This window comes from Pristis pectinata, chromosome 20 (assembly GCF_009764475.1).
Source record: "Pristis pectinata isolate sPriPec2 chromosome 20, sPriPec2.1.pri, whole genome shotgun sequence".
Lineage (NCBI taxonomy): Eukaryota > Metazoa > Chordata > Chondrichthyes > Rhinopristiformes > Pristidae > Pristis > Pristis pectinata.
In genome coordinates this window covers 21,869,208-21,987,396 of record NC_067424.1, presented here as the reverse complement: position 1 = coordinate 21,987,396, position 118,189 = coordinate 21,869,208, and the positions used below count along the sequence as shown (strand labels likewise).

Sequence of the window (118,189 nt, the reverse complement as noted above, 5' to 3'; positions counted from 1 at the left end):
TGTGTGCTTCCAGCAATTTTTTTTTTGTTTCTATTTCAGATTTGCAGCATCTGCAGTCTGTTGATTTTTATTTTGCTTTCCTCTGTGTTTGTAAGCAACATTCCTGGGAGACCAACTTCAATTCCAAAAGCTGTCAGATAATCCACAAGGTTTAATAACTTTCAACCTTTACTAACACAAGCACTGATACGCTCTTGCAGCCTTCAATGACAATATAGATGGAATCAGATTAGCAATTTGTGGTTGACAAGCTCACTTCCTTAATTTCTCAGTTAAATGGTATAAATATCACAAAAATAGTCACACAAGAGTTTCCAGTGCTCCTTTTAAACATCTTCATCCCAGAGAAAAATTATTACCTCTCCAAAGTAAAAACACAACTTTTCCGACAACCTAAAAACATCAACACGTGATATGTTTGGAACTCAAAGATTTGCCAACTTTAAGTTTGAGGTTGGTAGATGATGAAACATTCAGTCCACTTAAAGCAATTAAAAACTAAAATCATGATGCAAAGACCTCAAAAGATAAGACATGAATGTGTAGAAATGAAAACTTCTAACAGACAAGACTACAAAGGACTAACAGCTTTCAGCATAAGTGAATGACACTGAAGACGAACTGCAGGCACATTTCAAAGATGTGTTCTCACTGAAGGAATTGGCCAGGTAAACGTTTAAATGCACTTCAACACATAAACTAAATTTCACTAACCATCAAATGTGAAATACATGAATCGCTCAATCTCTGTGTTTGACAAACACACGTACACAGGCACATCTGTGATCAAGAGACATAAAAGACTGCAGATGCTGGAATCTGGAGCAAAAAACAAACTGCTAGAAAAGCTCAGCAGGTCAAGCAGCATCTGTGGAGGCAGAAGGATCATCAATGTTTCAGGTCAGAACTGAGAGTGTAGAGGAAAGATAGCCAGTATTTAGAAGTGAGTGGGAGGGGTGAGAGAGAGGCTGGTAGGCAATAAGTGGAACCAGATAAGGCTGGGATGATAGGCAGATGGAACCAGGTGTGGGGGAGATGATAGAAAAGGAGAACCAAAGGGGAAGAGAACCAAGTAGATAGGTATGTGAGACCAAATGGAACCAGGAGGGGAAGATGATGAGTCTTGGTAATGGGGGGGTGGAATGGAAATGGTGAATAAAGGCACTCAGATCACGTGTGGACTGGTGGGAGTGGGAAAGGAACACGGGGTGTGTAAGTTCTCCGAAAAATCCCTGATCACCATCTATCCTTGGGATGCAACACCCACTCTTAATTTCATCAGGCATTCTCCCTCATCAGGCCAGTGGTATTTAACCCAGATCAAGGCCTGGATGTAATGGTGGATGTCTGTCATTTCTTCTAGCTTCTGGCAGAAATCAGCACTCCCATGCTTTTGTTTCAAGGTAGACAGGTCCTTTAAAAGACCTCCTTCTCCCTGGGGGTGAAGGGAGTCCATTTTATGACTTGTTCATCCTCACATTCAGTCTTAGATCAAAACGGGGATGTCAATGGCACTCTTCCACCCATCTCCACTGGGTGAATAGTCATGGAGTTATAAAGCACAACTTGTTCATGTCAACCAAGCCGGTTATCCAAGCTAGTCCCATGCAATACAAGGATGGAAGGTCCTAGGCTTCCTCTACCCTTGTGATAATCTCAAGTCCTATCCCTGTTGTGATTAGGTTCTTGATTCACTGCAGAACAGCTCACAAGTGTCTCAGTTTCTCCAATATAGATCTGTCTGTGTACGTTATGTAATCCTGCCTGCTCTCTCTTATTTCGATCTGTTTGTTCCACCATTCACTCTGTTCTACACACTCTCTCCAAATGTACAAAGCATGAAATCCTTATATATTTAGAGATAAGGTACAGCATCCTCACAGATGTACAGATATTCAGTTATCACTTCTTAACCAACCCAAGAAGGCATGAAGGATCAATTTCTTCTGACATCACCTTCCTTGCATTAAATCACGTGATTTACAGACTGCAGCTTTTGGTTGTGGTCTGGTGGTCTCACAAAGGAACAAAAGGATGCTTTACGCAACACCTGGCTACCATGCTGATCGTACCAGCAGCAGGTCCATTAACTCCAATTACCATGCTCCTCCATAGGCCTTCTTGTACCTCTTGTGCTCTGTTGGTAGCTATCTCCCATTGTCTTCATTTACTTGAGATAAGGGTATAAACATTGCTTCCCTGAATGTCATTACTGTATGCATCTGTCTCTGGGCCTTCCGTCCTAGTTCAGACCTGCTTCCCATAAAGACAGTCTTGGACACTACAATAATCTTGGAGCTAGCTCCATTATCTCTGAATAATTTACACAAAGACTGCTATGGTCTTGTAGCCTCCTAAGAAAAGCAACCCACTGAAATGTTGTTCTGAACTTGTTTGATCAATTACACAAACTAGGTCTGACTTTTTTAAAATGGGGTAGTAACACTCCTTGTCATTACCATACACTTTATAATGCACAACACTACAGTCTAGCACCCTGTGCCCATACAATATCCTGTTTCATTTTTTTTTCTTACCCTTCCACCAAAGACTCTTAATTGCCTCTGCATTTCATGGACAATAAATACCAGCAGTGCTAATGATGTCTACATCCCCATGAACAAATACAGAATAACAGCTTGTCAGATGACCACAGATGGTGGCTTTGTGCTACTGTCATGAGGTTTTCATGACAAAGCACAGCACAATCTGAGACAGTAGGTTCAGGTAAAGTATTTTAGTCAAGTCCATGTTTCTCCTCCTCTTAAAGAGTAAAGCCATCCAACTAGGTTAGGGAACCCCATCTCCTGGGTCTCCAACCCCCACAATGAACCTAGCCAATTGGACAAACATGTTTGTTTCTCTTTTATCAGCATAATTCCTAATCCACCCAGTTAAAAACTTAATTACAAAAGCATCCTTGATTTAGTAGCATTTGTATATATGAATATCTTGCTTCTATAGAAATCACAAATACAACTGATTAAATACAAGAAACACCAGGTGATAATGGAGGATGAATAGATTTCAGGACTGTCTGATTAACTCATTACGTACCTGCAACAACAACAGTTTTCTTTAAATATTAAGTAGTAACAGTCTCACAATCTTCTTGTTTAAGTCTGATTTTTTCCCCTCAAAAATAACTGGTTACTTTGATGTGACAGATATCTTTCTGGATCTTACGACTTTCTTACATAAAAGTTTAAATTAACCACCTAAAACTCAATATTAAATTCAAAAATGTGTGTGTGGCTGGTTAATGGCATTGATTTCTCTTTTGAAAAGATACTGCCACAGTATATTCCCAAGACACATCAATGCCCTTAACAAGTCATGTACAGCAATTAGAGCCCAACATGATAAAGTGGGAAATTTTAGACTCTGAATTAATGGCAAAAATCCATTAAGTTAACAACACTATCAGCAAATTCACTTGGTGCAGCAGAAAATAATGCACAAGACATGTTAAACCTGGTTAGGTATGTTGCAAGACTGACGGATCCTGGAAACGTGAAAAACATAATAAATCTTAACCTGAAAGTTCACTGAGATTGCCTTCAAGTCTTGGAAACAATTGGTAAGAATATAGTGTTTGCATTGATTCTGGCAAAAAAAGTTACCTATTTTGCTTTTATAGAAAGCCAAAGTCTTATAATCATATATACTTAGTGTGCCACTTTAAAATCCAATCCTGCAAGGAATGTCTCACAGGTTTTTCAACTGTGTTTTGTGAAAAAATACCAGGCAAAGTTACTAGAGGGCAGCACATCGGTTAGAGATTCTGCTTCTCAGTTCCAGTGACCTAGGTGCAATCCCGATCTCCTGGGCTGTTTGCATGTTCTCCCTGTGACCTTGTGGATTTTCTCTCAGTGCTCCAGTTTCCTCCCACATCCTAAAAGAAATGCAGGTTGATAGCCTAAGTGACCACTGTGAAAATTGCCCCAGTATGTAGACAAGTGGAGGAACCCAAGGAGAGTTGATGGGAATGTGGGAAAAATAAAATGAGATCAGTAAAGAAGGGAGTTTGATAGCTGGTGTGGACTTAGTGGGCTGAAGGGTCTGTTTCCATGCAGTATGACTAATGAAATTTAATTTAAAAAAAAACTTTCTTGTATTGTGAGTCATTCACTACCACAATCTTCATTTAAATCCATCCCAGATTAATGGGAAGAAACTTGAAACAACTTAGGTGGAATGTGTTTCTGCACAGAAATTCTTGGTGGTTGGGTTGAGATCATGCTAGACCCTGCCTGCTGGCTGGACTCACCATGGTACCACCCACCTGGACTTATCCCCAGACACAGGGGACAGGATGAGCCTCTCTGTACCCAAAAGGCATTCTGCACTTGGAGGTGTTTTAAATGTCACAACTATTTAAATTGATCTAAATAATTAAAATCCATCCTTGGTGTAAAGTTGAGGGGCCAAAGCAGAGTTTTCCAAGTCCCTCCCTTCAGCTAGACAGTACCCAGCAGTGGGCTTGGTGCCGAGACCGGTGGTTGAGCAGGATGCAGGATCCTCTAACTTCTCTTCTGCATTTGGCCATAGAAGTCTGGGATGAACTGAGCCACTAACAGCTGGTTGTTCCCTACACAAATTCTGGCCACCAGTCAGCTCAGTTTGGCCCTTCATTTCATTAGCCAAACATATTCCTGATTTAGCAGCGGTCGAAATCTCTGTTCAAGAGGCAACTAGGGTGCTCCAGCAGTAGTCTGTTGAAGCAATAGAATAATTTTGGCACAGGACACCATTAAACTTCATACCTGCTCCACATGGAGCAACTGTTCTTTTCCCTGAGTTCCATAAATTATTTCCCTTTAAGTACCTATTCAATTCCCTTTCAAAAGCTCTTAATTCACCATTTCCACCAACCTTGGAGGCAGCAAGTTCCAGTTTATCACCACTCTCCATGTGGAAAGTGTTTTTTTCTCACAACCTTCTTCCCCACATCAGTTGGCGTTCATTTATATCTATGTCCCAGAACCAAATATTACTTGGAGCAGCTTCTCTGCTATCCACCTAAACCTCTCAGCATCCTGTATACTTCTTCCAAAGAGAACAATTCAAAAATCTTCAGTCTAACCCTCCAGGCGAGATTGTTCATCCCTGGAATCATTCTATAAATCTCTTCAGCATCCTCTAGGGCATTTACACCCTTGCTGAAGCATGGTGTCTGTAAATGGATGCAATTTTCCAGTTGGGACCTAACCTGTGTTTTATAAACATTCAACATAACTTCCTTGCTTTATACCCTGCTCCTTTATTTATGAAGCCCAGGACCATTGCGCTTAAACTGCTCTCTTAACATTGTCCTGCCGCTTCCAAACATTTCTGCACATATACACCAACAGCCCTTTACTTCTGTAAACATAAAGATGTCTATTTTGTTTTTAATCATGTGATATCTAACCTAGAAATCCACATTTCTGACATTATTCCAAAGTGAAACATGTCGCATTCCAAAGAATAGCTTGCAAAACCTCAAGTAGAAAATTCACATACCAAAATACCTTAAAAGATCTCCCTACTTAAATTAGGTCGGTATTAATGAACCTTGGAGCCTGAAAAATAGACAGAACATTTTAAAATTAAAACCAAAATTAAAAGCTGCAGAGCAAAGAGACATTTATTGGTAACCTTCCATTTACTGCACATGATTAAGTACTTCAGAGTCACACAAAAACCTTATTCACAGACAGCACAGTGGATACATTTTCAAAGCCTATGAAGTTCTTTCTTTTATAAAGATAAAAGTAAACACAAGGGGAAGGTTTTATGCAAGGAGCCAGCTTGATTAACCGAGCTGCTTTAATGTTTCTTTTTTCTCTCCAAGGACATCGAACACATCTGAGAGAAATCAGTCTGTGTGTGAAACCAATAAGTATGTTGCATGTATTCTTTGAATTTGTCACAGCAATACCATCATTGTCATAGCAATGAAAAAACAGCAAGCAATTAATTTAAGAGACTGACTACACTTATTTTTCATAAATCAAACAGGAATCCATAATTTTACAAACTGTTGAAAATTTAATGGTTAAAGAATACAAATTATAAGTACAAATTTTATAACCTTGCCAATTTCAGATTGCTAATTTTTTTTGGAGGTTTTACTTAGACATTTTAAAAAGGACTTGCATCCTTCGGTTCAAGGTTTGTGTGATGGTGCTGAAATGCCACACAATATTTTGCAGTCTTCCTCATCTCTGTGAAAGGAGGAGGAAGCAGCAGTGAAATAAAGCTTGCTTTCAAATCTCAGTTTTCTGTGCAAGGCCATTTAATTCAAAGATTTCACCTTGCCCAGCAAAAAAGAATAAGTTGTGTCACCTAAAAAGGTGAGTTGTGAAGGAAGACAACACGAAAGAACAAATAAACCGATAAGGTTACACTGCTTTGATTCATATTGCAACCTTATAAAGTACGATAGCTTTGTTTGAATACGTCATTCAGTGTGATCTAATATTAGGAATATAAGGGAAATACAGGTGTCAAAGCCAACATTTTTCAACATTTCCTTCACTACAGTAAACAGTTTTATGCCAAAGTTTGTTGAGAACATTTGCTTTAGTCTTTATGGCATTACAACAAAAATAATTGAAATGACAAACTTTAAATTATTCACCTTTTAAAAATTTGCAAGTTTTCCCTACCAAAAATTTGAACAATTGTACCTCATAAAAAGCAGCAGGAATGTCTCAACAAGAATTTCTGTTTCACAACTTCTGTCCCAGAACTTCCTGGGAGCAGTGAATGCGGGGCAGTTATGCCATGCTTACCTGTGGATCTTCCAGTGACAACTCTAAGGCTAGGTCTGCCGAGACCCTGCAGAATACTGGCCCTTCCAGTCACAAGTCCCATAGAAATGCTTGTCAGCCATTGAAACCAAGCCACCATATTGAACCAGCTGTCACAAAGTCAAAAGGTATTTGGGAATGAGTGTAACATTTGCAAATATTCTGGAATTAAACATTATTAAGAAAGAAAAAAACACTGGGAAACACAAAAATAATCAAATACATTTAAATTAACTCAATTAAATCAAAAAAAACATAAATAACCTAAAAATTACTTCTCTGCCTCAAAGATGCTCATCTCCATTGAAATGGATGAAGCCACTGAACCTGCACCAGGTTTAAACAGCTGTGAGACTGCAGGAAGTTGGCACTACACTGCTGGACTCCACAACCAGTCAGCAAATTGCCAGCAAGAAAGAATTCAGGAAATGTGGGGCTTCCATATTCAGATTCAGCCCCAACCTTCCTGACAGTTATATGGGGAAGTGTCATCATTTACCAGCTGAAATGCGTAGATCTTGTAGGAAAATCCAAGCCAGTTGCCATATACATGATGATGGCACATATACTTCTCAAAGCATCACATGTACCCTTCACTGTGATCCACCATGGAAGGGTGGGGGGGGGCAAAAAGGTCAAAGGGAAGATCATTGTAGTGTTGGGGGACTGGTGGGATGCCTGAGAAGGCAAATTATTCAGGTGGTAGCTGACAGATTGTCACTGTAGGGAGTGTCAGCCAATTGATTGCAGGCAGATGGTTAAGAGGATCATGGCACACGATTGAGTAGGGTTGGTGCAGATGACTGGTGTATACAAAGAGTCAGATGGAGGATTGAGACAGATGATCAGAAGGTCTGTGAACACTAAGTGGTATACTGTAGGTGTTCAGCATGAATGGGAGTGATAGAAATTACATCTCTCTCCTAATCGATGGCTCTCGACTCCCAAGCAGTGGCCAAGGGAAGGCTTTGATGATTATTGACATAACCTCAACCCTCCAGTTAGAACCTGCTTCACTGTGCTTTCAGGGGTTTTACGTGAAGTAACACTTGTGCAATCTTTGTACACCATGTGCCATCACAGCACATGTTCAGTGGCCTCCATGGGCTAATACGTCACAAGCACTGACAGACATGTTTATAGCTTTTTGCTCCAAAGTGAAAGTGTTTCTCCAAGTTTGGCCACTCTGGTGGAATAGGACTGCTTAAATGTTCCTGTGTTTTCCAATTGTGCATTTTCTGGCAGGGGAAGCTTGTCCTAATGATCAAATAAATAATATACTTCAAAATCTATCTACTGATAACTGTTCTGATGTTATGTTTTGAAAAACCATTTTTACCCAATTCTGAAGTAAAACAGATTACCATAATCTTTAAAGGAACTGTAGGGAAAGTTCTATTTTAAGCACTTGTGCTTCCCTTTTTATTTTTATTGCTAGAGCATTGTGTAAATGCTACCGTGCAGACAAGCTAATCCATTTTAAAAGACTGTTTTGAGAATAATTGTTACAAAATTAAAATAAATAACTTGTGTTGAAATCCTTCAACTGCATGTATGGAAAGATAGTCACATAGATGTTCTATAGCATTTGTTACAGATAAAAATCCAGAGGTAATGCACAATAAAAATTAGTCAACCATTCTGGTCAACAAAGGCAGAGGCTTGTCTACAAATGTTTGCTTGCATTTGCTAACAGCTTTTACTCATCATTTTTACCAAAAACCAATTATTGTGATGGAACCAGCTCAGCAGCACAAGTATTTTACTCACCTAAGCCGTTCCAATAGCACCTCTGAAACCTGTGTCTCCATCATGAAGGTGCACAAGAGCACCTGGTGAGGGAACACCACCACTGCAGGTTCCCTTCCAAGGCACACATCATCCTTACTTAAAAATAAATTGCCTTTTCTTCTTTGTGGTTGGATTAAATCTTGGAAGTGCCTACCATCCATCAGTATGGTGGGAGTTCCTCCACAAGTAGGTCTACAACAATTCAGAAAGAAGGCATATGGTGTATTGTCCTTCATCAGTCGGGGAATTGAATTTAGGAGCCGAGAGGTGGTGTTGCAGCTATATACGTCCCTGGTCAGACCCCACTTGGAGTACTGTGCTCAGTTCTGGTCACCTCACTACAGGAAGGATGTGGAAGCCATAGAAAGGGTGCAGAGGAGATTTACAAGGATGCTGCCTGGAACGTGGAGCATGTCTTATGAAAGCAGGTTGAGGGAACTCGGCCTTTTCTCCTTGGAGCGACGGAGGATGAGGGGGGAAACCTGATAGAGGTATATAAGATGATGAGAGGTATTGATCGGGTAGATAGTCAGAGGCTTTTCCCCAGGGCTGAAATGGTGGCCACAAGAGGACATAGGTTTAAGGTGCTGGGGAGCAGGTATAGACGAGATGTCAGGGGTAAGTTTTTTTACTCAGAGAGTGGCGAGTGTGTGGAATGGGCTGCCGGCAACGATGGTGGAGGCGGATACGATAGGGTCTTTTAAGAGAATGTTGGATAGGTACATGGAGCTGAGTAAAATAGAGGGCTATGGGCAAGCCGAGTAATATCTAGGGTAGGGACATGTTCAGCACAGCTTTCTGGGCTGAAGGGCCTCAATTGAACTTAGTTTTTCTATGTTTCTATGTTTCAACCTACTACCAGCTTAACAAGAGCAATTAGGGATGGAGAATAAATGCCAACCTTGAGCGATGCCCACACCCTCAGACATTATTTAAGGAAAAGCTGAATTGATTATATTTGCTATACAATAAACAGTTTGCTCAGAGTCAATCACGATGCCCCGCCTCCAAGTCACTGTCTAATGTAGTTATGCTGGCAAATGTTACAGATATTGCAATGTTCAAAAGACATTTGGATAGGTACATGAATAGAGGAGGTTTAGAGAACTAGGGGACAAACACAGGCAAATGGGACTAGGTCAAATAAGTATCTTGGTCAGCATGGACAGGTTGGGCCAAAGGGCCTGTTTCTGTGCTGTATAACTCCATGACTCTAAATATTCTTTTCAAATATATGTAAGTCCCAACATCTAAACATAGTTATTCTAGTTTAGATCTGAAAATGCTAAATGGATCAATAGATGTTTAATTGTACCTTGGAGGCCATTATCTGAAACCTTTTGTCAAATAGATAACTTTTCAAAAAAAAAACTTCAGGATATGTAATATAGGGCATACTGATTTTTTTTTTATTGGAATCACCTGCTTCACCATTTATTATTTTTAGAAAAAGAACTTGAAGGATGCGCATCATGACTTTGTAAACAAAAATCCTTCAAATATTGATCTTGATATACAGTTGAATAACAATTTGTAGCATGTCATTACCCAAGGCATTTTGATGGAAACATACAAGACATTTTTATGCATCAACATAAAGCTGAAATTAGGCAGTGCACTTACTGACATCTTTAAACTTCTCACAGTCTTATATGTCAGTATAACATAACACATTCAGGTTCAGGTTTCCAAGTTCATAACTTTTTAAAATTTAATACAGTTACATATTTCAGACACCATTCCATTTAGCTGAATGGCAGTACCCGCTTAGTAGCTGAGTCATAAGAATTTCTAGATGTGATCCCAGGTTCTCACATGAGAGAGGCCTGTACTAAAGATCAAGAGATAGGATTTCATATCCTATTAGGGTAGCTGGGAAAGTGAAATACAATTTTTTGAATTTGTAATTAAGAAAGTTATAATCAATTATGCTGCCCATGAAAATATTCATAAAAATAAAACCTGGCTTAACAAGTGCTCCTTAATTTGCCACTATTACTTGGTCTGGTCTCCAAAAATGTTGACCACGGGAAGGTGGTTGATTTTAAATGTCCTTTGAAAAGGCTCAGCAAAGCACTTAGAAATACAAGCTGCTGCAATTAGCGGCATGGTAGTGTAGTGGTTAGCATAACCCTATTACAGATGCCAGCGATCCGGGTTCAATTCCCGCCACTGTCCGTAAGGAGGTTTGCATTCTCCCCGTGTGTCTGCATGGGTTTCCCCCGGGTGCTCCGGTTTCCTCCCACATTCCAAAGACGTGTGGGTTACACTATTTTGGCGCCGGATGCATGGCGACGTTTGCAAGCTGCCCTCAGCACATTCTCAGTTACGCAAAAAGACACATTTCACTGTGTGTTTCAATCTACACGTGACTAATAAATAAATCTTGTATCTATCTTATATAACAGTCCAGAGTTTCTGGGTGGGTTCCATTTAGTTATATGGTTTCCCCTGGGAGAATGGATGAAAGCTCAAATGTATGGCCAGCATAGCAATCTCCGCTGTAAGGAACAAGTACCAGCACAAAATATATTCTTAACAGGTGGCTAAGTGACCCCTGACTTGGTAAGCTGTCAAAATATTGAATGCATCAGACATTCAGAAACATAGAAAACATATTAAAAATTAAATCAAACTATAAGTTTTAAATTAAAAACTAAAGCATAGAAAAAAATTAAGTAAACTCAAAACAAGTTAAAAAAAGATATAAATACCATTTACCATAATCCTTCACAGCCTTTCCCTGTGTGTCTGGTCTAACTTGTGTCATTATTGATTCTCTTTCATAAGCAGTGGGAAATTGCTGTAACTGTGTGCTCTAATCCTGAATGTCAGAGCATAGTTGGTAAAGTGCTAGCAAATAATGTTCTGCAAGTTCAGGATTTCCATGTTCTTCCAAGAGAAGGAGTGCAAGCAGTTCCAATCGTGCAATGTTCTCCTTACAAAATCTGGGGGCTTTGTGCTTAAATTGAGGGATTTGTCAATCAACTGTGCGATATTCAAAGAATCGTTCAGCTAACATCTACAAATCCTCCTTTCTGGTCCTTAGCATGCCTTGTCCCACTGGGGGAAGGCAGATCTGCCAGAAGTGGCAGCAGTGGTTTAGTGTGAACAACCCTAGGAGACTTCAAGGAGTTTGAAAAACATGGAACCTCATGGCATAGCCAAAGGCAGGCAAAGAAACCTTTTACTGATTACCACTCATTGACTTTAATCAGTACATTCCTAAATTGAATGGCATTTGAAAGAAGCATTGAAGTTAGCATTAAAAAAAAACAAACTATTGGAGAAACTCGGCCTCCACAGATGCTGCTCCACCTGCTGAGTTCCTCCATCCTTCATTGTGTTGTGTGGTATACAAGTACAAAGCAAGGCTGAAACATCTGCAGTCTTAAGGCAAAATATTACAGATGCTAGAAATATGATGTAAAAAACATAAAATGCCAGAGATAGCAGGTCAGAAAGTATCAATGGAGAAACAGAGTTAATTTTCAAATTGATGACTTTTCATAAGAATCCTGATGAAAGGTTACCAACCCGAAATGCTAACTCTGCTTCTCTCTAGAGGGATGAACAAAGTATCTCCATCAATGTCTCCTGTTATTTATGAAACACAGTGGCGCAATTAGGAGAGCCACTGCCTCACAGCGCCAGAGACTTGGGTTCAATCCTGACTTTGGGTGCTGTGTGGAGTTTTCACATTCTCCCAGTTATTGTGTAGGTTTCCTCCTGGTGCTTCAGTGTCCTTCCACATCCTAAAGGTGTGCTGGTTGGTAGGTTAATTTGCCAGTGTAACTTGCGTCTAATGTGTAGGAGAGAAGTAGAATCGGGGGGGGGGGGGGGGGGGGGGGGTTAATGAGAATGAAGGGAACATTTCAAATAAAATGGGATTGACTCTAGGGCCTGCAACCAAGTGGAGGATCCATCTCAGGCTCTTCCCGAGGTCTCTACCATCACCTAAACCATCCTTCTATACATTCAAATCACTCTGTGATTTTAATGGACAGCTGAGAGCACTGGAAACAGCAAAGACTACTGGGCCATCAACATCCTCACTGCAGACCTGAAACCATGTTCTAGAACTATTTGTGCCTTTGGTCAAATTGTTACAGTAGAACCATAACATTGGCATCTACACGACAATGAAAATTGTACAGGTTCATCTTGTTCACAAAAGTTAAGGCAAATCAAATCTGGGAACTCCTGCCTCACCTGCTTACTTGCAATCATCAGCAAAGTGATGGAATGTGTTGTCAACACTGTTATCAATCGGTACTTCCTCACTTGTAACCTGGTCACTCATATCCAGCTTGGGTTTCACCAGGACTACTCAGCTCCAGTTCTCTTAGTCCAATGACAATGTTCAATTCCCTTCACAGATCCTCAGGTAATTAAGCAGTCCCTCCTCCCATGCAGCAAAACATGGGCAATATTCAGGCAAGGCAAGTAGCAAGTAATGTTTACTCTACAAGCCCTAGGCAATGAAAATCTCCAATAAGTGCTTCATTTCACCCTGAGCTCCTCATGATCATAAATGCCCACCTTTCATTCTTTAAATCAATTTACCTCATGAAATCAGGAGTCAGTAGTGTACTGGATACATCCCAACAACATCCCTGCTAAAGCATTAAGTACCTGTGCTTCACAATGAACTGTTCCACTGCAACTACAAACAAACATTCCAGTTCTGTAGATCGGAGGATAACATAATGCTGACAATTTAATTTGCAAAGTTTATTATCATGGTTTCAGCTCGAGATTAGATTGCTTATCTGAGGCAACTATTTAGAATGTAATAATACTTCTGATTTTAAGAGGAGCTTTAATATATTTTTGTTAATAGTTCTGTTGGCAGCAAACTACACTGCAAATTAACAAGTTTTATGGCAAAACATTTTGAATATAATTACCACAATCTTTTTTTACACCGTCATCCAAAAGTAATTGATATCATAAAGTACTGCAAAGATTTTAAGTGAGAAGGATGCTATAGTAAAATGCCCATCCACCATCCGGCTATTCAGAAATCCCGATGATTCGGCATCTGGCTCACTAGACGATGTTTGCCGCTCTGCCTTTCAGCTCACTGGGGTCCCAGTTCCCTCTCTCCTAAGGACTCACTTGGACCCCAGTTCCCATGCTACTTCTCAACTCACTGGGGCACTCGCTCCCACAGTACACTTCATCTCACAGAGGGCCTGGTTCCTTTTCAACTCATCAGGGCTATGGTTCCAGCACTCCTTTGAAATATACGAGATACAATGGAATATTTATCATCTGCACTGCGTAACATATTAAAAAGAGCAAGTTAAGATTATGTTGGAATATTAATATGAATAAAATCCAGTAGTCCAGAAAATCTGCAAGTCTGGCACCACCCAAGTCCCAAGGGTGCTGGATTATTGAAGTTTTATCTATTAAGTATTATTGTGAAATAATTTGCATTTCATTGATCAAAAATTTCGATACATCTGGTGAAACAACGATTCAAAGTGCTTTTATTTCTTCCCTAATAAAATTCTCAGCTACTCATTTCTTTAACATTCTGCATTAATTATGAATATTTTTAATGGAAGTTTTCAAGAAATTGTTTTAACAGTAGCATGTAATGTCATGTATAATCCAGCAGATGGTGGTCCAGAAGCACAATTTTGGTTTAAAAGTGCACAACTTGATACCAGTTTGAATAATCATTATCTTTATTGTTGCACCAAACATCATCCAAAAAAAAATAAAATCTCAATGTACTATTTAGGCAATTAAACACAATTAGGGCATTCATGTACAAACCATCTGCCACATTTTATTGATCAGTAAACATGTTAAAGAACCAAACTCCCACAGAGTGCCAAGAGATTAGATTTAAAAAATGGCTGGAATGCAAAATATTTCTGATGGAAAAATATTAAATTATAACATTGTATAATTGTTGTGCCCTTAATTGCACACATTTATCTAGAATCTCAATTTTTCACAATCATTGCTTCAAGTTTCTTTCATGAATATAAAATGCTTCCGTGACATCTTCTCTTTGCATCATTTAGTAAAAATGAGTTTTCAGTAAAACTTTCTAAACTATGCATGCATTAAGTCAGCAGGATCACCAATGTTTGTCCTGAGGTAGGCATTCTTAAATGTGTGATTTGCCTTGAACATAACCAGGATTTTTATTTAACTGAGGTACAATCCAAATCTGTGCCTCATCTCCTTTGCATAACGTGATTTTTTTCTAAAGTCTGATCAATATCTTTGCTTTACTTCAATATAGCTATCAGCACTTCATTTGTGTTCAAATATCCACTAACTTGTAAAACAGATAACATCATGAATCCCAAACATTTAAACAGTGAGTTGGTAAAATTGTAAAACATGCCTATTATCTGTCATTTCAGTTCCCTGTGGCATAAAACACCTGTAAGATAAAAATCCAAGTGCACACCAGAACAGAGATTGTAGATCTTGGTACTGAACTTACTGGTTTTGGCAGTGTTGGAAGGAAGGGGAAATATTCTCTTAATGTTTGGTGCAACAAAATTATAAGCCATATAAATACATTTGCAATTTCATTCCACAGATTGCACAAAAACATCTTCCTCCAGGGCTATAGGTTTAATGCATCATTGTTCTATTTATTTGATATGGTTTGCATGTATTTTGTACCACAGCAATGCACATGGATACAAAACAATGGAAGTACTTTCCCATCAATATGGGAGCTGGGCATGTGATCATTGCCAATTATTGTTATTAGAAAAGATGATTTCTTTCTATTAAAAGGTATGACCAAATGGCATGGACACAAGGTGGCTTACAAGGACTCAAGCCCACAGCAATAAATTTACACAATAGACAAATTCTTCTGTTACCAGTTCTGCTAATCCTATCCTTAACTAAGCCTTCAAGTGGTGGCTAGAATCCAGGCTTCTAGCTCTCCTTGTACAATGCTGCACTGAACTATAAAGACTAACAATATTGCGTCTGATCCCTATTCAGTACCCAGCTTTTTGAAGCAGTGAATTGCCACAATTGAGCACCTGAACAAAACCACAATCCAATAATTTTTGATTAAGAATTACCTCTTTGAACACGAGGCCAGAATAATCAGATCTAGCTTAAAGAGGGAGCATATCCATTAAGGTATAGCACTGAAGAAAGCTGGCAGCTATAAAGTGTACGCAACACATTATGGATAGAAAGAAGCCCATAAGCAATTATTTAAATTTATAATTTGTATTTTAAGAAGAATTTTAAAAATAAATATTCTAAACATTTTTCTAAATTTACTAGTGATACAGTAATCAAATTACCACCTTCGGTAGTTCCAAGGTCTCCTACTGAAGGAGATAGGCATTAACATGAGGAAAGTTGTCCAGCAATTACTTTCATATAAAAATCATTTACTATCGTGGGAATGCTACAGCCCAGTTACACCATTAAATGTTGTTAGCAACAGATGCCATTTTATAAGCTACTAATTTGAATTTACATTTACGTAATTCAAGCATTAAAGCTCTCAACATGTTTTATGCCAATCCTTACTGTGGCTCCAAAGTCCGTCAAGTAGATTGCAAATTCATATCTTGAGCATTTTTTAAATAAACGCAACATTTACATTGTAAATCCTCTTTCTTTCCTTTTTACCAACTTACTGTTTTTTTTTGCAATGTGGTAAGCAGCAAATTCAAAACTCTTTACATTTTTTTATCTCAATGTAGAATTATACATGAAATCTGCAGACAATAAATTTAGACACAACATTATTCACCATAGTTAATCACTGTGGTTGAGGAGATGCACAAATGAATTGTATTTTGTGTACAGCAGCAACTGAGAAACTATGAAACTAAAAAGAGGTAGTTGTGAATACGAAAACCAAAGTTGTATCTGTTCAGCACAGTACTAATACTGCAAAATAACATGAAAACTGAGTAATGAACTGACTCCTGCTGAAAAATCTTTTAGACAGATTTCATTCTTAACTAGTAAAGAAAGTTGTACTTTGCCAGTATTTCAACAGAAATATTCAGCAACATGGACTAACAAGTTACCATTATTGGGTTTTGCCTCATTACATCTATTGACATTTAAGAAGAAATATCCCATTTGCTTGTCCTTAGATTGGGTATTTAATAACTTCAAACAGTCCTTATAATTGTCCTTTCCCTAACTCGATTTTGCTTCAAGCCAGTTTTCAATTAAATATCTGGAAAACCACAATTTATAAGAGGCATACTGTAATTTGGCAGCCATTTTTTGTTCAATGCACAAAAGATTTCTGTATTTGTTCACGGTTAAACAACATAAAATTCATATTGTTTAATTGAGCAGCCTGAGCACTTCGTGAAAGAAGATTTCATAGATTCAAAATTCTGATACCTGAAGTCACAGGAGATCGTGAAAGAGCACTTTTATTATATAACGTGTTTCTTGTCCATATTGGCTAGCATGTTAAATCTAAATTTCATTAACATCTACAAAATTTAGATGCAAATTAACTTTAAAATAGTGGGATATTAAATAGCCTGTTAATGAAACTGCAAAACCACTGAATTTATCTATATAATGAATCAATCATCATCTGTGCACTACTCTAAACTTAAAACTACATCTTTAATAATGCTTTTCAGTATGTCCCAACATTGTAAATGAACTTTACAGGCAATCAACTGTCATAATACATGAAGCACAGCTGTCAATTTGTACACAGCCAAATCCCACAATGGCAGCTAGTCTGCTTCACTGAATTTGAGGGGGGGGGGGGGGGGGGGAGATAGTTTTGGGCAATTGAGGGAAGAAACCTGCCCTATTCTTTTTCAAAATAGTGCCATGAGATTTTTTTCAAACCTCCACCCTAGTGTGATAACTGGGTTTCAGTTTAATGGCTCATTGAAAAGACAGTACCCCTGACAGTGTAGCACACTCTCAGTTTTGCACTGGAGCTTTAGTCAAATTTTTTAATGCTTCAGGATTTCAAGTGACACAAACCTTTGACTCGAGAGTTACTAGTTCTCACAACTGAGCTAACTCTGCAGCAGAATTACAACCAATGTTTTCAATGCATAGAAAATGGAAATTACTCTTTTATAAATCTATAATGTCCCTTCCCCCCCAAAAAATTTAGAAGTATGTGGATAATCATAGCTTTACTTCCAGAACATGACATCCAGAAAACAGAATAACAAACACTAATTAACTTGGTCCTTTTTAAATTTAACTGTAAGCAATGCTTATGCATCATCTGAATAAATTGATTAAATAAGCAAATGCCTTCTGCAACTCATAATTAAGTAAAATTACAGCTCAACTCTAGCACTTGGTGTCTGTTATAGTAAAGCAATATTGATTAAGATGTTTGCAGTTGGTGAGAGGTATTACAATCTAAGTAATAAGGTACCATATGAAGCATTATATTTGCAATTAATACCTCAAGTATTATATTCTAAATGTTGTTATTAATGTTATTTTACCATCCGTCTCTACATAGCTTACTTTCAAAGATCAGCATGTCATAAACTAGGAACACGCAAAAGTAAAAAAAGTATAATTTGTATCTTTCAATGCACTTTTATCCCTTAAGTCTTAATCCAATATCTGTTTCAACATGGCTTAACTGTTAGCATCTTACAGTCTCTCTGAGTATCCAATGAATTTTAAAGGATTTCATTTGTACGTGTCTATATATATATATTTGTAATTTGTTAATTACAGCCTGTACAGTCCAGCAAAAGGGATACCTTCTCTTACTTGAATAATAATAAAAATAATTAATCTGTATTGCCAGAATATAAATCTCTACATTACCATAACCAATTGAATGGACTGAAGTAAATCCAGCATTTATGGTCTTTCATTTAACTGGGCCAATGGTCCCAGTTTAACTTTGTGTATTTAGACACATTGGTCAGTGGCATAGTGAAGTCAGTTAAATCACAAGATGACAACATGTACAACTGCTGGTATAAATGTTCCAAAGAGAGGCAAAACAGATTTTTTTTCTCTATGTGATTATTATAATGTAAAAATAATACTTTAAGTTTACTATGATAATAGTTCAGAATTAGAATCCTTATTAAATGGATTGGTTTCCAAATCAGAAGCTTTTATTTTGTGGATTTCCTGAGCCTTTACACTATTATTGTAGTATTGAAATTAAACAATTCACTTACTGAATTTTGCCTCATTTGACCTACAATTAGTTCCAGATTCAAGGTCACTACAATAGGGGAAAAATAATTTATGCCTAGTTATAAAATGCTCCTTCACTGTCAATAGCAAATTTCTCTCCCGTTTTTGTGTTTACCAACAAACCAAATTGTAGTCTGCAATTCAGAGATTAAGCAGTCAATGCCTTTCTTTGAATAGAAAAGGTTTTGCTGCTTCATTTTATGGAAAACGATGTATGCATTCAGAATATGGAAAGAGTAACAGGGCAAAATTCTTGTTAATAAAATGTCACTTAACTTTCACATATTACTTAAAATGCATTTGTATGTCAAGTGAAGTATGGTATACATAATGCAGAAGTCATTAATAATGTATTATAAAAATTATTAGCTCCAGGCAAACAGTTAACTATTATATAGAGCCTAAAGAAATCTCTAGTTCTCTTCCACTTGGAAGGATGTCTACAAAGTAAGAGATCATAATCATAGGCTAACATAGGTTTATCTACACAATTCTAAGCCATGCCAAAAACAAAAATAAAATGACCCATGAAAGAAATTTTAAAAATGAATAGTTATGTAGCTGTGAATGTGTTAGCCATTTTGATTTGTAGGCAACGGTCATTCTACAATCCAGTATGGAATTGCAATGCAAGCTGGGTTGGCACTAAAAATGCAGGTTTGAAGAGTTGCTCTCTGCTGTCTATTATAACAGCCACTGTACCCATCTTCATGTTTGCCAAGAGTTATCACCTCCAATATGCGATATACATTATCTATGTGAATTGTCAACAACAGAACAGACCATTGTTTGTTTTATTTTATGTCTGAGCACTAAAATGTTCATTAGCATTGTCCTATTAACTGGTTTAACTTGAAGACCAATGCTTAGAAACTTACCAGAATGACAAAACATGATATACACGCTCAATTGTTTAGGCTTCGCCCTTCATTAAATGTCGATTTCTTTGAAATACCTTGACCTATATTTTAAAAAAAAGTACTGTAATGTTCCAGTGCTGTTGGTAGTTCCCTGTTAAGACTATAATGAAATCAGTGTGATAGGGTTTGTAGTCCAGGTATTGACAGGAGACATCTGTTGGATGAGGTAGTGAGACTCTTGCAGATTTACTGTGCTTCTTCTGAAGATTCTTGAGAAGCATGCTCTTCTTCTTCCTCCTGCTCTACCTTTTCCTACCAAAAAAATGAAAATTACAATAAGAACTAGAAGTAGTAAATACAATTTTCCTTTAAATCCATTACTTTGTACTTCCAAAGTGCATTTTCCTCACATTTGTCTTTGCACTGTAGTATGCTGGGAAATCTCTTAGCAAACAAAATGTTATCAAGTTTAACATGTACAGTTTGCATCAACCAAGAATGGTTATGCAGAGAATTCCACAGCAGGGGGATGGGAACCAGAACAATAGGTCAGTAAGTGAGGGAATAGGCAGGAGGGCTGATGTGAGGGAATGGAGTATTAGGCAGATTCCTAATAACAGATGTGCTGGGACAAATGGTTTGAAGTGTTTGTACTTTAATGAGAGGACTATTATGGGGAAGAGTGATGAATTTAGAGTGGATGAGGTTGTGAATGAGTATTTCTCTTCAGTATTTACCCAGGACAGGGATATGCAGGATACAAACATTGGAACTGAGGGCGGAAACATGTTAGGGCATTTTGAGGTCAGGGAGGAGGTAGTGTTAGGTCTCCTAAACAGTACTAAGGTGGATAAGTCCCTGGGTCATAGAGTTATACAGCATGGAAACAGGCCCTTCGGCCCAACCGGTCCATGCCAACCAAGATTCCCATCTAAGCCAGTCCCATTTTCCCATATTGAACCCATATCCCTTTAAACCTTATCTGAGTACCCGCTGAGGTTAATCTCACGGGATCCACTGAACCTATGGGAATGCACCACCATGAAGGAGGCTGAGGGGTGACCCAATAGGAGTACATAAGATTATAAGAGGTGCAGAGAGTGTAGACAGTCAGAATCTTCTTCCTGTGATGGGGGTATCAAACACAAGAGGGTGTAGGTTTGAGGAGCAACACACAATCTGCTGGAGAAACTCAGCGGGTCGAGCAGCATCCGTCGGGGTAAGTTTTTATTTTACACAGAGAGTGGTGGGTGCGTGGAACACACCGCCGGCAGAGGTTGTGGAGGCAGATACATTAGGGACATTTAAGAGACTCTTGGATAGACACATGAATGATAGAAAAGTAGGGAGCTATGTGGGTCCCGATGGGATATACCCTAGGTTACTGAGGAAATTGCTGGGGCCTTGACCAGCATCTTTGTGTCATCTTTGATCATGGGTGAGGTCCCAGAGGACTGGTGAGTGGCTAATGTTGTTCCTCTATTTAAGAAAGGAACAAGGGAAAATCCAGGGAACTATAGACCAGTGAGTCTCACATCAGTTGTAGGGAAATTGCTGGAGAAAATTCTTAGAGATAGGATATAAAACACCTGGAATCCAATGGATTGATAAGGGAAAGCCAGCATGGCTTTGTGTGGGGCAAGTTGTGTCTTACTAACCTAGTTGAGTTTTTTGACAAGGTGATGAGAGAGATTGATGAAGGCAGAGCTGTGGATGTCACCTATATGGACTTCAGTAATGCATTGGACAAGGTCCCACATCATCGGTTAATCAAGAAGGTTCAGATGCATGGGGTCAGTGGAGAATTGGCTGTGTGGATCCAGAACCGGCTTGCCCACAGAAGACAGATGGTGGTGGTTGAAGGGACTTATTTGGGCTGGAGGCCTGTGAGTAGTGGTGTTCCGCAGGGATCTGTATTGGGACCTCTGCTGTTTGTGATGTACATAAATGACCTGGATGAGTAAGTCGATGGGTGGGTTAATAGGTTTGCAGGCTATACCAAGATTGGTGGGTAAATGTGTAGAAGACTGGCGATGGATACAGTGTGATATAGATCAGTTGCAGATGTGGGCAGAGAAGTGGCAGATGGAGTTTAACCCAGATAATTGTGAGGTGTTGCACCTTGTAGGACTAATGTCAAGAGGCAGTACACTCTTAAGGGAAAGACCACTAACAGTGTTGAAGAGCAGAGAGACCTTGAGGTGCAAGCCCATGGCTCATTGAAAGTGGCTACACAGGTAGATAGGGTGGTTAAGAAGGCTTATGGAATGCTTGCTTTCATTAATCGAGGTACTGAGTACAGGAGTCAAGAAGTTATGATGGATCTCTATAGAACTCTGGTTAGGTCGCATTTAGAATACTGTGCAATTCTGGTCACCTCACTACAGGAAGGATGTCGAGGCTTTAGAGAGGGTGCAGAGGAGGTTTACGAGGATGCTGCCTGGATTAGAGGGCATGTGCTATCAGGAAAGGCTGGACAAACTTGGGCTCCTTTCTCTAGAGTGGTGGAGGCTGAGGGGTGATCTGTTGGAAGTGTATAAAATTATGAGGGGCATAGATAGGGTGGACAAGCAATATCTTTTTCCCGTTATTGAGCGATCCAATATCAGAGAACATGCATTTAAGGTGAGAGGGGGTAGGTTCAGAACAGACGCGACGAGTATGTTTTTTTTCACTCAGAGAGTGGTGGATGCCTGGAATGCGTTGCCTGATAGGGTGGTGGAGGCAAATTCACTGGGGGCTTTTAAGAGGGGCTTGGATGGGCACATGATTGAGAGGAAAATGGAGAGATATGGGCATTCTGCAGGTAGGAGGGATTAGCTATGTCGGCACAACATTGTGGGCCAAAGGGCCTGTTCCATGCTGTACTATGTTAATAACCACAGGTAGAGATACAATGGCGAAAATATCAATGCTCAAGCCATTATAGTGCTGCAGTCTTTACATATACTACCAACAGAGTTAATGATCTGCTCAGACCTGCTGGTAGATAAGCTCATAACTGGGTTATTGCCCAGCAGGGGGCTGTGAGCGAACCTTTACTCAGTGGAGTGCGGCTGCAGGACAACTGGACAACTCTGAATCCTCACTGAGCTTTCCACTTGAATTAACAAGGCAACTCTAAAGTTTGTGTGTCTGCGTGTAGTCTTCTAATTCTTAAAAATGACCTTCATTTTATCTTTGGGTACTGAATGATTACTGAATTCAAAGGCATTCAGCAATTCAGCAATAGTGATGGCTTTGATAGTCAGCAAGTTGGGAAGCAGGGCCTTCCTGGCTGTCCACAGTGTAGTGTTAACACTGCAAGAGGACCAGCACTAACTGGACAATGCCAAAATGCTGGGATGCAGACTCCAAATGGAAGGCTGAGCTGAAGACTATATGACATTTCTCCCTGCAAAAACAAGTGAAAATGTTGTGCCTTATTCAATGTGGTACAATGGGCTTAAATGATGTGCAACATTACAATTACCACTGAACAACCCTTCTGGCCCTGAAAAGCAAGTGCGTGATATTATTTTTTCCACTGAATAATAAAAATTCTATGACTTCTGAAATAATGAATTTTCATTTCATTTCTTTCCAAGTTTGTAAATGTTAGTTTAGTTTGCTACCTCAAATCCTTTGCCATCTTGGCACATGTGTTGGCTAAAATGGTTAGTGCCTCTCTTTTTGAGTACTGTGCCTTCAATTCTGGCATCATTACCTCTCTCCTGTAATCCCACTGTCCTTGCAAGCATCTACCCCATTCCCAACCTCCCTTTTCTCTCCAAGCACTTTGAAAGCAACCTTCTAAATTTATGCCCACTGTACCAGAAAGTCTTTGCTGATACAGTCTTTGCTTGAATGCCAATATTATATTATCCCAACTAAAGTAATAAAACTACTGTTGTCCAGGACACCCACAATCTCCAGTGTTATTTTGATAAAGGTAATTTATGCCAGTTTAACTTTCCTACATTCTTAGGCATAGGTGACCACACAATCCACCAGCTGATTATATGACCTATCTCGGGTTCCTCCTGAAATTGTCACCATCACAGAAACCACTTTCTTCAGCCAATTCAATTGATTCCACATAATGTCAAGGAACAACTTGAGACCACTAGATACAGCATAGGCTATAGGACCAGATAACATCCCAGCTGTGGTGCTGAAGACCTGCACTCGATAATTAGCTATTCCAGCAGGGTTACACGATGGCATTTACCCAACAAAGAGGAAAATTACCCATGAAAAGCTCCAGCTACATACTACCCAGTTTCCTCCAATCATAAGCAAAGCGATGGAAGCCTTCATTGACTGTGCTAGCCAGTGGCATTTTCTCACTGATGCCCAGTTTACGTTTCATCAATCTGCTTAGCTCTAGACCTCATCATTGTCTTGGTCCAAACATGCACCACATACAGAATCACAGAGATGATTTGAGTGATGGCGCTTAACATCAAGGTAGCATTTGATCGAGTGTGGCATTAAGGTGCACAGAAGACAATAGGCATAAAGAGAAAAATACTCCACAAAGGAGGATGGTTAGAGCTGCTGGAGGTCAATCATCCCAGCCAAAGGGGAATTCCCAATGATAATCCCAGTGATTGAAATAGAAGACATCAGTGACTGGCAGTACCAAAGAGAAGTCACAAAGCTGCAAGGTCATGGGCCGACATTGGCAATAAAACCAAAAGTACCAGATTAATGTCAAAAGGCACAGGATGTGTTTACTACTTTGTCTGAAATCATGAGGACAGGGTTATTTGTATTTCTGGAACAGAAGTATATTAATTCTGGCAGAAACATGTGTTGGTTACCTTTGTGAGGAAGAGCAATGCTGAGCCCAACAGTCTAAAGGTCCCAGGACAGATGAAGGCTGATGGCAAACTTTTAAAAAAATTCACAGTGGAGTCTCCCAAATGCTGGACAAACAACCAAATCCTCTCTCCGGTTCTGTTAATTGCTTAGAATTGTCAAAGGGATAGGTTTGAACTCATTTGCGTTCTGTTAAGAGCTTTTAAGGGCATAAAAGAAGGAATTCCTAAGAATTTTCCTTCATGATGCACCCCCTCCCAAACTACTGAGTAAACCTACAAAAATTAAGTTTGTCTTATTTGGGCAGGATCAAATTCTAGCTTCTTTTTCAGGCCCCCTCTGTAGGGAATATAGAATTGTTTTCTAGAAATCCTGAAAACAACTGCTCTGAGATCTTTAAATTAATTTCAGCAATATTCAGCAACCCTGAAAAATTGATTAATATGGGCTATAACAGAGCAGATGGAAAAAAGATAAAAGTGCATTTGAATCTTAGTTGTCCCAGAATGGAGCAGTACCTCCTCTCGTTGACTGAAATGGCATCAAAAATAAAGGATGGAGTTTCCAAGGATGAGACTCTCATCAATTTTAAGCCAAAAATTGGCTTTTAATCACTCCTGTGACCTACTCTATTACAGACCTTCATTTTTATTCTCTCCCTGACTTCCACCTTTCTATGCACCATACACTTACCTGAAAGTGCATTGTTTGTTGAGTTGTTACATCTTAAAGGTGTCTCAGTCCAATAAAACATATCTGCCCCTCCCCCTCTTGTTAACCCTTTCTGTTCTTGTCTGTGTCTCTGTACCTCTGCCACTTTCACCCATGGAAGGTCAGTACCAAAGTGTTTTCCCCCCCTTCAATGCTACATGTGGTTATTAGGTTAATTTTCTGCATCAGAGCAATCTGCCTTAAAAGCAATTATGCCACATATATGTTCACTTATAAGAAAAATACATGAAACCACACACACACTTGCTCTGAGGCTTCATGTTGTTTAGAATCAACAACAGCAGAACAGAATGCATAGGCATTAAGACAATAGGGTTGTACCTTTAATAACAAATATGATTAAGACTGCAATTTGCAACAGTTGCGCATCCTCAGTTTATTGACATGTCCCCAGCCTAAGTAGTAAATTAGAAGAATTGACACAGTATGAACAGAACTTTGAAGCTAGAGCAGCAAATCTGAACTGTGGCTATTTTAAATTGTTGTGAGATCCAACTTCAGCAGAAAGCCTATTTTCAGCATTCCCTCAAGTCCACTTAATGATTAATTTCAGGCTTTCAGCAGGACAGGAAATAACTCCTGAGCAGCATTGCTCATGTGCAGGGATTTCCCCACCCACATCGATCAAATGATGATAAAAAAAAACAAGCCACAACCCAGGTTTACAAATACACACTGTTCCCATAGAGATACAGAGTATGTAATCTTTCATTGCAATAACAGTAGTTTGAAGAAAATTACTATCAGTATGATCTAGGCACTTTAGAAATTCCTGATTTCAGTTCATGGCACTTAGACTGAAGGGAAGCCTACAGTGTATATGTGATCATTGGCTCCTAACAATAGTTCTTTTGCCAGGAAGATTTATTAAGAAGATTCCTATAGTAAAACATTGCAATACTTGACATCAGTGCCAGATTCAAACTAAAGTTTTGTGGAAAACAGATGAGTCAATTTCATATGTGACTCTGAGTCAGCACTGCCACTTCCTCCTTGGCACAATGTTTGAGAGAATCGGATGCAGAAAATTTACTGAGTGAAAACAGGACATACAATAGGTCAACAGTCAAGTATTCACTGATATACCCAGGCCTGAAGTAGAGCTTCAGCTGCTAATCTATGTATTTATGCCAAAAAAAATACAAAATTCTCAGTTCCTTGTTCCTACACTGACTTCTTATTTCAAATTAAATTGGTGAATAAATAAACTGAACTTTTTGAAGTTTAGCCATCTGCTCTTTAATTGTTTTGTCTGCCCTGTTCAACTGTCTTTATATATATCTTTATTTATTAACAAAAGTAAGACACCATGATGAACTCACAGAACTGAAGTCTTTGATGTGCCCATCGACTTGGTCTTTAGAATGTTAAAATGATGCAGTTTAATATGCTTAGAAAGAATTAAGGTATTTTACATTTCTCCACCCAACACATAGCTGTTTTTGTCAGATGCCTCATTACTCTCACAGAATTTGCACAATAATCAAGTATCGCTGGAGATCTTAGAAAGCAGCACACAATTCTGCAAACACTCATAATACATATTCAAGATGTATCTAAAAAATCAACACATCTTCTACTCCTCCAATGAGAAATCTATTGTCAATAAGTAACACTCACAGAAATGTTTAGTGGCACCCAGGATATAATCAGCTAACCCATCAAGAATCTCTATGCTCTTATGGTAGAGCTAAGAATCAGAACCTCCACCCACCACCGGGCTCTGTCCCAGCCCACCCATGCTTTTCCCAACATCAGCCAACCCCAAGAAACAAAAAAAAAGAAAAAAATGCAAACAGTAGATTGAATCAAAGGAAGAAAGACAGAGGTAATGTTTACCAATAACCAAAGATGAACTTAACGTCTTTCTGGAGACCAAAATACCAATGAGACAAAGTTCATTATCACATAGTTTTTAAATGCAAAAGCTACCAATCACAGCAATTTACCTTTATTTGGAATGAGGTTAATCCACGCTTCAACTCATTGAGAAATATCACAGACGGTTACAAAGAAAAACCTCTTGCTATCAAACCTTACATAATTCAGATGCATCTTCCCTGGCTCCCAACTCAATTACTATCTCCTAACTGACATTACTGAAGACCAATATGAATTTTCAAGAGGTTTGGCCCCAGCTTCAATACTGCAGTCAGTCAAACCTGGTTGATAAAGATGTGTGGAGTTTTCCTCTCTTCATGAGCAACACCCCTCCCAACCCTCATCTCCAAATGTTCAGGAAATAATACAACTTCTCCATTGTTATTTGTTGCCCTTTTTAAATATTGGAACCACATGGGCCTGCCTCCAGTGGACGACTGGATGATATATTCTGCTTCTGAAATTCAGTTCCATTAACTTCAGTGGAGTTGCTATTATGCCTCTTTAGCATAAGCAATTGAGGACAAATTTCTGCAAAAACTTTCTAGCTTAATGACGGTTATAACATTAGAATCAGCTCCATAATTGATAAGCTGGATGTTGTCAGCTAGATTGAAGATTAAATGCAAAGAAGTCATATGTAACCTATGGGTTCACTTGAATCTGCTCAGGTACATCAGTCACTACCTTAAAAGCCTTGTAATTCTAAATATAGCTAAAAATTATGATTGACAGCCTATCAGTCAATTCATATCCTTCTCCAATAATCCCTGTGGCTGTAATGATATCAGCTTTTGCTTCCTTTATTCAACCTCTATTCCTGATCTTGTAATTGCAATTTTTTTTTTATCCAGGCTTTTAAGCATTGTAATTGTACCTGCCTCTACCACTTCCTCTGGCGGTTCATTCCAATATATCCACCATCCTGTGTTTGGAAAAATTTGCCCCTCAGGACCCCTTTAAATCTTTCCCGTTACCTTTAAAATCTACACCCTCTAGTTTTAGACTCCTCTACCCTGGGAAAAAGACTGACCATTCACTTTATCTGTGCCCTTTCATGATCTTGTAAACCTCTATAAGGTCACCCCTCAGCCTTGTATGCTTCAGGAAAACAGTCCAAGTCTATCCAGTCTCTCCTTATAACTCAAGCCCTTCAGTCCTGGTAATGTTCTTGTGAATCTTTTCTGCACCCTTTCCAGCTTAATGACATCCTTCTTATAGCTGAGCGACCATAACTGCACACAAAACTCCAAATGTGGACTTATATAGCTGGAACATGACATCCTGACTCTTGTACTCAATGCTCTGACCGATGAAGGCAAGAGTGCCAAACCCCTTCACCACCCTGCATACCTGTGTTGCCACTTTCAGTGAACTATGGACATGGTGGGCCAACGGGCCTATTTCTGTGCTGTACGAAACCTATGTGTTAGGCATCACTGAAACAGTTATTTTGTATTGCTCCAAGTGTGATCAGCCCTATTCAATGAAGCCACTTTCCTTTACTGCTTTTGTATTATACAAAAAGCTGGTAACATTTATTACAATGAAAATCTAAATGAGTTCCAATTCAGAATTTCTAACCTGCAAATGAATAAATTTGTACAGTGGCTCTTTTAAAAGCTGGCTCACCATGGCAATATTGTTTCCCTCTGTCCTGGTCTTACTTTCACCAAAAGAAGAAAAACAATAAGAATTCAACTAACATGTACAATGCTTTAATGTGGTCAACAGCTTTGACTGGATGTAAAAATTAGACCCTGAGCCATGTGGAAAATCAGTTAAACAAATGAATGACTGTCAAGAAAGTCCTTGAACTAGCACAAGAAGAGGAAGATGCAACAGGCACTTTAGTCAGGACATAAGGTTGTTGTGATTGTCACTACCTGTGGAATGATGACATTAGATCAAAAGGGCAAGAGAAATGTGGCAGGTATAACATAATTCTGAATGTAACATGTTAATGTAGACTATAAAATACGGAGTGCACTAAGTACTTGCCTCCTGAGCAGAGAAGTCCTGTGGAAATTAATTGGCTGCATTTTGCAAATTGTAACTAAATCATAGAACCCTAATGCTTCTAATTAATATGTTCAAACTACTGAGAAGAAACTACCAGTTATTAAGCGATATAGCATTGATAAACCAAATATGAAAAGTATGAAGGTTTAACAATAATTTCATGAGCACTCAAAATATACAGCAAAAACACATAAGCCACTAGAAGCAGAAAATTCTGATATGAAATTATTGTTTCAATTTCTGAGTCAAAAGTATTGGATAGAACAATTTACAACAGCGGGTGTTAACACAATTGTAAAAAGCATTGAGAAGCTATCAGAATTCTATTTTATTTTCAAAGCAGCACAAGAACAGTGCAGGAATTAGGCTATGCTGCATCCAGTCTCTAGACAGGGGGAACCTACCTGTAATGCTCCAGGTACAAATCAAGACCATGATCACCTTTCACCTGAAGCAAAACTCAAATGCATTAAACCACAAGGAAATTAACACAAAACCACAATATTTAATTTTATCTTTCACTCGCCCTGTTCTTACCACTTCCCTCTTTTGTTTCCTTAGTAATATGCATTTTAAAATTTGCCCAAACATCATGATATATGTATATCTTCTTCCTCTTCTAGTGCTTTAACTTTGCTCCTGTACGAGAATTTAAATGGATTGAAGCTGGCAAATGCTGGCAGCTTCTCTAAAAAGGCAAGTAGTTCAGTACTTCAGCAAAAGTCCACCCAAAGTTGGGAGCTCTGAACTTGCTGACAGATTCTAGCAGCCAAATCTGTCAATATGCTCCACCAAATGGACTCCAGGAGCTTGCAGAGGTTCTCCAGTACTTACACTGGGGAATCTACTTAGGGATTCTGCACCAATTTAGATCTGATACAGGATCACCCAGCCCATTTATTTCAATAGAGACTGTATAGCCGTGAGGAAGATGAGCAAGGAAAATGCAAGTTACATTTTTTCCAAATAATTAAAAGCATTACTGCAAAATAGTGCTTGGTGTAATTTCAAGTAATTTTATTTACTTACAAAAACTTAATTTTAATGATTTAATTAATTGTTTTTGAATGATTCATTCAGGGACATTTAGAAGCATTTCAGAGGCTTGACAGAACAGCGGGGAGCATGACACTGCCATCTGTCAAAGGCTTTCTCAGGAATTCCATGGGCAGAAATTGTACTGGGCCACATACATGTACCTCAAGCCTCTGGCACAATGGGGTCCAAGACACTTGCAGTCAGGAAGTTCACTCCCTTGAACTGAACCAGGTAAGTATGGGGCACAGGGGGAATCCAAACAGCAAATGCTGGCAATTGGCACCATTCAGCACAATCCAGGCCATCGTGTTTATTTTACTGCAACACTTACAATATTCAGTTTTATCTTTTTTTGTCTCTCAAGGGATCAGAGGATCATTGGCAAGGGCAGCATGTTGTAGCTGCATTTTCCCTTGCTAAAACTTTTATAACTGCCAACCATACCCCAACAATTACTGCATACACCTTCTGAGTGTATCACAATATGGTCATAAATTGTAGCCATCAGCCATTGCAACAATACTCCAACACTGTAAATTCTCCAGTGCATTACTGTCAGAAATCAACAATGCACAATTACAGAAATTCAGCAATCCTTGAAGCTTTCTCATTACACCAACATGTCAACAAAATATACCTTCCAGGAAACTATTTATTAAACAGTCCCCTGCCCTTTTCAGATAAGGTATCTTTATTAGTCACATGTACATCGAAGCACACAGTGAAATGCATCTTTTGCATAGAGTATTCTGGGGGCAGCCCACAAGTGTCGCCACGCTTCCAGCACCAACATAGCATGCCCACAACTTCCTAACCCGTATGTCTTTGGAATATGGGAGGAAACTGGAGCACCCAGAGGAAAACCCACGCAGACACGGGGAGAATGTACAAACTCCTTACAGACAGTGGCCGGAATTGAACCCGGGTCGCTGTAATAGTGTTACACTAACTGCTACAGTAGTGTGAATTATAGGCCAACAAAACAATATTAAAATATTTCCAAATAACAGTGTATAAAATGTTCCTACAATTTGAAAATCTCATGACTATAATACATTTCTAAGTCCTTAGTGTTATGCTGACAATAAAGGAAAAATAATAAAACATGAAAACACTAGACTACAAGTACTAATAAATAAATAATAATGGAGTCTTAAGATAAATGCAATCTAGATTGTCCTGTAAGAGACTGAAACATGAAAATTAAGAATTGAGTATTTGCATGTATTTCTGTTCATTTCCATAGAACAAAATACCTCTCATTTGGAGTGCTTTACACATTCCTACCGTTCTGTTCAATAATTTACACATGCTTAATTGCTGGATGTACATTTAAAGTAATTAGCAGGGGATTCAATTATATTGAAACGAAACATAAAATTAAAATCCTGCTGCTTAATACATGCCCACTGTTTTACTAAGTAACCCATCGCTATTGTTTAATAAAAACATTTAATAAAAGGATTATTTTATAGAAACTACACTCCCAGGTGACTCGTTGGGAGGGTTTTATGTGAATTTGGACAGACACTTCTTGCAATTTACTGTCAGCAATTGTTGTTCGATTCAATGATAAGCTATTGTAAATTTATATTTTCTTACCTCACCACTTATGTGAGACTGAAAACTTGGTTCAATGTACCTTTTTTAACATAAAGAGATACAATGAAATATGCTGCATACTGATTTTTCCCCATAAGTACCCAATCAGTTGGCTCAACAGCATCAGCATTAAAATACTGGAAGAATGCTCAAGTTTCTTCACAAACACCTGGTCAGCAGAATACTGTATACCTGTAGGAACATTTTACTCCCAACAGTTTACCAGCAGCAGGAGGTTATGCATAGGAACCTTAATTTGAAACATCCATGAGTGACACTAGATAGGGTGAATGCACTCAGTCTTTTTCCCAGGATTGGGGAATCAAGAACTAGAAGGCATAGGTTTAAGATGAGAGGGGAAGATTTCATAGGAACTTCTGTTTTTACACAGAGTGTGGTCAACATATGGAATGAGCTGCCAGAGGAAGTGGTTGAGGCAAGTACAATAACAACTTTTGAAAGACACTTGGACAGGTACACGGTTAGGAATGGTTTAGATGTACATTGGCCAAATCTGTGCAAATGGGACTAGCTTGGATGGGCATCTGGGTCAGCATGGACCAGTTGGGCTGAAGGGCCCATTTCCATGCTGCATTAATCTATAACTCTATTTTGTCTACCGCACACCTTTTACTGTTAATGGTTTAGAAGGACATTGGCCAAATCTGTGCAAATGGGACTAGCTTGGATGGGCATCTGAGTCAGCATGGACCAGTTGGGCTGAAGGGCCCATTTCCATGCTGCATTGATCTATAACTCTATTTTGTCTACCGCACACCTTTTACTGTATTCAAAAGTAAACATGACTTTAATCATGTAACATCAACAAGAATAATTCCCTGGTAGTGTATGTTATTTTCTTTAAGTAGAGATTGATGGAGCATAAAGAATAATGGAGGCTTCACAGTTTCATTGCAATAAATTATTTTGCAAGAGTTCCGGTTAGAAAGCTGCACCTCTTGGTTCTCTCTGGACAAAGTACAAGGACAACAAAAACCAAGGAAAGAATGCCGATGGACGACTGTCTGGTGTACTGCAAAACACATACCTTGCCAGTTGATGGAAGGTGCATAATGGCACCTCTAGCAAGTGATTTCATTAAGTTTCTCTCCCATTGAAAATGTACATAGAATTCACCTAAAACTTTCTACAGGAGGGATATGTTATGTGCAACTCATAGTATAGCAAAGCAACATTAAGAGATTTTCTCCCTGGTTTTAAATCTTGTCTGACATGATAGGCAGGTACTTTATAGTTGGCAATAGACATGGTGAGCCAAAGTGCCTGTTTCTGTGACGTATGACTCTATGTTTCATGGCTATTTTTGACAGTAAACTTCATGTGGGACTCTAGTAATATGAAAAGTACTACCGTTCTACCACAGAGTGTGTTTGTATCCCAGTATAATACAATTGATGGAAAAGCAAGATATCCTTTCATATCCATAGAAACAAGAACTCAAGTAAGCACTGTATTGGAGCACTGCTGTCTAATTGAACCTGTGTTGTAATGTAGTGTATGACATTTAAAATAATAATTTTCCTGTATGCAAATGAGGTCAAATAATTTTCCTTAAATACAGCATCATTATAAAACAAGCAGTACAACTGAAAACAAGGATGCTTTTGGCTTACACTCAGAAGTACAGAATTTTAGAGCAATTACACTGTCCCTGAGCGGCAGGTGTACAGTCTCCATTAAGGCTGTGACAGATGTCTGCTTGAGGCTGTGGTACTCACATTAGGGAAACAAAAGCAGCAAGCAGAGAAACAAAAACATGAAAGACAAAGTTTTTTCTGTTTACAGGCAAGGTGCTAGGTTGCACCAAAGCTCTAATGTCTGCTCTGCCAAAACTGGAGCAGAAAACACATTACTGATCTACTAATAAGCATTGCTCATTTGACGGGCACGTAACACATAATAAATAAATGATCCATTGTTTGGTAGGACTGAGACCCTCCTGTTTTCTGCAGGAATTAAAACAATTTGATTGTGGCTTGTGTTCCAGAAATTAAGATTAAATTTACTGAACAAACTGCCGAGTGTGATCAATGATGACTTAATCAAAACATTCATAATTCCACAAGGAAAATAATGCACTGAACAAACAAACATGTATTGGTTAGGCTTACCTTGCCCTCTTGCATTATTGGCCCTGATAATATTCCAGAAGGGGGAGGAGGTACATAAGTGTGGATGGTTGAAGAACAAATTTGAACATCTGAAAAAATTTTAATATAGCTACCTAATTATAATTTTACCTCCAAGTTTCACAATACAAAATGCGCAGAAACAGGCTCTTCAGCACACACATCCATGCCAGTGATGAAGGATCCAATTGCAACCATATTCTGGATGATAAAAAGTCTTCCTCAGATTACCTATAAACCTCTGCCCTCTTGTTATAGACATCTCTGTGATGCAGAAGTGTTTCCTACTATCTACACCCCTCACAATTTTGTATATATCCACCAGGTACCCTCTCAGCTTTCTCCATTCCATGGAATACATGCCCAGCTATCCAATCTCTCCTCCAAAGTGAAACCCCCATCCCAGACAACATCCCAGTAAACCTTGTCTGCATCTCTCCAGTGACATCATGTCCTTTTTACTGTGTGGCAACCAGAACTGCATATAGTACTCCAGCTGTGGCCTAATAAATGTTTTATAAAGATGTACCCTAACCTCCATGCTCTTGTATTCTACACCCCAGCCAATGAAAGCAAGTATTCCATATGCTTTCTTCATCAATTTATCAATCTGGATTGGCAATATTTGTGCACAAAAGTCCTCCTGCTCCTCAATGCTCCCTCGGGCCCCATCAGTCATTGAGCATGTCCTACTCCTACTTGTCCTCCCAAAGTGTATCTACCTTGCAGTTACTAGGATTGAATTCAATCTGCCATTGCTCTGCCCATCTTATCAACTGATCAATATCATCCTGCACCCAAGACCATCCTCCTCACTATCAATTTTCATGTCAAATCTGCAAATTTGCAAACCTACTTAATGTATACAACAAACACCAATTCCTGTGTTTTTCCAACAACCCTCCATCATCACCCCTCTGTCTCTTATTACTAAACCAAATTAGAATCCAATTTGCCAACTTGCCTTGGATACCATCTCTTGGAGCAGTTTCCATGTGGGACCTGGTCAAGGGCCTCATTGAAGTCCATGTAAACCACATCAACCATACTGTAATCATAAATATATTTTGTTATCTCTTCATAAAGTTCAATCAAACTGGTCAGACAGGATCTCTTCTAAACAAAGCCATGCTCACTATCTTTGACTAAACCCTGCCTTTCCAAGTGCATATTAATCCTGTCCCTCGGAAATTTTTCCAATAACTTTTCTACCACAGATGTTAGATCCACAGGCCTGTAATTTCCTGGTCTTTTCCTGCTGTCCTTGAATAAGTGTATCATATTTGCTGTTTTCAGGTCATCCAGCACCTCTTCTGGGTCAGATTAGTGCAAATTGGTGCTTGATGGCTAATGCGGACTGTGACCCAAAGGGTCTGCTTGCAAACTACATGACCCTATGACTCTATCTAACCTTACATTGTCAATCTGTGTTCCTCATAAAGATCAAGGAAGTTAAGCTTCAGTCTGTAACTTCAGGGACACAATACCTCCTGAAAATAGGTCCCCTGTTAACTCCTATTGGCCGCAGCTTGTTTCTCACCCCAACTGCCATCATAGAACAACACTGCTGATGTGGGCTCTTCTATATCCTCAGGTTCTATCTCCACCAATGGACAGGCAACCATTCAGATCTCTTCAGTAAGAATACCTCCAAGATTTACTAGTGTTTACACCAAAAGAATACTCTCTACTCAACCAGACTGAGATAGCAGATCTTCCAGGGCTACAGACAGCCACTCCTGGCAAGAAACTGCCAAGGGGATTAACTGTAAGGACAGCAGTCAAGTCCCCAAATGGCTGGTTTTCTTGGTCCTACTGGTTAAAAGAAAAATTGTTGGACGTTGCTCCTTCAGTATGGAATTTAGGTGACCTTGGTACAAGCAGAGAACCGAGAAGTGGCAGAGAATAGCAGCAGCAGCAGAAATGAAATGATCCTGAGGCTAGGAAACTAAGGGTAACCTCCAGTCTGAACTTCAAAGACAAAGCACTAAAGATACACAAAAGGCTAGATGGCAGAGTTTCAGGTTAAAGAATGTCAAAAGGGATGAATTTTCTGCAAATAGAGTTGTCATTTTCAAACCAGCAGGGTTGAAAATCTGATTGTGGATCACTTGTGTGTGTTGAACTGTTGATGCCATTTGAGATATTATGTCCAGTTGACATAAAGAAACTAGGATAAAAAGGCCTTGGCAAAAAGTCAGGAGGCAAGTTTTCCCTACAGAATCTAATACCAGCAATGAGCACAAAATTGCTCTACTCCAGACTAAATCCTTTTTAACTGCATAGCAATTTTTTCTTCTGTAATGCAGACAAGTTTCTAGGGCATAGAGTTTATTTAAAGAGATAAAAAAAATACTGGAAACACTCAGGTCAGGCTGCATCTGTGAAAAAAGCAACAGTTAATATTTCAGGTCAAACACTTTCAGCCTGAAGATTTCTGCAGTTTTTTGTGATTTTCAACCAAGAGTGGAGAGGAAACAAACAAGGTGATGGGAGAATGAGAGAGAAAGATGAAGGCAAATGTCTTTGAATAAAAAAAGTCACTCAGACCAACAGCTGGGGGAGGGAGAGATAAGAAGATTCTCACTGAAAAAGCAGATGATTTTTGGGTGAACAGTAAAGAACAAGGAAACAACATAATTTGCAAAATGCTCAAAAGAGGCATTGCTAAAGTAAGAAGAAGAACCAAGAATAAAATTTAAAGAGGAGGATTACAGTATCAATACAGCCATTTGACCAGGTTAAATGAGTCAAAGCATAGCCAAGATTGGGCAGCACAGTGCCACAGCTAGTAGAGCCGCTGCCTCACGATTCCAGCAACCTGGGATCAATCCTGATTCAATGCCGTTTATTTGCAGTTTGCACGTTCTCTCAAAGATATACATGTTGGCCACTGCAAATTGCCCCTAATGTATGGTTACATGTAGAATCTGCGGAGGCAGCTGATGGGACATGGGGATGTTAAAAGTGGAATTAGTGTAAATGGTGCTTTATCATCTGCGCAGACTACAATACAACTCCTGTAAACCTGCCGGCCAACTATTTGGAAATCCTGATGGCTCGGCAAGACTTTATTAAGGCCAAAATGCAAATGTGATCAATGTAATACGCTACTGGATACGCTAATGGCCTTGTTGACAAGAATATGTATTCCAGAGACAAAATGTAGAGCTGGGTGATGATTCTGTGTTTGATCACTAGGAGACTGTAGCAGTAAGTGAAATGTGACAGAGGTTGGCAAGTTTTGCTCCCAGTAGACAGGCAGGATGGGAGATACAAGGAAGAAATAAAATGAGACAATTGGGATTGCTGCTTGCTAAGCAGCAGCCATATGCCTCACTGTTCCTATCAGACTATGCCAAGAACAGCACAGAGAGAGGCTGAAGGATAATCCATCAAGATGTTAATGTTAGAAATTTAGTAGAAAAACTACGTGCTGAAGGACTCGTGATTGCAGAATGGACAACAGTGAAAAGAAGGCACAATGATGGATGATATAGGTTTATGAAGAAAAGGGAAGTAGAAGAGGGCATGTGGCAGGAATGGCAGTCAAATACTAACAGACACATGGAAGGTTAAGTTACATGACAGATACAAATACAATTCTTTGAAGTGCATGGGTCCATGTTCCTTGACTTTAAATAACTTTTCTTATAAAAGCTCATGTGGATTACTGCTTCCACTGATGAGTTAAAAATTGTTGTGCTAATGCAAACAGATTAAATACTTCAGATCTAGAAGTTGCAATAACAAAGTGCTGCTCCAAATATTAACAATAGAATCCAAGGCCATTTAAGCAGAAATGTTCAAGAGTTTTCGATTAATTTAATGGGTTAGTGTGTCCCAGGTTCCTCTAGGAAATGCATTTACTATGTTCTGTATTAATGTTCAGTTCAGTCATTTCTCAATTTGCCATTACAAAAAAAAAATCCACTTTTGTATGCTTTACCTATAATACAAATGGTGCCATAAAGGATACACATGTGGCTTTAGTTATAAAAAGTTCATGTCCCGTAACACTCAACTTTTGTGAGTTTTCTGGGTTGGCACAAAGGCAAGAGATAGTTTCTTCCAACCTTTTTTTTTAAATAAAAGCTGTTACTTTTTATTTCATATAACTCTTACCTTTTGCATATAAATGCTTAAAAGAAGAGAAAAACTATGATTTGTACCATTTTATTTCTTTTGTGAAGGATTTTTTTTCTTTTAACCAAAACAAATGTAGAAAAAGGATATATATTCTGTGCCAAATGTAGTAAGTAGAAATACCAATAAAGAGCTAGCAAAGAACCTCTGGATCACTGCCCATGCTTCAGTGTGAGTAAGACACCCTATTTATTTTGTGGTGAGTTTGAGGAAATGGGAACCCTTATGACTAATGGCTGACTCTCACAGGAAACAGGAAGAAATTCTGATTAGGATCAGACTCACACCACAATGTTGACTACCAGCTCAAAAATTTGATAACCCTGATGAGAAAGAGTGAACAGCAGCTAGCAAAATAGGAAAACTATCCTTGCTATACTGCAAAATAATAGAGGCTTTACTGGATATATTTTATGAAACTGCCTAGGACGCAACCAATGCAACAATGACCTGTAATTTTGCACTGCTAGTTTCCTAAGCTCTGGGTTTGCTCTCAGTTTATGCCAATATGATATGGGAAATACAAGTCCTACATGCTCCCTTTTGGCAGCCTAAATGTACTGAGATAACTTTTAAGTTACTATAGATTTCAAAATTAGATGCTGCAAGTTGAAATATACATGTCTTTTGCAGCACATTAATAACTTACAGGTCCACCCCAGGTTATGAATGGCCAATTTATGTACAGCCCTTACATACAAATGAACGTTTGGGAGAGCAGCAGGGTGGATTTGCCGGCTTCTGGGGGGCTGCAGGTGACCGTTCTTAACGCTCACTGGAATTTGCCACAGAAGAATACATTCTAGTTAACACGTTGATGTCCATTTTGCAAATCCCATGTAGAGACATGCTGCCCAAACCAGCAGCAGTGTCCTTTTTAAAAGCATAAATCAGTAGCATTTAAGACTTCATCTGCAGTAAAATCTTTTAAAAGAATATCATTATTAGCCCAAGAAAAGCTTGAATTAAATTTGTCAATATCAGCTTTATTATTAGGAAAGGCAAAACAAGAATTAAAATGTTTCTCCAGGTTATCTATTCCTATGGGACAACCCACCTCTGCAGGCATCTTCTGCCACGTGGGAACTTGGTTTGCGGCCGCATTTCCAACTTGCAAACTGTTCAGGTTACAAGCAGTTCTCAGGAATGGAACCCTGCCGTAACCTGGGGAAGACCTATATATTTGGCTATACTTGCTTCAACAGATAATAGATTCAGCATTTTCACTAATATGAATAAAACTAATGCTTCCACGCACTTCTCCCCAACTCCTTTACTCTCTCTTCTGCTTGTCATGACTGATGCTAAGACTACAATTTCCATGCTATCAATAATGTCTCACTCAACCTAAACAATAAATATCAACAAGATATTTCAGTGACAGGGGTACTTTGATCACATTCAAAACAATTTGACTTCACTTAATTTCTAGACACAGAAAAATGATCAGTGCCAGGAAAGCCTCTTTAAAATTATTTCTTGCAAAGCTATGCAGAAGACAATTGTCTCAGCTGAAGTGAACACATGCAGCGAAGGCCAAGGGCTGAGCAGCAGCCTAGCCCTGCTCTGCATGGTGCAGAATTAAAGCACATGATGTATTTATCTAATAAATCTAACTTCTTAATTCTGTTTGTCTTAATAACTGAAAACTTTAGCCAATAATAAAGTTTGCTCAATTTAGTTTCCTTTTTAAAAAGCAGGCTCTGAAAGTTAAGGGGAAGCCAAAAAGATGCCAGGGAGTAGGACCAGAACATGGAAGTCCTAATAACCCGAGCAGCAGGTCCCCAATATATTTCTTGGGTGCATTATTTGCCAAGCTGCTCACCAAATTAACAGGCTGGCCTGCAGCCAAGCTGGATAACCAGTAGCAGAAAGCTCCAGCCACAAGTCTGGTGATTAGGGCTTAGAGGGGGTAAGGTCAAGAATCTTGATGCAACAGGGAACAGAAGGAAGAAATGATATTGTGGTGGAAAATGGGAGGTGGGGGAGGGGGGAGGCAAAGAGATAATGGCGGATTAAGGTTGGGGGACATTGATGACTGGAAACCTGGGTGCAGGCAGTAAGAGTGAAATCAGATGGGCCAAAGAATGTTCAGGACCCAAATGTGTGATCCTACTGCATCTGGCCCACAAAGAGCCTAAGAAAGGGCACTTATCTTTTGGAGTTTCCACCTCCTAACAGCTGGACAGTAGAAGCTGCATTCAAATACAATCACAACATGTCCTGTTGGTAATGTAAAGGCAAGAGGGACAATTTCACTATTTGACAGTTTCACACATACCTGCTTCCCAAATCCACCTCCCTCAACTCCATCGCCATTGATGCCCTCTCTAGCCTGTCATGGGTAACGGGAAGAAAGGAGCATAGGCTTTGTTAATACAGAACCAGTAAATTCCTAAAAAAAATAGAAACCTGAGAGCCTGAATATTGGTAGTGAGAACATGACTAAAGGTTTCCATTTAAGGGAGTGAATTTGCAAGTCACAAAACTAAAACCTTGCTCTCATACAGTGGCCTAGAAAATCATTTGCTCTCAAATAGAAATGTTACAACAGTGCTCCACTTGTCCCTGCACCATTTTAAAATGGTGCCTAAGGACTACAATCTTTAATAATGACTTTAATGCAACAAATGCAGATGTGTTTTGTTTCCAGGTGGTGCAGCCTAATAAAAGCTCCATTGAATCGTGTGGCCGGGAGGCTGGCTTGCGTTCTGGTCAGCTGCATTTGGCAGGAGGTGACAGCAGACTGACTTCCAAGTGGGAGATACAAATCAAAGTAGAAAGTAATATCAAGAGCTCACAAGATGTGTGAAAGAGAGAGCTTTGATGGATGAAGGGCCTTTTATCTATGCTGTTTGTCACTACAACTTTTTACTGAGATACAGGCCGTCCCCGGGCGATGAACGGGTTCTAGTTTTACAGACGTCTACAAGTTGATTTTGTCCACAAGTCAGAAAATATGGTAACCACACCTCCACAGAATTATAATGAATGACATCAAAGGTACTTGAGACTAATAAGAACAATTACTATAAGTGATTAGATAGAGGAAAATAATTCTGCCGCTTGTGGGAACAAATGTATGTACATCAGACTTCTGAAATTTTTAATTTTATGGGAGTTCGTTGGTATGTAAGGAGTGTCCATAAATCAGGCGTTTATAACCTGTATACTGCTCTTAATTGAAATGCTGACTATTCAGGCATCAGGTCTCCATATCCTTTACAGAAAGTGGCAAGTACATTTACAGAATCTTTTGGACAGAGACAAGGGAGGGAGTGATGTGGAAGGCGCATAAGGGACAGGGAGACTGCGGAGATTTTATGCCTCCTCTGCAGACCCCAAGTCATGGGACTTGGTTGTATCAATATTCATCAGGTGGTGGACCCTTTCTGGATTCCACAGGCATTGACCATAAGAAAGATCCTTGCATGGTTTACCACAATATAAGCTTTGATGTGGAAGCACCTGTGATTAATAAGTACTCCAGGGCAGCCTGAAACACTACATGAGCACCGCCTGCCATCTGAACCTGCAGGAAACCCACGTTCCCATTCTCTCTCATTTCTTCTGAAGGAAAAATGGAGGAAATTATTTTGCCTATCGAGCATCAGTGGCGACAGTAATACATGGTGAATAACAAACTTCAATATATGACATACACCAGCTGCAGCCACCCAGAATGATCCTGTGGCTTGTAAGTATAACAATGACCTTGAACTCAACTGGCAGGACAGCCCAGAGATAGGCATAAGCTTGGAGTTCCGATCAGAGAGGTTGTAGGTCAGTGTGATGACAGCCTTAATCTTATCCTCTCTAGAGACTGCTCCCTGAAGAGAGAAGATAGGAACAAAGGTCCCCATAGACTCTTGGAGGATAACATTTGTGACAGAAGAGATTCTATGACACTTCATTCTTGTCCCTATACATGCCTGTGTTCTAGGTCCAAGTCTTCTAACCAAACTAGGGGGAGCACTACACCATACATCTATTACAATGCATTTCCAAGTTCCAAAATGCTAGAGCTTAGTAGGGGTCTCAGCAGTGATTATGATTAAGTGTAGAATGACCAGGCTGCCTTCAGATTGTCCTACAGCAGACTTCAGAAAGTTGCACCTGAGGACAGCAGCTGCCCTTTAAATCATGCTGCTGCACAGCAACGTGAGTAATGTTGCTCACATACTATCACTGAAACTTATCCACCAATACTAGAAAAATAGCACTGCATGAGTAACGTTATCATAGTGTCCAATACCATAAATGTAACACCTGTGCAAGTGTGATTCATTGCAGGAAGTGCCCAGTCAAATACCCAGAATGATGCAAAACAGCAGGGAAATGGTAGACATTTCACTCCAGGGAAAATCCATTTTTATTTGCACCACAGTGAAAAACACAACATTAGGTAGCTGAACTTCAAAAGCTCAGCTTCTCTATTTCTTACATCCTTTTTGTCATTTGTTAACTTCATAACTAGTCCATTTGGTTTTCAACATCAGCAGCATGGATTTTCTCAGCAGCGATAGAGGAAATTGTGGGAGATGCAACTATAGGTAATAACAAACTTACAATTCCACAGAGAAAACACTGAAGACAGAATAGCAAATATATCCACGATAGATTGCCTTATTACCTATAAGGCAGCCAAATCAACAACCTCTTCAATTTTCATAACATCTTTATTAATGTTTTTAATGTAGAAGATGCCTTGCACAAAATAACGTGATAACTAAAAGGTAATGAAAAAGTGAGAAAAGATGATCATGAGTATGGTCAAAATGTTGGGTTTCAAAAAGATTTTAGAAAATGCTGGGAGTAAATCAGCAATGTTGGAAGTTTAACAAAACAAGTTCTGATGTGTGTGGCTTTGAGATAACTGAAGTCAGTGTTACCATTTGACGGAAATTCATAGGGGGCTAGAACTTGGAGAGCAACAAAAGTAGACAGCCAATTGAGGTTGGAAGAAGTAGAATATAACATGAGGACAGCAATTTTAAATTAATTGTTGAGGGACAGGACACCAGCAAAGTCTGGCAGGCACAGAGGTTGAAAGGTGAATAGAATTTGGTGTGAGATGAGCATGGTCAAAGATATTGTGGATGAACTGGCTTTGGTAAAGGGTTATACTCACGCAGCTGGTGACAAGGAAATAGAAGTTGTTGAGTTGAAATAACAAACATAAGGTTTCAGTGACAGTGAAGATGAATTACATAAATAATGGTAGGAAAATGGAAGTACACTGACTTGGAAATGGAATGCGAGCTTATTGTCACTCAACTGGGCTATGCCTTATGACCATCTGAAGAGTGTCTAAATTTTGAGCAAACATATGGAACTATTAGGCCTTTCATTAAGAACAAAGACTGTACTCTTTTCATCAGAGTAGATACAGTTAAGAAATCTCCTAGATATGTTCAAAATGATGAGAGGCATCTATTTAGTAAACAGAGAAAATATATTTCCACTTCTTGGTAGGTCAGCACTCAGAATACAAATTGTAAGATCATCAGAAAAACCAAGCAGGTCAAGTTAAGAGAACAGTCAGGGAAGCAGAATCTAGGAGCTTTTAAAGAGAAGTGGTAAACAGGCAAAAAAAAGTTGACAAGAAAAGGGTAAAGGAATGGGAGTAAATAGATTACTCCTTCAGTGAGCCGACATAGCAGCAGAGGACAAGTTTTCAACTGTGCCATAAAATTCTATAAATACCATGATTCCTTACTAACCTACATCAGCTTCTGCACCAAAAAAAAGGGAGTTTAAAATTGCTTGAGGCACTTGCGACATCAAACAATTGCTCAGAACAAGCCTATATCTAACCATAGGGCAGTCAGACAATTTTTTCCCCTTTGTCTTCAGAGAACACCTGGTAGCTTCAGAGTCCTAGTGTGCTTTCTGAATTGTAGCTGAATCTATTCTGCAGGTGTACTCATCCTGAAACTTTGAGGACTTCACAATAGTGCTGCATAATGGTCACAAACTAAGATTTGCCAAAGGGATTATAATTCAGTTACTTCCTAAAAAACATTCCTCACAATTTTGTGGTTGCTGATTAGCTTGAAAGTGGAAAGTAAGATCATCATGCTTAGAGTTAGCAGAACAGTAGCAGAACAGGAATTTGGATCTGTTTTAATTACCAAATATGCTAGCTGTAAAGAATAGTTAAGAATAACACTGTATATTATTCTTGCTCCAGCACAGAGGTTCCCAGACTGATTTTTTTAACTGAAACTTTGAAAACCGATGCCCCATGTAGGCCCCCTCTATGAGTCTGGGGGCAAAATTGACTTCTGCATTGGCAAGGGAATCGCAGTACTTATTAATGTACCCTTTGCTTCAGATGCAGGCAGTAAGCCAAGCTTGTGGTGCCACCTCATTTAAATGATTTCAGCATGCAGCCAGCACTAACGATGATGTTGAATGAGTGCATACACAGCAGGACGAACAAACTGGAGAGTGATTAGCGCCACTTCACCCAGTCAATGTTACTTAAAGGTAGCCTTCGCCTCTCATTAGCATTATGGCTGTAAGGAAGTAACTGAATGCATTGTGGAAGGCACCCAAACCTGGAAAATAACAGAACCACATCCTGGGTGTTTTGAGGAGATAATGAATGCACTGGTTGTCATCTTCCAAAATTCCATAAATTCTAGAATAGTACCCACAGTTTGGAAGGCAGAAGATGTAACACCACTTTTTAAGGAAGGAGAGAGAGAGAGAGAGAGAGAGAGAGAGAAAACAAAATAAAACTTTAGACCACTCCAACAGTAGTACAGAAAAGTCTGGAATCATCAGCATACTTGCATCATATAAATGAGGAAGCACTGAGAAAACGTTAATATGAGACTAAGAAAATAATAATAGGTTTGAACAGTCAACATGGGTTTAGTCATAAGAGTCATACAGCACAGAAACAGGCCCTTTGGTCTATCTCATCCATACTGACCAAGGGTGCCCACCTAAGCTAGTCCCATTTGCCCATATCCCTCTAAACCGTTCCTGTCCGTATAATTATTCAAATGTCTTTTAGATGTCATTACTTTACCTGCCTCAATTACTTTCTCTGGCAGCTCACTCCTAGATGCACTAATCTGTGTGAAGAAGTTGCCCTTCAGGTCCCTTTTAAATCTTTCCCCTCTCATCTTAAACCTATACCTTCTAGTTTATAGTCATAGAATCATAGAGAGATACAGCATGGAAACACATCCTGCTACTGTGGACCATCAGCTCATATTCCCGACTAATAAGTGAGTCAGCTGGTGGACCATCAGGAGTTCTGAACAATTGGATGTTCAATTATTGGAGTTTTAGTCGTAGCGTCAGTCATACAGCATGGAAACGGGCCCTTTGGCCCATGGAACCAGAGTTCACAGCTTCAAAATAAGAGGTCAGCCATGCAGGACAGAGAAAAATTTCTTCACCCAAAAGTATTAAATCTTTGGAATTCCCCACCAAAGAGGGCTGTGGATACTCAGTCATTGAGTATCAAAGACAAAGACTGATTAACTTAATATCCAAACATCTATGGTATTAGAATAGAAAGTGAGGAATGAGATAAACTATGAACACTGAATAGCAGTGAGGGACTGAATGGCCTACTCTTGATCCTCCTCCTAATATTCTGACATTCTTACGTAACATGGGAGCTGGTAACCTCCGCCACTGCAAACTGAACTGAAGGCGTAGGTAAGGAGCTGAGGAGGAAGAGAGATGTGCCCTTTCCACCAGGTGACACTATGGATAAACTCTAATAAGACTGTGGAATCAGATGAAAGCTACAACTAATATCAGGAGCAGGTGCCAAAGAGCTGGGTACAAACTTACCCATCACAAGGAAAACAGTTACTGATGCAATGTTATTTTTTTTTGTTTAAGGATTTAGATAACCATGCCAAGGCCAGCATTTATTGCCCTTGAGGAGGTGATGAGCTGCCTTCCTGAATCACTAATGGAGGTATTTCCACATTGTTATTGGGTAGGGACTTCAGGATGTTCAGCCTGGAACAATGCAGGAATGGTGATATACTTCTAAGTTAGGAGGCCATGAGACTTGGAAGGGAACCCGCAGGTGATGAAGGCCATAAAACTATAAGTAGGACCAGAGTAGGCCATTCGACTCCTGAAGCCATAAAGATCATAGCAGGTCCAACTTTCCTCCCATGCACTTTCCCACCCCATCCCTATTACCTTTCATTTCCTAGCTGATCAGCTTTGAATATAATTGAGGATTTAATCTTCACAGCTTTTTGAGGCAAGGAATTCAAATACTCAATCCCTTGAGAGAAGAATTTCTTCTTCATTTTAAGTCTTAAGTGGGCACTTCTTTTCCTAAAACTACACTCTCTGATCCTAAACCCTCCCATAAAGGGAAGCATCTTCTCAGCATTTATCCTGGAAAGCTACTAAGAATCTTAAATATTTTAATAAGATCACTTCTCATTCTTCTAAACCTCAGTGAGTGCATACCCAACTGGTTCAACCTTTTCTAGTAGGGCAATCCCTCCATGCATGGGATCACCCTGCTGAACCTTATCCACACTGCTTCCAATGATAATATATCCTTCCTTAAGCAGAGAGACTAAAATTGTAGGAAGGATTCTACTTATGGTCTCAGAAGTACCTTGCACAGAGTAAAACTTCCATATGTTTATACTCCCAACCCTTCGAAATAAAAGCCAACATTTTGTTAACCTTCTTGATTACCTGCTCTACCTATATGCTAGCTTTCTGTGTTTCTTGAATGAGGACCTCCAAATCCCTTTGTGCTGCAGTTTCCTCCATTTAAATACTATTTTTTTATTCTTCTCTCCAAAGTAAACTGAACATGTTTCTACATTATACTCAATTTGCCAATGTTTCACCCACTCACCCAACCTAGCAATATCTCTCAGTAAACTGTCTATATCTTCCTTGTGGCTCATCTGACTCGCACGTGCGCCATTCACAAATTTGGTGACAATACATTCACTTCCCATGTGCTTGTTCCCCTTGTTTGTCTTGGTGGTAGCGTTTGCAGGTTTGGGAGGTACTTTTGGAGCATCCTGGAAAGTAACTGCAAGGCATTGGTTTAGATGGTACACAATGCAGCCACTGAGTTCCACTGGTGGAGAGAATATATGTAAATGATGGTTGATGAGGTAGAAATCAAACAGGCTGCTTTGTCCTAATGGCTTTGAGCTTCCCAAGTATTGGTGGAACTGCATTCAACCAGACAAATATTTCATAAAACACTGAAATATACCGTCGGGACAAAAAGCCTTTGGTGAGTCACAGCCAATGCCAGTCACATAGGATACCTAGCTTCTGACCATGAGATGGACTATGACCTCATGATCTACCTTGTCGTGACCTCACACCTTATTGCACTGCACTTTCTCTGTAGCTGTGACACTTTACTCTGTACTGTTATTGTTTTTACCTGTACTACATCTATGCACTCCGTAGTGACTCAGTGTAACTGCACTGTGTAATGAACTGACCTGTACGATCGGTTTGTAAGACAAGCTTTTCACTGTACCTCACTACAAGTGACAATAATAAACCAATACCAATACCAACTCTTACAGCCACAGAATTTATGTGGCTGGTCCAGCTGAGTTTATGATCAATGATGATCTCCAAGATGTTGATGATCATAGACTTAGAGATGGCAATCCCAATGAATGTCAAGGGTTGGTGGTTGGACTTTCCTCTTGTCAGAGGTGGTGATTGTCTTGTATTTTTGTGTCATGAACATTACTTGCTACTCATCGGCCTATGCCTGAATACCATTTAAGTTTTGTTGCATGTAAAATGGATTGCCCTGTTTGTTGAGGAGTTGCAAATGGAATTGAACATCATGCAATCATCAGTGAATAACCCCACGGTTATTCGCAGGCACGGTAGTGTAGCGGTTAGAGTAACGCTATTACAGCGCCTGTGACCCAGGTTCGATTCCGGTCACTGTCCGTAAGGAGTTTGTACGTTCCCCCCGTGTCTGCGTGAGTTTCCTCCGGGTGCTCCAGTTTCCTCCCACATTCCAAAGACATATGGGTTAGGAAGTTGTGGGCATACTACGTTAGCGCCGAAAGCGTGGCGACACTTGCAGGCTGCCCCCAGAACACTCTATGCAAAGAGGTGCATTTCACTGTGTGTTTCGATGTACATGTGACTAATAAATAAATCTTATCTTATACTTCTGATCATATCATGGGAAGGAGGGTCATTGATGGTCGCGCCAAAGACACTACCTTAAGGAATTCAATTCCACTGCCTTGATGCCTCATTCTACGAAATGCTACCTTGATGTCAAGGACACATTGTTGTCGGTCATTTGCGATATTGTTCCACAAATGCAGTCTGACATTCAATTCCTCAGCCTCACGTAGATGCTCAAAGTTACTGCGATCTTCCATCACGCACAGAGGGGAAAAGAAATACAGCACCATCTACTGCTATCACTTGGTGATACAATAAACGTAAGCATTAAGTTCAGAAGTCAGCATGGAAGACAACCACCATGCAGGCATGCAAGTAGCTCAAATACACCTTATTACATGAACCCACAGAATGTTGCAAGGAGTCTTGTAATAAAAATAACAACAAACTAATGAGGTCAGCATAACCCAACATGATAATCAGACAGCATCCAAAGCACATTATTTTGACCTTCAGTCTGGTTATGATTAGAATGCTGACCTGCTTTCAAGAAACACTTCAAGCTTCTTTCTCCTACAGCAATCTTTGTAATATGCAATTTGGAATCCATCTGCTAGAAAAGTGGTGCCAACAAATCCATGATTGGATCAAAATAAATAAAACCTCATTAAGATAGCATATAGTGGGCATGCAATCATGTCCAGAGTGCCTGATATGGTTCTCTTCCAGTGTGTAGTACACTATTGACCTACATGTTGGAGGATGGGAAAATAACACCATCGCAACACCTGAACTTTGAGCAAGTAACTTGCTAAATGCATGGGGCATGAAGTTTTCTCTGTATTGAGTTTGTAACTGTTTATCACAAGGAGAAAACAAAAGAGATGTTGCTGTACCAAGCCTACCAATAAGATGCTGGAAGAGATTCTCAAAGCCTTTGAGAGTCTTAGCAACTCTCCACACAACAGCCAGATTCAAGTTTTCCCAAGAGATGTCAAGTGAGTGGTAACCCTACAACATAGACTCGACTGAAACTGCTGGGTTTAACTTCACAGATCTGGGGGGGCTCACACATTACTTGCGGAATTTGAGATGGAGGATTGAAGGAGTATAAACCATTACAAATAATGTCCTAATATTTGGATAAAGACATAGATTGCTGCATTGGCAGAAAAAGACTATAATAGAAAGATGAGAGGCTTAATAAACAGATGCAGGGAGATAAAATTTAAGTACAACATTCAGAAACAAGGTCAAATTTGGCACAGATAAGTTCTTCTCTATTAATTTCAATGGAGTACAGCTGCAAGGTTAAGCATAGGTACTACTAAACAAATTTTTTGAGAGTTTATTTCAATGGTTTGAGTTTCTGAATGCTTTTGTTTTATAAACAATTTAATTTTTAAAATATTTTTTAAAACAATGCAAGTAGTTTTTATTTTTAAAGTATTTGGCAATTTCAATAAATGGCTAAACAGGGAAGTAAGTGAATTAGCCAGCTATCAAAGCTTCTTGGCCATTTCATTGCTGAAGCCTTGCATCACAGAAGGCTCTGTCAATTACAAGATTTACCACCCTATTCAATGAATGGTTTATTCTCAGTTGCAAGGATTTGTGGGTTGATCCCTGCATGAACCATTGAAATAAGCCTGCCACATCAACAACTGCCTCATGCAACATGCAGCAAGTCGGAGGTTACTGCTCCACCTACCAGAATTGCTGCCTGTGGTAGATCGCTGGTTACAAATTTGATTGGCACCGAACTGTTTTGTTAACAGCCCAACACAGAAGCAGGCTATGAAACATTCATTTTTAAAACTACAGGGTGATAATTTACCATGATGCATTACTATTTGTTCAACTATCAAATACCAGTTTGCATTTCTCTTCTTATATTCTTGAAGCACTTATGCTTACCCAACTTATGTCAGCATACGTGGTGGGTGGTTAAGATACAAAGTTATAGCTATAACATTACAGCTGGTAAAGAAGTCACTGCTTAAAAAAGAAGAAAGTCCCCTGCTTTCCAGTGAACAGAGATTAGCAGCGTCAGAGTCAGTTCTTCCAGAGGGAAGATATCTTTTTTCCCCAAAAAGCAACTCACCAATACAATTAGCTCACCAATACAATTAGTTTCACTTGCATTATCACTTCTATCTTCAAGCTTTTTGCACTACGCAAGTTTAATTCACAAAAGAACCACAACAGCGAAACAGATTTCAATTTTGAAGTCAGCAGTAAGAAAAATTGTACAAGGTGGGCTCACTAAGCCACATACACAAGACAAAATAAGCCAACTTCAGGAATGGGATTTCCATGGTAAAGGCACATTTCATGTATGGGCAGCAGACCAATACTTTTTTTTGTGCAAGGATAATCTACTGCAACATTCTACAGAGTACAAGATGTCCCAGGCAGCGTATGAAATAGATACCTGCACATCTGACCTGCTGACATTACTATTGGGGTCAGGATGGCAGTGATGGTTGAGAAAGGCTTGAGAGAGTGTATACAGCAAGGGAAAGAAATTGAGGATCAGGTCAGGTCAATTCAGGTCAGTAGGTGAGCATTATGATTAACTGTCAGGATGGATTTAGCAACAGGTTTGTGGTCAGATAGCAAGGTACCCTGAGGGAAGGTCACAGCTAGGAGTAATGTTTTAAATGAAAATACACCTACCTGCATCTGGTAATCAGCAAGAGACTCTACATACAGGGACCAACTCAGGCAGATCCCATTTGTTTCCCCAAAGCAGGCCTCACATTCAACGTGAAGGCTTGCTTCAACACAAATGGTCTATCTGGACCTTGGGCATGCAAGTGAATTTTGGGAAATGGAGTCCAGGTATCCGTTAGCACATCAGATGAATGGAGCACTTGGAAGCTAAACTTCTAACTTCAAGACAAAAGTGGTAACATGATCAGTTCACTACAGAAATTTTGTTATAACATCCTGCAATTGAATTTCAGGTGCAAAATTCTTAGCACCTACATGAAAAAAAACTGAATTCTGACAGTGCAAAATATCAATCAACAATTATACCAAATGTTTAACATCCTTCTTTCGATCACCATTGTATGGGATGAAGCTCCTTTTCTTCCTTCATCTCCATCCGGTTTTTAAGCAATTGCTTTAAATAGTCTTCTTGTCTTATGGGTCTCATCCTGTTCAACTGATCCCTGGTTCTCTCCCCACACCAGCAATTTCTGTCCTTCAAGTTTTGTTTCATTAAATAGTGAAATTTCATTGTATTTGAATATTGCTTTTAAAATCCTATTGTCCTAAATAGCTCAACTCCTTCACTAAACAAAAGGCATCTGATCCACTCCTGTACACTATGTATCCCACCATGCAAGTTTCAGATCAATCCTCATTTGTAGCATGAGACCCAATGTAACAGTATAAAACTAAATGGTTATGTGGCTTTGTAGCCCAAAAGGATGTTCAGTGCAAGAACAAAAAGAACAATTCACCTACAGTTTAATTTCAACTTGTTAGGAGCAATTCAGGTTAGTGGTCAGGAATGATTTCAGTTAGTGCCTATAGTAGCAATAATAACAGTTAACATAATTTGCAAATGACCCCCAGATTCTGAGAATATTTGGCAGACAGCGGAAAATGCTTTACTACAACAATGGCATAACATGGAGGAACGTGGCCTCTAAGATTTTCTATAGGTCTTGGTGGAGGAGGTGGAAAAGAGAGAGATGACCAGATCATCTTCCAAACAAATCTGGATATATCATCAAGATCAGCAAATGTTTCATCAAATACTAATCAATCACATTACTAGCAACACACGATATGGCACACCCCTTTTATTCATCCATCAACAATATCCATTAAACAACATTCATACTAACGTTCATTAGCTCCATCCCCAACCTCGCATGCAATGCTGAGAAAAGCCACCCACATGTCAGTTTGCAACACAATAACAGCTTTATCATCATGACAGGCACATCAACCAAACAGATTGTACAAAACTCAATGAACACACTTCCATCTTCAAGAACAAAGTGCAGCACAACAGTTGGTAAAATCAGCAGTTAACTTAGGTGGGGGCTGTCCTTCCATCAGGGAGGACATTGTACTCGCCAACATTGGAACAGCAATGGCCAGTGGTGAAGTTGAAGCCATAGAAACAAGGTGGAATTGTCATTGTAAATCTTCTCCTCCCGTCCCACCTGACCCTTGTCCCATATTTTTCTTATGAATTACAAGTCGCAGAAATTGCAAATATATAACTCTTACTATCTTAACCCCTCAGCACAATCCTACCCATTGTGTATTTCTCTTTGTATACGCATACTGTATGCCATTTTTGAACAGAAGTGACACTCCTGATACCCAAACTGTGCCTACAATGGAACCAAATGTTCCATCTAATGATTCCTTTGCACAAAAAAAAAACAACATATCCAGAAAGCAAAGGAACTTTTAAGATAAAATCGAGTTAATTAGTAGGTAAAATGAAAACAGGATGAGCCAGAAGTATTAAGCAAACTTAGTTGACTTCAATTCATTGCCAGCCAGTGGTAGTACCTGACTGTTAAATCAAGCTAACCATTTGGTTAATCTCACAGATGCTTTTACTTTTTCCTTAAGTGGCAGGTATGTGATAAGCAGAGCAGACATGACATAACATATAATAAATAACTTCATACCTAAACAAATCAGCTCTTGCATGACAGGTGCCATTGTATTAATAATTATTCTACATGCAATGGAAAATTAAACTTTTGAAGGTGTAACATAAACTTACATGCCTTTAAGAAAGCAACAGTACCCAAGTGAGTTAAAACAATGTTTTTTTAAAAAACAGACAAGAAGTTGTTAGTGTAGAAATGCTCCTGCATTAAAACAAAATCCTTACCCTTTTTCTTGGTCTACCTCTGGGCTTTTTTGCTCCTGTGGTTTCAGTTTTCTGGAATTCCATGGAAAATATAGTTAACATGCAAACCAAAGAAGGTGTAACTTTTGTTTGCTAATTTATTCATTTTTCACAGAGCCATTACAAAGATAGCTCAAACTTGTACAGCAATTGTAATGCAGCAAAAATGTTTCACAAACCAGGCAATAAATATGGGTGTCCAAAGATAGAAACCAATGGCTGTGTCCTTGAGAGAGTTTGAAAATGGGGAAAAGATGGGGGTGGTGGTTTAGGAAATTGATTCTGTTACCAGAGCAGCAGTAAATGAATAGTAGAATAGAGAATGTAAGTTTGAAAACAGTATTGTAGGAGAATGTAGAATGTAGCAAGGTTGTGAAGACATTTCTAAACAAAGACTTTAAATTAGAATATTCAGAATGGGAGGAAATAGAGGCTGCTGAACGTAAAGGTGACAAATTACCCTGACTTTAAACTGGAGGAGGGCTCCTGATGACATATGTTGAAAATGCCAGTCCTTGAGTGACAAAAGAGATGGATGAGAATTTCAAAGTCAGCATGGGCAAAATATGGACGGAGCTGGTAATAGCCCAGATTTTCCAGTCAGCGGTGAAGAAGAAGCAACCTTGAAAGAATCAGACCTGATTCTTTGGAATTTTCTACCCCAGAGAGCTGTGGAAGTGGAGGTGCACATCCCTCTACTCCCAGCCCATTCACGTCTGTCCAAATGCCTCTTAAACATTGCAATCGTATCTGCTTCTACCACCTCCTCTTAGCACCATGTTCTAGGCATGTCAAAAAAGCCTATACATCTTTAAACTTTGCCCCCCCCCCCTCACCTTAAATATATGCCTTCTAATACTGGACACTTCCATAATGGGAAAAAGACTCCGACTATCTATGGCGCTCATAATCTTATACAAGTCTCTCAGGTCACCCCTCAGCCTCAAACACTCCACAGAAAACCATCCAAGTTCATCCAACCTCTCCTTATAGCTAATAAACTCCAAATCCAGGCAACATTCTGTGGTAAAACATGGAGAAATGAATGGCCCATATTCAATTTTCATTCTAAGCTATGCAAGCTACTGAAGTGCCTTTGTTGATTTCAATCCCCTAGGAGAAAGAAAAATAATCAGAAAGGTCTTCCATTTCTGGTTGTTATCAATTGATTTTTCTTGGAGAATGTTTACTTTCACATGTTGTGTTAGGTTTAGCAAAGATGTTCTTTGGAATTAAATTACTTGTTAATTTTACTTGTTAATAATACTCATTGTCAATGTAGTGTGGTGAGAGGGACTGGCAGACTGCTGGTGTTGTTAAATCAATATTTTGTGGAGAATGAATCCAGCCTAGAATAATAGGAATAAAATACTCTTTCTGCTCGGTACAGGTCCTCCCAGGTTACGACAGGGTTTCATTCCTGAGAACTGTTTGCAACCAGAGCATTTAACTCAGCCATTCAGTATTGCTGCAAACTGAGTTCCCACACGACAGAAGGTGCCTGCAGCCCTGCAGCAGGCAGCAAATCCATCCCACTGGTCTCCCAAACACTCGTTTGTACATACAGGCTGTACGCAAGTCTGATGCTCATAACCTGGGGAGGACCTGTACAAGGATTTCAGTTTACACAAGCCAATCCTCGTCCTAAACAAGTCCATAACTCTACACCAGCCATGTGTTTTTATTTCAGCTGGTGTGAGAAACAGAATTTTCACAAAGGTCAGTCTTCCAAACTTGAGGTCAAATTTTTCAGGAATGTTTTGGTCAGTATAAGTCCCATATTAGGAAAGAGTTTCAGCAACCACTCACACAACTATAATGTCACTTCTTGTGTTCACTTTTGGCAAATGTATGGCTACAGACTGCATGATGTCTCTGTGCAGAAAAGAATAAAAGACATAATTGCACTTTCCACACACCCAGGCAGCAGTTTTACTGGACTTAACATAAACTTAATAAATCATTTTGCTTCTGAATTATAAACATTCATTAAAATATATTTGCCAAAATAGAAAGTTAAATTTAAATGATATATAGCAGACAAAAATAATCTGGACAAATAAAAACAAAAATCATGGAAAAAAGTTAATATAGAAAATAAAGTAACAAGAATGTGGGAATTAAGGAGGTAAAAAGAGTCAGTGAATTTTACAGTAAAGGAGTCACCATTTGGCCCATATTAATTGTTTGATAAAGCTTTCCAGATCTTCCTGTGCCTCTACCCAAACCTTTTAACTTATTAAAATTTTTTGAACATATGTGGACTCAGTCTAGTCACAATGAAAATTACAACAATTCTCCTACTTCAAACCAATTTTAAATGCAAACATTGTATTTGTCCTCAAATGGTCAAGACTTCCTTTAATTCTACATGTGTGTGGTACAAAAATCAAAGCTGATTAACAAAATTTGTTCCACTGAAAACCACAAGCAGGAAAACCAATGCACAAGGCAGCTTTCTGTGGTTTATCATTTTGGGTCACCAGCAGGATTAAGATAACAAACCAGTCATTACGACAGTATATCCTGCATAAAACAAAATTATCAGACATCTTGACCACAAAGCCTATCTTGCAATTGATGTGGGTCTCTAAGAAGTTAATTGCTATTGATTTAATAGAGTTCATAGTCTTTGAAGTTAGGGGTTGGCTGAGTTATTAGCCATTATCTTACTTAATTATAACCATTATATGGATTATTTAAAATCCAGTGAGCAGCATCAATGTTCACGCAGTTTCAAAAGATATTTATTTAACATTCCGATGTTGCCAAGTATCCAACATTTCTAAATATTGCTCACCCCTCAATTTGATCTCAGGTAATATTACCTCCCCACAACTTCCCTTTGTAAGTTGCCAATTTCATTCTGGGAGATAAGCCCTCATATTCCGCAAGAGTTTTCTTAACAGTGTCACTGATACCAAGGCCCTCACATTTCTCGGTTGGTCAAAAAAGTTTTGACATTTTACAATTCTCATTCATTTCAGTGATGACTTGTTTATTTTATGGAAGGCTTGCAACAGATAGGCAGACTTAACCATGCTGAAAGTAGTGAGACAATTAGAAATGATCTGGTGTGATGTGATGGCTGCTGTTTCCTCCTAATCCAGGGAATTTAAGAAAAAACTGGGGAGACCAAGGAAAGAAGAGAAAACAAGTTAGAAAATGAGCACTACGAGTCCTGAAACGAGGGAAGTGAAGCACCTTTATTTCCTGAATGAATAATTAAATAAGCCTTCATTTCCTTACCAAGAAGGATTTAAAAGCAGCCTGGCTTAGACCAGCAATCAAACTAGAAGATAAAAGAATTTAAAATCTATATGTTTGTCACTGCTCTTTTTGTTTCCTCCATTTTTTAAAATTTTCTCATTAAGAGCTTATCATTCAAGTTAGGCAGCATCGGGATCATTCGAGCATTTGTTTAATACTGTATAGTGATTATATATTTTTGAACTACAGGAAACTTCTTGAAGACTGATCACAGTTCAGTCTTAGCTCAGTTCCATGTCACTTTCATACTTATTCTGATGTATTCCTATAAATTTATTGACTCAGTTTCCCCTATTTCAAAACACGGTCAACAGACATTTAAGAACCCAAGACCAATTTCATTACAAGCACATTTGGGGCAAGGAAAGGGAGAGAAAGGACAGGATTAGGTGGTCAGTAGTGACATCAAGCAGGGGATTAGGGGCAGTGTCCCAGTCCAGTGTGCATTGGGACAACTTTGTTTAAATTCTTCACAATGCAACAAAAGGAGCACTACATAAGGAATGACATCATCCCGTGCACCCGAGACTGAAAATATGTTAGGACACAAGGTGATAAAGCCTAGAAGTGTCTGATTAAATTTTCACAGTGAAGTGATACAACCTGTAAATGGTCATTATCACAATTCATTCAAGAAAGGGCAGGTCAATTTCCAATTGCATAATACTCAAGGGAAAACAAAAAGCACTGCAAGATTGAATTTCTAGGCCAGGATATAAAGAACTACATCCAAATGTAGACTATTTTTACGGAAAGATGCAGAGTACTCTGCTTGATAGGGTGAAGGTGTCACTAACTACATTATCATCTGGAATTGTACAAGATTTCGGGGAATGCCATCTTTATTGTGCACTTTATTGTGCTGGAGCCAAGCCGTGCCTTTACTGATTAATAACTCTTAAGTATTTAGACTTTTTTTTAAAAAAGCTACTCTCTTACTTTCATACTGCAAATGACAGTGTTTTGAATGCTCAGGGGAAAACAGAGAGAACACCAGTCTCTTAAAAGGCTGCATTCTTGTTACTATCAATTCAGACAGTCCCTTTCAAAAAATGCTGCAGACTTTTAACGTCAAAGAGAAACACACTTTTAATTGATAGCATGACAAGGAAGGCTCCAAATAATTGTGATCGTATAAAAAAATTCAAAAACTTCCATGTTTTATAGTAATTGGAAGAGGGCAGAAAAACAAAAGACACAGTTGAGCCTGTAAACAGCATATTATGCAGGGGAGGGGAATAATTAAAAACTCTTCATCACTGGAGAATACAACAAGTAGTTTGTTCAATCAATAAATTCTAATGAGGTAGGATGAGGGGTGAGCACAAAATAAATAAGTGCATACAGTAAAATCAAGTTGCACTGTCATTTAAAAATAGCAGGTGGGATTTACAAGCCTCATACCTGCAAACAATTTCAGAAGGACTTGTGTCTATTCATGCCTGCATACCTCCCAACCTTCCTTCCGAGTGCCAACCTTATTCAGGTTTCTTGAATAATTTGGTGGATATCTAGCTGCGCAGTGTTAATGGTGTCCTCCAGAGCTTTGTATCCTCCAGGCCTTTGTATCCCCACCAATTCCCTCATGACTTCTCCCTGGAGCTCTTGAAGATGCCTTTCTATCCTATGGATGCTAGCTACAGGGGGAACATTGCCTCTCTCTTGGATTGCCACAAGGACATCTTCAGCTGGATTACTGCATGCTAATTTCCTTCTCTGTGTTGAAGACACCTCCATATTAGAGGAATGTGTGTGGAGTCTGCAACAATAGTCACTACAGTGATTTAGTTTACTCCCCAATATTTTCGGGATAAAGGACTGCAATTTCTTAAGAGGTCATCAATTAGAAGAAGGTAAATTAACCTGACATATCGCAGATAGACACAATTTTAAGGTTTCAATTTACCAAACGTTTGGGCAGTTTCTGACATCATGAGAATACAATGAATCAACCTGCTAATAGTACAATTAACAGTATGTCAAAAATGCATAATAGCAGCCTGAAACCACGGGGCATTACTACCCCTCTCCCCATCCTAGGAGCAATATTAGGGCTTTTGCTGCTGTCCCAATGTTGAACATTGGTTTAGGGTTTTTGAATGGGTGATACACAATATAAAACAAAGGGCATGAGCAAAACATTCCCCTAGTTCAGCAAGCTATTCTTTGATAATTAGTGTACTTTACCCTCCATCATCCCATGCTGTAAATGGAATATATCAGATGGAAAGGGAAAGAGGGGGAGAAAACCTCATCTTCCTGGTTATGGCAGTTACAGATTCTCACTAATCCCTTCCCTTCACAAAGTCTCTACTTTGTCATGATAAACTTTCCCTGCCACTATACAAAAGGAAGTTTAAATAGGGGTGCTGATTGCCATACTGTATCCTTCCAAAAGGTTTTGCAACGCTCAGAAAACAAAATGGGTTACACTCAAGTATTACCCAAAGGGTGAACAAAAAAAACCCCTACATTAAACATGTCCATAATTCATTGCTTACAACGATGATGGATAATGTACTGTACCATAAGATCCCAAGTTTAAACCCCAAGATATTGTAGCTCAGCTAGAATAGGATAGGGGAGCTACAATTGGCATCAAAGCTCATACTGTCTGAAGAAGAGAATAATTTCGATCAGATGAATAAACATGGCTGGACGTCAAATAAGGACATGATCATAAATCAAGCTCATTTATGTTGCCCCACAACCCCCACCACACGGTCATGCAGTATACAAACCTATCCCAGTAAGAAAATGCACCTTCACAGCAGCAAAAAAAAAACTAAATGTGGTTCACCAGGGCAAGGCCATGTGATCATTTTGTTGTTCTCTCAATATGCAGGATACACAAAGACAAATGTTTTACTCAGGCACAATTTCAATAAGATCAATGAACATTGCATTTGTTATTGGTAATTCTAGAAATATAATGGCTATCAGTTGCAAATGGGTCATGGTCAATCCACTCAGACTGAATATTGCAAAGACCATAAGGGTAAATCACCAAGAGATGACAGAGTACCCACAATTCCTCATGTTGAGAGCCCTGCTGAAACATTAAGGAAAGGCCAAAGCAGACTCCTCTTACAGATTGGAAGTGAGTTAATGTGAAGTCAACTCATTGCTTTTGTGGGCTGCCAGCAATTGTACATGGATTACACAGGATTGAAGAACCACAGAAACAGACTGAATATCCATGTGGAGTATGACTTGGATGAAAACATGGATGGGTGGGTAAGTTTGCAGATGATGCAAAGATTGGTGGCACCGTGGATAGTGTAGAAGATTGCCAAAGGACACAGCAAGATATAGATTAATTGCAGATATGGGCAGACAAATGGCAGATGGAGTTTAATCCAGTCAAGTGTGAGGTGTTGCACTTTGGGAGATCAAATGTAAAGGGAAAGTACATACTTAATGGCAGGTCTCAGCCAGAACTATCAACTATCCATTTCCCTCCATAGATGCTGCCTGACCCGCTGAGTTCCTCCAGCATTTTGGGTGTATTACTATCTTTAATACATTTGTTTTCTAAAGCAGTATAATGCTTTTGCTTTTATAGTTGTTGTTGTAGTTGTTGCAATCTTTGGCTCAGTGGATAGCACTCTTGCCTCCTTGTCAGATGGTCAGGTTCAAATCCCACAGTAGAAACCCGAGCAAAAACTCAAGGGGAACTGAACTTTTGAAGGGACAATTTTTCAGGTGAGACGTGAAACCAGTATTATACCATCTGTTCTCAGGTGGATGCAAAGCATCCATTGGAATTATCCTAGGGTATTGGCAAATGTAACCAACATTAATAAAAAATAATTTATCTGATCATTATCACGGTTCTCTTTGCCACTCTTAGACATTATCCACTGACTGTTGCTGGATGAGCAGATATGGACAAGGTGGTTCCATTCCACGCCTCAATCTTCACTACAACAAAGTGTCACTGTCAAACCTCACATGAATAAAATCATTTTTAAAATTTGGAAAATGAAAACTAGTGCTCTAGGTACCATTTTCCAGCTAACAGTCAACATTTTAAAGAAAGGGCGAGAAAAATTGCAATAAAACCAGAATGACAGATCTAATTTTGCACATATTATAAAAATTTCATCTTCACATTTATGATTTTAGACCAACTAAAAACCAAATGTTTAATTTTGTTATTTGTCAATGAAACCTCTTAATGACAGTTTACACCCATTTTTAAAATGATTAACAGAAACAAGTTTAAAATAGGGGGTGGGGGTGGGCAAGGATATTTAAAGAATTGAAACATTTTCTTAAACAAAAAGGAAAAAATGTCAAGAGGTTACGTTAAGAAAGGCAACCTAAAGTGAAAAATAAGTGAGAATAAAAGGCACCAAGTTAAACAGAATTAGTTAAAAATTAATTTGTATGAGATTATACAATTAATAGTTCAATAATAGAAATGTCCTGTAATGTTACAGAGCTTTAGTACTTTTAACATCAGTGATATTTCCAGTATCAGGATGCTTGTGGCCAAAAGTAAAACAACTGTTAGTTTAGGGAAACAGGAATTCCTTTATATACATAGGCGATTTAGGAGTACAAATGTTTGACACTAGTTCTTGGCTTGCTCCATTCCTCAAATGTAAATACAGACCTCAGAATGTCCAATGAATTGCAAGACAGGCCAATTAGTTTTCAAGTATCATATCTGAAGATTATCTCACCAAAATAATATTATAGAAGACATAAGAAGAAAAAACACTAAAGTTGAGCTAACTGCATTCAGTGTTTGCCAAATAAAATATGAGTCTTAATATCACATAATATGTATTTATAATGCTAGTGGAAAACAAATAGTGTAAAGTGTTATAAAATATTTGATGCGACTGTGCAGTCGTTCCTCAAGCAGAAACTGCTGCCAATTTCCCTAAGCCACAAATTCCAATGTATGGACATGGTTGAACCCAGCTTTAGATACAATATTAAACATTTTTGGCCTACCAGTTTTTTAGGTCTACCTCTGGGCTTCGCTCCTCCTGCACCACCAGATTTCTGAAAAAGAATCATATGCAAAAATCAAGCATGCACAAATTAATTATGTATAAATCCTCTATTTTTAAAGCACATTTTATATTTTTAGTTGTCCACAACCTTGGAGTCTTGATAAGGCAGCAAACTAAGTGATTAGCAGCCCTATGGGCAATGAAAAACTCTATCAAAGCCCCAGAACTTGCTGGTAAATGGCACCAGCACCATATCAAACAGATATTTGCAGGTCAAAACACTCTAACATATTCTTGCCAACCAGTCTGTCACTTTGCTCCATTGCTGGACTCTGCAGCAAGAGAGCACAAACTTGCTAAAATTCCCCAGCATTTACACTGCTCTTAGATTCTGCACCTGGATGGAACAGTGTCCACAGCCCATTCATTTAAATGGAGAGTTTATGTCTGCAAGGAAAAATGGGGAGGGAAGAATGAGATGAGTCTTTCATTATTTATATCTAAAACCATTACAGCAAGTGGTTTTAGGCAATTTAGTTTGCTTAAACTTTCTAAAACGATTTAGAATTTTTTTAAATTTCAAGTAGTTTTCAATGCTTCTGAATGGCAGAGACATTTAGAAACACTTTGAAACAATGACAACTTTGAGATGTCGAAACAGGGGACCTTTCTGTATAACAAAGTTATCTTTCACGAAATGGACATTACTGGCAATATTCTACCCTAGATTATGCTGTATTCTATCTATAAAGTGCCAGGAGTATAGAGCTGTGCATGTCTTATACATTCATTGATGACTTACTCCATTTTATCATTACGAAATCAAAAATCTTAATTGGCTACAACAATGCTACCGACAAAACATAGTAGGAATTAAGAGGTGAGACAAAAATCACCAAAGTCATAGTCATAGAGCACTACAGCAGAGAAACAGGCCATTTGGCCCATCTAGTCCATGCTGGCCTGGTTTTCTGCCTAGTCCCATCTACCTGCACCCGGGTCATAGCCCTCCATACCTCTCTCATCTATGCAGCTAGCCAAACCTCTCTTGAATATTACAATTGAACCCACATCTACCATTTCCGCTGGCAGCTCATTCCACACTCGCACCACCCTCTGAGTGAAGTAGTCTATGACCTCCAGTTCTAGTCTCACCCAACCCGAGGAGAAAAAGCCTCCATGCATTCACCCTATCTATACCTCTCACAATTTTGTATACTTCGGTAAGATTTCCCCTCATTCTCCTGCGTTCCAGGGAATAAAGTCCTAACCTATTCAACCTACCCCTGTAACTCAGGTCCCCAAGTCCTGGCAACATTTGTGTAAATTTTCTCTAAGAAGTCCTACGAGTTGCAGCTATACCTTGCACAGAAGCCATGCTAGCAAGAATTCAAATGCCCGAGGTCCACCATGTTATATGTATGGTCAACAATCCACTCTAAGAAGACACTGTAGAGTGAATTTGAAAAAAAAATCAGTGGGAAATTGGCTCTCCCAAATTCTACAAGGACTGCATCAAGTAACACTATAGACTCTGCCAGGCTGGACTTAATAATCTGGGAGTGGAGGGGCCATCACAGGCAAGCTTGGCACTTCATGCTTCTTTGGGCAACTAGAGGAAATTGATGCCAAACTTGCCCTGGCACATTTTCTGAAGCCTGCCTGTGGAAACTGATTTCCATTAATAGTGGTGGTCATTCTCAAATTAGAGTAACAGTAGCATCAGGTCTCAATTTTGAAGGTACTCCAAAGTGATGGTAAACCCAGAAGTATGATCTTATTTCAATAAATCTCCCCAAGGCTCACTAGAACCAGGACTGCACTGGACCTTTTCTGGTCAGTGATAGTCTTCCCATCAGCTCCACTCTGCTGTCTATGTGGAATTTGCATGTTCACCCTGTGACCACGTGAGTTTACTTGGGGTACTCGAGTTTTCTCTCATATTCCAAAAGACATGCAGGTTGCTAGGTTAATTGGCCATGGTAAATTGCCCCTAGCATGTAGGTCAGTGGTAGAATCTGGGGGAAGTTGATGGGAACGTGGAGAGAATAAAATGGGATTATTAAGATTAGTGTACAATGTGTACTTGATGTTTGGCATAGATTTAGTGAGTCAAGGGGCCAGTTTCCATGGTGTATGACTCTATGACAATCTTGAAGTATTCAAGAGTCCCAGAACTTACTGGCACTTACACCAAGAAATGCCAGAAATTCTGTGCAAACTCAGCAAAATCCAAGGCCTCAAGAATGGAACTACCTTTCAATCAGCTTGTCTGAAAGTTATAGAATGTATAAAATTATACACAAGTAATCTCCAACAGCCAACATATTAGAACTCCCCGAACTGTACTCTGGAAATATCTTCACCAGAAGAACTGCAGTGGTTTCAAGACAGTGGTTCACCACTACCGTCTCAAGGGCAATCAGGGATGGGCACAATGCTGGGTTTACCAGTGATTCTCAGATCCTTAAAATGAATTTTAAAATTGTTAAAACTTAGTTTCTTTTTTTTTTACATAAAGTGAAATAAAATTTTCAGAGAAATGACAGATACAAAGTGGAACAGAAAAAGAATACTGTCTCATCTATTCATCATAATCAATTTTAAAGGTGTGCAAATATAATAAAGGATTTTACTCAAAAATAAAATGAACAACAGACTTCCTCAGTTTAGAGTGTGCAACCAGTAACTTTGCTTTTCAAGGTCCTTCACATCCTTGGAATAAAATAAATTCATATTCAGTTCTTTTCTCAGCCTGACATTAGTCACCAAGGTCACAGATTCCACTGTGGCTTGTGGTTAGTGAATGAGCAAACAAAGTAAGAGATGGAGGATAGGGAAGAGCAGTTTTACCAATTGGCTTGATGTAGGAACGAACAAAGAACTTAATCACATTTGTTGGTCAGAGATTTGGAATGTAATGCTCTGCCAGATATCAAACTGGAGGTGTCAGGCAAATAGCCATGAAATTCCAAAGGTATGCATCAGTTGGCCCTTTCTTTAACAAAACAAAAACAAACCAAGCATTTAAAAAAGTACAAGGTTCCAACAGAAATAGTTCATATGTAGTAACCTCCATTCACAAATGTGTTTTCTCAAAAAACGTATAATCTCGAAATTGGACCATCCTTTTTAGGTGCTGCATGGAGTACTAAAGTCATTCGGCTTCCTCTGAGACTATCATGAGATTAGCCAAAAAAGCAATTCAAATTGTGTTGGGTTTATACTCAAGAGGCAAATGGTAAAATAGGTCCTGCACTATTCCTGACAGGACTTCACCCAGTTTAGTGCAGCTACTGACACTTTGTTATCTGCTGGTCTGAGAAAGGAACACTCTCCATGGCAGCCGGACTTATTGAACACATACACTATGGCTATCATGGAGGAGATAGGGGCTTCAGCTGTCTGCTCCAAATGCAAAATCCCCACTCACATTAGAAACATAGAAATCAATTTCATCCCCTCACAAGATGCATCAGAGTAAGCTGCATACTCCTGAAAATAGTTGTAAACAAGCCATTTCAGTAATTAGATCAGGAATTCATTTATGGATGTGTTATGTGCAGTGCAGGTGGTGCTGTGAAAACAGGATGTGAGGAATTATTGTATGTTGTCTGGGATCTTTTGCTTCATTATTGATGAACTATGTTAGTTTTGAAGGGTGAGTGGAGAGGGTCACTTTGCCTGGATCGATAACAATGATTCTACAGGCTCCTTGAGAGAAGCACTCTATCAGGGAGCCCCTTATTGCGTGGGAGTTAATGCTGATTACATTGTGACTGTTCAATAATAGTTGTAGCTTGCATCCAAAAGCCTCTGGTGCAAGGGCATTTAGGCATTGTACGAATAGCAATAACACTAGGTGCAAGAAACACAAGAAACCATATATGCTGGAGAAAAAAAATGGAGCAAAAATCTGGAGCATTCGGAGCAAGTCTGACACAAGATCAGACTTGTTAATGTAAACATACAAGCACTAGGTCTAATTTTGCAATGGGTGCTGCTTCACCTGAAAATATTTACTATAGCAATCTAGCCCAGAGTAAAACTTAGGTGCTATTTGAGCATTAAAAAAGCACTAACCAATCCATTTCCTGGGTGCATGGAACTGGCTTTGAGAACACATTCTTATACAAAGTGTAATGTCATCATTTAACTTTGTATGTACAAATATCATTACCAGAAGTCCACGTACGTAAACAGGTTAGTGTAATTGAAGCAAGACTCTTCGGAATCACAAAATCTTCTTCCTGAACCAGATGGCTGCTTAGAAGCATTTTTTCCCAATAAAGTGTTTTGATATAATTGAATTTGTTCATTACAGTATTCATTTCAGTTCTAAATGAAATTATAAAAGCCACTCTCAAGGCAGCTGAAGTCACCTGGGAAAACCAATCCTTATCTGCCAATGAGACATCATTAACAGAAAAACATGCATTCACGATTCAAATAGAAATCACACCAATGATTCAGAATTCCTTGACAGACTAGTTATAAAATGCCATCCTTTTGAATCAGGAACTTTTCCACTGTTAAATATAAATGCTGCATTTATATTCTGGACCTCAGTACAACCAGTGATACAACATAAACAAGGTGGTTGCAAGAAAATACAATGGACTTCTGCTGTTCTACCTTCCAAACTCAAATGTTGAGTTCAACAATGTTGTTATTAGTACTTCCACCTGGTAGAGAATTGCAAACAACTTAGAAATCAGCTAAAAAGGATCAAGAATGATTAAGAAAGCAAAAACAGAGTGTATAAGTAAATTTGCAAGGAACATAAAAGCTTCTAAAAGTACATAAAAAGGAAAAGATTCAAGTATAGGTCCATTACAGAAATGAGAACTTACGATGAGGTTCAAAGAAATAGCAGAACAATTAAATAAATATTTCTGTCTTCACAGAACAGGACTAAAATAACTTTCGAAAACTGCTAGGGAAAAAGGAGTTTTAATGAAGAGGAGGAATTAAATAAAAAAAAGTGCTGGAGAAACTAGTATGACTGGAAAAAGCCAAAAACTCTCCAGGGCCTGTATTCTGCAAAGCAGTGTACCAAATAAGGTAGCCATATAAATGGCAGATGCATTAGCTGTCATTTTCTGAAGTTCAACAGATAATGGTTCCTACATTATAACCTCACTTCTTAAAAAAAAACAGCAAGGGAAAACAAGTAACCACAGAACAATTAATCTAACATCAGAAGTAAGAAAACTGCTAAAAGGACACTCCTAATACAACAGGATTAGGCAAAGTCAACAAGAATTATGAAAGGGAAATCATGTTTGACAAACTTAATGGAGTCTTTTTTTTTGAGGATATAACTGGTAGAATAGATAAGGGAGAACCAGTGGATGGGATGTATTTGGACTTTCAGAACCCCTTTGATAAACTACCACATCAGAGATAGTGTTCAGAAGTACACTGATGGTAATATATGGCATGAATTGAAAAATTGGTTGAAAGACAGGAAACAAGTAGGAATAAGTAAATCTTCTTCAGAGTGGCAAGCAGTGACCAGTACAGAACTGCAGGGATCTGTGCTTGGGAACCAGATATTCACAATACATAATCAATTATCTGGATGGAGGGAACCAAATGTGATATTTCGAAGTCTGCCACTGGCACAAAACTGGGAGGGATTGTGAGCCACGACACGGATGCAAAGACAATTCAAGGCAATTTAGACAAGTTGGACCAGGGAGCAAATACAAGGTTAATGGAATACAACATAGATAAATGTAAAGTTATCCACTTTGAGAGGAAAAACAAAAAGGCAGAGTATTATTTAAATAGAGTAGGAAATGGTGATGTGCAAAAGAAATCTGGGTGCCCTTGTACTGTACACCAATCATTGAAAGCTAACATGCAGGTGCAGCAACCAGTTAAGACAGCAAAGGGCACGATGATCTTCAGTGTAAGAGGTTTTGATTGCAAGACCAAAGTTGTCAGACTACAATTATAATGAGATCACATCTGGAGTATTTTGTATTGTTTTGGACTCTTTACCCAAGAAAGGATATTCTTGAAACAAAGAGGGAGTGCAACAATGGTTCACCAGACTGATTTTCAGAATGGTGAGACTGAAACACAAGGGGAAGTCGTCTGAACTAGATCTACAGTCACTGGACTTTAGAAGAATGAGACATACAAAATGCTGACAGGGCTTGATAGGCTGGAAGCAAGGAGAATGTTTCTCCTAGCTTTATTTGGGGGGGGGGGGGTGGTGGTGGGGGGCTTAAGAACAAGAGCTCACCCTCAGGATACAGACCAAGATATTTAGGGCTGAGATAAGGAGTGCTTTTTTCAATCAGGAAGTGTGTGAACCTGTGAAATACTCTACTAAAGGCAGCAATGAAAGCAAAGTCACTGAATAAACTGAAGATGATGATAAATAAATTTCTAGGCACCAAATGGCATCAAGTGGTAAGGGGAGCGAGGAAAAATAGATATTGATAAAGAGTCTAAGGGCTAAAAAGCTTCCTCCTATTTTTCTTTTTCCTATAATGATTCCGCTTTCTCCCATGTACACCTCCTCTAACCTATTTCCTTTCTCTCATTGCCCTTGCATTAACACGTTGTCTTACTTCTCTCCTACCTTCCATCCTACACAGATCTTTTTATTTATATCCCTCCCCTCTAAGCCCTCTCTCTGTAACCTATTTTTTCTCTCCCTCTCCAACTTCTCCAGTTGAAATGAAAGATGAATGACCCAAAACATTTAATCAGTTCTTCCTCTTCATTGATATTGCCTGACCTGCTGGGTATTTCCAACATTTTTAGCTTTTATTTCAAAATTTCCAATATCCACATTATTTTGCTTTTGTACAACAGTGTACTTTTCACACTGCACTTTTATACTTTGTTGATTTTTCAAGTGATTGAACTCCTAATCTCACAGTACCTCCCCCCCCAACATTCTCCTTGACAAAGCCCTCTCTTACTAATCTTAACCAAGTTCAAGAGAGTGATATCCTGCATTTGGTTTTTAAATTATTGCCTGTTATCCAAGAGTAATTATTTGTGCACCTGATGGTATTTAGTTTATCACAGAACGTCTGATTTACAGTTTGAGATGACCAAAATACAAAGTCAGTTTATAGTAGCATCAAAAGTTTCTTCAATGGCAAAAATAGAAAAGTTAATACATGAAAAGCAATATATCATATAGATGTTCTCAAAACCGAAATGTTTAATGTTTTCAGAATCTGTTATAAATATGTGTACCACCTAGGAAATTGATCTTGCCATATATGGCATTTCTCATTGCCACTATTTTCTCTCAATGTATTTGGACTATATAGGATGGTTCTGTCGTACCCCCGAAGCAACATCATTATGACGTATTACCCTATATCTTATTAAACTGGTTTTTAAACCACAATTATCCTTGAAGATTTTTTGGGACGTCCAGTGCAAGAGCACGAAAACGTTTCTGTCACATGTCAAGGTCCTGGAGTTGCCTAATGTAACAGTACTCTGCAATACATCAAAGTTTCCTGAACCAAGTTTTAATTTTTTTAAATTTTTCATAATACATAATTTTATTAAGGGATTGGGCAGTCCAATACCCAGATACAAGCTTTTGATATGAAGTTGAATTCAAATACTCAGACAAAAAGTTAAAGAAGCAGACAAGTCAAAATTAGAATCAGAATCAGGTTATCACTTAATTGTATGACATGAAGTTTGCTGTTTTGCAGCAGCAGTGCAAAGCAAAACACAAAAATCATTATAAATTACTAAGTAAATAGACAAATAGATAGAAAGATAGACAGATAAATAAACGGGGGGGGAGGAATAACAAGGTAGTGTTCATGGACCATTCAGAAATCTGATGGCAGAGGGGAAGAAAATGTTCCCGAAACATTGAGTGTAGGTTGTCAGCCTCCCGCATCTCCTCCCTGATGGTAGCAATGAGAAGATGGCATGTACCGGATGGAGAGGATCCTCAGTGATGGATGCCGCCTTCTTGAGGCAACGCTTCTTGAAGATGTCCTCGATGGTGGGAAGGGTTGTGCCCATGATGGGGCTGGCTGAATCTGCAACCGTCTGCAGCCTCTTGCATTCCTGTGCATTGGAGCCTCCATACCAGGCTGTGATGTAATCAGTCAGAACGCTCTCCACTGTACACCTATTAGAAATTTGCAAATCTTTGGTGACGTACCAAATGTCTTCAAACTCCTAACAAAGTATAGAGCAGCTGGCATGCCACCTTCTTCTTCGTGATTGCATCAATGTGTTGGGCCCAGGACAGATTCTCAGAGATGTTGACGCCCAGGAACTTGAAGCTGCTCACCCTTTCAATCACTGACCCCTCAATGAGGACTGGTATGTGTTCGCCTGACTTTTTAAAATAAGGCCTTAAAACTGTAACAGTATCCATAACATGATAAACATTAATTTCAGAAGTATATATTATCTGCCAATTCTTTGTTCATATCTGGAAGTGTTGGCAAGCCCTCCTAGTGGGTGCCACTGTTCAATATCACAGTTTTGTACAGGTAAAGAGAGATGGTGACAAAGGAGCAGAAGAGCTGAAAACCACAGGTTAACCTTTCCAATACTGAGTTAAAATGGCAGGTAGAGAAAGTCATTTATTATCAGCACAAACATACAAGGTCCCAAGGGTAATCCAACACAGGCAACATATAGATTAGGAAGAGCAACAAGGCAGCATAGAAACTTGTGAATAATGGCAAGAGCAAAAAAATCATTTCAGGAGATAGAGGATGCACTGGACCAGATAGGTGATGACAGCACATCTGCAGAGCTGGATAACACTGGAGTATCAATGGAGAAGCCAAGTTTGTCAATGCTGCTAAGAGTGCTATGCAATGTTAACTCCTTAACAAAAAAAGCTGACACAGAAGGAATTTCTCCAATCCAATTTCTAGGCAGAGTTTTTACATGCAAAGCAAAATGGGCATTTAGCTGAAGTACTTCAGAACAACCTGGACTCACCATGAGTGCCGAGCTCCAAAGAATCAATAGTTTCAGGATGAGAGGGAAAAAAAACAGGAAAAAGCCCACAAAATTATAGGCCTCTCAAACAAAATACACTCTTGAAAAAGGTCCATTGATTAAACTATTGCAGGATTTCTGACAACGTTAATGCAAAAGGCATGCTACAATAGTGTTTACAGAGTAGACTTATAAAGGTTCTGTGGTTTCTTGCTTCTGGGTTTACTCTATAAAACAGAATTAGTTGTTAGACATGTTTGTAGATTCTGAACCAAAATATTGCAGAGGATAAATAGACAAAATAATTAACTGCTTCAGCAGCATTTCCTTCTTTCAAGCCACTCTACTGACATCTTTCCATTTAACCACTATATACACACTAAGTAGTTCCACAATTTCCACAAGTAGGCATAAGGAGTGGAGAAAAATAAAAACAGACAGGTGCATATATTCCAACTCACACTGATCATTACATCTTAGGGGCTTAATGTTAAATGAAGTGGCCATTGGCTTGCATTTAAATTAGAAAGATAGGTTATGCACAAAAATAGGTTTGTTCTTGCTTATTAAGTATTCATGATTACAATCAAGATCGATGGACATAAGATTCATAAAAAATAACTCAGACGGAAGCGTCTTTTGGACCCAGAGAAATGGTTAAAAAATCCAAAAGTATTAAAGGAGTGACAACCTATTCTGTTGAACAAGGTTTATGAAGTAACGTGCCCACAAATTCTACTATGCAAAATGGACCATAATGCTCTCACATTATCATCAAATATGCAAGTTGGAAGGAATTAATTGCATACAAAAGGAAACTGTTTAAGGCACTCCAACATTTCTTGGGAAACATCCAATGACTCATTATTACAGCTGTGAGTGTGTGTATGCGATGTTGTAAATGCCTTTAACTGCACTACAAAAACAAATCCACTTACTACTGTTATTGATTAGCATTCTTTCAAAAATATTTATTCAAAGATCAGTTTCAATCAAAAGTCTTCAACAATTGATGCCAGTTTATGAGAATGCACTTCCTGTTAAGGTCTTTCTGAATCGCAGAAAACTACTTACAATCACAAGCACCAAAATCACGGCTTTGTTGCAGATCCTACAGCAGCCTCTGCTCACCCCTATCCTCCAGCATGCTTCCTTGACATGCATGGCTAGTAAACGTGAAGTACAAGGCACCAGAGTGGAGATAAAAGTAACTAACCTGAAACATGAAAGTGTGCCTCTGCACACACGGGTGCTCTCTGACCTGCTTTATGTGTAGCATTTTCTTTTAGCTTCCAACTATTTGCTCACATCACTTCCCACCTATTGTTAGAGAAGGCCTTGAGGGCAGACAACTAATCAATAACACTTAACTTTGAGTTAGAATTGGGAATTATGAAAAAAAATCTACAATTCAGCAATGTGCCAAGTTTGATAGGGGCATCATATAAATGGGAATGTAATTAAGAGTCCCAAGGTGTACAAAAGGCATCCTGTATCAATGCAATTTTTGCTGCATTCATCTCAAGGATCTACCAACCTGTGGAAAGTGCTTCCCCACTGTTGTCAAGCATCAATTGAAAGCATTCTTTGGTGCACAGCAGTGTGCTGCCTTCACAATGGCTGAGTTACCATGCAGGGTCAAAAAAAAGGAAACCAGGAACCAACTTCTATTAAACTGTATTTAAATATTTATGTATGCTAAAGTTTACAATATTCAGATTATTCTAATTTTCACTAGAATCTGAGGTTTTATAAACCTCTGGAACAAGTTAAAATTCCTTATGTTTGTAATATTAGTGTATGGAAGATGGAAATATATTCATTAGATATAGATGCTTTTTAATGCTATATAGCTTTACAGGCATAAATTACAGCTTAGCATATTACAAAAACTGGAACAACCCAAGCGATTAAACCAAAGATTTTCAGACTGTTTTGCAACAGAACTAGTTTGCAAATACTTGACATTCACTGCAGCGAGCAATTTCCTGGATTGCCTTGGAGAAGGCTGCAAACAGCATTGCCTATGAAGCCAGTCTCAATCACTGACAGCATCTTCAGGATTTCTGTATTAAGCTACAAATATGCAAACATCCAGAGAGAGCTGTCAATTTCACTGAGAAATTATGGCACATACTAGTCGTTCAAAATGAAACACATATCATAGGTACCAACGAGTGATACCTTTAATCTTGCACTCAAACCCTCTTACTAATATTCTGTCAGCCTTTTACTGCATTTCTAATTGTTTGCCATAAATGTACATTAACTTCCAGCAATTCAGGTACAAAGACAGCTAAATTCCTAAGGAAACTAATCTCCCACCACTTAAAGGAATACCACACTTCTATTTTTTCTACCAAAGTGAATGATCGTGCATTTTTCCACATTACCATCCATCTGCCTCGCCCATTCACATAATCTATATACGACTCCCTGGAAGCTACAGAATACCAATGATACGTGCTGAGTTCCTCCAGCTTCTTGTTTGTTGCTGCAGATTCCAGCAGCTGCAGTCACTTGTGCCTACAACGGACATTTTTTCCCCCATCAGCAAACATGGATTTATTACATTCGGTCCCCTCATCGAAATTATCAATATTGATTGGGAATATCTAGGTTCCAGTACCAATCCCTCCTACACTCCTCTGGTCACACCATCCTAAGCCCAAAGTGACCCATTTATCCCTACACTCCTTTCTAACCATTAGCCAATCCTCAATACACACCAGTACAGTACACCCATCTCTGTCCTCTAATTTTGTTTAATAAGTCACTTTTCGAAAGCTTTCAGACAGTCTAAGTTCACCACATCTTTTACATCTGATGCTGTTTGAAGACTCCCACTATTTTACAGGTTACAAACTCAAATAAACAGCATTTGCCAAACGCGATTTCCCTTCCATAAATCCACATCAACTCTTCCCAAACTGATTATTGTTTAAGTGCCCTGCCACCAATACCTTAGCAGACTCATGCATTTTCTCTACTTTTGATGGCAGGCTCACATGTCTATTGCTCCCAATTTTCCCTCTCCCTGCTTTCTTAAAAAGTGGGGTTACATTTGCTGCTTTCCAAGCTGTGAAAACTATTCTAGGCTCTAAAATTGGAAAGTGACAAACAATTCAGTCACTACCTCCGAAGCCTCCTCCTCCAAAACACAGGAATGCAGGTCCTCAGGCTCTGGGATTTAGTGGTGGTTTGACTCATTAATTTCTATAATATTACTTTGGTACCAATACCAATTTCCTTCAGCACCTCCTTCAAGATCTGTTGTCTATGCCTTTTGAGACTAAAATATGTTTCATTTCTGTGTCATTTCCCTATTCCCCAATATAATTTTGCCTGTCTCAATATGCACAAGCTCCAGTGTTTATTTCCATATATCCTTAGAAGCTTTTACAGTCTTTTTTTTAAATGTTTATCACCAGAGTACTTTAATACTCTTGTTTCCTTATCGATTTCTTGGACTTCCTTTGCTGAAACTTTAGGTTTGTCAAACCTCAAACTATTGCAACATTAAAAACTCTTGTTTGATCTCACACCATCTTTAACTTCTCTTGTAATCACATCACCAAAGTAGCTATGGATGAATAATAAATGCACATAACCACATGCAGGTGATCAAAACTTTACAAAAACAATGACCGACGAATAGGACTTCAGGTTGTGTCACTCAGACAAAAAAACTACTTCAGTTCAATAATATCTTATTGCCTCTGCACAGGAAAGGAAGTGGACATTAATGAAATCTGAAATGTGTATAGTGGCTTGTTTTCTGTGAGATTCCATAGGAGCGAAAAAAAATCTCCTTGCCAAAGAGAATTCATACTTCCTTTCCTGGCTAGGAATCAATGAATGAATATTATTTTGAATGCTTTATTCATAATATTTAATCCAGTGCTCCTTTTATTTCAATGAGCAATAGAATGACAAACAGCATGAATTATATTGCTCAGCCGGCAATCTTTGCTCCATGCAGGATGTGAGCCTACACAAGGCATTTGAGATACAATTTATTTTATGTAGGTGGGCAGTGGTATAAAAATATCGACTCTTAGTGAATGATGGGCATCTCACTGGCCAAAAGAAAAAAAGTAGCTATCCATGCTATATGAAGTCTCAGGAACAATGAGATGAGATGAGATTCATAATTCTACAAACAGAATCAGATATAATTACACTTGCTCCCGGTACTGTTGCTTTTTGTTTCCAACTAAAACACTGGGTAGGTATATCTAGAAGTATTGCGACTATTGAAAGGTTAATTCTTATATATGCAAACTTATTCTTTAAATGGTTGTTGAAGGATCAATGAAAGGAATATCAATAACTTTTTTTAAATAATTGCCAGGTTACTTTCACCATCTGCTTCTGCTCTTTGTCAAGACAAAAACAACAATTGACAAGACAGCAGAAATAGTTACTCTACTGCTTTGGAAAAACTGCACGCAATTGGTGATAGACCTAGCCAGGTACCTTTCCCCCTATTTTGCCTGAACAAATGCTGATTGGGGGGGGGGGGGGGGGGGGGGAAGAGAGAAATGTCTGTCTTTAGCAGAATCAAATGTGCTTGTGATGAGCAAAACTAGTAGCTGATAATCTTGCACTATCTAGCACTGGCTAACAAAAAAGATTCTTCAAAATGCTACACTTTTAGATAAGCAGCTCTTAACACAGCAATGCAATTTTTTCTTCTCTTTACCTACAGCAGAGTTGTCCCTCTGAGTTTATCTACTAGTGCTTTATCTCTCAATAGTCTTAAGGTGCTGAGTTGAAACTTTAAAATAAATTTCACAACATCATTGCAGCCTGAGAAAGGAGACTTTTACCTCAGCTGTTAGAGCTGCCTTCAAAACCAGATCATGAAAATGAAAGGACCACAGCACCAGCTTTAAAAATGTCCTACTGTCTGCACACATGTAAAGGTGCTCTGAGTGAACATAATTTAAAATAGAGCAATTTCTTCTACCATCAGACTGATTAGCCATCCTACTAATTGCTTCCCAATTGTCTACATATGTGCACGTCTGGTCATGTAAATATTTCACAGCATAAATGTAAGCAGTTTTACAAAAGAACCAGGTTCCATAGATGAATCTTAATCTTTTCACTGGAAAACAGTGATTAAACATTCTCAAGATGCACATTATTTAAATCACTCAGTATTACACTGCATTTAGGGAATAATTACAATGGAATGTAATCTTTGAATGGAAATGATTAAATTTCAGCAGGGTATCAAACTGCAATCTGTGTAGCATTTGTAGGATCTACCAAATTACTTTTTTTTGTATCCATTTATGCAAGATGATATTTACATTCTCCTTTGCAATTATATTTACCATATTAATTCTCCTCAAGTACCACTGTAATTGTAAAAGATGAACTTAACATCCAGATTATAACATCCATCCAAAGCTGTATTGGTTTGTATTAGTTGTGCAGTGTGCCAGCATTTTAATAAATTGCAGCAGGCAAGCAGCAGAGCGATTCACTTATCATAGAACAGTACAGCACAATACAGGCCCTTCGGCCCACAATGTTGCGCCAACCTTTAAACCTCGCCTAAGACTATCTAATCCCTTCCTCCCACATATCCCTCTATTTTAAATTCCTCCATATGCTTATCTAGCAGTGTCTTGAATTTGACCAATATACCTGCCTCCACCACTGCCCCAGGCAGCGCATTCCATGCCCCAACCACTCTCTGGGTAAAAAACCTCCCTCTGATATCTACCTTGAACTTCCCACCCATTACTTTAAAGCCATGCCCTCTTGTATTGAGCATTGGTGCCCTGGCCATTTCTATATCTTTGCCAGATAATTAAGAAAGGCACCAGTTTTTCTTCACTTGAAGACTAATGAAGTAAATCTTTTATTTGTGCAGCAACTATACCATCTATAAAATGCTTTGTTATGGCCTGATGCCGACAAAGTTGTTTGTTTCCAATTGTTTTAGCATTTAACAAATATGTTATACTGAAACAAATGCTAAAAATGCACATTAGATGCATCACTTTTGGAAGAAGCATTGTCTTGAATAGCTCTTCATTAGACCTTTTGGTGAGGTCACTACACTGAAACCACTTGTATCCACCTTTCCTACACAGAAGGCAGAGAAGTAAAATTTCTTGCACTGGAGTATCAGCCTAGGTTTGTACTCAACTTCTGGCAGAGTGCTATCAACCAAGTAACAACTGACACCTTAAAAGTGTTATCTAAAAATGCAGAATGCAGGTTCACAGTTGCACTCCACAAATGTCAGCCTATAAATTAGGCTGACATTGTAGACTGAGGGAGTAATACTGTCAGAGACTTTTTGGATGCAACATTAAACCTGCCCTCAGATGTAAAAGCACTAATCAGAAAGAGTATTCTCCATTTGCTGGCCATTGTTGAGTTGTAGCACCTTGCACTGCACAACTGGCTACCATATTTCCCTAAAGTATTGATTATAATTCAAAAGACTATTTAAAATCTCTGGCACCTCTGGAGACATTAAATACAAGTCCTTACAAGATCAAAAATGGAAGTTAAGTCTTGAACTACTCTTACTGATTATATGAACATAATAATCTTACATGCAAGACATCTATCTGTTTAAAACAAAGAGTCCAATGTCTGCTCTAAAGAAAATGCAGACTATGGACATGTAAAATTGATCATTCACAAATTACATCTAAGCTTTACTTTTTTCCTTATTAGTTATGTTTATAAGCATTTTTCAAGTATCCTCCATCTCAGGAGCTGCTAATGCATTTCAGAATCATAGAAATTTACAGCATAGAAGGATATCATATGGCCGTTGTTCATGCCAGCCAAAAGACAGATTTCAAGTTAATCCCACAGCTCTTGGTCCATTATGATTATGGTTCTTCAAGTACTTATCCATTTTCTAAAGTCTGCCACATGATCCAGTTTATCATGTTCAATCCAGAATGCAAGTTATCACTGCAACCTGTCCAGAACTGCTTGGGTGTTCATCTATTTATACATAATAATTTTTAAATTTGAGTAAATCAAATTTACTCAATTCAGTAAATTCAGTAAAGCAAAAGTGTGAAAAAAAGATGCTCCTTGACCAGAAAAACAATTATGTTTGCAATACACTAATGGTCATCACTTTCCCATACTAGTAACTGTGTTGGACAACCAGACTTAAACGATAGAGTGAACCATTTGTAATTATAGCAAGCTCATGTGTTTAACATATTAAAAGCATTTCATAACAAAGAACCAACATTAAAAGGTTCATTAAAGCAGGTTGGTCAACCTGCACAACCCTAATCACTACCTCCACATAGCAACAAATATGACCAGTTTGCACTAAAATGGACTTTGCTTTTTTTTGTTCTAATTGTGTTCCTTCTTGTATAATTTATGTTTAATTTATTTTTTTTTAAATGAATGTGGTGCCTCTAGGGCTATGTGCCTGTGATGCTGCTCCATACATGTACTTGTGCATATGACAATAAACTCGACTTTGACTCTAGTATTAGATAACAAGGTCTCTCGTCTTAAGGAACACCATTTCCACATATATTCAATACAAAGTTTCTATTTTACCCAACCATGAGGGAGTGATTCAAATGTCATGCTTGGCAGTGGGACACAATGAAAAGCAATCTGCTATAACTTCTGCTGTAATTCAACCAATTGTTCCACATGCTAGTCAAAAAAATTCCATATAAAAATGTCGATTAGTTAACTGCTAATGTCAATAAATGTTTTAATAAGAAAAAAAGCGTATCTTTACAAAATTACTCACTGGACATAAATACACCACACAGAAAAAACAAACAGAAATTAGGAGCCTACATATAACCCTGAAAGGTCAAATCATAGCATGTTTTTCTTCTGTGAAGACGTATGTCTGAAAATGGGTTTAACTTGCCATATCACTCAAAAATGTGGGGAAAAACAAAATGAAGATTTACAAATACCTTCAAATAACAAATGTGAACACTTTAATGAGATCTTGTAGTCTTACAAATACATGTACTTACTCTGCCAGATTTAGAAGAAGAAACCTTATTTTTACTTCCTCTTGGTCTTCCTCGTGGTCGCTTTGGAACAGGAGCCCCCGTTGGTTCCTTTCAGAAGGAGGATAAAAGGTTTTAATAAGAATTACTGGCACAATCAAGGTAAAGTAAACCATTTGCTTCATGTTGGTACTTTTTCCATTTGCATACTACCTAAAATAAAGGAAGAAGTCCTATTTAAACTCATCCACACTGTTGTTTTTCCCCAGTACAACGTACCTCCACATAACAGCAGTTTATATAACAGAAGTTCCTCTTACAGAATTCACAAATCACTACCAACAAAAAAAAGATATGGAATAAAAATATGCTCTTATGGAATTTATGTAAGGGAAATAAATAAACATATACAGAGAACTGAATTTGTTTACCAAGGACAATGATCATAGGCTGCTGATTCACAGCTTGAGGCCACTTAAGGATTTTGCTTTGGAAATTGACAAGTCAACCTCTTCCATTGATACACAAGAGACTGCAGATGCTGGAATCTGCAGCAGCACACAAGATGCTGGAGGAATTCAGCAGGTCAGGTAGCATCTATGGAGGGAAATGGAAAGTCAACATTTTGGGTCAAGACCCTTCATTGGGTTCAGGTAAAAGCGCCTCAACCCAAAACGTTAACTGTCCATTTCCCTCCATAGACGCTGCATGACCCGCTGAGTTCCTCTAGCATCTTGTGCTGCTCTTCTATTGAAACGTTATCAAACAATATCACATCCATTTCTAGTTAATTAAAACAACAACACTTCCTCTTCTGCCTACAATACAATCAGAGTTCCCCCATTAGACAGTCTCAAGCACTTTTTAAATAAAACACAACATATTGCAAAAAAAAGTTTGTACTGCAGCAGTAAAATGACAAAACTCTTATACGAACGCGTTTTTGCCAGGAAATAATCAGAGGACCAAATTATTTGCAAAGTGCTCAAGAATACAGAGAGTCTGTGATTTCTTCATGAGGCAGTGAAGGGTAAAAGTGATTTAATTGCCACACATCCTTATTTTGAAATAACACAAGTTTGGTGTGGCTAAAATTTTACAGTTTTTTTCTTCAATGAGGAAAATGACTTTTCAGTTAACATCCAGATAATATCAGTATAAACATGGTCTTAATCAATTGGGGGATTGGGGGGGGTGGGGGAAGAAATCACAACTAAAAACCCTCCTGCCATGCTGGTTGCCAACCATCTACCAAGTCCTGTTTGGCTTGTAGCCATGAGCAACATGTTGACGTCACCCAGAGGAGAGCAGACGTAATCAAACATTTGGGAGCTTTTCCCGTGATTGGCAGCCCATCCAGCCAGCAGCAGCCCGGCGACCTCCGTCACCCGACCAATTGCCGGAGGTAAGGGGCCGGGACTACCGGTTCACAGTGGTTTAAAGGTCTTATCTTGCGCTGGTGCTGAAAGCAACGTTGTAACAAAAGGCAAAACCTCAGCAAAAGGAGGGAATGCAAACGTGCTGCAAAATAAAACCATAGCAACTGGCCTGCATCCCCGAAATGTACATCGAGGGTCGTGCAAATAAAATCCAGCAAAGAAAAAGTGCACTTTATTTACAGCCTGACGGTGCTGCGCAATTCGCAGTAGTTTCGAAATCGATAAATTATTCAAAAACGTCCTGCATTTTGCACTTAAAATCGAATTAAAGCTGCAACCAACTACAGCGGGCTTGTTTTATGAAGACGCGTTAGCATTCGGAAGATACTATTTGCATATACAAAGCAGTAAAAACTTGCATTAAAATCCTATTTGCAAAAAAAGTGTTCTATAGTCGGTAAGAAAAATAATAACAAAGCAAAATGATAAATGTTCACCTAAAATGGCTTTACGCGTGTGCTTATACGTTTGTCCAAGTGGAAAGAAAGTATGCCAAATTCAGCTCTATGTAAAACGTATTTTAGAATTTAAATTATACATTTCATACTTGGGTTTGCTTCCTGGGTCTGCCGCGTCCTCTCTTTGGCGTTACATCCTTCTCCTGTTTTACTGCTAAAGGCTGGCTAGATTTTGCACCTGTATCACTCATCGTTATTTTTTTCTGCAAAAGAAAAAGTCACTCATTTAAACAGAAAGGGCAGAAGAAGATTAAACTGCTTCAATGCAGCAAACAGAAATTGAAACTTCTCACAGTAAACATTTTCCGTTCAGTCGATGCAAATAAAAGCTTGCATTGCTGTGCTTAAAAGGCAAATTAAAATAAAACACTCACAGGAATGCAACGTCCAATATGCAATAGTAATCTCTTTTCCTCCTTGGTCAAAATAAAACAAAAGCTGGTACAAATGCAGAGCCCACATATAACACACACTAGGCCTGCTCCTGAACTCGATTCGTACCCTGAATGATGATCACGCTGCTCTAATACGGCGGGTGGAAGGAAACGGAGAATGAAAATGAAAAAAAACACTCTTGGCTCAGATCCAAAGGCGGGCAATACTCTGCACAGTGATGGTATTTTCATATAAAAAATAATAATTTAAATAAAACCTAAACAATATCAAAGCAGTTTCCACAGCCTGGACTGAGTTACATAGCAGCAAACCAAGTTCTGATTGGATCCTATCCAGCAGGTTATTAAACAGAATCCTCCTAAGGGATGATCTACCCGCTCAAATATGCGCGCTCACTGTTATTGTTTGCAATGGGGGATCTTTTTTGGACAAATTATCAATATGTAAAACATGCTGTAGTGATCCTGTTACGCATGCCAACGTGCAGAGGTTTATGTTTGCAATATCACATGCCCTGGGACTGGGCTCACTTTGTTACCTCCCACCAGCCGGCGAGACTTTGATCAGAATCGCGCACGCTACCTCGCTGCTCCCTCCTCTCCCTGCCTGCGCTTTCCCCAGATTCCAGAATCAGCAACAGCTCGGCCTGACTTTTCTATCTCCTAGGCATACGTAAAAACTACACCCAAATATTTGTGGTAGGATTTTTCAGTTGACGCATTCCTTTTCATTATATAATTCTTTACCCTGATGCTTGGTGACAAAAGTTCTTCATTTATGTCGATTCAAGAGCTTTATTCATATTTAATATAACATATTAAAGCGTACTAAAATGCTACTCTGGTGACCTTTAAATTGTTGTCTTTTAACTATTTACTTCATATTTTAATTTCATTTCACAAATATTTTTCACTCAAGTGGGCAGGAGTAACCCTTTTTCTAAGGTACACATTCTGGGGCTGACAGTTAAGATCTTCCTTCATGATTTATTCCACATGATTTCTACGCTCCCACTGAAGAACCTTAACGATTAGCTGAGCAACACCTTGCCAAGATTGTGACTTCACTTTATGTGAAATCACTGGAACATATATCTCTATAAAGTTTCTTACTTGAGGTGTAGATGACAATAATGGAAACCATTGATTCCATAAAACATTTACAAAAAATTCTAATTTTGATAACCTTAGGATATACTCTTCAAACAGATGCAGTAAATGAGGCTTGAATTGTTTAGAATTGTTTAAACTGTTGTAATTTGAAAAGACTGTTTTGAAAGTCCAATAAATTTGAAGTCACAGTTTTATACAATACACTGTCTGTTTTTGCCTTGCAAACTAAATATCTCTGCTAGTTTTTTTTAAGTTCAGAGGATCTTGGCACCATTGGCAAGACACATTTATTGCCCTTGATAACGTACTGGTGAATCTTGAATTATTGCAATCCATGCAGTGGAGGTTACCTTTAGGTAGGGAATTCCAGGATTTTGAGCTCCTGATGGATTTCCAGGTCAGCCCTCTATATACTTTGGCAAAATTGAGTGTTTTGATTGGCCATTTCAGAAGGGCCTTAATCAGCCACCACTTTAAGCAAAGTCATAATCACTTTATCGTTATTATATAGATGCTGCTTGACCTGCTGCGTATTTACACCAACTTGTGTTTTACTTCAGATTTTGCTGTATTTTGTCTTTTGATATTTTCTTAATATTTTATTGAAACATTATTAATAACTTGAAATTCAACTTTTGCATGATAAATCCATTGTTTATTAAAGTTTGATACAAGCTACAAATAGTTTCATTTGGTCCATTACACAAACTATATTAAACATAGAGCAGTGGAATGCATTAGATAAATTAGTGTCGAGGAGTGAGAATAACAGATGCTTTTTTTGTTGCGTTGTGACAAACTTTATCTATAATGGACCAGCTTTCCTATAGAAGGCATCTAGGAGTACCAAATGTTAATTACACTTGTCCTTGCAGTTACTGAAAATGCAAGGTGATGACATTGCAGGGGGAAACAAGCCACATGGTGCCTAAATGAATAGGACAAGGAAGTTAATCCTGATGCAGGATTTCAACCCAAAACGTCGACAATTCCTTTCGTCCCTGATGCTGCCTGACCTGCTAAGTTCTTCCAGCAGATTGTTTGTTGCTGTGAATTTCTGTCACTCAGCCAAAGGATTCTGATATTAAGGCAAAAACAATAGAGAAAGAAGTATAAGAGTGGGTGAATTCAATTTCAAATTATATTGGAATCAAAGAAAGGTAAATAAAAACTGGCTAAAAACAGAGAAAAATAGATAGGAAGAAAAGGAAAAAATAAATTCAATCTTTTTAAAATGACCAATGCCAATCAGCAACAGGAGTAATGAGACTCCATACCTTTAACAGTGGCAGAAACATTTGAAATAATTAACAGTTTAACAGATGTTAAAAGGTGACCCAGACCTGTAATGACAAGAGTTAGCTTTCTACAGTAGGCTTAATTTATGTCCATCACTCAGATAAACAATTTCACGTCTTTTGATGTCTCTCAATGGTGAAGCAGATAGTAAAATACCATTTTCATGAAACTGATTGCAGAGCAGTGCAACATGAGCAGCATCTAGTTTACTAATTTTTCACATGAATTATTTCGTACAGATTACTTCTTTGGAACTAGCAAAACAAGAGCTTTGTAAAGTCTAAGAAACCAAAAAATTACCTCAAATTTATGCAGCCATAAAGCAATATACCAATATCCTTCATAATGAATTATTATGTTCTATTTTGTATATTTTCCTTTTTTATTTCTTTGTCTTGATGCTAGGATATCCTTGTTAAGATAGACTCTGGATTAAACTGCTCTTAGAACTAAATAGTTAAAGGTTTCAGAGAAGTTTACTGTTGCAGAATGCTGCTGTCCATGGTATTATTTGGTATTAATGCAACCTATTTTAAAGGAATGCTCAAGACAAAAAGAAACACGTAAAAATCAACTCCCTCTGAGAATGCAAACTCATTGGCAGTGTTCCAGTTAGCCAGATACAGTTATGAATGATTTTCATGAAATATTGCTAAAGCAAAAAAAATCAATTCTTTTTCTCAAATGTAACAGTAACTCTGTATTATACAGCACACTTCATTCAAACTGTTTTGCAATGTTCTGTTTAAACTAGACTTCCTAATCCTACTCCCTTGTTTGCACAGGAAATGTGGTCAGATAACTGAGTCATGCCTGTACTGGTAAAGTCCCTATGCTAAATTGGAAACATAAGAATTTTGACTTTTGATATCATTAAAAATATTTATTCATTAAGGACAATCTAGCAAGTTCAGTCCCAAAACAGTTCTTTCAAGTGCTTTCATTTTCAAATAATGTGAAGAATTTGAGGGGAAATTGCAGGAACATTGAGTACAATGTTGCAGGCATATAGGGAGAACAGGAAGCTACTTCACAGCACTAAATGCTTATGTAAACAAGTAACTATGTAAAAGGCTTTGGAACCACAGCAGACAGCTGAACATATGTAAACAATTAAAAGTAAAGTGGCCATCAAGCAGGAATCTTTATTGGTCTTTGTTTTTAGCTCAGGGGAAATCATATGCTTTCTATATTATTTAGATAAGAAAAATCAAAGCTATTATTTAATGCTAGCATTTCACTGTAGTATTCCTTTTGTCTTATTTTTAAGTTATTTTGAAAAGTAAAACTGTTAATATAATTAAATAATATTATGTATTTGAATATCTGCTGTTATAAAATTTTTAAAAATAACTTCACTAAGAAACAAAACAGGCTTTGTTTAATTGTTTAATGGTGTCATGACAACAACCTTTCCCTCAATGTCAACAAAACTAAAGAGCTTCAGGAAAAGAGCTTCATTGACTTCAGGAAAGGGGGCGGTATACATGCACCTGTCTACATCAATGGTGCTGAGGTCGAGAGGGTTGAGAGCTTCAAGTTCCTGGGAGTGAACATCACCAACAGCCTGTCCTGGTCAAATCACGTAGATGCCACGGCTAGGAAAGCTCGCCAGCGCCTCTACTTCCTCAGGAGGCTAAAGAAATTTGGTTTGTCCCTTTTGACTCTCACCAACTTTTACCAATGCAACATAGAAAGCATCCTATCTGGATGTATCATGGCTTGGTACGGCAACTGCTCTGCCCAAGACCACAAGAAGCTGCAGAGAGTTGTGGACACAGCCCAGCGCATCACGGACACCAGCCTCCCCTCCTTGGACTCTGTCTTTACCTCTTGTGGTTTTGGTGTAGCAGCCAGCATAATCAAAGACCCCACCCACCCAGGACATTCTCTCTTCTCTCCTCTTCCATCACGTAGGAGATACAGGAGCCTGAGGGCACGTACCACCAGACTTAAGGACAGCTTCTACCCCACTGTGATAAGACTATTGAACCCTTATACAATGAGATGGACTATGGCCTCACAAACTACCTTGTTGTGACCTTGCACCTTATTGCACTGCACTTCCTCTGTAGCTGTGACACTTTACTCTGTACTGTTATTGTTTTTACCTGTACTACATCAATGCACTCTGTACTAACTCAATGTAACTGCACTGTGTAATGAATTGACCTGTACGATCGGTTTGTAAGACAAGCTTTTCATTGTACCTCGGTACAAGTGACAATAATAAACCAATACCAATACCAATTTGTGAATAAAACAGTACTTCAACTGTCTGGATGTGACAAATTTATTTATGGTTGCTTATTTTCTACAGTAGGAAATGCACAAAGTACTTTCTTCCCTCCATTCCATTCACCTCTATCTGAGCAAATTGTTGATGAACAACCAATTACCCAATCTCTGTCAACGGCGTTCTTGATCTAGCCAATAAGAAGTTTATCAGAACAACCTGAACAACCTAAACCTTAAACCTCTTTCAATGCCAATTTCCATAGTTTCACTCACAATTGTCCTGTCAGTTAAGAAATGAATTTGCCAATGTAAGATATTTATGATTTAAAACTCTTTGCTGCCTACCATGTTATGCTGCACAGGAATTATTTAATTACAGTATTTCACAGCTGCACATGTAGGATTTGTTCTATTGTTTCTTTGGTTCTTCACAAATGCACATCATATCCACAGATTCCCAGGTTTTGTTGATGCACATGAGGAATTAATAACTGAGTAGTATATGTTCAGGTTTTCCCTGATATTTATCCCACTGTAATAAGGTCTTTAAAACAGACTTCACATAGATGTAAATTTAAATTCAAATCCTGGTATTCTGTGTGATATAATAAGTTGTACATCAGTGTTCTGCAGCAATTAATGCAAATTTTAACAAAAAAGTTAAGAATAAAATGTAATGAAGATATCTGATTTATTACTTACTTTCTTTAGATGATTAGACTTCTGCAATTAGTTTCCTAAAGAAATTAGGAGAAACAGTTCACCTTCTCATTCCTGTGGTATTGAATTGCATTGGAGTATCTTTCCCAACATCAGTTAGATTGCATTGCTATCTAATGCACTAAATTGGACTGATGTACACAATTTATATAAGAGGTGATGGTCAAATGAAGCATTAGAACCTTGTTATTTTAAAGACAATAATTTAGCTGAATGATTGGGGTGAATTTTAACTACTAACATTACAATATTTTAATTAATGATCCATTTGTGATGATGAGACTGTCTAACATCTTGTTAAGTGAAAATGGCACAACAGTCAATCAGTCAATGGCATTTGTCAGTGTTGTGGTGAAGGAATAGATGTATGAGCAGCAAGCATTTCCACAGCTGCTGCTGGTTCACTCGGTGGACGGAGGTTGGAGCACTTTTTGATTCTTAGCTTGTTTGTGAGTATTAATAAGGGCCAATGCAGGCTCTCCATGGTGACTATACTGGCCTTCACTCAGCTTCTCCTGACTGAGCAACCATGGAGCAGATTGAGCAGAATTCTCACAATTGATGGCAGAAATATTGAATTTCTTGAGTTTTTTTTTGACGTTGTTTCTCTAGTCTCTCTCTGCATCTTGAATGCTTCTAGAGTTGCCCATAGGGCACAGCCTTTGACAATCTCGAGGCATGCAGTCCAGATGTCCAAGATAGCAAGCCCTGGAGAATTCAGCATGGTCACATTGTCTATAGGCCAGTCCTCTTAAGAATCTCATTGGTAATGATAAGTTTGTGATTCGAAAGGTTCTCCTGAGTCATCAGAAATGGAGGATGTTCAATGTACGGGCATATTTGGAATATGTGTACTGAGGACATAAATCTAATAAGCAGGCACCTTCGTGTTCAGACTTAGCAACTTGTTGCACTAGGTATATAAAATAACTTTAGCAAATGTGATAGTTTCATCATTCTCTATCAAGATTAAGCAAACTAATAAGAATTGAGCTGAAATGGTAGAGGTGATCCACCTTGTTCAGAGCTTCGTTATTTACATAGGCCTTGGCGGGCTATTGGTACCCTGTGGCGTGACAACAATATTTTTGATGCTGTTTGTCATGTCAAACTTTTTGCATGCATCAGAGAGCTTGTTCATCATGTGTACTATTTACAAACTCCACTGCAGTTACTAATCTGGGCTACTCTAACAACACCTCACTACCCATGAATTCTACAACCAAGAAAGATAATGGCAGCAAGAACATAGGAACACCACCACCTAGAGATTCCCATCAAAGTAGCACAGCATCCTGACTTGGAAATATCTTTGCTGGCTTGAAATACTGGAACACTCTACTCAACAGCATTGTGGGAACACCTTCATCTCTGAAAGACTGCATAGTATGCTGTATAATATAGCACACTTCTTCCGGAGAGCTCCACAATCACAGAAACTAGTTTTCAGCAAATTAGATTCACTCCACGTGATATCAAGAAACAGCTGACAGCACTGTATACATCAAAGGCTCTGGAACCAGACAACATCCCAGCTATTGCAATGAAGATTGGTCCTCCAAAACCAGTTGTGCCTCTGCCAAACTGTTCCAGTGCAAATGTGGAAATTGCCAAGGTAATTAGTAGGATTGGACAAATCCAATCTGGCTAATTACTACTCAATCAGTCTCCACTCAATCATCATCACAGTGACGGAAGGTGTCATTGATATTGATATCCAATGGCACTCTTCACTAATAACCTGCTCACCAATGCCCAGTTTGAATTTCAACTCCAAACATGGACAAAAGAGTTGAATTCCAGAGGTGAGGTGAAGGTGACTGCCCTTGACATCAAGGCAGCATTTGACCAAGTGTGGCATCAAGGAATCCCAGATAAATAAGTGGCAATGGGCTTCAAGGGAAAAGCATTTGAATGGTTGGAGTCGTACTTTGCACAAAGGAAGATGGTTGTGGTTGTTGGAGGTAAATCATTCCCAGCCCCAGGACATCACTACGGATGTTCCTCAAAGGAGTGTCCTAGGCCCATTTTCAGCTGCTTCATTAATAACCTCTCATCCATCATTAGATCAGAAGTAAGGATGATCACTGATGACTGCACAATGTTTAATTTCATTCACCATTCCTCAGCAAATGAAGCAGTTGATGCCTGCATGCATGAAGATCTTGATAACATAGAGGAATGGACTGATAAATGGCAAGCAGTATACATGCCCCAAAGTGCCATGCAATGACCAGCTGAAACAAAAGACAGCCTATTCATTTAACCTTAACATTTAACAGCATTACTATAATTGTCCCCAGTAACAATATTCCTGGGGTCACCATTGACCAGAATCTCAACTGCACCAGCCATATAAATACCATAACTACAAGAGCAAATCAGACGCTGGGTATCCTGTGGTGAGTGACTTGCTTACTGATACCACAAAGCCCTTCCACCAGTTACAAGGCACAAGCCAGGAGTCTGATTAAATGCTCGATACTTTGCCTGCATCAGTGTAGCTCAAGTAACTCTCACCATCCAGGACAAATCAGCCTGATTATTTGGCATCCCATGAACCTCACCAAACCTGAACTCCCTCCCTAGTGTACAGTGTGTACCTTCTACAAAATCCACTGCAGTTACTCACCTTGGCTACACCAATAGCAGTTGCTAAAGTCACAACTTCTACCACCAAGAAAGACAAGGCAACAGATGCATGAGAACACACCAAACATAGGTCCCCCTCCTAATCATACACCAACTTGATTTGGAAGTATATTGTTAGTCCTTTGTAATTGCTGGGCCTAAATCATGGAACTCCCTACAAACTGCATTGAGGGAGTACCTTCACCAGATGGACTGCAGCAGTTTTAGAAGGCAGTTTATTCCTCCTGTTCTCAGGATTGATGAAGGGTCTCAGCCCGAAACTTCGACTGTTCATTTCCCTTCATAGGTGCAGCCCTACCCGCTGAGTTCCTCCAGCACTTCGTGTGTGTTGCTGTAATTTGATGAGTTGGAAATGAATGCAAAATTATTAATGAAGAGATGATCTTGAATAGTGAGTGGGGGAACATATCTTTTGCTCTGAAGTTATCTGATGTTGAACAAATGTCATCCGTCCTTAATTATTTAAGTATGTCATACCAATCATTTGAAAAGTACACTGGAGAAGAAAAGATGCCAAACGTGGTAGAGGCAAAGACGTTGTCTTGCTTCATACCAATATATATGCTGACTCAGATGTTGCTTCATTCTCTTACTTCATGGTTGCCTTCACTTTCACAATGAAATTGCATTTTGTGGAGAGTGAACTTCCAACAGGGCCTTGTAGATGCCATTTCTTCCAAATGCACTCAAAGTGATTTGTAGGTCAACCAGTGCTATATAGTGACCCACCCACACTCAGAAACTGTATATTGATCCAGGATGAATTTGTATCAAATAGTTTATGTATGCATGATGCATATTGGGATATCAACTGATTAGTTGTCTACAAGTAACTGTGTTCTGGATTCAGTTGAGAAATCAGTGAAATGAGTCCCACAATTTAATGGATATCTCTATATGTACGATGATAAGTTTCATCAGCAATCCCACTGTTTTATTTTACTGCTTTATTTTAAAGTCTTTTGTTTTCAGCAGATCTATACTCATTTGCCAACCAGCAATACTTTCACAAAATCACTAGTCCTTCTTGTATTTGAAGAATAGGCAATTATACATTTAAAATATATGTAAAGCTTTTTTTTAAAAGACGTACAGGAAAGTAAGTGTACAGTTCACACATGTTTAATCATGGCAGCTTAGGCTATTGTGTTAATCACCAGCAGAAAACACACAATTGAAGGGTTCCTCGATCTTGCATCATGCCAGATTCTTCATTCTGTTATCTATATGACACGTTGTCACATCATTCAGGCACTTGTTTTTGCAGCATCCTCCAATTCGTAGATGAAATCTGTGTCTTTGAAGATTTGCAGCAGTCTTTGCAAAATATGTATTTTGTTTTACATTGATCCTTGTTGCGAGAGTGTTCAAATAAGAACATAGGATGTAGAAGCAGGAGAAGTCCCTTCAGGATTGTTCCACCATTCATTGAGATCATGGTTGATCTTCTACCTCAATGCCCTTTTCTTGCATTATCTTCAATTTCTATGATTCCCTTAATTTTCAAAATGCTGTTGATTTTTGATTTGAATGAATTTGAACTGAGCCTCCACAGCTCTCTGAAATAGAGAATTGCAAAAAATCACCACCCTCTGTAGGAATAAATTTTTCCTGATCTCAGTTCTAAATGGCCTACTGCTTATTCTAAGAATGTGACCTCTGGTTCTAGATTCCTCAGCCATTTAGCCTGTCGTGTCCCCTCAGAATATTGCAAGTTTCAATCAGATCTCCTCTCGTTCTCCTAAACTCTGGAGAATACACACCTAGCCAATCAGTTTCTCTGTAATCTCTCTACTTATGATACAAAACTAAATGAGAGTATGAGTAAGGAGGAGGATATAGGGAGGCTTCAAGGGGATGTGGATGGGCTGTGAATGAACAACATGGTAGACGTAACACAATGTGGAAATATGTGAAGTTATCTACGTTGATACACAAGTTAGAAAAACAGAGTAATTTTTAAATGGTGATAGGTAGGAAAATTTTGATGTGCAAAAGAATCTAGGGATACAAGTCACTGCAAAGCAACATGCAAGAGCAGTTTGATTAGTAAGGCAAATGGTATGACAGCCTTCATTAGGAGAGGATGTAAGTACGAGAGTAAATATGCATTATTGCATTTATATAGGACCTTGCTGGAGTTACTTTTTTGATCTCCTTGCATAAAGAGAAGGCACTCCCACAGTGCCATTGGGTAGGCATTTCTAGGGTATAGACCCAGCAATGATGAAGGACAGGTGATACATGTCCAAGTCAGAATAGTATTTGGCTTGGAGGAGGAAATGCAGGTGATAAGGGTAGATGTGGCCAAGCTGTTTCCCTTGGTGGGTGAATCCAGGACCAGAGGGCACAATCTTAGAATTAGAGGGTACAGGTTTAAAACAGAGATGAGGAGAAATTTCTTTAGCCAGAGGGTAGTGAATTTATGGAATTCCTTGCCAAGTACAGCAGTGGAGGCCAGATCATTGGAGGCGTTTAAGGAGGAGATAGATAGATATCTAATTAGTCAAGGTATCAAGGGATATGGGGTTAAGGCTGGAAATTGGGGTTAGAATAGTTTTTTTTCCTCCTCCCCCCCCCCCATTTCTCTTTTCTTTTTTCTTTTTCCCCTTTTTTTTGGAGCAGACTCGATGGGCCAAATGGCCTACTTCTGCTCCCTTGTCTTGTGATCATGTGATCTTGTGATCATGTGATCTTGTGATCATGTTCCCAGGTTCCTATTACCCTTGTCCTTTATAGTGTGAGAGATCACAGGTTTGGGACATGCTGTCAGAGTAGCCTAGGTGGGTAACTTTAGCCACTATGCAACAATGAATGAGTTAGTGTGTTGATAGGGTGCCAATCAAGTGGGCTGCTTTGTCCTGGATGGTGTTGAGCCTTGAGGACTATTGCAGCTGCACTCATCGAGGCAAGTGGAGAGTATTCTATCACATACCTGACTTGGACCTTTTGAATGGTGTAAAGACCATTGTCAGGAGTGAGTCACTCACCGCAGGATACCCACCCTCTCACCTACTCTTGTAGCATTGTATTTATGTGGTTGGTCCAGTTGAATTTCTGGTCAATAATGATCCCCAGGATATTGACAGCAGGAAACATGGCAGTGCTAATGCCATTACCAGTGGTAATGCCATTAAATGTCAGGGATACATGACTGTCCCTATTTGGAGATGGTCATGGTCCAGCACTTTTGTGGTGAAAACATTACTTGCCATTCAGCAGCCCATGCAGACATAGGCTCCTTCCTTTGCTGAGAGATTGCAAAAGAAATTGAGCATTGCCTACTTCTGATCTGATAATTGAAGGAAAGTCATTGATGAAGCAGTTGAAGATGCTTGGGCCCAGGACACTGCCCTGAGGAATTCCTGTAGTGATGTCCTAGAGCAGGCATGATTGACCTCTGACAATCACATCCATCATCTTTTGTGTGAGAACTGACTGGACAGACTAGAGTAGTTTCCCTTTGATGCCTTCTTACTAATTCATTGTCTAATTCAATCATATCACAGAAGAGAAATCTAAACACTGATGGGTCATGGTAAAGAACTGAAATCTACTTTACCAGGCATTACCAAGCCAATGAACACGATGGTATGAAGTTCTTTGGATAATAATAACAATGACCTTGAATGATAAGATACCATTCTTTATGGAATCAATGAACCCAAAAATAAGACTACAAAATTTAGCTGCTTGGTTCCAGGCTGCAATGTGCCAAGAAAGTAAGGTGTTGTTCCTTGAGCTTAGATTGGCACTCATTGCAGCAGTGTAGGATGCCAAGGACAGAGAGGTCAGAGTGGGAGTGGGATGTTCTTTTGTTTCTTTTCTCTGTCTAACTGCTGGAACAAGAAGTATTTTTTTTATCTCAACATCCTTAGTCTCCATCCTATCACAGATATTTCCTTTATTCTTTCTGCCCTTTCAGCTCTGCAACAAACTTATTTTCTCACTTCTCCAGTTCTGATTTTGATTGGCCTGAAACATTGACTCTGTTTATCTCTCTGCAGATCCTGTCTGACCTTCTGAGTATTTGTGACATTACCTATTTTTGGTCTGGATTTCCAGCATCTGCAATTTTTTGCATCAATAAGCATTAGCAAGTCTTATATATTGTTGAACAATGGCAAACAGAGCACAATGTCCACTACCTAATGTGCAATAAAATGATAAGAAAAAAATGCCACATCATTCATTTCAATATAAGTAATTATCTGGCTTCTTGCTTACAGTGGGAGGAATTTCTTGTTGAAAGTCTTCACTGAAATGTTGGCCATGTTATGCTTGGTGATACCACCATTGTTTTTAGTGCACAAATAATAATTTTAGTAAATTGGTTTATTATTGTAACATATACCGAGGTACAGTGAAAAACTTGTTTTGCATGCTGTCCATACAGATCATTTCATTACAACAGTACATTGAGGGAATACAAAGGAAAAAAATAACAGAATGCAGACTAAAGTGTTACAGTTACAGAGAAAGTGCAGTGCAGGTAGACAATAAGATGCAAGGCCATAATGACGTAGATTGTGATGTCAAGAGTCCATCTTATTGTACTAGGGGACCGTTCAGATAGTGTTATAACAATGGGATAGAAGCTGTCCTTGAGCCTGTGGTATGTGCTTTCAGGCTTCTGTATCTTCTGCCCAATGGGGCTGAACTTGTGATTCAAGCCCAAATTCCTGTCCTGTGTCATTGATAAGTGAGGCTCTTCATCAAAAGCTTGAAGTTGAAGAATTACAGACGAAACACCAGTTAAGGAATGGTGCTTATAATGTTCAGTACTATTCCAGTATTGAACCATTCTTGAAGCCATTAAACGATTTCACAAACTCAACATACAACTTTAGCACACTCCTGAAGCAGTCAAATGCATGAAGTGGTAGTGCACCAGAATGTCTGTCCAGATTATAAAGTCATGTCTGTTTATAGATGTGACTTCAAACTTAAGAGGAAAGAATACCGCTAACTGAGCAAAGATTTTATGATAGGACTGAATCCTGACTCTTTGTAGATCAGTATAAATAAGTATACTTCCACGTTTCCAAAATAATCTAGATATTCTCATGGGAAAAATTGTCTGTTTCTGTGTTGTGTTGTTGACACTTGAAGAAAATATTTCAAACTTTCCAGGAATATCTTCCCTCAGTGGAGGGATAAAGTCAACAAGGTGGTCAAACTTATCATCAATGACTAATTTAAAATTAACAAACCTTTTGAAGATTTACTTCAAAAAAACTTCAGAGCTGTATTACTTTTTAAGCATGAATGCAGATTGTAAACACTTTAAAAATACAAATCTTAGATAATATAACTGATAATACTTGATCTGAAATTTAAAAAAATGAACTGCAAGTTCTTCGTAGATATTCCTACATCCTCCAGTGAATTAATATAATTGGTCTTATTCCATGCTGAAATAGTGTCTGGCACTGATAGCAGAATGACTAACTTTTAATAGGCATCTGTTATGTGGTTCTTTAAAGGAGGTTTGTCGCACTAGTTCTCCCTTTCATTTCAAAACTATAACCTCAAACATTTCAATTGAATGAGCACATTCCAGCATACATCCTTCAGGAATTATTCCTAGTGAGATCAAAGATAAGTTCAGGAAGCATTTCTCAGACAACTGTCCAGGGGATTATTTTATTCCATGCCCTTTAGCCTCCAAATTCAGGTAGATAGGTAAGTAGCCTTGGTTTTAGTGTGTATTTATACTCCTCGTTTGCTGTCTGGAACAATTGTGGATGTTGGAACAGTGTATATTTCTTGCTTTTTACTTCATTAAGATTACTAATGTTTGGTAATTAATACTTTGATCTTGTCTGCACCATTACCTCTGGATAGATCCTATGTGATCTACCCTTGAGCTGCTCCTATTTCTCATCTATGTACTGTTCTTCAGCAATATTATCCAAAACATGGATTAGCTTCCCTGCGTAAGTTGACCGCACTTAACTTTAACTCATCACCACCTCACTTGATCTCTCCAATGACATAAATAAATTGTCAGACTGCTTATCTGAACTCCAGGACTCGATGAGTAGAAAGGTTGAAGTTATTGCCTTTGGCCTCAGTAACAAGCTCTTTTCCTCAGATCTGACCCCATCTCTCTCTTCCTAGAAGCTGTCTGAAATGGACCTATATTGTTCTTAAACAATGTCATATGTACCCTGAGGTGAGCGTGGGATCACATATAGCCACCACCAATAGATGTGTCTAATTCAACCTCTGTGACATGGCTCAGCTGCACGCTGCTGTACTAACTCCAATCTACGCCTTTATTATCTCTCGACGTTTCAATTCCAATGCACTCCTGGCTAGCCTCCATACTTCTGCTGTTAATAAATTCACCATCCCAAAAGTTTCCTAACACAAACCAGATCGCTTTCAACCCATAGCCCTATGCATTCTGATCTACATTGGATAAGCAACTTACTGTTATTTAAACCCTTCCATGTTAACGTTCATTCTGATCTCCCAGATCACCATTGCTCTAAACCCTTTGATCTATCAGTGCTCCTCTAATTCAATCCTAATTATCTCTAGATTTAATTGCTCCACCACTCATGCACTTCAAGTATCAAGCTCCAGAATTCCTTCCCTAAATCTCTCTGCCCTTTTACCTTTCTTTCCTCCTTTAAGATTACAAGTCAATATGGAAGTGGACTTGAGAACAGGGAGCTGCATTCCAAGCATTTGTTGCTGAATTCATAGTCCCCTGTTCATTATGATCCATTGAAGCTGTCACTGTTCTGAGATGCATCACCTTTTGATGTTGGTGTACTTTTATAACATTTATGGAAAAGGGAGATGAGCAACTGACTGGTTTGCATCATAGTCTCTTTCCAAGACAAAGCAACATTACTCTCAACTAGAGGAAGAATGCTTGGTATTGTCTATGGAGTGAAGGAATTACGCAATGGCTTAAGCTTGCTAGCTTCATGGACCACAAGTCCTCTTGGGATATTTTTGGTGTATTCAATGGGATAGCTCCAATGGCCTCAGCTGGAGTATAAAGATGGTCCATTAATGTAACATAAAAATTAGGAGCATGTATAGGCTTTCTGGCTCTTTAAGGATGCTCCACCATTCAAGATCATGGCTAATCTTCTACCTCAATGCCATTTTCCTTTTTAAGAACACCAATGTTTCCCAATCTGTCACCATTTAAAGAATACTCTGCCTTTCTGCTTTGTGAATCAAAGTGGAAGGCTGCACAGTTTCCCAGTTGTTAGGAAGTAGACAAAGTCAGAGTAATTACATCCATTGAACGTTACACTGTATCAGAGAACCACAGTCTTTTATTGATACTTGCAAACTGTGATTGGCTTTGATATCACAAGACACAGCTGCAATGTCACACAGCAGGCAGCTGCTTGACACAGGTGGCCCTGGAAACTAACCATGGTATTTACACAGTCAGTGATTAGTTCCCCAACAAGTACAAATATGTAGATATATTTGTTCAGTATTGGGACTGAGCGTATCTGACATGACCAAGAGGAATTCCCGGCTTGGCCAAATGTACATAGAGCGTAATGAACGACCTTGGCATTGGTATTGGTTTATTATTGCCACTTGTACTGAGGTACAGTGAAAAATTTGTCTTGCATACTGATCGTACAGGTCAATTCATTACACAGTGCAGTTACATTGAGTTAGTACAGAGTGCATTGAGGTAGTACAGGTAAAAACAATAACAGTACAGAGTAAAGTGTCACAGCTACAGAGAAAGTGCAGTGCAATAAGGTGCAAGGTCACAACAAGGTAGTTTGTGAGGTCATAGTCCATCTTATTGTATAAGGGAACCGTTCAATAGTCTTATCACAGTGGGGTAGAAGCTGTCCTTAAGTCTGGTGGTACGTGCCCTCAGGCTCCTGTATCTTTTACCCGATGGAAGAGGAGAGAAGAGAGAATGTCCCGGGTGGGTGGGGTCTTTGATTATGCTGGCTGCTTCACCAAGACAATGAGAGGTAAAGAGTCCAAGGAGGGGAGGCTGGTGTCCGTGATGCGCTGGGCTGTGTCCACAACTCTCTGTAGTTTCTTGCAGTCCTGGGCAGAGCAATTGCTGTACCAAGCTGTGATACATCCAGATAGGATGCTATCTGAAGATCTGATAGGATGATACCTGAAGACAATGAGACAAAGAGTTGTGTTGATTAGATCCCAATCAATGCCTTGAGAGGCTGATTGAAACTCCACACCATGACACTGTTGAGATCAGGGGATGAGGGACCAACAGATGAATGGACTTCAAATTGCTGTGATATGTACCAGGTAGCTGAAAACAGCCATCTATGGAAACAACGAAGATATGAATAGATTATGGCATTAATCCATTAGGTTCACTGTACATTTCAGAGTTAAGGTATTTGGCAAGATATACCCACTAGGTGATGGGTGGATGGTAAATATTAAATAGGAGTGAAGGGGATATTAAACTCACGCTGCATCGGGTGGCACAGTGGCCTCACAGCACCAGTGACTTGCCCCTAGTGTGTGGGTGAGTGGCAGAATCTGGGGGACGTTAATGGGAACGTGGTGAATATAAAATGGCATTAGAGTAGGATTAGTTTAAGTGAATGCGTGATAGCTGGAGCAGACTCGATTGGCCAAAGGGCTCCATAACTAAAACAAAAAAAATCAACAATCATTAATCAGAAATCAAGGTAAATCCATTTACTTAGTATAATCTAGATCTTGGGTAAGTCTATCACATCTAGAATTAAATTATTAATGTGAAATAAATGAAAACTAGAAATGGCATTGGCAGAGCAGACTATGTACTGGCTGGAGTGCAAATATGCCAATATATAGGAATTCCTGGTTAGTTCTCTCCAAAGTACAGTTACACCTCAGCTTTAAGCACTGAAGAGGAGAATGTGACCATCAGTCACCAACGGAGGGGTAACCAAGGGGAAATAAAGAGGAGGCACCTAACAAGTGCGATATTCTTGATTCTTGTGATGATAAAAAGAAAGTCTATAGTTATCCTACGTACTATGGAGCAGAGAGAGGGATGTCCATAGGGAAGATGAACAGAATGGAAATGTTGCAGGTTATGGTTATAGAGCATTCAATAATTAGATGTCAGGTTGGGGATTTATAAAATTTGCTTACAACAGTTAAATAAACCTAAGGACCATCATCTGCAGCCATGATCAGGATTATTGGAAAGTGTGCCTACCTGACACCAGGATGAGTGACAATGTGTTTTTAGGATTATCATTCAATCCAGATGCTAATCAGCATGGAGATATATGGATCAGGAATGTATAAAATGTGGCTAAAGTTGTGGTGTGGGAAGCAGTAGTTCTTGGAAGGTTCAATTGGAAACCAGATTAAAAATGACACTTTAAGAATCTTCTTCTTAAAGGCATGTAAAAGGGGAATGTTACGGTAGTCATGGGGGATTTCAATATGCAGATAGATTGGGAAAATGAGGTTGGTACTGGATCCCAAGAGAAGGAATTTGTAGACTGCCTACGAGATGGCTTTTTAGAGAAGCTTGTGGTCGAGCCCACTAGGGAAAAGACAATTCTGGATTAGGTGTTGTGCAATAAACCAGATTTGATTAGGGAGCTTAAGGTAAAAGAAGGAGGCAGTGATCATACTATGATAGAATTCACCCTGCAGTTTGAGAGGGAGAAGCTAAAATCAGATGTATCAATATTACAGTTGAGTAAAGGTAACTACAGAGGCATGAGAGAGGAGCTGGCCAAAGTTGATTGGAAGGGGATCCTAGCAGGAATGACAGTAGAGCAACAATGGCAGGAGTTTCTGGGAGTAATTCGGAAGACACAGGATCATTTCATCCCAAAGAAGAAGAAGCATTCTAAAGGGAGGATGAGGCAACTGTGGCTGACAATGGAAGTCAAAGACAGCTTAAAAGCAAAAGAGAGGGCATACAATATTTCAAAAATTAGTGGGAAGCTAAAGGATTGGGAAGCTTTTAAAAACCAAAAGAGGGAAACTTAAAAAGCAATAAGAGGAGAAAAGATGAAATATGAAGGTAAGCTAGCCAATAATATAAAAGAGGATAACAAAAGTTTTTCAGATATGTAAAGAGTAAAAGAGAGGCAAGAGTGGACATTGGACCGCTGGAAAATGACGCTGGAGAAGTAATAATAGGAACAAAGAAATGCCAGATGAACTGAATAAGTATTTTGCATCAGTCTTCACTGTGGAAGACACCAGTAATATGCCAGAAATTCAAGAGAGTCAGGGGGCAGAAGTGAGTGTAGCCACTATTACTAAGGAGAAGGTGCTTGGAAGCTGAAAGGTCTGAAGGTAGATAAGTCACCTGGACTGGATGGACTACACCCCAGGGATCTGAAGGAGGTAACAGAAGAGATTGTGGAGGCATTAGTAGTGATCGTTCAAGAATCACTAGATTCAGGAATGGTTCGGAAGAACTGGAAAATCGCAAATGTCACTCCACAAGAAGGGAGGGAGGTAAAAGACAGGAAATTATAGGTCAGTTAGCCTAACTTCAGTGGGTGGTAAGATTTTTGAGTCCATTATTAAGGATGAGTTTTTGGAGTACTTGGAACACATGATAAAATAGGCCAAAGTCAGCATGGTTTCCTTAAGGGGAAATCTTGCCTGACAAATCTGTTCAAATTCCTTGAGGAAGTAACAGGCAGGATAGACAAAGGAGAGTCAGCAGATGTTGTTTACTTGGATTTTCAGAAGGCCTCTGACAAGGTGCTGCACATGAGGCTCCTAAACAAGATAGCAGCCCATGGATTTACAGGAAAGGTACCAGCATGGATAGAAGATTGGCTGACTGGCAGAAGGCAAAGAGTGGGAATAAAGGGGGCCTTTTCTGGTTGGCTGCCGGTGACTAGTGGTGTTCCGCAGGGGTCAGTGTTGGATCTGCTGCTTTTCACGTTATGTGTTAATGACCTGGATGATGGAATTGAGGGCTTTGTGGCCAATTTTGTGGATGATACAAAGATAGGTGGAGGGGCAGGTAGTGTTGAGGAAGCAGGGAGTCTGCAGAAGGACTTGGACAGGTTGGGAGAATGGGCAAAGAAGTGGCAGATGGATTACAGCATAGGGAAGTATATGGTCTTGCACTTTGGTAGAAGGAATAAAGGTGTAGACTATTTTCTAAACGGGCAGCAAATTCAGAAATCGGAGGTGCAAAGGGACTTGGGAGTCCTAGTGCAGGATTCCCTAAAGGTTAACTTGCAGGTTGAGTCAGTAGTAAAGAAGGCAAATGCAATATTAGCGTTCATTTTGAGAGGACTAGAATATAAAAGCAAGGAAGTAATACTGAGGCTTTACAGGGCATTGGTCAGACAACATTTAGAGTATTGTGAGCAGTTTTGGGCCCCATATCTAAGAAAGGATGTGCTGGCATTGGAGAAGGTCCAGAGGAGGTTAACAAGAATGATCCAGGAAATGAAGGGGTTAACATATGAGGAGCGTTTGATGGCTCTGAGCCTGCACTTGCTGGAGTTTAGAAGGATGAGGGGGGATCTCAATGAAACCTACTAAATATTGAAAGGCCTGGATAGAGTGGACATGGAAAGGATGTTTCCAGTGGTGGGAGAGTCCAGGACCAGAGGGCACAGCCTCAGAATAGAAGGACCTCCCTTTAGAACAGAGATGAGGAGGAATTTCTTTATCCAGAGGGTGGTGAATCTGTGGAATTCAATGCCACAGACAGCTGTGGAGGCCAAGTCATTGGGTATATTTAAAGCGGATGTTGATAGGTTCTTGATTAGTAAGGTTGTCAAAGGTTATGGGGAGAAGCCAGGAGAATGGGGTTGAGAGGGAAAAATAAATCAGCCATGATCGAATGGCAGAGCAGACTTGATGAGTCGAATGGCCTAATTCTGCTCCTCTGTCTCATGGTCTTATGGTCCTCTTATTCAGCAATCCCTTGGAACCAAGGATGACTTCCTGAGCGAACCACAGACTCTTCCTTGGATGAGGCAGGAGGTGCCTGAGGGGGCAGGCGGGAAGGTAGTATGTAAAGTGTTGTGACCCTTTAGTTGTTTTAACTGGGGTCCTGTGTGCTCCCAATGCATGGATATGAGGTTCCCAGACATCCCAAATGCTCCTTTGTCCAGGATTCCAGACGTCAGTGCAGATGTTTCATTTTCTCAAGGAGGCTTCAGAGGCCCTATTCTCAAGGGCAGGCACGGTAGTGTAGCAGTTAGCGTAACGCTTTACAGTGCCAGCGACCCGGGTTCAAATCCGGCCACTGTCTGTAAGAAGTTTGTACATTCTCCCTGTGTCTGAGTAGGTTTCCTCCGGGTGCTCCAGTTTCCTCCCACATTCCAAAGACATACAGGTTAGGAAGTTGTGGGCATACTATGTTGGCGCCAGAAGCATGGTGACATTTGCGGGCTACCCCCAGAACACTATGCATAAAGATGTATTTCACTGTGTGTTTTGATGTGCATGTGACTAATAAAGATATCTTATCTTATCAATCACATATTTGAATATTTTCCTCCATCCAGCTGGGAATGTCTTCTTATGACAGAGCTCAGAATAGACCGTCTGTTTTAGGAACCTGGTGTCAGGAATGCAGAATCAGAATCATGTTTACAGTATCATTGACATATGTTGTGAAATTTGTTGTTTTGCAGCAGCAGCACAGTGCAAGATATAAAGACATAAAAATTACTATAAGTTACAAAAATAAATAAATAATGCAAAGCGGGAATAACAAGGTAGTGTTTATGGATTCATGGACTGTTCAGAAAGCTGATGGCAGAGGGGAAGAAGCTGTTCCTGAAACACTGAGTGTGGGTCTTCAGGCTCCTGTACCTCCTCCCAGATGGTAGTAACGTGAAGAGGGCATGTCCCAGGTGGTGAGGGTCCTTAATGATAGATACTGCCTTCTTGAGGCACCACCTCTGGAGATGTCCTTGGTGGCGGGGAGGGTTGTACCCGTGATGGAGTTGGCTGAGTCTACAATCCTCTGCAGCTTCTTTTGATCCTGCACATTGGAGCCATCATACCAGATGGTGATGCAACCAGTCAGAATGTTCTCCACCGTACATCGTAGAAATTTGCAAAAGTCTTTGGTGACCTACCAAATCTCCTCAAACTCTTAATGAAGTAGAGTAGATGGTGTGCCTTCTTCATGATTGGATCAATGTGTTGGGCCCAAGATAGATCCTCTGAGATGTTGATGCCCAGGAACTTGAAGCTGCTCACCCTTTCCACTGCTGACCCCCTCAATGAAGACTGTTGTCTGTTCTCCCAACTTTCCCTCTCTGGTCTTGCTGACTTTGAGCGTGAGGTTGTTGTTGCGACACCACTCAACCAGCCGATCTATCTCACTCCTGTACACCTCCTCATCACCATCTGAGATTCTGCCAACAACAGTGGTGTCAAATAACACGCCTGACCGATGGTACCTACTGAGTGCAATTAGGGGTTCATTGCTGAGGATGTTAGCCTGGGAGAGGACATTGAATCATAGAGTCATAGAGTTATACAGCACAGAAACAGGCCTTTCGGCCCAACTCATTCATGGCAACCAAGTTGCCTGTCTGAGCTAGTCCCATTTACCTGCATTTGGCCCTTATCTGTCTAAACATCTTTTCTTTAGGTCATGAGTTTTCTGCTAGACCTTTGCTTTCAGCTGCTTGTAGAACTATTTCTTTTACCTTGAGAAAAAGTGGAATTCTAACCCAAGTAACACCTTATGTTTGTGATTAATTTCCTGCTTGACCACTGAGTCATCCCACCCAATACTGTTCTGGTTCTTCTTGATAAACAAGCCAAGAGTCTCTTCACAGGTGCTAATTATGGTAGACTTCAGGGCAACCCAAATGCCATGAACTCTCTGTGATTCCTATTGGCTGGGAATCAACAGGTTGTGTGAAAGGTACCATCCGAGAAGAGCTACCTTTGTGAGGTCGTTTTCAATTTGATATTTTTTGCATGTTAGGATGTCCATTCCCATTGGTGAAATGGAAATCTCTCATTTTTACATAAAGAGTTAAAAATATACGTGATGGAATATTAGCAGGGACATTGTGCAATATTCTAATGTGATGAAGGGAAAATAAAAGTCAAATATCATTACATTTGATTAAACAAATAAAAGAGCTGTTCTTGGTGTCTGCACGGATCTAACCAATAAAATCTTCAATGGTCTATGCAACTTCCATGATCCTAAGTCTCTGAAATACAACTTATCATCTTAGTGACTTAAAATTGATTAAGGTTGAAGGCCACTTTGAAGGCCACTTTGAAGGCCACAATTTCATTTTTCATCACCTACATTGTTGTAATGATATTCCATGATACAGTATATACCAGTTAATGGGCACCCTGCTACTGGAAACATTTACTCAGGCACTGACTCACTTCCCATGCATTCAACAGTCTTTGTTAAGTAGGAACACTTGAGTAAAGGAAAGGTTTTATTTGCGACAGGATTGTTCCTAATGAGAGATTTCCACAAAGTAAAATGTGAGCAAAATGAATCAGAAGATGATGATTGTTATTTAAAGACAAATTAAACTTTTAGAATCAAATTATTTTATACATAATACAATATTTTTCTGCAAAACACACAATTCTCAAAGTGTTGCTTTTGTATAACAAGAGCAAAGACATAAATGAATGTAATGTAGACAAGGGTTCACTTGCAATGGCCTTAAAGTACTGCAACAGTATAGGTATTGTCTCTTTAAATTTACCTTGCCCTGCCCTTCCCATCCCCTTTTGACACATGTTCAAAACAGAAAAGAAATTGCTTCAGTCATATTAGTCTGAATTCAAAATGTTATAATGAATTCCATTTTCTACTCTGCATGTTATTCTTGGATTGTGCTCTTCTAATATATGTTACTCTAGACCAGTGTGGGTTTTTTTCAATGCTCTTTCCATATTTTAGTTTTGAAATACAGCCAGATGTTCATCTATGAGTATTGCAGTGAAAATGTGGGCCAGCTGGTGCAGGAATCCTGACCTCATTCCAAAGTGGTTTTAACTGTGGTATTTTAAACTAAATCTCCAAGTTACCACTTAAAACAGAATTTGCAGATACATGTACAAGGGATGTAAATACTTTACATGTACTTTATGTATAGCTATTTTAAAAATTTAACCCAATGATACCCTGTTACTTGCCAAGTTCTGGCTCTATCATTAGTTGTCAAAAAGAACTTGTTCTATATATGAGACTGCCTATTAGATTGTACCAGAAATTTGATCTAAATTTTCAGTGTGTTATTCTCATTGTAATTTGCATAAAATTGCGTAGAATTGGCAATGCAGGAACAAATGATTTGGGACAATTGATTCACGCCAATGTACTTGCCATATACTAATCTTGTCTCCTCTTCTTAATCTAATGCTATCAACATAACATTTCTATTCCTTTGTCCCTTGTATTTATCTAGGTTTCATGTGAAGGTATCCATACTATTACCTTCAAATACTCTTTAAAGTGGTGAGTTACAACTTATTCTTCACTTGGAATATCTTATCTCACAACATCTTGCTGATATGCCTAGAGCAGCTCCCTTGGGTTTCCAGCAATGCCAAAATATTGAGTTTTAGACAGAAATTTCAGTTTTGTTTTCTTTCCACCAGTTCACCTGTTCCACTCTACTTGATTGTAAAATCAAGGGGATATTTTAGCGCAAAACCCAATCAGCCCATTTACTTGAGGAAAAAGATAACTTTGAAGAGCTCCCTAATACTGGGTGCAAGGATTGTGATATGCAAATAACCTCTACCCATTAATCACTAAATAGGCAGCATGCAAACTTCATTTCTGCATGTAGCCAGCACTAAGCAATAATGTTCATTGGTTATATGCATTGATCACTGAAGCTTGGTAGTGTTAATTAAAGCTAGCCTGTGGTACTTAAGGGGAGCTACACTGGGAATGCAGCAAGGTCTGATGAGCATAAGCAAATGTGATCAAGGAAAGATTGTTTATTATAGAAGAAAGTGGGTACCAAAGGTTTTGGATATTGCACTGGAGGTCTTAGTGGAAATGCCGGAGATATCCTAATGTCAAAAGAATATTCTCAGAAAGCAGTATGATATAAATTCAGTGATCTCCCAGAAGTCATCAAGGTCAGTGAATATGTCTTCAAATGGCATATCTTACCAACTACTCCACTAGCATCAATCGGTTCTTAGTTCACCACACTTACGTTACTCACCTACCAGTGATCTCCATCAACCAGGGGTTCTTGCACTTAACACTGCTGTCAGCCTCAGACCCATATCTCACAGCTTGCAGACACCAGCAGCTATACAACAATGAACATCGTAATCCATGTTTATAGCTTATCCCTCCCCATGGTCACCCTAGTTTTACCCTATCAGAAACATCCCCCTCTCCCACCCTCCCTGCAGTTTAAAAAGCTTCTTTTATTTCCTTCCCAGTTCTGATGAAGGGTCTTTGACCTGAAACATTAACTCTGTTCCTTTTCCTACAGATGCTGCCTGACCTGCAGAGTATTTCCACCATTTTCTGTTTTAATCATCATCAAGGTTCCGATAACACTAAACCAGCTCTTGTGGGTGGTTCACATTGTCCAAATACCTGATGTCAGGTTCCAGAAACCAGCACACTTTGTTAAGCTCTGTCACAGTCAGTGATTTCTAAGATGACAGAGAAAAAAGCTTCAAGAATATTCTCAAAGTTTCCTTGAGAAATTGTAACATCCTTATCAACACATGGGAATCTCCATGCCCCAGATACTGCTCAGTCTGCTGAGTTCCTCCAGCAGATAGTTTGTTGCTCCAGGTTCCAGCATTTGCAGTCTTTTGCAGTTCCAGGGGAATCTCTCAGCTGTGAGTACTGAAAATGAAGAAAGAGCATCAGGGAAATCACTGAGAACCTCAAGCATCAGGAGAGCAGGCACAAACAGCAGAAGTGTGTAACATCTCAAACTACTTATCCACCCAGGCTGTCAAACACCATCTACCCCACAGCAACAAACAATCAGCTGGAGGAACTCAGCAGGTCGAGCAGCGTCTGTGAGGGTAAAAGGAATTGTCGACGCACCAGGACTGAGTGTGGAGAGGGGATATAGCCAGTATAAAGGGGAGAGGAGGACGGGTGAGACAGAGGCCAAAGATGATTGGTGGACTGAGGGGAGGAGTGGGTGTTAAAGGATGATGGACAGATCAAGCCAGGTAGGGGGGAGGGAGTGAGGTGGTGTTGCGAGATATGACAGATGGAGGCAGACAAAAAAAGGGAAGATGGAGTCAGAAAGGGGTTGGGGAGGGTGAAGGTGGAGTCACCTGATGGAGAGAGGTAAGGGGGGAACACAGAGGCTAACAGTGCTGGAATCTGATGTAAAGAAGGTTATAATTGGAACCATTAAGAGGGAGGAGAGGGAGAAGGTACCAGGAACAGATGGGGGAGGTGGAGGGGTAGGGGGAGAGAGCCAATGAGTGAAACGTGTGCATAGTATGTGGATGGAACCAGGAAGGGGAGCTGGATGCAGGAAAGGGGACAAAAATATGGTGTCACCATCTATCTCACCAGTGCAAACTCAGCAGATCTCGCACAAGACCTCAGCCGCTTCAGAACCCACAGAACGGGAGCTGAAGCAAGTCATCAGTGGAAAGGTCCATGACTTTGCTGGACAGACAATCGAAGAAGAAAAGCACTCTTTTGGGCATAAGGAGGCAAGTCGCTCGCTATGGGATGCTTATCACCTGACCTGCATTTGCAATCACAGAATTTACATTGCTGGACCAATTGAATTTTTGATCAATGGTGAGCCCCGGGGATATCATTTGTGGAAGACACAATGATGGCAAAATACATCTATAACAATCCCAAGATAATTCTGGTCGCACTGACAGGATAGACCCACCAGAGGGAGTGGCACAGTATTATACCTTTCTTCTGTATATGATGTGATCTGAATTCTTTCATTACTAGTTCAGGCCTCAGGATTACTAATCTGGTGATTTAAACAATGCTGTACACCCTGGAGATTTGACTCCAGTGTTTGGATGGACCATTAAATGTCCAATAAGAAAGATTTTGTATTGTTTCAAGTAGTATAAAGCAACTACTTTTGTTTCTTGGTGCCAGGTGCCCTCTGATAGCTGTTATATCTTTTTTTAAATTTTATTTACAGCGTGGTAACAGGCCCTTCTGGCCCAACGACTCCACGCCGCCCATTTTAAACCCAAATTAACCTAACCATACGTCTTTGCAATGTGGGAGGAAACTGGTGCACCCGGAGGAAACCCACGCAGACACGGGAGAACGTACAAACTCCTTACAGACAGCGACGGGAATCGAACCCCAATCGCTGGCGCTGTAATAGCGTCGCACTAACCGCTATGCTACCGTGCCACATCACCATTTGTGTTTTGCTCATTTAACACAGCAATACTTTTCAACATTGAGAGCACTCAAACTATTTGAAAATGTATTTATGAAAACGTTTAAAACATATCAAGTTCCACAAAAGGCTCTGATATACTGAGACTGTTTTGGAAATATCATAATGATTTTTCCTCACACAAGTATAAGGAGCAGGAGCAAGAGCATGGAAGGCCATATTGCCCATCAAGGCTTATCTTCTACCTCCAGTGTCATTTTCCATCATTATCCCTGGATCCCTCAATTCCCTTAATGCCCAGAAATCTGCCTGTCCCTGTTTTAAATGAACATAATGACTCAGCTTCCACAGCCATTCCAAATAGAGAATTCCAAAGGTTCTCCCTTTGATTGAAATTTCTCCTCATTTCAGTCCTAAATGGCTTTTCCCTTATCCTCAAACTGTGCCCCTGGTCCTAGACTCCTCAGTCAAGGGAAACGTCCTCCCTGCATCTAATCTATCAAGCTCTTTAACAATTTTGTTTCAGCGAGATTGTCCGCTAGTGAGCCATTTTCTCTTCTATCTCACAGCTTTCTCACTCTTTTCTACTTCATAGGAAGAGAATTCCAAAGACTCACAACCCTCTGAGAGAAAAAAATGTCTTATTTCTGCCCTAAATGGGTGACCCGCACCCCCTTATTTTTAAACGGTGACCCTTAGCTCTCACACATCATCTCCACTTCTACTGTCAGGATCTCTCAGTATTTTACATGTTTCAGTCAACTCTTCTAAGCCCCACCAGGTACAAGCCTAGGCTGTCCAACCCATCCTCCGAAGACAACCTGATCTTCATTCTAACTGACTATTCCAAGTACCCATCCAATTAACCTTCTCTCAGCAGCTTCCAATGCATTAACATCCTTCCTTAAATGAGGAGGCCAATACTATACACAGTAGTCCAGATGTGGTCTCACCTGTGCCCATTGTAATGGAAGCATAACCTACCTTTTTTTTCTGGATCATCTGTATAGGCTTTTGGATTACTGGTCCAGTAACTTAACTATTATGGTCTTGACCCTTCCCCCTCACTGCTTTCTGCTTTACTCCTCTCCTTGCCAAACATTCCCTGCATCGAAGTGGGATCCATTTGCTCCTACTTGTTCCACCCAGACAGATTCTGCTCTGTTACTTTGCCTGTTTCCAATGATACTCTCCAGGAATGTCACCTCTAATCCCATCAGATTACTGACTGCAATGCAGATATGCCATTCCAGAACATGAGCATAGGAAAAAGGAAGAAGTCAGAGAACAGGGCATGTGCAATTTTGGATCTGTTCAACTTGGTAGCAGTTGGGGTGTGGACAGTTAGATACCCCTCACTGCATCAACAAACACTCAAAGACTGACTAGGTCCCCAAACATTGAAATCGATGTGAAATTCTGAAGGTTGCAAGCTGCAAGGTACTTTGGTTGTTGTTTTACTTCTCCAGCCAAAGGGATACAAGCGCTGATTGTAACCCTTCTCCTGCCACTCATTTGAGATCAGTTATCTCAGCACAGACAGGAAGCAAACTAGGGAGTTTCTTAGTGTGACATCTGCATCACAAAACATTATTTCTTAATGATAACCGAACTTCTTGACTATGAACATGATAATTAAATAAAACTAAAATCCTCATTGTTTTTATATGGAGACATGTTTTCTTTAAAAGTGGCTCTTCTTTGCTCAGTTGAGAAAATCAGTAGAGAGAAATTTCCTTTGGGTGATTCACTTCAATAATTGAACCACTTTGCTTCACATTTTATGATTGAAGGCAAGAGCCTTGGCTTTTTCAACTCCTATCAGACTCCTCCATACTTGCAAAATATTCTCTGGCAATGATCCCATTCAGCTGACTGCAAGAATGAATCCTTATGCACATAACTGTGTTAACCAAGCATGTCATTGTCCATGTTATGTTTTCTAACCTCTGACTCAGTAGTCCCTCCTGCATATCTAACTGACAGCTTATGATTAGCTTCTTGTAGTCCACATCCTCTCACAGGAAACTTTCGGAAGCCCGGAATGTAAAAGGCAGCTGTCTGCACTGATTCAGAAGTTGTGAGCAATGCATGACTCATTCAAACACCTAAAAAATTTATGGGCTAAGGAAATACAAACAAAAACAGGGCAAACATTGCCTAGGGGGATTTTCATAAAAGTACGATTATCATGCATTTTGTAATTGTTAAGTTGTAGGACTTCTTATTATTTTCCTTCCTTAGCAACAATCCAAATAATGGAAAACACATTGTACAACCTGATGTTTTATTTCTAATGCTAGAAGTGATTTATTAACAAAGTGGCCATTTTGTTTTACTATTGAGCACTTACGATTGAGTACAGATCCTCCCTAAGTAGCGACAGGGTTCTGTTCCTGAGAAATGTTCATAACACAAACAGTTCACAAGTCGGAAAAACGGCCATCCAGCAACCCAAGCTTATGGAATATTGCTTTGTGCTGAAATGAGTTTTGGGAACAGCTTTTCCCTATGCAAGTTCTTTCCTTTCTCATTATTATTTGGATAAAGTCTTATTCACATTTCAAAAGTCAAAAAGTGAATTATTTTTTTCTGAAGCAAATCATCATGATGGAACAATGACTAATGGCAAAGAGCCATCCATATGTGCCTTCTGATTTTGAAACACCTGGAAATTACCTTCAGGGAAATAGAACAGAAAATGCTGGAAATACTCAGCTGGGAGAGTGGCACCTGTGGAGAGACTACAGAGTTAAAGTTTCAGATTGATTAGATGATTTTAACTCTATTTCATTTTATTTCAGATTACCATTATCTGCAGTCTGTTGCTTTAGGGTTTATGTGAAAGTGCAGGGGGAGAAATATGCTAAGGTGGTATTTATGGGGGCAAAATACTAGAGCAGGAGGACCAACCTCCTTTAGTGACTTATAAATATGCTTAGTATCTGCCAAAAAAAAGTTTTGTGCCCTTAATTTGCCTAACAAACACCTGACAAGAATTTTAAGGTTTGCTGCTTTGCAATAGTGTGCTGAGTGAGTTCTATTTAATTGTTTCAATTCTACAGTTTCTGAACAAAGTGTGTTTCATAGAACATAAAACATAGAACAGTACAGCACAAGAATAGGTAAGATAAGATAAAATAATATATCTTTATTAATCACATGTACATCGAAACACACAGTGAAATGCATCTTGCGTAGAGTGTTCTGGGTCAGCCCACAAGTGTCGCCACGCTTCCGGCGCCAGAATAGCATGCCCACGACTTCCTAACCCACACGTCTTTGGAATGTGGAAGGAAACCAGAGCACCCAGAGGAAACCCACGCTTTTTTGCAGTATACTTTTGGTAGACTTCAAACAACCCTGAATCTCACTTGTTAAGCAGAATGTATTTAGTTTCTTATTGAAACCATTAATATTCCTATTAAGAATCTGATTAAGCATCAAAACATGTCAAAACCAACATTTTTAGACCCTTCAGGATCAGGAAACAAAACAAGGAGGTGCATTATTTACTCCCCTTTTTAATAAGGACTTAGTTATATTAATTGGACTTAGACCTAGCAATGTTCTGAGGACATTTCATTGTACCAACTGAGGGTCTGGTTCCCAGTTGGAACACTGGTATACTTATCCTAAGTCTACCAATTACTATGTTGATTGCTGAATCTCATTTGTTGAGCAGAACGTATTTAGTTTTTTATTGAAACCATTAATATTCCTATTAAGAATCCGATTAAGCATCAAAACATGTCAAAACTAACATTTTTAGACCCTTCCAAAAGTTCAAAAAATAATCAATATTTATTAAAAGCATTGCTAAAGCTCAAGATAATAAAACAAAGTCAAAAAAAAGACAAGAAAAAACTTGTATTTGTTGCCTTCATTGACCTCATGTTATTGGGCAGGCATGGGGTGTAGTGGTTAGCGTAACACTTTACAGCGCCAGTGACCCAGGTTCAATTCCGGCCGCTGTCTATAAGGAGTTTGTACGTTCTCCCCATGTCTGTGTGGGTTTCCTCTGGGTACTCTGGTTTCCTCCCACATTCCAAAGACGTACGGGTTAGGAAGTCGTGGGCATGCTATGTTGGCGCTGGAAGCGTGGCGACACTTGTGGGCTGCCCCCAGAACACTCTACGCAAAAGGTGCATTTCATTGTGTGTTTCGATGTACATGTGACTAATAAAGATATCTTATCTTTTCTTATTCCAAAGTTCTTTTAACCAATTAAATATTCAGAAGTGTACTTTAGAAAGTCAAGTCAAATAGCAATCTGCAATTATTTATGTCTTGCACAGATATCACTTGCCATGGTTATTTTGAAACTTACTGAGCTTCTGTTTTTTCATATAAAAATTAATGTAACGTTTAATAATCAAAGTTTATGACTGTGGATCCAGCCAACTAGATGTCACTCTGATGACTTTAAGAGACAATATACTGGCCACAGTCCTTAATTTTGCTTTTAATACACCAGGCACTGATATATACACTGAAATAGCCTTTGACCACTGATCAAAGTTGTCAAGTGTCAGGAAAGGGGGATGTGAGAGAGGATGGTGATGGATTAGGTGCTGATGGCAATCAACATGGTAATTGGTAGATTTAGGATAAGTATACCAGTGTTCCAACTGGGAACCAGATCTTCAGTTGGTACAATGAAATGTCCTCAGAACATTGCTAAGTCTAAGGCCAATTAATATAAGCAAGTCCTTATTAAAAAGGGGAATAAATGACACACCTCCTTGTTTTGTTTCCTGATAAAAAGTCAGGACAATAGATCTGTGTATATTGCAAATGTGGTGCTTACATGGCACAGACAGTACTCTATAAATATGTTGATGTAGATTAGATGAATTCTGGAACATGATGCTAATGCTGAACTTCAAATAAAAGAAGAAAATGGTCAGGAAGTATCCATGGGGAGAAAACAGAATTAATGTTTCCTTAGATCTGCATCATTGACTCTGTTTCTCTCTCCACAGATGCTGGACAAGTTACTAATTACTTCCATCGTTTTCTGTTTTTTTCCTGCATCTTTTTTTTTGCTCTTCAATGCCGAATTTCAATGGGGCAGTGTACAAACTTAGGAAAATTTTGACTTTTATTAAGCCCATTGTTAAAATAAATTGTGCTTGATTTTGTGACCGTAAAGGTGGATGTGATAACTGCATTCAACATTATCATACCATAAAAACATTCAGATTTCCATCAATGCAGAGTTTATTGCAGAAATCCCAAAGTTGTTAGTGGTTCAGCCCCCCCCCTCCACAAATGGTACTGTTTTGCAGCCTTTCCACTGCAATCAGGGGATATCTGTGAATTTATGAAAATGTATTCATGAACTTAATTGTATAATATGTTGAAAAATCTTACCCTTTGCTGCAATGGGTGGAAGTGAATTATCATAGCACACTGTGTGAGAAGTTTTGCTCAGCAAACTCTCTGGCTTTTATGAAACTAATTATATACAAGTGGGGTTTATCTTATTCCAATATGCATTTCAAAATACTTTAGAATTTAAAATTATCATCTCATTTTTCAAAAATAATTTAATTTTGATATCTCAGTAAAAGTTGAAATTTGTAAAAAAGTTGAAATAAGGTAAAAATTGTAAACTATATGTACTGGACAAGGATCCAGAAGCAGAATAAGTCATTAATGAGTATATTATTCTGTTAAAGAACTTTTCATTACATTATAATTTAAAATCATGCCTTATGCAGTGGGTTTATGTATGGGCTGGTAGATGAACAAATTCAGTAAAAGCTGTTGAGCATTTAAAATCTAACATTAAAAACTTACCTATCAAATTGCTGTGTTGATGGAAACAACATCCAAGGTTGCATAAGAATTTCATCCGTCACACATGAAAGAACACTACAGTCCACAGTCAGAGAGCTGCAGCAAAGTCCAAAAGCTATGAAGCTCAGTCAGTTATCATTGCAATGCTCATCAACTTCTACAGTCTTGTCAATTCTGAAGAGCCAAATGTTTCAGTTGCCAAATGATAAGCTTCACTTTAACAACCTGAAGCCGAGGCTAAGACAATCAACAATCAACAAAGCTGATTTCAATAATGGTTAGCAAAACATCAGTAAGGAGGATTTCATAATTTGCAAGTTCTTTCAGACAATTAAAAATTAAGATGGTACAATGGGCTTGTAGAGCTGTAGTCTCACAGCTCCGGCAACCTGGGTTCAATCTTGACCTCTGGTGCTGTCTGTGTGGCTTTCCTAGAGTTGTTCCAGTCTCCTACCCCATCACAAAGACATGCAGGTTGATAGGTTAATTGATTACTATAAATTGTCTCTAGTTTGTAGGTGAGAGGTACAATCTGGGGAATTTGATGGGAAGGTGAGGAGAATAAAATGGGATTACTGCAGGACTGGTGTAAATGCTTGGCGGTTGGCATGGACTCAGTGGGACAAAGGGCCTGCTTCTGTGCTCTATGACTCTATGATTATTGTATCCATGTCACAAACAGTAGTAGAAGCATGGACACTTTTGAGTAAAGGTGTTGATTAACAACCAATAAGTTGGCATACAAATTCATGTAGTTGTCCACCATTCAATAATGAGACCAGACACTTACTCTATCAGGATCAGCCAGATATCCTAAACGGAATGCACTGTCAGACTGAAAACCTGCTCCAGCAGGATTTTAGACATAAGAGCAAATGGTATGCACAGTGCAACATTATATGTTATGAGTACAGCTACCTATCATTTTAGCAAACTATGAACACAGGCCAACCAATGTGGAAAGCTAAGCCAATAAGTTTGAAAGCAACTATATTTGACATAACATGCGCAGATTCACCTCAGACCATTGGACTACTGCCATTCCAGATCAATCCAGCATGCTCTAAGAAGTCAAGTTGTGAAAGAACTAGATAAGCTGGAACAAAATAGTGTAAAATGACCAAGAGGAGTCACATAAACAGAGGCTGTGCTTAGGACAGACAAAATGGTCCAGCTATAATGGAGACTACAAAGTCATACTAAATCAAGCTACAGATAGTGTATAATATCCACTACCTACTTCACATGACATGCATGTGGAGCTAACAGGAACAAAAATATTGACAAAGTCAGGCTACTCGTTGATACAAAATTGAATGTTGTAAATATGTAAGAAATTAAAATTCTGAAGTTGGGAATTCCAGCACTGTATAATTTAGATAATGCATTTATGAGAAAAATTGGTCTTAATGTTCATGGGACCATGAATTTGAAGCAGGGAGTGATGGGTCATGGGGGTAGGGCTTGTGAAAAAGCTATGGCTGGGGAAATAGAGAAGAAAATATTTTAGACTACAGAGTGTCTTTTAAATATTTTTGCTTTGTTTCCAACTAAAGAGCTAGTCTGTCTCAACTTCTCACCTACCCCAAACTCACTTGTTTTATGGGTTACAATTCAACTCTCACACCCACATATCGTTAACTCAAAGATTATCTGCACTTACAAACCCTAACAGCCTTCATAAGTAATGTGTGGGGGAGGCATATGACAAGAGATATTTGATGTGAGCTTGTGCAGTATTTATACATGATCAAACAAACAGGATGATGCTTTCATCACATGGATGTGAGTTATCAATGAGACAGAGCACAGATATTTTATTAGTTGGCATTGTTTTCAAGAATTTATCCCACTCCATAGATCCATATCCAAACATCTCAGCTGACACTTTAATGCAACACTGAGGGGAGAGCTGCACAGTCAGGAGTTCCACTTCTCCGGTGATTGTCTAACTGGAGTTCTGTCTACTCTTTCGGAAATGCATAAGGGCATCTAGGGCAACAATTTCAAACCATGCTAATTTTCTTCCTCTCAATCATCATTAGTGAAAATTAGATATTTGCTCATTATCACTATGTGAAAATTGCTTGCTCCTCCTTCAACTTTAAAAGATTGACCACAATTCATTGGCTCTAAGCTAATGGGCCATCCCCAGGATTTTGAAAGGTGCTTTATAAATGTAAGTCTTTCATATTTTTTAATATGATCTAATAAATGGGGCAGATTTGGTCAATGCATGTGATTTGTTGAATGTATTACATCAGAGCCTACATGTAGTTTATTCTTTAGCTGGGCTCAGACTTGGTAATTCAACAACTGCTTTCATGTTTTTTTTAGCATTTTCTTGACCTTTTGAACTCTCAAATGCTTCAAGTAATATAAAGTAATATAGAGTTATTGTGATTCTGCTTAGAAAGCCTTGCTGCTTTTACATTTCTAATGCATTCTGATGCCAAGAAGGGGGGGGGGGGGGAAAGAAAAAGGAAAAATGGAAAAAATAACACTAAAACGTATTTAGTAATAATTACTCTGTCACTTTCTCTGCACCCAGGACTTCTTTTTTAAGTTGACAGAAAATAGGTGAACAGAAGGCATAGCATGATTTTATGATCTCATCACAATGATGCAAAGTGTGGACTCTCTGATACTTGCAGGGATGAATCCTGCAGATCAAAAAATTACACATAGCAGGGAACAAGTAAAGCAGATAGAAAGAGAAGCAGTTATTGACAATCTCCAGCCTGAGCATAGTTCTAATTTCTCTAGCCTTTACATATATTGTACAGATGCGAGATCTTCAATGTGAGATGTGAATTTGGAAGGTTGAACTGATGAGGAATTATCATTAAATGTCCATTCCAGAATCTACAATTCCAGAATCATAGCAGGAAGTGCTACACAATACACATTGATTACACAATTATTTTTGAAATAATATTTTCCTAATGAGGCCCCTTTTACTTCCACTCTTCCCAAAGCTCTGTGTAGTGGCTGTGGTGAAATTAAATTGTCTATATTCTTCTTGTCTAGCTGCTATTTTATAATCCCTCATTAACCAATACTTATGACATATTTTGGGCTCTAAACATGGATTAATTACCATGAATGTGTAGAGAATATCATTTGGATATAGCTGGCAACTTTTATCTCGTTACCTCCTCATTTGTGTCTTAAAATGCATCAGAGACAGAATTGAATTTACAAGGGAAACAGAAGCAATGTTTTAATGTTGGTTGTGTGGTTGTTCCTATTTCAATTGGATCTTGATGTATGTAGCCCATGCTTCCTTTGGAAATGAGAAAGAACCCAATGAAAAGATATAAATCATGGTTAATCCTGGTTTCCAAAAAGAATCCACATTCTGTACTCAATATTTCCATTTTCCACAACAGCCATAATTATGTTTTATGAGTGAGGTTGAAAATTGTTGTCAAATTTGTGATATAGAATCATCCCATTGACTTCTCACAACCCTTTGAAAACAAAATCTTCATTGCTTTAGTCTAAGTTAGTTTCTAACCCAGAGGCAATTGCAGATCTCACATCTGCACAACACATGGAAACTGTGTAAACAAGTGATATGGGAAGAGTGCAGGAAAATGGATTGAGGCCAAGATTGGATCAGCCATGATCTTTTTGAATGGTGGAGCAGGCTTGAGGGGCCGATTAGCTGAATCCTTCTATTTCTTATGTTCTTATTTTTTCATAAGGCAGCGTTTACCAACCAATTGTAATCCTCTGTCTTCTGAAGAAAAATTCAATTGCAAGTGTTTATTTACATTTAAGTTGAAATTTTAAAATGCATATGAATGGATTATGGAAATTCTAGCAATAAATCAAGAAAGTTCAATTTCACTCCCATTATTTCTATAGCCTCCTATCTTCTTCTATGCATCTGTTAACCATGTGTCCTAAATTCTTGACCTTGGTTCTTCTTCCAGGTGATTATCTCATTGCAAGCTGTTCAGTATTATTTTATCCATGCAGATACATATTACAGTTAACTACAAGTTTAAAGTAATAATAATAACCATGAAGATGTAATTAGCTTCCTTGGAGTAGTTACTTTCCTGTTTTCTTTGCATCCCTGCACAGGTTGCTGTTAATGGATAACTTGCAGATGGGTAATATTTTAAGCAAAGCAAGAATTGTTCATAGTCAAATTCCACATTAAGTTGAAAATAAAAATAAACTCATGGGTGCATATCTCTGGGACAATCAATGCAACTGAATACCATAAAGTTCAGCTATAAAGCTGAAACTCAACTGCTTTAAAATTGGATCAGTTAGCAGGGTTTTTATGCTCATATTGTGCATAACTTGAGTTAACCCAGAGTAAGATCGCCCAAGTGATTATTTCTGGATGAAGTAGAATACATCGGGAAAGTGGATCAGGCTCTTCTATATACAATTCACATTGTATGACATTTTCCCTACATCAGATACATACTAAATGACATCACTATTTGCACAATGCTCATTTCTGCCCTTTTTGAAAATAATGGATCTTTTGAGTGCAACCTACAGCTGTTGTTAAACAGTCACATTATGACTTGGACATTACCATGTTCCTTATTAGTGTTAATTAAAAGGGCCATCTGCAGACATTGGGAGCCTTGTCTGGGCAGCTACAGAGTGACTGCATGCTGTTGAAACACCTCCCAAAGTCCCCAGCGTGTTTTCTCCAATATTAAGCTGCCGACAGGCTCATTCAATGGGTGCCAGTGGTGACAGGGCAGGTAGAAATCTATTACTGGATGCATAACAATGGCCACACAGGGTGGATTGGTGACATTGGGCAAGGAGCAAAGATGAAGGCTTGAGTTTTCCAAGGCTGTGAACACTGATATATGAAAAGTACTGCACAATTATCTTGGGCTACAATCTCATGCCTGGAATGCTCTCTCCATGGAGGTCACGATCACCTGAACTTAGAACTTTCTTGCTTCCACTTTGCAAACAGCCATAGCAGATCTCTGTCATATCTCACAATTTGCTGCTCGCCGCCCCATCAGAGAGTCACTTGGCCACTGTATTTGTATTGAGGTGATTTCACCTGCTTCATTTTCAATGAGGAGTAGCTGACATTTTGAGCAGTGGGATTTGCCATTATTACTGGCTTTCCTTGAGTGCAGGTGACTATTTGCAGCTAACGTGTGGCCAAAAGGGGTCCCATTACCAACACAGACTTTGCCGTCAACAGAAAGGGTGTCCACTTCCTCTCTGTGCAACTGGTTGTAAGTCAGGGAGACCAAACTGCAGAAATCTTCTGTGGCCAGCACTGCCCAAAGGGATGGATCCTGAACAACAGCTACAACCTATTTCCCCAGGTTCTAACACTACTTCACAGTCCTATCACAGATGCTGAATGCCTCTGCAATTAGAATTGCTGTGGAAATGCTTTTGATCTTTTGAAAATGTGGGTCAGGTCCTTGCATTATCTTGGGGGCATCCTTGATCACCAACTTCATCACCCAGCAGAGCATCTTTGGCTTTGGAAGCAATAAAGAATATAGAATTATATAGAAACACTTT

At 39.0% G+C, this 118,189-nt stretch overlaps 1 protein-coding gene across 1 annotated transcript; it reads right to left on the bottom strand.

Moving 5' to 3' along the window:
- Positions 1-14,308: 14,308 nt before the first annotated feature.
- Positions 14,309-81,971, bottom strand: LOC127580830 (high mobility group protein HMG-I/HMG-Y-like). Its single transcript, XM_052034755.1, has 6 exons — positions 81,938-81,971; positions 80,211-80,324; positions 78,249-78,335; positions 61,274-61,324; positions 53,018-53,068; positions 14,309-19,945 (listed from the first exon to the last, which is right to left on the bottom strand). The coding sequence occupies exons 2-6, from the start codon at positions 80,310-80,312 to the stop codon at positions 19,880-19,882; spliced, it is 357 nt and encodes a 118-aa protein (XP_051890715.1). The 5' UTR covers positions 80,313-80,324; positions 81,938-81,971; the 3' UTR covers positions 14,309-19,879.
- Positions 81,972-118,189: the final 36,218 nt, after the last annotated feature.

Bases quoted from the DNA above. Each gene is read 5' to 3' on its own strand.
- LOC127580830 (XM_052034755.1), bottom strand. From the start codon at position 80,312: ATGAGTGATACAGGTGCAAAATCTAGCCAGCCTTTAGCAGTAAAACAG. The intron at 53,069-61,273 runs GTAGGCCAAAAA...ATGGAATTCCAG, and splicing joins GAGGTAGACCTAAAAAACTG to AAAACTGAAACCACAGGAGC. The intron at 19,946-53,017 runs GTAAGGATTTTG...TTTTTTTGGTAG, and splicing joins GAGGTAGACCAAGAAAAAGG to GAAAAGGTAGAGCAGGAGGA.